At 48.2% G+C, this 121,896-nt stretch overlaps 2 protein-coding genes and 1 pseudogene across 4 annotated transcripts; 1 reads left to right on the forward strand and 2 right to left on the reverse strand.

Moving 5' to 3' along the window:
• Positions 1-21,622: 21,622 nt before the first annotated feature.
• LOC136124550 (L-gulonolactone oxidase) lies at positions 21,623-50,225 on the reverse strand. Its single transcript, XM_065879299.1, has 12 exons — positions 50,114-50,225; positions 49,266-49,367; positions 46,498-46,623; positions 45,125-45,219; positions 41,178-41,268; positions 37,677-37,862; positions 30,352-30,459; positions 29,429-29,505; positions 25,635-25,784; positions 24,607-24,771; positions 23,055-23,145; positions 21,623-22,404 (listed from the first exon to the last, which is right to left on the reverse strand). The coding sequence occupies exons 1-12, from the start codon at positions 50,114-50,116 to the stop codon at positions 22,276-22,278; spliced, it is 1,323 nt and encodes a 440-aa protein (XP_065735371.1). The 5' UTR covers positions 50,117-50,225; the 3' UTR covers positions 21,623-22,275.
• Positions 50,226-58,748: 8,523 nt separating this feature from the next.
• On the reverse strand, positions 58,749-116,381 carry EPHX2 (epoxide hydrolase 2). Of its 3 annotated transcripts, XM_065879370.1 has the most exons (19): positions 116,267-116,381; positions 104,412-104,496; positions 101,174-101,333; positions 100,011-100,201; positions 98,458-98,580; positions 94,696-94,770; positions 91,356-91,451; positions 90,748-90,826; positions 88,082-88,116; positions 85,412-85,438; positions 82,769-82,854; positions 79,165-79,276; positions 69,317-69,388; positions 67,533-67,566; positions 66,316-66,418; positions 64,421-64,490; positions 61,640-61,720; positions 59,366-59,424; positions 58,749-59,222 (listed from the first exon to the last, which is right to left on the reverse strand). In XM_065879370.1, exons 1-19 carry the CDS (start codon positions 116,365-116,367, stop codon positions 59,144-59,146), a joined length of 1,668 nt encoding a protein of 555 aa, XP_065735442.1. In that variant the 5' UTR covers positions 116,368-116,381; the 3' UTR covers positions 58,749-59,143. The 3 variants fall into 3 exon arrangements, with proteins under 3 accessions (XP_065735442.1, XP_065735445.1, XP_065735443.1); XM_065879373.1 differs by lacking the exon at positions 98,458-98,580 and having other exon boundaries at positions 59,144-59,222; positions 116,267-116,367; XM_065879371.1 differs by lacking the exon at positions 91,356-91,451 and having other exon boundaries at positions 59,144-59,222; positions 116,267-116,367.
• Positions 85,985-86,290, forward strand: LOC136124643 (10 kDa heat shock protein, mitochondrial pseudogene; annotated as a pseudogene).
• Positions 116,382-121,896: the final 5,515 nt, after the last annotated feature.

Raw genomic sequence — 121,896 nt, forward strand, 5'->3', positions numbered from 1 at the left:
CAGACAGGAAGTAGCTCGGGGAGAGGTAATTGGGAGTGCGGGTGTAGATATAATAAGGACCATTTATTTGCAGTCATGCAGAATTGGGATCAAACCCAGGTCTGATTCTGGGGTCCATGGGGCCCTCGCTGGCCAGGCTCCCACCTTAGTATCCTCTCTAGACCCGGCATTTGCCCGGGGTTTTCTCGCTGTGACAGGATAGCTTGGCAAACCCAGGAAGTATGAAATGTATCTAAAGACAGCTCGAGAGGGACTCGGGTCTGCAGAATTTATTAATAGAACTGACGATTACCAAATCAGTCAATATGATAGCAAGCGAATGCCAGGCCAAGTGGAACAATTTACGAGGTTAATAATGAACTCTCTGTTTGCCGCTGGGATATCTCGACCCCTCTGTCAGAATCCTCCTGGAGGGTGACACTGCGCAGGGTGGGGTGGGGTGACGGCCGTTGGTCCAGCGCCTCCTGCCCTGCGCCCACCACTCTGAGGCCTCGGTCAACAGTTGCCTCCAGCCAGGTCAAGTCCACTCCAAGGTTGGGGAAGGGGAGTCACTCAGGCTAGGAGAGGGAATGGAGACAGGTCAGCACTTTACTTGCCCTCATCTGTTTGTTGCCTCCAGCACCAAAGGAGTAACGATAACGACGTTCAGCTGGGACCAGAAGTTCTCCTACAACCTCCTCTTGATATCCAGACCCTTCGGTGCCCAATTCAATAAAAACGTGCACCTGACCCACGCTGACCGCCACACAGGTGTGGGTGATGGGTGGACCAATTACTCCAGCCTCACATCCATAAAGAGGCTTTTGCCTTCTTTGGGAAGGGCTTCGTGCACAGGTATAAAATCACAGAGATGCACTGACAGCACCGAAGGAAGCTGTTCATTTCCCAGATTCAAGCCTGCGACCCCTCCCCAACCCACCTGCCCAGAGTGCACAAGGTATCATTCCTTTTCTTTCTTTTTAATTAAAAAAAATTTTTTTTGGCCGTGCCCCACGTCATGGGGGTAGCTTAGTTCCCTGACCAGGGATGGAACCCGTGCCCCCTGCAGTGGCATCTCGGAGTCTTAACCCCTGGACCCACTGCCAGGGGAAGTCCCAAGGTATCATTTTTTAAAATAGCAATTATCTGGAGCCTAGTGTAACATTCTCTCACTCTGTGTATGTAAAAACATCCATTTGTGGATGTCAAAACTTAAACCAAAATTTTGATAACTCTTTTTGGGAACTTTCTGGAAATGTCTGGGCCGCTCTTGATCCTGCCACATGGGGAAAGAAACTCAGGATGGAAACGAAGATAAGCCAGGCTTGGGTATTTAGTGCAGCTTCACTCAGACACTGCCTTGTATTTTTTCCCCCTTAGTTCACGGGTTCCTCACGGAACTATTTTTCGTAGTTATTTTTCGTAGCTATTTTTCCAGCTTCCACTGCCCCATCCTTGGAATAACTCCTGCTTTGGACTCATTTTAGTGACTGGAGACCTACAGGTAAGATCTTCCTAGTAGCGGACCCAGAGACACCCCTTCTAACTGTGAAACCTACCTTTGTGGAGAGATCTCTTCCCTCTCGGCACTGCCCCTCCTCCAGGGCGTCCCTCGGGGTTTGCTCCCTTCTCTGAGGCTTTCCTGGTCGCTTTAGGGTTTGGGACTAGCCAGCCTCTTGCCTGTAGGTCAGAGGGGGACGCTTTGCCCCGCCTGCGCCCGCACCTCGAAGGATCCCGACAGCTGCCACCAGGGGGCGGCATGAATCCCTGTTCCGGGGCTGACAGCGGACGCGGACCTTGAGAGAAGGACCAGAGTTGCGCTCCGGCTCCGCTGATGTGGGCTTCGCTACCCTCTCTCCCTCCAGTCAGGTGACCCACCCACATCCCCGTATCTTTCCTCTGGGCCCAGCCCCTGCAGGTGGCCAAGTTGACTCTGCAGATTTGAGGTTATCCCCATGCAGAGACACCTACAATTGAAGTGAGGGGGCATCTGGCTTGGCTTTTAAATGTCCCACATCTTTGCATTTGGGGAGGCTTTCTGAGCGGTGGTGCATCCTTCTGGGACCCTCAGAGCTCACCCGGAGCCCTCCCGTTCTCAGCTGTGAATTTGTGGGGTGCTGGGGCCAGGCGGCCGCCCTGAGGGGAGGAGCTGTCCAGAGTTCACTCAGTCGGCTTCATGAGATTTATACGGTTCATTTTGGCCGGTGACCACTCACCGCAAATTCAACTTTGAGAGCCGCTCACGGCCCAACAGCTCTGATGCTGTACTATGATTTAGTTTCACACTGGCCCGGGGGACCGCCTTCCTCATCCTGCCAGCCGATTCCTTAGCTGGCAATCACTGTTCGCTGTTAGAAGTACAGGCTCTGAGCCTCAGCACCTACGATTTTTCCGAGTCCCCTGAGATGAGTTGAGTGTGTGCCAGCGGGGCTCATGCTACCTGAGGCTTGGACGTGAGGGCAGTGCTGGGAGAGGCGAGAAGCTAGTCAGTGGGAACCTGGACCAGCAGTGGCCAGGAGGAGACGAGGGAGGCGAGAAAAGTGGATCTGCATTAGCAATGCCTTCAAAAGCGCAATTTATGGCTTCAGTACACAGCTGGTACCAAAAAGACTCTGCAAGGAGAATTTTTTTGCGGGGGAGGATGACCTTCAGGCATCAAAAGATCTCAAATCAAAGGAAGAGTAAATTATATTCATCAAAAGCCTGATCCAGAAAGGGGACCCAGGTTCTCTGGTAATTAAAACATCTATTTCCAGAACATTCTTTGGCCTCAGCATTCCAGGAATTGAAGTTTTACTGAACCTCAGGGTTTGGGGCTTAAGTCATTGCACTGTGTGTTCCTTAATGTCTGTACTTCTCCCCCTGGGGTAGATGTGAGGTGCGAAAAAAGCACATAACAAACATGGCACTCCTGCATTGAGCAGAAATGTCATTTAAATATTTGGAAAATAGAACATTGCTCAAAAGTTTAAAACTAAATTACATAATGAAATAGAATGCAAAATTCATAGATTTTATTTATTTATTTTTAAAATTAATTAATTAATTTATTTATGGCTGTGTTGGGTCTTTGTTTCTGTGCGAGGGCTTTCTCTGGTTATGGCGAGCGGGGGCCACTCTTTCTCGCGGTGCGTGGGCCTCTCACTATCGCGCCCTTTCTTGATGCGGAGCACAGGCTCCAGACGCGCAGGCTCAGCAGTTGTGGCTCACGGGGCTAGTTGCTCCGCGGCATGTGGGATCTTCCCAGACCAGAGCTCGAACCCGTGTCCCCTGCATTGGCAGGCAGATTCTCAACCACTGCGCCACCAGGGAAGCCCCCAAATTCGTAGATTTTAAAAATTAAATTCCAGCTATTGAAAATACAGGGCTTCAGGATGTACTTTGGTTTACTGGCACTGCCTTTCCTAACGTGCTATGCGACGTTGGACAAGTATCCTGACCTCTCTGAGCCTCTGTTTCCTCATCTGTAGAACATGGGAGTGACTCGGACTCTGCCATTTCCCAAGCCTCAGGATTTAGCCTGCCATGCTTTTCTTTGTATTAACTTCACCAATCCATCTCTTTCCTTATGTATCAGTCAGGGTCCTCCAGAGAAATAGAACCAAGGTATATGTTTATGTCAGACTGATTTCAAGGAGTTGGCTCAAGCCTGAAATCTGTAGGGCAGCCCCACAGAATGGAAACCCAGCCAGGAGCTCTTGAGACAGAACTTATTCTCCCAGAAACCTCAAGTGTTTGTTCTTAAGGCCTTTCAGTTGATTGCATGAGGCCCATGTACATTTTGGAGGGTAATTTCCTTTAGCTAAAGTCAACTCGTAGTAGATGTTAAGTGTATCCACAAAATACCTCTTTCAGAACAACACGTAAGTCTGTGTTTGATGAAACAATTCAGACTGTAGCCCAGTAAGTTGACACATACCTACTGTCCACACCTGGTGGCAGTGAGTGGGGCTGGTTTCATGGGTGCTTGGCCTGTGCAGTGATCAGAAGGACCCCATGCTTGTTTTAATGCTCTGCTGTCACCCTCTTGAAATTCTCTTTTTTTTTTTTTTCAGTTGAAGTATAGTTGCCCTCGTGAAATCCTTAATCGTTTTGTGCTGGGCCCTGTGAATTACACAGCTGGTCCTGCTGAAGGGGTAGCTCTTGCCCTCAAGGCCGTGGACTTAGGTCTCGAGCCAGCCTCTCTGGGGAAGTTGAGTCCAAGTGGACTGGCCAGGTGTCTGTGGCTGTACCATTTCCCTGACACTCCATTACACACTCCCTGGTATTGCTATTTAATGCCCTATGCACATTACTCTTGTTTCCCTGAATTCAAGTATAAATTTCTTTACTTTCATTGGGGTAAAAATATATATACCATAAAATGTACCATTTTAAGCATTTTTCAGTGCACAGTTCAGTGGCATTAAGTACATTCACTTTCTTGTGAAACCATCACTCGCATCCGTCCCCAGAATTTTTCATCTTCCCCAACTGAAACTCTGTACCAGTTAAACACTATCTCCTACTCTCCCTCCCTCCCAGCCCCTGCCACCCACTGTTCTACCTTCTGTCTCTGCGAATCTGACTACTGTAGGTACCTCATGTAATTGGAATTGTACAGCATTTCTCTTTTTGTGACTGTCTTATTTCACATAGCAGAATATTCTCAAGGCTCATTAACTGTAGCATATATCAAAGTTTCCTTCCTTCTTAAGGCTGAGTGATAGTCCATTGTATGTATATTCCACAATTTATGCAGTCATCCATCAGTGGACATTTGGGTTGCTTCTACATTTTGGCACCTGTGAATAATGCTGCTATGAACATGGGTGTGCAAATATCTCTTTTGAGTCCCTGCTTTCTGTTCTTCTGGGTATGTGCCAGAAGTGGAATTGCTGGATCATGTGGTAATTCTATGTTTTGCTTTCTGAGGAACTTCCATACGATTTTCCACGGCAGCTGCACCATTTCATTTCCACCAGCAACGCACAAGGATTCCAATTTCTCCAGGTCCTCGACAACACTTGTTATTTTCTGTTGTTATTGTTTTGGTAATAGTGATCCTAATGGGTGTAAAGTGATATCTCATGGTGATTTCATTTGCATTTCCCTAGTGATTAGTGATGTGGAGCCTCTTTTCACGTGCTTACTGATCATTTGTATATCTTCTTTGGAGAAATGTGTATTTAGGTCCTTTGTCCATTTTTTTTTTTAAAGAAATTTTGCCTTATTTAAGAAAATTTTATTTATTTATTTATGGCTGTGTTGGGTCTTCGTTTCTGTGCGAGGGCTTTCTCTAGTTGCGGCGAGCGGGGGCCACTCTTTATCACGGTGCGTGGGCCTCTCACTGTCGCAGCCTCTCTTGTTGCGGAGCACAGGCTCCAGACGCACAGGCTCAGCAGTTGTGGCTCACGGGGCTAGTTGCTCCGTGGCATGTGGGATCTTCCCAGACCAGGGCTCGAACCCGTGTCCCCTGCATTGGCAGGCAGATTCTCAACCACTGCGCCACCAGGGAAGCCCCAACATTAATAGATTTTAAAAATTAAATTCCAGCTATTGAAAATACAGGGCTTCAGGATGTACTTTGGTTTACTGGCACTGCCTTTCCTAACGTGCTATGCGACGTTGGACAAGTATCCTGACCTCTCTGAGCCTCTGTTTCCTCATCTGTAGAACATGGGAGTGACTCGGACTCCGCCATTTCCCAAGCCTCAGGATTTAGCCTGCCATGCTTTTCTTTGTATTAACTTCACCAATCCATCTCTTTCCTTATGTATCAGTCAGGGTCCTCCAGAGAAATAGAACCAAGGTATATGTTCATGTCAGACTGATTTCAAGGAGTTGGCTCAAGCCTGAAATCTGTAGGGCAGCCCCACAGGCTGGAAACTCAGCCAGGAGCTCTTGAGACAGAACTTATTCTCCCAGAAACCTCAAGTGTTTGTTTTTAAGGCCTTTCAGTTGATTGCATGAGGCCCATGTACATTTTGGAGGGTAATTTCCTTTAGCTAAAGTCAACTCGTAGTAGATGTTAAGTGTATCCACAAAATACCTCTTTCAGAACAACACCTAGATCGGTGTTTGATGAAACAATTCAGACTGTAGCCCAGTAAGTTGACACATACCTACTGTCCACGCCTGGTGGCAGTGAGTGGGGCTGGTTTCATGGGTGCTTGGCCTGTGCAGTGATCAGAAGGATCCCATGCTTGTTTTAATGCTCTGCTGTCACCCTCTTGAAATTCTCCTTTTTTTTTTTTTCAGTTGAAGTATAGGTGCCCTCGTGAAATTCTTAATCGTTTGTGCTGGGCCCTGTGAATTACACAGCTGGTCCTGCTGAAGGGGTAGCTCTTGCCCTCGAGGCCGTGGACTTAGGTCTGGAGCCAGCCTCTCTGGGGAAGTTGAGTCCAAGTGGACTGGCCAGGTGTCTGTGGCTGTACCATTTCCCTGACACTCCATTACACACTCCCTGGTATTGCTATTTAATGCCCTATGCACATTACTCTTGTTTCCCTGAATTCAAGTATAAATTTCTTTACTTTCATTGGGGTAAAAATATATATACCATAAAATGTACCATTTTAAGCATTTTTCAGTGCACAGTTCAGTGGCATTAAGTACATTCACTTTCTTGTGAAACCATCACTCGCATCCGTCCCCAGAATTTTTCATCTTCCCCAACTGAAACTCTGTACCAGTTAAACACTATCTCCTACTCTCCCTCCCTCCCAGCCCCTGCCACCCACTGTTCTACCTTCTGTCTCTGCGAATCTGACTACTGTAGGTACCTCATGTAATTGGAATTGTACAGCATTTCTCTTTTTGTGACTGTCTTATTTCACATAGCAGAATATTCTCAAGGCTCATTAACTGTAGCATATATCAAAGTTTCCTTCCTTCTTAAGGCTGATAGTCCATTGTATGTACATTCCACAATTTATGCAGTCATCCATCAGTGGACATTTGGGCTGCTTCTACATTTTGGCACCTGTGGATAATGCTGCTATGAACGTGGGTGTGCAAATATCTCTTTTGAGTCCCTGCTTTCTGTTCTTCTGGGTATGTGCCAGAAGTGGAATTGCTGGATCATGTGGTAATTCTGTTTTGCTTTCTGAGGAACTTCCGTACCATTTTCCACGGCAGCTGCACCATTTCATTTCCACCAGCAACGCACAAGGATTCCAATTTCTCCAGGTCCTCGACAACACTTGTTATTTTCTGTTGTTATTGTTTTGGTAATAGTGATCCTAATGGGTGTAAAGTGATATCTCATGGTGATTTCATTTGCATTTCCCTAGTGATTAGTGATGTGGAGCCTCTTTTCACGTGCTTACTGATCATTTGTGTATCTTCTTTGGATAAATGTGTATTCAAGTCCTTTTTCCATTTTTTGTTTAAAGGAATTTTGCCTTGTCAAAAAATTTATTTATTTATTTATGGCTGTGTTGGGTCTTCGTTTCTGTGCGAGGGCTTTCTCTAGTTGCGGCGAGCGGGGGCCACTCTTTATCACGGTGCGTGGGCCTCTCACTGTCGCAGCCTCTCTTGTTGGGGAGCACAAGCTCCAGACGCACAGGCTCAGCAGTTGTGGCTCACGGGGCTAGTTGCTCCGCGGCATGTGGGATCTTCCCAGACCAGGGCTCGAACCCGTGTCCCCTGCATTGGCAGGCAGATTCTCAACCACTGCGCCACCAGGGAAGCCCCCAAATTCATAGATTTTAAAAATTAAATTCCAGCTATTGAAAATACAGGGCTTCAGGATGTACTTTGGTTTACTGGCACTGCCTTTCCTAACGTGCTATGCAACGTTGGACAAGTATCCTGACCTCTCTGAGCCTCTGTTTCCTCATCTGTAGAACGTGGGAGTGACTTGGACTCCGCCATTTCCCAAGCCTCAGGATTTAGCCTGCCATGCTTTTCTTTGTATTAACTTCACCAATCCATCTCTTTCCTTATGTATCAGTCAGGGTCCTCCAGAGAAATAGAACCAAGGTATATGTTCATGTCAGACTGATTTCAAGGAGTTGGCTCAAGCCTGAAATCTGTAGGGCAGCCCCACAGGCTGGAAACTCAGCCAGGAGCTCTTGAGACAGAACTTATTCTCCCAGAAACCTCAAGTGTTTGTTTTTAAGGCCTTTCAGTTGATTGCATGAGGCCCACGTACATTTTGGAGGGTAATTTCCTTTACTTAAGGTCAACTCGTGGTAGATGTTAAGTGTATCCACAAAATACCTCTTTCAGAACAACACCTAGATCGGTGTTTGATGAAACAATTCAGACTGTAGCCCAGTAAGTTGACACATACCTACTGTCCACGCCTGGTGGCAGTGAGTGGGGCTGGTTTCATGGGTGCTTGGCCTGTGCAGTGATCAGAAGGATCCCATGCTTGTTTTAATGCTCTGCTGTCACCCTCTTGAAATTCTCCTTTTTTTTTTTTTTTCAGTTGAAGTATAGGTGCCCTCGTGAAATTCTTAATCGTTTGTGCTGGGCCCTGTGAATTACACAGCTGGTCCTGCTGAAGGGGTAGCTCTTGCCCTCGAGGCCGTGGACTTAGGTCTGGAGCCAGCCTCTCTGGGGAAGTTGAGTCCAAGTGGACTGGCCAGGTGTCTGTGGCTGTACCATTTCCCTGACACTCCATTACACACTCCCTGGTATTGCTATTTAATGCCCTATGCACATTACTCTTGTTTCCCTGAATTCAAGTATAAATTTCTTTACTTTCATTGGGGTAAAAATATATATACCATAAAATGTACCATTTTAAGCATTTTTCAGTGCACAGTTCAGTGGCATTAAGTACATTCACTTTCTTGTGAAACCATCACTCCCATCCGTCCCCAGAATTTTTCATCTTCCCCAACTGAAACTCTGTACCAGTTAAACACTATCTCCTACTCTCCCTCCCTCCCAGCCCCTGCCACCCACTGTTCTACCTTCTGTCTCTGCGAATCTGACTACTGTAGGTACCTCATGTAATTGGAATTGTACAGCATTTCTCTTTTTGTGACTGTCTTATTTCACATAGCAGAATATTCTCAAGGCTCATTAATTGTAGCATATATCAAAGTTTCCTTCCTTCTTAAGGCTGATAGTCCATTGTATGTACATTCCACAATTTATGCAGTCATCCATCAGTGGACATTTGGGTTGCTTCTACATTTTGGCACCTGTGAATAATGCTGCTATGAACGTGGGTGTGCAAATATCTCTTTTGAGTCCCTGCTTTCTGTTCTTCTGGGTATGTGCCAGAAGTGGAATTGCTGGATCATGTGGTAATTCTGTTTTGCTTTCTGAGGAACTTCCGTACCATTTTCCACGGCAGCTGCACCATTTCATTTCCACCAGCAACGCACAAGGATTCCAATTTCTCCAGGTCCTCGACAACACTTGTTATTTTCTGTTGTTATTGTTTTGGTAATAGTGATCCTAATGGGTGTAAAGTGATATCTCATGGTGATTTCATTTGCATTTCCCTAGTGATTAGTGATGTGGAGCCTCTTTTCACGTGCTTACTGATCATTTGTATATCTTCTTTGGAGAAATGTGTATTTAGGTCCTTTGTCCATTTTTTTTTTAAAGAAATTTTGCCTTATTTAAAAAAAATTTTATTTATTTATTTATGGCTGTGTTGGGTCTTCGTTTCTGTGCGAGGGCTTTCTCTAGTTGCAGCGAGTGGGGGCCACTCTTTATCGTGGTGCGTGGGCCTCTCACTGTCGCGGCCTCTGTTGGAGAGCACAGGCTCCAGAGGCCCAGGCTCAGTAGTTGCGGCTCACGGGGCTAGTTGCTCCGCGGCATGTGGGATCTTCCCAGACCAGGGCTCGAACCCGTGTCCCCTGCATTGGCAGGCAGATTCTCAACCACTGCGCCACCAGGGAAGCCCCCAAATTCATAGATTTTAAAAATTAAATTCCAGCTATTGAAAATACAGGGCTTCAGGATGTACTTTGGTTTACTGGCACTGCCTTTCCTAACGTGCTATGCAACGTTGGACAAGTAACCTGACCTCTCTGAGCCTCTGTTTCCTCATCTGTAGAACGTGGGAGTGACTTGGACTCCGCCATTTCCCAAGCCTCAGGATTTAGCCTGCCATGCTTTTCTTTGTATTAACTTCACCAATCCATCTCTTTCCTTATGTATCAGTCAGGGTCCTCCAGAGAAATAGAACCAAGGTATATGTTCATGTCAGACTGATTTCAAGGAGTTGGCTCAAGCCTGAAATCTGTAGGGCAGCCCCACAGGCTGGAAACTCAGCCAGGAGCTCTTGAGACAGAACTTATTCTCCCAGAAACCTCAAGTGTTTGTTTTTAAGGCCTTTCAGTTGATTGCATGAGGCCCACGTACATTTTGGAGGGTAATTTCCTTTACTTAAGGTCAACTCGTGGTAGATGTTAAGTGTATCCACAAAATACCTCTTTCAGAACAACACCTAGATCGGTGTTTGATGAAACAATTCAGACTGTAGCCCAGTAAGTTGACACATACCTACTGTCCACGCCTGGTGGCAGTGAGTGGGGCTGGTTTCATGGGTGCTTGGCCTGTGCAGTGCTCAGAAGGATCCCATGCTTGTTTTAATGCTCTGCTGTCACCCTCTTGAAATTCTCCTTTTTTTTTTTTTCAGTTGAAGTATAGGTGCCCTCGTGAAATTCTTAATCGTTTGTGCTGGGCCCTGTGAATTACACAGCTGGTCCTGCTGAAGGGGTAGCTCTTGCCCTCGAGGCCGTGGACTTAGGTCTGGAGCCAGCCTCTCTGGGGAAGTTGAGTCCAAGTGGACTGGCCAGGTGTCTGTGGCTGTACCATTTCCCTGACACTCCATTACACACTCCCTGGTATTGCTATTTAATGCCCTATGCACATTACTCTTGTTTCCCTGAATTCAAGTATAAATTTCTTTACTTTCATTGGGGTAAAAATATATATACCATAAAATGTACCATTTTAAGCATTTTTCAGTGCACAGTTCAGTGGCATTAAGTACATTCACTTTCTTGTGAAACCACCACTCGCATCCGTCCCCAGAATTTTTCATCTTCCCCAACTGAAACTCTGTACCAGTTAAACACTATCTCCTACTCTCCCTCCCTCCCAGCCCCTGCCACCCACTGTTCTACCTTCTGTCTCTGCGAATCTGACTACTGTAGGTACCTCATGTAATTGGAATTGTACAGCATTTCTCTTTTTGTGACTGTCTTATTTCACATAGCAGAATATTCTCAAGGCTCATTAATTGTAGCATATATCAAAGTTTCCTTCCTTCTTAAGGCTGATAGTCCATTGTATGTACATTCCACAATTTATGCAGTCATCCATCAGTGGACATTTGGGTTGCTTCTACATTTTGGCACCTGTGAATAATGCTGCTATGAACGTGGGTGTGCAAATATCTCTTTTGAGTCCCTGCTTTCTGTTCTTCTGGGTATGTGCCAGAAGTGGAATTGCTGGATCATGTGGTAATTCTGTTTTGCTTTCTGAGGAACTTCCGTACCATTTTCCACGGCAGCTGCACCATTTCATTTCCACCAGCAACGCACAAGGATTCCAATTTCTCCAGGTCCTCGACAACACTTGTTATTTTCTGTTGTTATTGTTTTGGTAATAGTGATCCTAATGGGTGTAAAGTGATATCTCATGGTGATTTCATTTGCATTTCCCTAGTGATTAGTGATGTGGAGCCTCTTTTCACGTGCTTACTGATCATTTGTATATCTTCTTTGGAGAAATGTGTATTTAGGTCCTTTGTCCATTTTTTTTTTAAAGAAATTTTGCCTTATTTAAAAAAAATTTTATTTATTTATTTATGGCTGTGTTGGGTCTTCGTTTCTGTGCGAGGGCTTTCTCTAGTTGCAGCGAGTGGGGGCCACTCTTTATCGTGGTGCGTGGGCCTCTCACTGTCGCGGCCTCTGTTGGAGAGCACAGGCTCCAGAGGCCCAGGCTCAGTAGTTGCGGCTCACGGGGCTAGTTGCTCCGCGGCATGTGGGATCTTCCCAGACCAGGGCTCGAACCCGTGTCCCCTGCATTGGCAGGCAGATTCTCAACCACTGCGCCACCAGGGAAGCCCCCAAATTCATAGATTTTAAAAATTAAATTCCAGCTATTGAAAATACAGGGCTTCAGGATGTACTTTGGTTTACTGGCACTGCCTTTCCTAACGTGCTATGCAACGTTGGACAAGTATCCTGACCTCTCTGAGCCTCTGTTTCCTCATCTGTAGAACGTGGGAGTGACTTGGACTCCGCCATTTCCCAAGCCTCAGGATTTAGCCTGCCATGCTTTTCTTTGTATTAACTTCACCAATCCATCTCTTTCCTTATGTATCAGTCAGGGTCCTCCAGAGAAATAGAACCAAGGTATATGTTCATGTCAGACTGATTTCAAGGAGTTGGCTCAAGCCTGAAATCTGTAGGGCAGCCCCACAGGCTGGAAACTCAGCCAGGAGCTCTTGAGACAGAACTTATTCTCCCAGAAACCTCAAGTGTTTGTTTTTAAGGCCTTTCAGTTGATTGCATGAGGCCCACGTACATTTTGGAGGGTAATTTCCTTTACTTAAGGTCAACTCGTGGTAGATGTTAAGTGTATCCACAAAATACCTCTTTCAGAACAACACCTAGATCGGTGTTTGATGAAACAATTCAGACTGTAGCCCAGTAAGTTGACACATACCTACTGTCCACGCCTGGTGGCAGTGAGTGGGGCTGGTTTCATGGGTGCTTGGCCTGTGCAGTGATCAGAAGGATCCCATGCTTGTTTTAATGCTCTGCTGTCACCCTCTTGAAATTCTCCTTTTTTTTTTTTTCAGTTGAAGTATAGGTGCCCTCGTGAAATTCTTAATCGTTTGTGCTGGGCCCTGTGAATTACACAGCTGGTCCTGCTGAAGGGGTAGCTCTTGCCCTCGAGGCCGTGGACTTAGGTCTGGAGCCAGCCTCTCTGGGGAAGTTGAGTCCAAGTGGACTGGCCAGGTGTCTGTGGCTGTACCATTTCCCTGACACTCCATTACACACTCCCTGGTATTGCTATTTAATGCCCTATGCACATTACTCTTGTTTCCCTGAATTCAAGTATAAATTTCTTTACTTTCATTGGGGTAAAAATATATATACCATAAAATGTACCATTTTAAGCATTTTTCAGTGCACAGTTCAGTGGCATTAAGTACATTCACTTTCTTGTGAAACCATCACTCCCATCCGTCCCCAGAATTTTTCATCTTCCCCAACTGAAACTCTGTACCAGTTAAACACTATCTCCTACTCTCCCTCCCTCCCAGCCCCTGCCACCCACTGTTCTACCTTCTGTCTCTGCGAATCTGACTACTGTAGGTACCTCATGTAATTGGAATTGTACAGCATTTCTCTTTTTTGTGACTGTCTTATTTCACATAGCAGAATATTCTCAAGGTTCATTAATTGTAGCATATATCAAAGTTTCCTTCCTTCTTAAGGCTGAGTGATAGTCCATTGTATGTATATTCCACAATTTATGCAGTCATCCATCAGTGGACATTTGGGCTGCTTCTACATTTTGGCACCTGTGAATAATGCTGCTATGAACGTGGGTGTGCAAATATCTCTTTTGAGTCCCTGCTTTCTGTTCTTCTGGGTATGTGCCAGAAGTGGAATTGCTGGATCATGTGGTAATTCTATGTTTTGCTTTCTGAGGAACTTCCATACAATTTTCCACGGCAGCTGCACCATTTCATTTCCACCAGCAACGCACAAGGATTCCAATTTCTCCAGGTCCTCGACAACACTTGTTATTTTCTGTTGTTATTGTTTTGATAATAGTGATCCTAATGGGTGTAAAGTGATATCTCATGGTGATTTCATTTGCATTTCCCTAGTGATTAGTGATGTGGAGCCTCTTTTCACGTGCTTACTGATCATTTGTGTATCTTCTTTGGATAAATGTGTATTCAAGTCCTTTTTCCATTTTTTGTTTAAAGGAATTTTGCCTTGTCAAAAAATTTATTTATTTATTTATGGCTGTGTTGGGTCTTCGTTTCTGTGCGAGGGCTTTCTCTAGTTGCGGCGAGCGGGGGCCACTCTTTATCGCGGTGCGTGGGCCTCTCACTGTCGCAGCCTCTCTTGTTGGGGAGCACAAGCTCCAGACGCACAGGCTCAGCAGTTGTGGCTCACGGGGCTAGTTGCTCCGCGGCATGTGGGATCTTCCCAGACCAGGGCTCGAACCCGTGTCCCCTGCATTGGCAGGCAGATTCTCAACCACTGCGCCACCAGGGAAGCCCCCAAATTCATAGATTTTAAAAATTAAATTCCAGCTATTGAAAATACAGGGCTTCAGGATGTACTTTGGTTTACTGGCACTGCCTTTCCTAACGTGCTATGCAACGTTGGACAAGTAACCTGACCTCTCTGAGCCTCTGTTTCCTCATCTGTAGAACATGGGAGTGACTCGGACTCCGCCATTTCCCAAGCCTCAGGATTTAGCCTGCCATGCTTTTCTTTGTATTAACTTTACCAATCCATTTCTTTCCTTATGTATCAGTCAGGGTCCTCCAGAGAAATAGAACCAAGGTATATGTTTATGTCAGACTGATTTCAAGGAGTTGGCTCAAGCCTGAAATCTGTAGGGCAGCCCCACAGGCTGGAAACTCAGCCAGGAGCTCTTGAGACAGAACTTATTCTCCCAGAAACCTCAAGTGTTTGTTTTTAAGGCCTTTCAGTTGATTGCATGAGGCCCACGTACATTTTGGAGGGTAATTTCCTTTACTTAAGGTCAACTCGTGGTAGATGTTAAGTGTATCCACAAAATACCTCTTTCAGAACAACACCTAGATCGGTGTTTGATGAAACAATTCAGACTGTAGCCCAGTAAGTTGACACATACCTACTGTCCACGCCTGGTGGCAGTGAGTGGGGCTGGTTTCATGGGTGCTTGGCCTGTGCAGTGATCAGAAGGATCCCATGCTTGTTTTAATGCTCTGCTGTCACCCTCTTGAAATTCTCCTTTTTTTTTTTTTTCAGTTGAAGTATAGGTGCCCTCGTGAAATTCTTAATCGTTTGTGCTGGGCCCTGTGAATTACACAGCTGGTCCTGCTGAAGGGGTAGCTCTTGCCCTCGAGGCCGTGGACTTAGGTCTGGAGCCAGCCTCTCTGGGGAAGTTGAGTCCAAGTGGACTGGCCAGGTGTCTGTGGCTGTACCATTTCCCTGACACTCCATTACACACTCCCTGGTATTGCTATTTAATGCCCTATGCACATTACTCTTGTTTCCCTGAATTCAAGTATAAATTTCTTTACTTTCATTGGGGTAAAAATATATATACCATAAAATGTACCATTTTAAGCATTTTTCAGTGCACAGTTCAGTGGCATTAAGTACATTCACTTTCTTGTGAAACCACCACTCGCATCCGTCCCCAGAATTTTTCATCTTCCCCAACTGAAACTCTGTACCAGTTAAACACTATCTCCTACTCTCCCTCCCTCCCAGCCCCTGCCACCCACTGTTCTACCTTCTGTCTCTGCGAATCTGACTACTGTAGGTACCTCATGTAATTGGAATTGTACAGCATTTCTCTTTTTGTGACTGTCTTATTTCACATAGCAGAATATTCTCAAGGCTCATTAATTGTAGCATATATCAAAGTTTCCTTCCTTCTTAAGGCTGATAGTCCATTGTATGTACATTCCACAATTTATGCAGTCATCCATCAGTGGACATTTGGGTTGCTTCTACATTTTGGCACCTGTGAATAATGCTGCTATGAACGTGGGTGTGCAAATATCTCTTTTGAGTCCCTGCTTTCTGTTCTTCTGGGTATGTGCCAGAAGTGGAATTGCTGGATCATGTGGTAATTCTGTTTTGCTTTCTGAGGAACTTCCGTACCATTTTCCACGGCAGCTGCACCATTTCATTTCCACCAGCAACGCACAAGGATTCCAATTTCTCCAGGTCCTCGACAACACTTGTTATTTTCTGTTGTTATTGTTTTGGTAATAGTGATCCTAATGGGTGTAAAGTGATATCTCATGGTGATTTCATTTGCATTTCCCTAGTGATTAGTGATGTGGAGCCTCTTTTCACGTGCTTACTGATCATTTGTATATCTTCTTTGGAGAAATGTGTATTTAGGTCCTTTGTCCATTTTTTTTTTAAAGAAATTTTGCCTTATTTAAAAAAAATTTTATTTATTTATTTATGGCTGTGTTGGGTCTTCGTTTCTGTGCGAGGGCTTTCTCTAGTTGCAGCGAGTGGGGGCCACTCTTTATCGTGGTGCGTGGGCCTCTCACTGTCGCGGCCTCTGTTGGAGAGCACAGGCTCCAGAGGCCCAGGCTCAGTAGTTGCGGCTCACGGGGCTAGTTGCTCCGCGGCATGTGGGATCTTCCCAGACCAGGGCTCGAACCCGTGTCCCCTGCATTGGCAGGCAGATTCTCAACCACTGCGCCACCAGGGAAGCCCCCAAATTCATAGATTTTAAAAATTAAATTCCAGCTATTGAAAATACAGGGCTTCAGGATGTACTTTGGTTTACTGGCACTGCCTTTCCTAACGTGCTATGCAACGTTGGACAAGTATCCTGACCTCTCTGAGCCTCTGTTTCCTCATCTGTAGAACGTGGGAGTGACTTGGACTCCGCCATTTCCCAAGCCTCAGGATTTAGCCTGCCATGCTTTTCTTTGTATTAACTTCACCAATCCATCTCTTTCCTTATGTATCAGTCAGGGTCCTCCAGAGAAATAGAACCAAGGTATATGTTCATGTCAGACTGATTTCAAGGAGTTGGCTCAAGCCTGAAATCTGTAGGGCAGCCCCACAGGCTGGAAACTCAGCCAGGAGCTCTTGAGACAGAACTTATTCTCCCAGAAACCTCAAGTGTTTGTTTTTAAGGCCTTTCAGTTGATTGCATGAGGCCCACGTACATTTTGGAGGGTAATTTCCTTTACTTAAGGTCAACTCGTGGTAGATGTTAAGTGTATCCACAAAATACCTCTTTCAGAACAACACCTAGATCGGTGTTTGATGAAACAATTCAGACTGTAGCCCAGTAAGTTGACACATACCTACTGTCCACGCCTGGTGGCAGTGAGTGGGGCTGGTTTCATGGGTGCTTGGCCTGTGCAGTGATCAGAAGGATCCCATGCTTGTTTTAATGCTCTGCTGTCACCCTCTTGAAATTCTCCTTTTTTTTTTTTTCAGTTGAAGTATAGGTGCCCTCGTGAAATTCTTAATCGTTTGTGCTGGGCCCTGTGAATTACACAGCTGGTCCTGCTGAAGGGGTAGCTCTTGCCCTCGAGGCCGTGGACTTAGGTCTGGAGCCAGCCTCTCTGGGGAAGTTGAGTCCAAGTGGACTGGCCAGGTGTCTGTGGCTGTACCATTTCCCTGACACTCCATTACACACTCCCTGGTATTGCTATTTAATGCCCTATGCACATTACTCTTGTTTCCCTGAATTCAAGTATAAATTTCTTTACTTTCATTGGGGTAAAAATATATATACCATAAAATGTACCATTTTAAGCATTTTTCAGTGCACAGTTCAGTGGCATTAAGTACATTCACTTTCTTGTGAAACCATCACTCGCATCCGTCCCCAGAATTTTTCATCTTCCCCAACTGAAACTCTGTACCAGTTAAACACTATCTCCTACTCTCCCTCCCTCCCAGCCCCTGCCACCCACTGTTCTACCTTCTGTCTCTGCGAATCTGACTACTGTAGGTACCTCATGTAATTGGAATTGTACAGCATTTCTCTTTTTGTGACTGTCTTATTTCACATAGCAGAATATTCTCAAGGTTCATTAATTGTAGCATATATCAAAGTTTCCTTCCTTCTTAAGGCTGAGTGATAGTCCATTGTATGTATATTCCACAATTTATGCAGTCATCCATCAGTGGACATTTGGGCTGCTTCTACATTTTGGCACCTGTGAATAATGCTGCTATGAACGTGGGTGTGCAAATATCTCTTTTGAGTCCCTGCTTTCTGTTCTTCTGGGTATGTGCCAGAAGTGGAATTGCTGGATCATGTGGTAATTCTATGTTTTGCTTTCTGAGGAACTTCCATACAATTTTCCACGGCAGCTGCACCATTTCATTTCCACCAGCAACGCACAAGGATTCCAATTTCTCCAGGTCCTCGACAACACTTGTTATTTTCTGTTGTTATTGTTTTGATAATAGTGATCCTAATGGGTGTAAAGTGATATCTCATGGTGATTTCATTTGCATTTCCCTAGTGATTAGTGATGTGGAGCCTCTTTTCACGTGCTTACTGATCATTTGTGTATCTTCTTTGGATAAATGTGTATTCAAGTCCTTTTTCCATTTTTTGTTTAAAGGAATTTTGCCTTGTCAAAAAATTTATTTATTTATTTATGGCTGTGTTGGGTCTTCGTTTCTGTGCGAGGGCTTTCTCTAGTTGCGGCGAGCGGGGGCCACTCTTTATCGCGGTGCGTGGGCCTCTCACTGTCGCAGCCTCTCTTGTTGGGGAGCACAAGCTCCAGACGCACAGGCTCAGCAGTTGTGGCTCACGGGGCTAGTTGCTCCGCGGCATGTGGGATCTTCCCAGACCAGGGCTCGAACCCGTGTCCCCTGCATTGGCAGGCAGATTCTCAACCACTGCGCCACCAGGGAAGCCCCCAAATTCATAGATTTTAAAAATTAAATTCCAGCTATTGAAAATACAGGGCTTCAGGATGTACTTTGGTTTACTGGCACTGCCTTTCCTAACGTGCTATGCAACGTTGGACAAGTAACCTGACCTCTCTGAGCCTCTGTTTCCTCATCTGTAGAACATGGGAGTGACTCGGACTCCGCCATTTCCCAAGCCTCAGGATTTAGCCTGCCATGCTTTTCTTTGTATTAACTTTACCAATCCATTTCTTTCCTTATGTATCAGTCAGGGTCCTCCAGAGAAATAGAACCAAGGTATATGTTTATGTCAGACTGATTTCAAGGAGTTGGCTCAAGCCTGAAATCTGTAGGGCAGCCCCACAGGCTGGAAACTCAGCCAGGAGCTCTTGAGACAGAACTTATTCTCCCAGAAACCTCAAGTGTTTGTTTTTAAGGCCTTTCAGTTGATTGCATGAGGCCCACGTACATTTTGGAGGGTAATTTCCTTTACTTAAGGTCAACTCGTGGTAGATGTTAAGTGTATCCACAAAATACCTCTTTCAGAACAACACCTAGATCGGTGTTTGATGAAACAATTCAGACTGTAGCCCAGTAAGTTGACACATACCTACTGTCCACACCTGGTGACGGTGAGTGGGGCTGGTTTCATGGGTTCTTGGCCTGTGCAGTGCTCAGAAGGACCCCATGCTTGTTTTAATGCTCTGCTGTCACCCTCTTGAACTTCTGTTTATTTTAGCTGAAGTATAGGTGCCCTCGTGAAATTCTTAATCGTTTGTGCTGGGCCCTGTGAATTACACAGCTGGTCCTGCTGAAGGGGTAGCTCTTGCCCTCGAGGCCGTGGACTTAGGTCTGGAGCCAGCCTCTCTGGGGAAGTTGAGTCCAAGTGGACTGGCCAGGTGTCTGTGGCTGTACCATTTCCCTGACACTCCATTACACACTCCCTGGTATTGCTATTTAATGCCCTATGCACATTACTCTTGTTTCCCTGAATTCAAGTATAAATTTCTTTACTTTCATTGGGGTAAAAATATATATACCATAAAATGTACCATTTTAAGCATTTTTCAGTGCACAGTTCAGTGGCATTAAGTACATTCACTTTCTTGTGAAACCATCACTCCCATCCGTCCCCAGAATTTTTCATCTTCCCCAACTGAAACTCTGTACCAGTTAAACACTATCTCCTACTCTCCCTCCCTCCCAGCCCCTGCCACCCACTGTTCTACCTTCTGTCTCTGCGAATCTGACTACTGTAGGTACCTCATGTAATTGGAATTGTACAGCATTTCTCTTTTTGTGACTGTCTTATTTCACATAGCAGAATATTCTCAAGGCTCATTAATTGTAGCATATATCAAAGTTTCCTTCCTTCTTAAGGCTGATAGTCCATTGTATGTACATTCCACAATTTATGCAGTCATCCATCAGTGGACATTTGGGCTGCTTCTACATTTTGGCACCTGTGGATAATGCTGCTATGAACGTGGGTGTGCAAATATCTCTTTTGAGTCCCTGCTTTCTGTTCTTCTGGGTATGTGCCAGAAGTGGAATTGCTGGATCATGTGGTAATTCTGTTTTGCTTTCTGAGGAACTTCCGTACCATTTTCCACGGCAGCTGCACCATTTCATTTCCACCAGCAACGCACAAGGATTCCAATTTCTCCAGGTCCTCGACAACACTTGTTATTTTCTGTTGTTATTGTTTTGGTAATAGTGATCCTAATGGGTGTAAAGTGATATCTCATGGTGATTTCATTTGCATTTCCCTAGTGATTAGTGATGTGGAGCCTCTTTTCACGTGCTTACTGATCATTTGTGTATCTTCTTTGGATAAATGTGTATTCAAGTGCTTTGTGCATTTTTTGTTTAAAGGAATTTTGCCTTGTAAAAAAATTTTTATTTATTTATTTATTTATTTATGGCTGTGTTGGGTCTTCGTTTCTGTGCGAGGGCTTTCTCTAGTTGCGGCGAGCGGGGGCCACTCTTCATCGTGGTGCGCGGGCCTCTCACTGTCGCGGCCTCTGTTGGGGAGCACAGGCTCCAGAGGCGCAGGCTCAGTAGTTGCGGCTCACGGGTCTAGTTCCTCCGCGGCATGTGGGATCCTCCTAGAACAGGGCTCGAACCCGTGTCCGCTGCATTGGCAGGCGGATTGTCAACCACTGCACCAGCAGGGAGGCCCCTTCGTCCATTTTTTTTTTTTTTTTTTTTTTTGCTGTACGCGGGGCTCTCACTGCTGTGGCCTCTCCTGCCGCGGAGCAACAGGCTCCAGATGCGCAGGCCCAGCGGCCATGGCTCACGGGCCCTGGCACTCCACGATATGTGGGATCCTCCCGGACCAGGGCACGAACCCGTGTCCCCTGCATCGGCAGGCAGACTCCCAACCAGTGCCCTTTGTCCATTTTTGATCAGTTGTTTTTGTTTTGTTGAGGAGTTCTTATATAGTCTGCGTATTAACCTCTTATGAAACATATGGTTAAAATATACATTTCTGGATGCCAGGAACCTGTCTTAAGGTTCTTTTTTTAAAAATAAATTTAGTTATTTAATTTTTGGCTGCATTGGGTCCTTGTTGCCGCGCACGGGCTTTCTTTTAGTTGCAGTGAGCAGGGGCTACTCTTCGTTGTGGTGCATGGGCTTCTCACTGCGGTGGCTTCTCTTGTTGTGAGCATGGGCTCTAGGCGTGCGGGGTTCAGTAACTGTGGCACTTGGGCTCAGTACTTGTGGCTGATGGGCTCAGTTGCTCTGAGGCATGTGGGATCTTCCTGAACCAGGGCTCGAACCTGTGTCCCCTGCATCGGCAGGCGGATTCTTAACCACTGCGCCACCAGGGACGCCCCTTAAGGTCCTTTTAATTCCCCCAAAGCACTTGGCACCTTGTAGATGTTCAACAAGAGTCTGGTGAAAGAATAGCCACAAAGTGTGGTAGGTCAGAGGCAGCTTGAAACTAAGTTTGCAGGAGGACTATGAAGAGCATTTTCCAGGCAAGTTCGAGACCCGTTACCTCTGGAAGGCAGTCGGGGAATCAGGGAGCCCCCTGCTCCCAAAGGATTACCTTGGAGATGAAGAGGAGGGAGCAGAGAGTGAATGAACTCTTGGCCTTTATTAAAAAGAAGGCAAGGAGAGTCCCACTCCCCAAACATCCCCTGGAATAGACACACTGTAGGTCGGGCTATGGGAGGTCAGATGGACAGGTGGACCCTCTGGAAGAGGGCAGTCCCAGGGCAGGGGGCACGCACCTGAGCATCTGAAAGACCCTCGAGAGTGAAAGAAAGCAGAGCACAGCACACACGACCTCTGTGCCCACACACTTGCCAGGGGGACCCCTCCCTGCATGGGTGGGCAAGGGATCCCTGGAGCTCCAGACACCCAACCAGCGGGTGGAACCTGTGAAAGGCTGAATCCTGACCTCCTAGACACAGAACATTTGGGGGCTTCTCTGTCTTCTGGGAAACAGCATGTGGTGATTGCAGGCTTGGGCTGAAAGGATGCGGCTGAAGAGGTAAATGGGGATTTGGTGCACTTCCTTACATGGGGTTCCTGTGAGGATGAGGGAAGTGGGAGCTGCCCGGATCCAGACTCCTTACTCTGGGTTAGAGCAGCTGTGGGCACCGCGGCAGAGCGCCTGGGGAAGAGGTCTGTTCCCCATCAGGCCGGAGGGGCGCTGAGCCTTCAGCCTCGTGGGAAGTGGGCCTGGGGAATGGGATGGGGTGGGCTTGGCTTGTTTTCTGTTTGTGCTTCAGTAGAACGCCTTCTCCAGATACGCATTCAGGAACATCCCCGAGGGGTCCAGCTTTTCTCGGATGGCACAGAACTTCGGAAAGGCAGGATACATTTTCTCGAAGTCCTTCCGGGTGCAGTTGTGGGCCTGAGGAAGCAACCAGATTCAACAGGCCTCGTTCCCTGGAACCAGCATTGCAGCGGAGCTGCAAACAGGCCCCCACGTCTGGATGCCTGCATGTGTGACGCTGCTACCCCCAGGCACACACAAGCACATACGTGCATGCGTTCATTCACATGCACCTATAATGTAGAGACCCAAAGAGGAGGGAGGAAGTTCTTGGAAAGTAAAGAAGGAAGGTGTTAAAATGCAGCATTAAACTTCCCATTCCCTTTGCCACCTGGCAGTGTGTGAGTGGAGAGGGCTCTGGCCCCAATTCAACTGCTAATTAGTAAGTAAGTCCCGTCACCTCTGAGAGACCCCTAGTTTCCTGTCTGTTAAATAGACCCACCGCCTTATCCTGCTCGTAGGGTTACTATGAGAATTAAATAAAATGAAAGGTGAGGAAGTGTTCTGAAAACTCAGAGAATTAGTCACTGGGCTGTTGGAACATGAATGCAGGGGGAAGATGGGTCTGGTTAGGGTCGTGGGGGCCCTCCTTCCTGTCACTTGCTCAGCCCAAGTTTCCCCACATCTAAGCCTTGGGCAGGCAGGGCAACTGGGAGGAGAGGCGCCCTCTGGTGCAAGCCTCAGCTCACAGCAGCTGCCCAGCTGACAACCCCCATGAAACATCCTACCTTGGCCCAGTGGGGCCTGCCCCCCACCTTCTTCATGATGGTCTCGTAGGCCAGCCAGTAGTCCAGCCGCGGCACGTCCTTGCCGTAGGGCCTGGGGAGGGGGCAGAAGGAGGTGAGGCCCTGTCTCTGCTTTGCACTGTCCCACCCACTGTTATTAGGCACCTTGCCTGTGCCCTCAGGACATGGACAGCAGTGACCCAGCACCTTGAGGGCTTCTGCTCAGAAGGATTTGGAAAAGGTTTACATCCTCTTGCATATTTTTTAACTGGCCACTGAAAGTTGTCATGAGTTTAAATAATTTTAAAGATTTGTGTGTGTGTGTGTATGTATGTATATATATATATATATACACACACACACACACATATATATGTATGTATATTTATATACTCATGTAGCTTGAAGATTTCAATTTTAAATCTAAATATTTTAAAATGTAAATTAAAAAAATTTAATTTAAAGATGACTTTAAGGAGATATATATATACATATATATGTATATATACACACACACACAAACCTTAAAAATAAATATTTATATCAGAATCCCCTCATTGATGTATGGAAAGCATGGCCATATAACCTAGTTGGTCAGTCCTGCAAAGTCAGATTTACTGACAGAAAAAATCGAAGTCAGAGCTTTAAAAAATTCAAATGTTATGATGCAGCCCCATGGCAACTTTCTCACTTCTGAATTTACATGCACAGGTAGGGATAAGATAGACAGACAGATGTGGATGAGGCTGGCTGCAAGTCTGTCCCTACATGAAATAAGCCCCCTCTCATTCAGTACGCGTTTCAGAAACTCTCTTCTGGCTTCGGGGACTCCCGCCAGGACAGCGCCTTCTTGAATTGTCCCTTGGGATCCCTTGAGTTTGGGGTATTTTACATGCTGGAGAAATACAGCATAGTAAGATTCAGGCTGGGGGAGAGTATATTTGTCTTTTGCAAAGTCAGAGAAGGGCTGTTATCAATGGGGGATGGGAAGGAAGGAAGACATGTCTTAGGCAGGAAGTTTTAGAAAAGAGGAGCTTCTTAAACCGTCCATGCCCGTAAGCCTCATACAAGAGATTATTGTGCAACTAATCAGGTATCGGCACAGGGCCTGGTGGAGCCGGTTAAGATGGACAAATGCATCCAGGCCTGATTCTCTTTTTGGCTGAACTGAAACCTGGCCTCAGAATCCTTCTCGACACAGTTCCAGGCTCTCGGAATCAATGACTAGGGCAGGCACAGGAGATAGCATAGACTTGTCATTCAGTAATATCAGCTTCACAAGTAGTAGCTATGCATATTAACATTAAAATTACTATTACATATTCATTAATATTAATGACTGCATTAACATAACATAGGCTAGAAAGGGTGGTTGTAGGAACTGGAAGGAGAGAAAGACGATTTTCTGCGGCCAGGATCAGGGAAGTCTCCCGGGAGAAGGTGGTGTTTGAACTGGACTTGAAAGCTGGGGAAGGGGAGGGGTCCCTTCGAAGCAGGGTGGCAGGGTGGGGGTAGGGAGCCCAGCCCCACCCTGCCCCCTCCACGCGCTGCTCACCTGTACATGATGATGTTCATGTAGCAACTGTCGCGCTGGAAGCAGGGGCTCAGCAGGATGTCGTCCCCCCGGGTGAAGCGCACCTCCACGGGGTAGTGGGCCACCACCCTGGGGTGCGCCTCCAGCATGGCCTTCAGCTCCAGCAGGGCCTCCTTGGTCTTCTCTCTGCACTCGGCCCAGGGGGATGGAACCCAGACCTCAAGAAGGGGCCTCCTGAGCTCCCATGAGGCTCTGCATGGCTTCCCAGCCTTGGGGGCCTTGGGGATCCCGGTCCCCAGGAGGCCCCTTCCTCATGGCTGCTCTCAAAGTCCTCACAGAAGAGGAGACCTACCAACTGCTCCCAGCTCAGATCCCAGGGCCCCCACCCAATCGGGGGCTCCCCTTGGGTCTCTGACCACAGCTGTCCCATGCCCCAGCCGTCCCATGCCCCAGCCTCCTCTTTTTCAGACAGTCAGGTCACTCTGATTCCAAGACTTCTACTTTTTCTAATAGTCCTTCCCCAAGAGTGTGGTGGCCTCAGCCCCTGAACATGGTGACAGAGGCACCCCTTAAGCCCTGGGCACCAACCCTCCCCCCCCCCACCTTTTCTTGAAGAGGGACAAAGAGGGGCAATTCAGAGAGAAAGCTGCAGTGATCTGGGCTACAGACCTAGCCTCAGTCCCGAGGGGGTGTGTCCCTAGGGACTGAGATGCAGCGTACCGGCCCCCAGCCTGCTCCATGGGACTCAGCCGACGAGGGACAACGCAGGTGACAGTCTTTCAGAAAAACCAGATGCTGGCCAGCCTGCTGTTACCCAGCTGCATGGCTGGAGAGGAGCTGATGGGGAAAGCGGAGGGGATCCCCTGGCTGGTTTCCCTGAGAGTCACAGTGGTGCAAGGGCACCGGATGGGGATTCAGAGCCTCCAGTTTGCCCCCCACTAATAACAGGTAGAACGGGGAGCCTGGTTGGCAGTGTACGTGCTAGGGCAGATCCCAAGGGAATCTGTTTGTTGCCGACCCACCCACAGGCTGGCCCACACAGCCCCTACCTGGGGATGGCCCAGTCCTGCACGTGTTGCTTGAAGCGGCACTCGTAGGTGAAGATCTTGTGGCTGCGGTTGCAGTTTTCCTTCTTCCCATTGAACAGGAGCCAGAAGAAAAAGCGGTTGATCCAGCCCACGAGGCCTGGGAGGAAGGTGCTGGGGGGGCAGGGCAGAGGGGCCTGTGATCATCGTATTATCCAGCAGTGAGTGAGTGCCGGCTGTTTGCTGGGTGCCGGGCTGAGTCCCTTACAAACCAGGACTTCATTCTCCACATACTCTGCCATGTACGCTTACCTACAGCCTGGAAATCCCTCCAGGGAATGTGAATATCGCCCTCCATCACTCTCTCCATGGCTGCCCCGTGATCCAGTTATGGATTTTATCTCACATTTTATCCCTCTCTTCCCCTTTAATGACTAGGTTATTCTCAGGGTTTGGGTTTGGTGAAAAACCCAAACTTTGATTAAAAAAAAAAAAAAACACGTAACATAAAATTTACCATCTTAACCACTGTTTAAGTGTACAGTTCAGTAGTGTTAAGTATATTCACATCGCTGTGTGGTGCATCTCCAGAACCTTGCAAAACTGAAGCTCTGTCCCCACTAAACAACAGCTCCCCATTGCGCCCTCCCTCCAGCCCCTGGCAACCCCCATTCTACTTCCTGTCTCGATGAATTCGACTACTCTGGGTGCCTCATAAAAGTGGAATCACGCGATATTTGTCCTTTTATGTGTCTGGCTTAGTTCACTTAGCATAATGTTTTCAAGACTCATTCACATTGTAGCATGTGTCAGGATGTCCTTCCTTTTTAAGGCTGGATAGTATTCCGGTGTATGGACATACCCCATTTTGTTTATCCAGTCATCCATCAGATACCTGTGTTGCTTCCACCTTTTGGCTGTTGTAATAATGCTGCTGTGAGCGCAAGTGTGCAAATATCTCTTTGAAATCGTGCTTTCGGTTCTTTCCGATATACCCTCAGAAGTGGAATTGCTGGGTCACATGGAAATTCTATTTTTAAGTTTTTGAGAAACCTCCATACTGTTTTCCCTAGCGGTTGCACCATTTTACATTCCCACCAACAGCGCAGAAGGGTCCAATTTCTCCACATCCTCGCCAAAACCTGTCATTTTCGGTGTAGTATCAGCACATGCCACACCATAACAAAGGTCTTTGTACTTATATTCTTACCAGATTGTTGGGGCAAAGGGCAGGCAGAGTTTTAATTTCAGCAAGTTGCTGCCAGTTTAATTTCCATAAGGACTGTAGTAATTCACCCTCCTTCCACACCTGGCCATCCTGGGAGGACTTGATTGTTGTAAGCGGCCAGTGGGGGCCAGTGGCCTAGCATGCGGGCTGGGCTTATGGATTCTTGTGTTTGGAAATGAGCTGCCCAAGGAATTGCAAAGGGAAGGCCCTGCGCTTCTTGGGCCACGAAGGAGCCGTCACCTGGCTTTCCGCTCTGGGAAACTCATTCACCAAGTCACATTCTTCCAAATGCATACTTACACACACGCACAGATTAAAGTTCATTTTTTTTGTCTTTATAAAAGAAATCAATTTTCACTGTAGATGTGTTGGGAAGCCAAGAAAGCAAAATCAGCCTTCTCCTTGCTTCTCCTTCTCCTACAGGGGTTGGGAGGGTGAAAAGTACACGCTGCAGGGGTTGGAAGAGGAGGAGAACGCTGTCTCTCTCAAGGCAGATGCTCTCTGGTGTCCCAGGCCAGCATGGCCATGGGGCAGCTCCCACCGGCCCCAGGGCACCAGGCTGTTCTCAGCACAGGAGCTGAGCTTGGCCCTGGTCCTGGCTGACCCTCCAGGGATCTGTTCCCGAGAAAGCCTGTCTCTCTGTCCTGGTCAGCCAGGGCCAACACCATCACCCCTACGGTTGACCGCTACTGAACACCTCAAGGACAGGGACCAAGCTTTTCGTTAGCATTTCCTACACAAATACTATGAGCCTCCTCTAGGTGCCAGGTGTTCTCTGGGGCTCTGAGGATTGACAGTGACAGGACAGACGGCATCCCTGCCCTCATGGGGCTATAGTGAGTCTGATCGCAAAGCAGCCATTAAGTCACCAGGTATCCAATCCATTATGTTAGTTTTCATTCCCGCATCCTTGGGCACATAATTCAGCGAGAGGCCCAGAGCTGCAGGGATGAGGCTGGGTGGATGCAGTTTCCAGAAGACATGAAAAGGGGGGCCACATGGGCTGTGCTCAGAGGTCACGGAGCTCCCTCGGAGCATCCGCCCTGGCTGGGATGTGCCAACTGTGATTTACAGCCCAATTTATTTAGATGCTCCCTGGGACCAGACTCCACAGACACAAGCACATACAACTGCCAGGCTGCTGTGATGGAAGGGGAGAGAAGCTGGCTGGGCATTTTCCACTCTCGCCCCCGATCCGTCATCTGATGGAGCGATGGCCTCTAGGTTGGGCTGACCATCTTTAAAAAGACACCAGAGTCCTCAAGATAAAAGACTAGATGGCTACATTCGATAAAATTAAATACATCTACACATGATAAAACACCATGAAAGTGAAAGATAAGACACCAACAGGGAGAAGGTGACGCAACACACATAACCAGAAAAGGGCCGGTGCTCAAGATACATGTAAATAAAGCTGTACAAAACACTAAGAAAAAAACAACCCAATTTTTTAAAAGAACAAAGTGCGTAAATGGGCACCTCACAGAAGAGAAATCTGAAAGATCAATAAACTGAAAAGCTGGGCAACCTTATTAATAATCAGGGAAATAAGAATTAAAAACCATAATGAGGTACCATTTAACACACAGCACACAAAAATTTAAAAGCCTGACAGGTCCAATTTTGTCCAGCTTATGGAGGACAGAGAACCTTACAGTGCATGGCAGTTAACTTGGTATTACTGCTTAGGAGAACAACTTGATCTTATAAAATGAAAGATGCTTATACTGGGTGACCCAGGAGTTCCACTCATGATTATACACTCAAGACATCAGAAGCAATTTTCCAGAATGCTCACAGGAACGTTGTTTGTAATGGACAAAAATATTCCTGAGGACAACCCAAATATCCATCAACAAGAGCATGGATACATACATTGCGGTAAATGCGTACGGTGGAAAATGACTACTTACAGCTATTCATATCAACACGGAAAATTATCACTATCAAAGCTGAATTACCAATTTCTTCTTTCAGGATTCAGAAAACTACAGTATCGATAAAAGCAAGAGAATGATAAGCATAAAGTCTAGGGGGGTGGTTTACCTTTTTGGGGAGATACTGTGATCTGGGAGTTCCACCAAGAGGACTCCAATTTTACTAGTGTTGTCTCACTTCTTAATACGGTAGCAACAACAAGATATGGGTGCTTACTATATTAGTCTTTATATTTTAAATGTGTGTTGCCTATATTATTTACATGTATGAAACATTTCAAAAATCTTTATCTGATGCCATTCCATGTCTTGGCTGGATACAGAGTCACCACTCAAGGCCCCATAAAACCTTCCCCATCACTCATAGTTACGTGTTTGGTGGCAGACATGGGGCCTGAGCCTGAGCACAGACTTCAGGCTGGGAAGGAGGTAAGAAACAGGACAATACGAAGCTTCACAACACCTGTGAGCCAGGGAGTGCGGCTTGGGCACTGGTATTTTTTAAAAAGCTCTCCAAGGTTGAAAACCCCTGCTCTGGACCCAGGAGACAGACCCAGTTTGCACAACTAGGTAGGACGTTGTTCTTCTGATGGACCACATCTGCAACAGTATATGGCGGGTGCTGGGAAAAGAGACACTTGCATTCCTACCTGATCCAGAGCAGGAACTCCAGTAAATAGAATCCCACAGCATAGTCCCAAAACCAGTTGGCCGAAGAGGAGGGAGGCTGGGAAGCAGAATTTGTGGTCAGTTTGGGGCCAGAGCTGAGTGTCTCCTTAGAAGGAGATGTGTCCCAGGAGAGGCTGTGTGTGTGTCACGGGGGAAGGGTGACCCACCTGCCAGGATGATTGAAAGCCTCACTTCCTACCGCTGATTCCCATGCCCTATCCCCTCGGTTTCATGCTTTTTTTTATATGTTCATGTATTTTGCACAAGACAAAAATGTGCATCTGTCCCTCCTCTTCAGAGCCCACGAGCCGGGTGTCCAGCAATCATCCTTTATGAACCCTACGCCAGCCCCTTATACACACAGTAGGTGTCCTGGCTTTTGCCTGACTTGTTCAATCAACATCACCCTAAGTGACGGTTTTGTTTTCTTCTGCTGAGAAGCAGCTTGTTTGCTAAGGTCACAGTGGGGAGACAAAACCAAGGGTTTCTTCACCTGTACGGTTGGGGGTGGGAAAGATGGGGGTGCTGGAGGGAAGGTGGGATGTATTAGCTGGCTTCTGAGGTCTAGCCCAGCTTCCTAGGACTCAGCCTATCCTGTCCTGCCCACACCTCTGTCCCCCGTTCCCCTGCCCCACATCTAGATTGTCTCTTGACCTCACCCCTACGCATCCCTCCCCGCAGACACATGGACCCTTACTGGGCCCACCTTCCTTCTTCCTTCCACCCTCTGGCCTTTTGTGCTTCTCTCCTCAGGCTCAGTGATGCTCACCCTTGCTTTTCCTCTCACCTCTCACGGCTCAACAGCACGATAACAGGCGTCAGGCGCCCTGGGAGCTGGCGGGGGTGGGTGGGGACGTGTGGGAATGGTGGGCTGTGTGTGAGGAGGGGAAGATGCCCCGGCTACCTTGTTGGTGTGGTCCTGGTAGATGACGCTGACGTTCTCGCTGTGCGGGAACCAGAGGAAGCGGAAGTATTCGGATTTTTTCAGGTGGCTGTCCAGGTTGTCAAGAACCTGTCCGAGGCAGGAGGGAGGAGCAGAGATTGTATTGGTCACAGGATGACGGTGGGGATGCTGGGAGCCAGAGCCCACCATCAAAAGAAAATACCTGAACTTGTCCTAACATTGCCAAATAGCACAGAATGTGTCTTATAAGATGCTGGCCGTTAACAATATCCACTTACAGGTGGACTTCCTTTAGTAACTTAGAGGACAAAAACGACCTCTCATTTGTTCTAGCTTGAGTAATTACTATCTATGTAAGTTTGGGCAAGTGCCTCAGTTTCCTTATCTGTAAAGTGGGATTAATAACAGTACCCATGTCAGGACTGTTATGAAGATTAAATGCATTAATGCTTAGAAAGTGCTTAAAACGGTGTCACAAGCTTGGTGAGCCCTGTACGGGTACGGGCTGCTGCTGCCACTCTTACTCTTACATTGTCATTGTCATCATCGCTTATCCCCACAAGGCCTGACATGTCCAGGGCCCTCAATAAAATGGACACGAGAGCCTTGCTCGAATATGGCTCATCATTTGCACACGTGGAAATAACACTGCAGAGCAAATCATGTCTCCTTGACATCCATCAAGCGGATACAGGACAAGTTCTGAGCCAAAGCAGAGACGGATTTGGGGTTTGACAGGCAGCCGGGAGGTAGGGGAGGAGCAGTGGTCCTGGAGTAAGTTCTGGATTCATGTCCTGGCTCTGGCGACCTTGCAGGAACCACATCCCCTGAGCCTTGGCTTTCCCACCAATAACATGTGGGCACTTGTGCAGATGAAATGAAATAACCTATGCTGAAGCTTCCGAGTTGAGTGCCTGCCACGTGGCCTGTGCCCAGTGGAGAGTCTTGTTTCTGAATGTGAGCAATGCTGCCACACATTTAGGGCCCCGGCCCTATTCCCCACCTGCCAAGTTCTCAGCTGTGAGTCTCAAGAAGCCCTCTGAGGCCTCTGGGCAGCATGTCTTCATCTGTAGAGACCTTAATAGTCTTCCTTCCTTCCTCCCTCCCTCCCTCCCTCCCTTCTGACTGTTGTGAGAACCAAGGGAGTTGCTGGATGTGAAAGCAGTTTATAAGCTGTTAAACACAACTTGTGATTTCCACATCTGATCAGGAAGGGAGGTGAAGCCAAGATGAAGCGCTGAGGTGAGCCCACCTAAAACTTCAGTTTGGAGCATCTGGGAGCAGTGGGGGAACTTTAGAATTGTGGATCCTTGTCATCACTTCAGGGAGGCCCCCTAACTTGTTAACCGATGCTTGATGGGGCCTGGGGGATACAGGAATGGGTTGCCTTCCAGTGACCTGGCTGCCATGCTAAGCCTCCCCCGGCCCATGCCAGGCCCAGGCTGTCGGTCACCCTATTGCATCTCCGCACGTGTCTCTCCAGTCTTCCCTATAATCCGCTCCTGCTGCCAAGGATGGTGGCTGACTTAGCTGCCTTCTTCGCTCTCACTGGCCCTCTCGCACTAGCCTCATAATTTGCTCCATTTTTCATCTCTCCAGGCAACGTCACAGGGAAGCATCCCAAAACACAGCTCAAAAATCCCCAGCAGCGCTCCATCTCCTACGGAATCGAGCCCAAACAGTTCAGGACTAAGAAGCCTCCTTCTACAGACACTGTCCGGTACCTTCACCACTGGCCACGAGTGACAGTGGAGTACCTGGAAAGTGGGATCTGACCTGAGATGTATTGTAATTTTAAAGCTCCATGTAAATCCGCCCCCACCCGGCCCCAAAGCTCTCTCCTTCCATTCTAAGCAGTTTCTATTTATATCACATCCATCCCAGAAGTATATTACAGGTATTGAAGCATACATCTGTCTCTGAAATTCATCAAGCGTCTCCTATAGGTCAGTGACGATTTCATTCATATTTAGTTTCTCCCCGAGGGCAGAGATCAGCAAATTTTCTTTCTGTAAAGGGCCAGATAGTAAATATTTTAGGCTTTACCGTCTCTGTTCCAGCTACACAACTCTACCATGGTAGCCTGAAAGCAGCCACAGAGGATACATTAACAAGGAGCGTGGCCGTGTGCCAATAAAACTTTATTTACAAAAGCAGGCAGTAAGCCAGCTGTTCTCTGTGGGCCGTAGTTTCCCAACCCCTTGCCCTAGAGCTGCTAGCGTAGCTCCTTGGACACAATAAATGCGGGAGGGCCCTATGATTCCTTATTTGAAGAGGAGGGCCTTTTCTGCTGGGCTATAGACCTGGGGAAAGTTCAGGAAGAAACTCCAGAACCCTGTTACTATCACTTCCCTCCTGACTGGGTGGTGGACGCCTGACCCATCACCTCCGGGCAGAGCTGATTTTCTCCTGGGGCTTGGATGGAGGATGGGGCTAGGACACGAGAGAGCAGAAAATCCCCCATTTCCTCATGTCCCAGCATCCAAGGCCATCCCATATTGCCCAGAATCTTAGCAGTAAATGTAATGGTGCCCCTTTCTCAGCTCTGGTGACTGAGAGATGCGTGCCCAGATTTCCACCCCGAATGGAGTGATGAGAGCCACTCTCACATCACATTTTGTGCCTCTCTCCTGATCTCTGTCATTTCTTTTCCTCCCTGAATTAGAGGGACAAGGCATATCTTTTTCCCTGACACTAAACTCTAAGTTCCTGGAGGCATGCACCACGCATGCTCCAGCTCTGTACCCTCTGTGCTCCCTAACTTAGCATGGAGTGGTGGCTGAACGATGGAGCCCATCCAAGGCCCATCCCATTGTGAGCTTAACTCTCTCCCTTCAGGGCCTACAAACAATCCTATCTGGAGGAGGAGGGTCCCTAGGATCATGGATTTCCTCGGTCTGACTTGTGGTTCCTGGGAGCACCATCAAAGGGGTTTGGGCCCCAGAGGAAGTCTTCCTTGCCATGTTATTGGCATGAAGGTTCTAGAGGATTCATTCCCCCCAAATTAGTGCCACTACTGAGCTGGTTCTTGGGACCTGGTTACCAGGCTCAAGAGCAGAAGCTGAGAGCTCCATGTCCCGTGGCTGGAGGTTACCCAGTCATCAGCGAACGGCCACCCAAGATAGTGGCAGGCATTGGGATGCTGCTGACAAGGCTGGTGTGTCCCTGGGACCAAACCTGCTTCCCAGAGCGTAGCGGGAGTGGGTGATGCAGGCAGCCAGCTGTACTCCTCACATCTCATTATGGTTTGCACGGCATAAAGGGCAAAAGGTTGACAGCAATTTCCAAAATCCTCATGTCCTCTCACGGGCTGTGATTTCATACCAATCAGACTGCAAAGAGTCAGAAATGCTGAGACTGTCATAAAAAGCCATGAAGGCTGCCCTTTTCTTGGCCTCACTGCCCAGAAACACTGATTCCGAACTCCCCCTTCCCCTCATACGGCTTTGAGCAACCTTCAGAAACCGTGTTGGGATGTAGTTAAGAACATCAGTCACGGGAAGCACGGAATTGCATCTGAGATGGACCACACACAGCATGGGTGGGAGGAGATGCGGAAAATCCCAGAAAGGGATGGATTTTCAATAAATTCTTGACCAACTGACCTTGAGTTACCTGGTATTGAGGTCTGTATTTTGTGGACCCTGGGGAGGTAAAAAGACCTCAGATAACATCCCTGCTCTCCAGAAACTGACCACCAAGCAGGAAGGAGGAGGGAAAACAAATGTCAAGAGGCTCCTGAGCAAATTAGGGCAACCAGCATGTGTGGCCTGGAAAGTGCAGTGTTAGATTCAGAGTCTAGAATCTACCCACAGAGCAGGTATCAGTAGGTAGTATTCTCTTCGAATAAAGCCAGAGAGAGGACGGACTGAGGGTCCCTCTCTCGGAGGCTATAAAGGGCAGTGGACTCAAGTGCTGTGTGTCCTTGAGTCCTGACAGCAACCCCGTGGGGACAGTGGTGCTCCTATCCCTACTGTATCGGTGAGGAATCCAAGCTGGGGCTGGGGGAGGGAGGGATTGTGCAAAGTCACAGCGGCTCAGTGGAGAGGGCGGTCTGGCTCAGAGAGGTGCCACAGGCTCTACACTGTACCCTCGTGGTGGCTTTCCTGGGACTCTTCCAGAGCTCAGGCTGGAAGCCCCAGGATAGATACACGTGCTGGATGGGAGGAAGGGAATAGGAAAGGAAAGACACGCAAGGGAAGGAAAAGTGGCCGAGAAGCTGAATCTTCAAACCCGCCTTTACATGCAGAAAGCCATCGTCACAGTCCTTTGTCCTGGCTTCCTGTCCTCTCCTCCAATGCCCTCCTGTGGCTCACGACCAGCCCACCTGGAGGGCTTGGCTATCAGGGAGCCCACCCTCGTCTAGAGGGGACATGAGGCTGGGGGGCTGTTTGCATCTCGGAGCAGCTGCTACTTAGAGGCAAACGCTCGGGGCAGCATGGTCTATAGCCCCAGGGGAGGTGGGACAGCTTCCTAGACACCTGAATGGCAAGAAACTGGGAGCCGATGTCAACGTATGAACCCAGGAAGGTTTACTGTCTTCCTATCGGTTCTCAGGAATCTGCGTGCTCCTGGAAGTGAGGCCCCATTATTTTTCCTTTTGGATTAGAAGGAAAACCTCCATGCAACTCAAGAGTGAGGAACAACTGGTCTAGCGACGGTTCTCCGATCGGTCCTCCTTCCTTCCTCTATGGGCTGTTTCCTCCTATAGGGAAGCAGCCTGGGTCTTGGATCCCACCTCCATCTTACACTTCTTCCCAAGCATTCCCAGCCCCTTGAAGGGGCCCCTTAAAGGCTGCTCTGAGTGGAGAGAGGGCAAAAGTGAATCGAATGTGGGCCGATTGACTGTACATACTGCCGGCAGTAAATTCCAGGGCTGTAAATGCCACCCACCCTCTGTGCGGTCCTTATCTGTGGCCGGCGACTGGGGGCAGGGAAGGCTGTCCGTGGGCGTCCTGTGTATGCTGATGCCGGGCCCGACAGAGACCTAAGCTGGGTGTAGGGCGCGGGGCGGCCTAGCAGCAGGAGCCGCTAGTGGGTAGGGAGAGAATCCACGGGGGATCTGCTGACTCGTGGAAGAGGGGGAAGAGCAGGGTCTAGCCCCTGGAGGCCTTGCAGGATGGGCTGGGGTCCCAGGGGAAGGACCAGGCCTTCCCACCAGGGTTCACGCCCCTCCTCGGGGATAAGGGCCGAGAACATCACCAGGTGCTCCAGGGGAAAGAAAGAATAACGTAAGAGAGGACCCTCCGCAGGGCTGGGTGACGAGGTGCGGACACAGTCTTGTATCAAAGTGTCGCACTGGTTTACAGAACGTCTGCGCTGAAAAGGACCTCGGGGTTCGCCTAATCTGACCCCACTTTTAAAAGACAAAGAAACCGGGGCTCCAGAAGTTTGAGGGGCTTGGTCAAGGTCACACAGAGTGGGCTACACGGTCAGGCTTGGGGCCCTGCCTGCTTCCCCAGAGCCCTGACAATATACTCATTGAGTGTTACTGCTGTATAATTGTGTGTGTGTGTGTGGACGCACACGCGCCCGGGGGCCAGTCCTACTTGCAAAAAGAAGCAATCTCTTTATCTCTGGGTCAAAGTATTCAGCTTCGAAATGAACAAGTTCTGACCTAAGTGAGAGGCAGGAAAATAGATTCAACAACTAAGCATGTTACAGCCCCTTTCTGGTTGGAGGTGGTCTCTGCCCAGCTCCCTTTTTTGCCTGAGATGCCCACCCACCCTTTAACCTGTCCACTGCTCCACTGAGACCATTCTCACCGAGGTCAGCAACGGCTCCTGATGGCCAGACCCTCGTGTTGATCCCTGATTCCCCACAGCGTTGGACTCCTGGCTGCTCTGTCCCGGACACTAAGGACTAAGTCTCCCTTCTCTCCTCCCCCAGACCCTCTCTCCATGGGTGATCCCATCCACTGCCATGGTCAACCGCCCAGGGGGCTGTTGATCTCTGCTTTGGGCTGAAACGCATCTACCCCAAATTCATATATTGAAGCCCTCATCCTCAGAATGTGACTATATTTGAAGCTAGGGCCTGCTTGGAGTGAAAAAGAGGCCTAGATCTGCCCCTTAACGCTGGTCTGGGGAGGCAGACTGGAGGTGGCCCCCAAGAGCTCAGAGCCCCGGGGTGGTTCCAGGCAGTCACATGGACCAGCCCCACCCTCGTGGGGCTCCCTGGCTTAGCCATGCATCGTCACTGCCAAGCAATTCCTTCTTGGGCCAAAGCATCAGGCAGCTCATTTGCCAATATTGGTCCATGCAGGCTCAGCATTGATATTCTAGGGATCAATGCTGCGCCCCCTACAGGCATCCCCAGAATCACTTTCTCAGCCACCAACTGGGATTAAAGTTTCTGGGGTTAAAGTTGCACCGAACACCATACCTCTGACTGAAGGGCCTTGTGGATCTAAATCCTTTGCCTTGAGGTTTAATGCATTAGAAATTCCAAGGGTAAGGATTTTTAGACCAGATTCTAGGTAACAATATTTTCCATTCGTCACTGACTAGGTACCATGGGGAACATGTTTTAATACTGAACTAGACACTTTGCAGGTGTTATCTGATTTAATCCTCAGATTCAATACTTTAAGGTAGACATGATTTACTTTGCTTTTAGATGAGGAAACTGAGGCTCAGCAAGGTTCAGTGGCTGGCTCAGGGTCACAGCTTGGAAGTGGTACTGCCAGCATTCAAGGCCAGGTCAATGTGGTCCCCAATCCCACCATAACCATGTGGGGCCAGTAGTGCTTGCATCACTGCCGACTCCATCTGCACAGAGGGTCTACCTGTATTGAATGGTGAGGTGATTATGGAGGAACTCAAATGCCAAGGAACTTGGAACCATAGATTTGAGTCCTATAGCTTAGTGATTACCAGGGATAGGTCCATGCTTGCCAGGCATTTCAGGCCTACTCCATGCTACCCATCCATCCATCCAGTCATTCATCTCATTCATCCATCCATCCATCATCCATCCATCCATCCATCATCCATCCATCCATCCATCATCCATCCACGTATCCATTTATCCATCCATCCATCCATCCAGCTAACCAACATGGGTTTTCATTCATTCAAAAAAACACTGCTATCAATCAGAAGCTATCCTTTCTGCCCCCCATCATCCAGTTCCTCTGAGCTCCCCTGACCTGCTCACAAAGGGATACTGCTACAGTAACCTAGGGCCAACGGAGTTCTGGTGAGGTCAGCCCACTGCCCCATGCAGGGGGCCTACAGAGCCGCGGGGGCTCTCAGTGGTGCATGACTTACTAATGCCCTCCATTTATTTTCTGAGGCTGAGTGGTGATGAAGGAGAGACAGTACCTCTGTCAAGGTTGAGGGAAAGGAAGTCTCCTGCAAGTAGAACTGGGGCACGCACTGCAGGGTGATGGTGAGGACGACTCCAAGGCTGCCCAGGTGCACCCGTGCCGCCTGGAACACCTCTGCGTTGCTGGACTCAGAGCACAAGAGAATGGTCCCGTCGGCCGTCAGGAGGGTCAGCGCCACCACCTGGCAGTGGGAGAAGAGCCACATTTCAGAACCCCTAGACTTTGGGTGATGCCCTCACTTCCCCGTTTGTCCTTGGAAGTGAGGCCAGGTGTCTCCTAGTCCCAGAAGCCCACCGTCATCTGGTCACAGGGAACTTTCCCAGCTGGGTCTCCAGTCACAGCCTGAGGGAGCCTCAGTCTTGGGGGAGGGAGGAAGGGGAAATGGGGAGAAGGAGGCTGTGTCTGGATGGCATCGGCCCTCAGCCATGTGGTTCCGTGGGACCCCAGTGGCTTGTCCTCCCACCACTGCCTTGGTCATTCTATGGACTTCACACTCGGGATGCAGCGAGCTTGTCCTCTGTCCGGAAGAAGTCTAAGATGACACAGGCTCCAAAGAGCCCTGAGGCCCTGGGTACAGGGGGCTTGTGAAGGCAAAGGGAGGATGTGTGTGCATCCGGGGGAGAGCCGGCCCTGCTGTCCCAACACGCAGCCCGGGGACCAGGGTCCCCTGCAGGCTGTCTCTGCCTGTTGCCCCCCTGGGCACCGACTCGAGTCCATCTTCTCATTCGGGGACCTCTCACTTGCCTCAGGAACTAGATTCCCCTACTTGGCCACACACAACTGGAAACCTCTGGTCTCTGCAAAGAGTGGGCTGTGCAGTTGAAGACAGGCGGTTATCGTCAGTATCCTGGCCCCCATTTCCAGAGGAATCCTCTTTCATTGCCTGTGGAAGTACTTTTCCACACTCTGCTACCTGCTCATTTGGATGCAAATTGCTTTCGACGTGCGCAGTTGGTGGCTGGGTGCTCAGGGTGAGAGAACAGATACAGCTGAACTAATTCTAATTAAGAGCAACCAAGACGAAAGAGGAGACATTGGCAGAAATGGGGCACGGTGGCCCTCTGTGGGAGTGAGGGCGTCAGAATGATTTTTATAAAAATCAGACTTTGGGGCTTCCCTGGTGGCGCAGTGGTGGAGAGTCCGCCTGCCGATGCAGGGGACGCGGGTTCGTGCCCAGGTCCGGGAGGATCCCGCATGCCGCGGAGCGGCTGGGCCCGTGAGCCATGGCCACTGAGCCTGCGCATCCGGAGCCTGTGCTCCACAACGGGAGAGGCCACAACAGTGAGAGGCCCGTGTACCGCAAAAAAAAAAAGCAGACTTTGTCTGAGATCCAGGGCAGAGCGTGAGAGCTGCCAGTGAAACACTGCAGCAGGGTCCAGTGACAATAAAGGTGGACAATGGTTCACCAGCTGTGTGACCTTGGACATGTGACTTAACCTCTCTGTTCCCTCATCTGTGAAATGAGGAGAATAACCAACTCAGAGAGAGTATGTGATGCACCCAGCTAACTGCCTGGGGTACAGTGGATATTAAATATGCCAGTCCCCTCCCGTCTCCTGCGTGCAGGGGCCCATCCTGTTCAGCTGAGCCCCCTCAGGGAAGTGGCCAGTAAATCTCATGAGTATTTTGATTTCTGGCCACTCAGAATTCTTTTCCATACTCTGCTGATCATTTTGTAGAAACTGAGGCAACCAGCTTGACCTCACCCCTGGAGAGTAGACTAGGACTGTGGCCAAATCTTGGGAGGGGTGGTTTATTATCCTTCAGCCCCAGTTACCACTGGGCTCTCCTGGACGGTGAACCCTGCTCTGAGAGGGTAATGACAAGTCTATGGAGGGCTCTGAGTGCCTGGGAATCAGGTCCCACAAAACCTACCTTGCTTTGCTTCGTGGTCGAATGCCCTGGGCCTTTCCCCTTCCCTGGCTCATGGCATCCCCTCAGGATGCCTCTCCCTTGCCTGGTGATTCTCTGAGGCTTTTGTGCTTGAAAGAGGGGGGAGGAAAAGGACAAGGGCCACCAGTGTGAGTGCATAAGGTTGATGAGAAAGCAAAGTGCAGATTTAAGGAACAGTAACTCTGAAGTGGCTCCCCCTCGTGGTGTGTGAGAAAACAAAGTGAAGCCCTGGAAAGTGCTGTTGGCCATTTTCTATCCACCCCATGCAGCTCTGGACTGGAGCACGTGGGACCAGCTCCCAGAAGCCACAGTCAGACAGCACCTGCCGGGGTGTCCGTCTTCCTTAGAACAGAGGAGCCGTGCTCCTGGCTGGCTGACTGGGGAACACTTAAGCCGTCAGTGAGGTCAGTGCCGCCAGGATGCTGACATTTCTTTGACAGCGTAGAGTGTGGGCTCTGGAAAGGGCCTTGTCCTACATACAAACCCATCACAAACATGGATTGAGCACTAACTGTGTACACTCAGCTAAGCACCCTGCACGCACTGCTGTTGCGATCATCCCCATTCTCCAGGGGAGCAAACTGAGGCAGCCAGAGGGGAAGAGACCTGTCCCCTCCCTGGTCACACAGACAATAGTCAAAGAGCTGGGAGGCAAAAGCCAAACCCCAGCACTTAGCAGTGATGTTCCGATGGCCAGAGGCCACATGGCCCAGAGTGTAGGTGGACTTCGGCAGAGAGGCACGCGGTGAGCTATGGCCAGCACGAGGGTCTCTCTCCCTCCCCCGAGAGTGAGTGGACAGCCTCCACGGGTACCCCCCAGCAGCCTGCTTCACGGAGCCATAGCCTGGCCTGTTAGAAGCTCCTCCTAAAACTGAAAGTTAAAGGAATTTGCCCCCAAAGGGGTGGCTCCTGACGCAGGCGTCATGAACTGTCATCCAGCCCCCTGGCATTGACACATGCTGTCTCATTGAACACCCTCCCTGGGTTGAGGAGTATTCTCCCCAGGTGACAGCTGAAAACAGGAATGTCCAGAGGAGTTAAAAATCTGCCTACGTGCCGCACACAGCACACATCAGGCTTAGGTCTGGGGCGCAGGTCTGAGCCCCAAACTTGTGCCCCAAACTGGGCTCTTGTGAAGTTTAAGAAATGTTTTTTGGTGAAGGTCAGGTGCGGATCCCAGGCCTGCCTGTGCTGGGCTCCTTCCTGGCTCCTCCCCGACTTGCTAATCTGGAAAGTCCCCTCGCTTTGCCTGGCTCCTGCCTCAGACCTTTCAATGGGGATGGAACCCTTTGCTCTGCTTGCCCTTTTCCCCAGGGTGGCCAGGAGGCTCCTGAGAGGCAGGGCTGCATCAACATGCATGAGGGCGCCTTCGTCACTTGTGTCTGCTGGGAACGGATGAGGGTTAGGGGAGACGATGTTTCTGAAGGACCCCTGCCGAGTCTCCGTCAGAGGTGAGACCGGGTGGGTTTGAGGCCCTCGTGGAGCTGTGCCGACACTGCCCTGGAGTACCTGCTTGTCCAGCAGCCACGGTGCAAAGGGTGAAAGGGGCTCCATCCCAACCTCCCCTCTCCCTGGCAGTCAGTGGCGAAGCAGATAGACTCACCTGGGTGGCCAGGATGCCGTGCTTGATCCCCGTGTTGTGCGTTCCGGACCCGATGACGCCAGCTGCAGTCACGTCTGACACGGCTCCCAGGCTGGAGGGAGGGGGAGGGACGAAGGGACCAGTTAGGCTTCCTGTGACAATGCCCCCTGGGGTTTCAGTGTGAGGCCCCTCAGAGCAGAATAGTTGATCCATCTCCTGCCTGGGAATCTCGTCCCCAACTTACCCCATCTTAGATCGTCTGACTCAAGCCAGCCCTTGTCTGTGAGCCGCGTGGCCCGTCAGATGAGCTAGTGGGGATACGGCTCAGCTCCGAGGAGAGGCCTGCCTGCCTGCCTCGGGCTTTCTGCAGCCTAGAACATCCCTTTCCTCCGACCTCCATCTGCCAGCAATATCTTCTCCACCAACCACAGGCCAAACGCTCCTACTTCTCCAGACTTCTCCAGACCCAGCCTATCGAGGCCTGTAGAGTCCCCATGTCAGAATTGCACAGCCATCCCAGGATAGTAGGAGGACACAGGAGAAGGAGATCATGTCACCCCCTGCTCAGAAACCTCCAGGGTCCCCCAGGGCCTCCAGGATCAAGCCCGCACCCCTCAGCCTGGCGTTCCAGGCCCTGGAACAAATAATAAGAGGATGCTGTGTACACGAGGACCAGATTCCTAAAGGGGAATAAGACGCCTCCACCGGCGTGGGCTCTGAGGACAGGAATTAGAAAGATGTGCTCAGATCTCAGGGTCCAGGCAAGAGAGTGGGTCAGGAGTTTTTCAGAAATCTTACTTCTCAGGAGCTTTCTCTGAGACATCCCAGCCCCGGCTGAAAGGAGAAAGGAACCAGTGTTTACAGAAGGCCCACTGGGAGCCAAGGAGATTGGAGCTTTGCATGCTACACGACAGCTTCACGATAGCCCAGTTGCCTTGGTTCACACTTGAGAAACGGGCCCAGCCGGGAGGGCGGGTATTGGACCCAACCTGGCCCTCAGCACAGACCCAGGGCCCCAGAGGCAGGAGGGCCCTGGCTTCCAAAGAGGCAGGTTGACAAGGAAGAGAAAATCTAGCCTCATACCCTCCTGCAATGGGACCTGGGCGGCCCTGGTGAAACAGGAAGAGGAGGAAAGAAACCGAAGCCTCTTCCTTCCTCTACCCTCACTCTTGTGTCACTCTTACCTTTTTGTCCACATTAGTTGGGTGACTTGGTGATATCACCCCTTGTGAAAATACCAGAATGTTAAAAGAAGACCACAGAAGTCCTGTCGCAGGGAATGCCCCAGCGTGTGGAAAGGCAGATGCGCGAAGATGTTCATCACAGCGTCATGAACGATAGTGCAGAACTCAGGGCGACCATGTGCCCGTGACGGGGGAGGGGATGGTTCACCAACCTGCAGTAAGTCTACCCTCGTCCACGAAGCTCACAGAGACTAACGAGCAACACGGAAATGGGCTTGGGACCACGTTAAAAGAGCTGATCTAAGTGTCCACTGACAGATGGATGGATAAGGACATGGAATATTACTCAGCCATAAAAAAGAACGGAATAAGGCCATTTGCAGTAACATGGATGGACCTCGAGATTATCATACTGAGTGAATTAAGTCAGAAGAGAAAGACTAATACCATGTGCTATCACTTATATGTGGAATCTGAAATACGACACAGATGGATTTATTTACAGACCACAAGTGGACTCACAGACATAGAAAACAAACTTACGGTTACCAAAGGGGAAAGAGAGGGATAACTTAGGAGTTTGGGATTAACAGATACACACTACTATATATAAGATAGATAACCAACAAGGACCTACTGTATAGTATAGGGAACTATATTCAATATCGTGGGATAACCTATAATGGAAAAGAATCTGAAAAAGAATACACGCACACACATATATGAAACGGAATCACTTTCCTGTATACCTGAAACTAACACAACACTGTAAATCAACTATGCTTCAATAAAAATAAATAAATAAGTAAAAGAAATAAGCTGGACAAACGTGAGGCCCTCAGGGAGGAAGACCTAGGAAGGAAGGATTAGACTTTAGTCCCCCGAGGGGTGGAGAGAACAAGGGGAAAGGTCACTTCCAGGGTGTGTGGAGCAAGACAGAGCCAGGAAAATGAAGGGGGAACCGACACTTACTTGGTAATTACTATGTGGGGCACCTCTGACTCACGCAGGCCTCTGAGCGCCCCTATTTCACAGACCCATTTTCTAGATGAGAACTCTGAGGCCCAGAAGGGTCAAGGAACTTGAGTGACAGCTGGTACGAGGCAGAAGCAGGATTTGCACCTAGGCCTGCTTCTGGAGCTGGGGTCTTCACCAAGCTGCTGTCCTCCCTCTTAGGAACAGCGCCTGTGTCCTGCTCCCTCTGGCTCACCACACAGTGGGAGCTCCAGAGCTTCCCAGCTGTGTGACTTTGAGAAGCACCTTTGCCTCAAGACCCTGCTTTATGCATCCTTAAATGGGGCCTTCCTCCCAGGGATGATGATATGATGAGAGAGGACATCAAGCCACCGGCATGCGGCCTGACGCGGCTCTGTGCTTCCCCCAATCCCCCAGCCACTCCCGAGGTCCCCACAGCATCCTTGGAGCTGCAGACCTAGGTGGCCCCTGGGATACACAGGACAGGACACCCAAACTCCCTTCGAGAGGCAGATGAGCCCTGGGTAGGCAGGTACTGGAGGAGGACTGGGTCCCCAGGGAGGACAGAGATATATCATGAACAGGGCACAGAGATGCTCCAGGGCCCAGAAGCTAAAGCCTGTGATTAACAGAACATATCTCCTGTAGTCGCTGGTCACGGAGATGTGTCCGCTAGCTGCATACAGACCCCTGCACGCTCCCACACCTTCCCTCTCCTGGGCTTTCACTCACGCTGCTCTCTCTGCCTGAAGCCCTTCTCTCCTCTCGTTTTTCTGGTTCACATCAGGTCATCCTTTAGGGCTCAACCAAGGGCACCCTCCTGCAGGAAGCCTGCCCTGATTCCCATCCATTCACACATTCCCCTGCCGGCCAAGGCTGAACACGGGCCCCCAGGAACACCACGGTGCCCTGAACACTTCTCTGGCATTGAGCCTCTTGCTTTGTGTCACGCTTGTCACTTCGTGGGTCTGTCTCCCCGCCTTGCAGGGAGCTCCTTGTGAGTGGGTCTGGGTTTTATTCATCCTGGCCTCTTCTGGGCCTGAACAAAGCCTGCACATGGTAGACACTCCATAAATGTTTGAGTTGCCGTGACCCTTGGAGAGGCAGAAACAGAATGGTTTTCAGAGTGAAAAAGTATAGTGATGCCTCAGGGCCTGCAATGAGAAAGCCAGGTGAATGGACCACCCACACTTGAAGACCAACCACAGGCTTCTATGGTGGCAATTCCAGCTGTGAAGAGATTGCTACCCCAATATCCAAAATAATTCTGTCACTTGTTTCTAGTGGTTGAAGCCCCACAGTTAGACATTCACTCCTTTGGCTGCATTCAGCCAAATTCATTTCCTATTTCGGTGGAAGCCTCCTGATATTAAACTTGAGCATTCACTGATACCACGTTTGGAAGGAAAAACAAGTGAAGCCACATATAGGTATACCGGGAAGCCCTGAGTCTCAATCAGCATATGCTCTTCTGCTTCTCTGAGTGCTTACTTTGTATATCTTTCTGTTTGGGTTCATATAGTTTTATTGCAAGTTTTAAGAAAGGCTTAATGCATGGTTTTCCCATCCCTGTACTAGACGTTTTTTAATGCTAGCCTGTTTCTTTCTATTCTCACACAATAGCCCCTGAACACAGGGGATGGGGAGATGGGTACTCTGTGGGGGAGGAACAGGGGTCCAGAGAAACAGGTGCATCCTAAGAAGTGCTTCTCTCCGGCTCCTGACAGATGCTTGAGTGTCCAGCCAAGGCCAGGGCAGGGAGCAGGGGCCATCACTGGCCCACCTGGGAATCAGGGAGGTGGCTCTTACTTGGACAAGGCCAGGCCGTGCTTGTCCAGCTGTGGGTGCAGGTCAGCCAGGAGGATGCCGGCCTCCACGGTCACCTGCTTCTTCTCCGTGTCCACCTACAAGAGACCAGCAGAGATTGGGATGAGCTAGGCCGTCGCTCAGTCCTTGTCCTGCAGTCCCGCAGGGCTGTGAGTACAAGCGTGTCTCCCGCTGCAGGCAGCCAAAGGGGTGCAGGCAGAGCCCTAGAATGCTGGGGCTTTGGGACTATTCTGTGTAACCCTTCTTTTCACAGGGGAAAGAAATAAGAAGCAGGGAAGGGAAGGGATTTGCCCAAGTCACTGCGGGACTGGGAGAACTGTGCTGTGTCCTGAGACCCACCACCCCCAACCATGGCTGCCCCAGGGGCTGGGGGAGGAGACCCCTCCCTCCATTTCACAGCGAGGAGACTCAAGTTCAGGGACTTGAAGTCACTTGCCCAAGGTCACACAAACATCGGTGGCGGAACCGAGATGAGAATCCCATCTGTGTGACTCCAAAACACACGTTCCATTGACCCCGAGCGCAGAGCCTGACAAAATCAATTACTGGAGCGCAGTCCTTACTGATTAGCGATCAGAGTTAATTTCTGCCATGACTGATGTCTTGACTGGAACATTTTCTACGGGGTGGTGACCGTCAGCCTGAGCAAATCAGGAACTAAATAGTAGAGAGAAACCCAGAACGTCTGCTAGCAGGGCTGGAGGGGAGGGTACCTGGCAAAAATTACAGCTCCGGGGAGCTGGCCCCGTCAGGTCAGGTGAGAACAGGAGCCCTCCTAACGGGCGGCACGCCTGCCAGTACTCTCACTCCCAGGCAGGCACCTGAGGTAGTGGTGGTGGGGCCTGAATTCATGGCTGACTTGCATGGACAGTATCCCAGCACAGGGCTGATGTCAGACCCCTGAGTCTGCAGCCCGCTCTGCTGCGGATCGGCTGTGTGACCTTAGGCAAATCACTCTCCCTCTCTGATCTTCAGTTTCCCCATACATAAAACAAGTTAAGTGCAAAGCCTTCTGGATTTGTCATTGTGAGTCCACCTCTAGGGTCCTGACTTGCCCATTCTTCTTCTAGAGAAGCGGAGAGGAGGCTCTGGCCGGAGGGGAGGAAGGACATCCTCTCCGTGGCCACAAGGGGGCGCATAGACCAGACGAGAGGCCTGAGCAAGCCCAGGCAGGACCCCGGGGAGGGGCGATCACTGGGGACCAGGAATTGGGGGGTCACCTTGGGACTCAGAGATGGGGAGGGGATAAGGCCCAAGGGAAAAGGCTAAGGAGTCTCCGCCTGGACTCTGAGACGGAGACCACGGCTGCCCGGCATGGGGCCCAGCAGAGGCGGGGAGCCCAGGGCTCCAAGTACCTTGAGGACGCGGTTCATCTTGCCCATGTGGATCATGAAGCCGTCGGTGCAGGCGATGTCTGAAGGTGAGTGGCCACCGCCCACCACCTTCACCCGCTTGTTCTGCTGCCTGGCCAGGGCCAGCACCTGCTGAGGCAACGCCTGCGTCAGACCCGGCCCAGGCTTTTCCCTGTGAGGCCACGGGGCCCCCAGGCTCTGGGCTCCCAGCCCCCCAAGGCCCTGCCTGGCTGGAGGCCGCTGTGCAGGCCACTCCAGGAAAGAGCCAGAGAGACGGGCCGGAGAGCGAGTGGGAGGGAGAACCAAGGAAGCACCCCAAAGTGGGGCTCCTGGGCGTGCTCCCGGAGGCAGCTGGCAAACCTGATCACATTCTTCTCCTGGGCAAAACCTTTCAAAGGCACCTGGCACCTTCAGAAGAAGGCCCGTCTCCTCGTGTTGGCCCACATGGGCCTCAGCTGCCTCCCAGGGTAGATGAAGGCTCCCGGGGGCAGGGGCGGTGGCTTAATTTGACACCGTAGCCCCCCCCCCCCCCCCCGCCCGCCCCCATGTCTACCCCGGGCCTGACGGGAATAGGCCGTCTCTAGTGATCTTGAATGAATAAAGAAATGAATGCATGGTGTCACTCAAAGGAATCCATACTCTTTCACCCTTGTGTCTGGGCGTGGAACACCAGTCTCAGGATTTATACCTCGAGGGGTTCCAGGGTCAAGGAAGACTGGGAAATGCTCCATAGCACTTGTCTTCCACGCCCACCCCCACGCGCGAAGCACGTTTAAGGCTGCAGGTTCTACTGAATGTCAATACAATGAAGACATCTGTTTAACACCATCTCCCTCACACTGCCTTGACCACACAACTATTTTTATTTCCCCCCCACCCACCCCTCCGACCCTCCCAGCTCTCCAGGGAAACACAGGCCTGCAGTAGCCTCCTCCTATTTGTAATTCACAGTCGTGCAGGCTAGCACGGCTAGAAACAGCCTTCACACGCAGGACATCGGCACCCCTCCACCCTCTCCCCTCAGCTCAGAATGAAGCATATTGCCTCGGCATTCAAGGCCCTCAGATCTGTTCAAAGCCACTTTGCCTCCCAGCCTTCCTCTTCTGCCCTCCCCTTCCCCCATGCACCCTCCGGCAGCCATGTCTGACGACTCTCCAGGTGTCCTCCTCACCTTCCTTCACCTCACACTGCCCTTGCCCAGCTCCCTGTGGAGCTCCTATGCATCCTCCAGGGCCCGGCTCAGTGACCACCTTCCTTCATTCTCATGCATGAGACGTTGGGGGTTTTGAATCCTGGTTTGGATCCTGGCTCTGACACTTACTAATATGGGAAAATTACAAAGCCTCTCTGAGCCTCAGTTTGCTCATCTGGAAAATGGGGGTAACAATCACTACCTCACAGGGGGTCGTGGGGATGGATGAGACCACAGATATGAAGCAGTGGTGCTGATCACTTAGTGGTGACAGTGCCGTTCCCACCACTCTCCTCCAAGTGCCCTCACACACACCTGTGCACAGACTCACACCCATGCACACACACACAGCATGAATTTCTCCCTTCTCTGTTCTCTGCTGGTGCTAGTGAAACGTCTGCATCCTCTGGGGTTAGTCACATGCAGCCTGTCTTAGGGGCAAGTCTTTTAAGGGCAGAAGTCGGGTCATGTCCATTCATTCACTCATTCAACAAATATTCAGTAAGTGCTTCCTGTGTACAGGTCACAGGGCTGGGTGCTGAGGATAAAATGGAAAAAAAGACAAGCATGGTCTTAAATCCTTATGAGGGAGAGAGACAAAAGCATGCAAATGTTCAGGTCAATGAAATCACCGCAGGTTTTGAACATGCAATGAAAGAAATAAGCAAGGAGCTGAGATACAGAAGATGGGGAAATACTCAGATAAGATGGTCTGGGAAGCCTCTGAGGAGGTGATTTACTTTGAGACCTAAAGGATGAAAAGGAGTCAGTCCAGCGATGGGACAGGCATCCCAGGCAGTGGGAACAGCAAGTACTAAGGTACGGAGGTAGCGAGCCAGGGCCGGAGAGACAGGCCCAGAGGCCCAGAGGATGCGTGGGCTTGGGGCCAGGAGTTGGGGTTTTATTCCACAAACAGTGAAAGCCTCTGAAGAGCAAGGAAGTAGCCCAATTCAACTTAGATTTTAAGAAAATTACTTTTGCTGATTGCGGAAAGTGCATTTGAGGGAGGTAAGAACTGAAGCTGGGAGAGCAGGGGTGAGGCCATCACAGGCCATGGCATGTGAGGAAGGGATGGTGGCCTGGGCTTAGTGACAACAGTGCCAGAGAGAGGGAGGTGGGTTCTAGAAACTTCTGAGGCAGGACTTGCTGAGGTCCGATAAGGGACAGTGACCTACTTCCTGGCTTCTAGTCTGAGCAATCCCGTCGTTGGTATAGAGTCAGGGAAGACTACACTGGGACAGGTTGAAAGCAAACATCAAAAACATCATTTGGGGCATGTAAGTTTGTGATGTCTTTGATGAAAGAGGTCAAAACGAATCTGAAGTTCAGAGAAGAGACCTGAGCCAGAAATAAAAATCCGGCAGTCATTGGCAGATACCACAAGGGGTCACGCAGCAGCAGCATTCAGCTGCAGATGACCCCATGGTGCTGTCACCCCACCGGCAGTTCTGGGCTGGGGATGAGGGTCTTAGCTGGGAAGCCCACCTCCTCTCTGGGGCTGGCCTGGTCCGCAAGGCCCAGATGGAGCTGGAGGTCCAGGAGCTGGACCACTGCATGCTGTGCTGAGATGGACACTCACCTCTCTGATCTCCTCCACAGACGTGGGCTGGTAGTACATCTCCGGATAACAGCCATAGGTCCTCGCCCAGTTTTGGAATTTGACTCCTTTGTACCCATGGACCTGTGATAGGACAAAACCCGGGTCACCACCAGTAAGCGGTCTAGGGCTGCCCTGACCCCCATCCCACTGTCCCAACATTGTAGAGATGGGAGGCTGGGGCCACGGTGCTGAGTCACTGGGAAGCTCGAACACACAGTGGAAGCTCTAAAGCCATGCAGCCACGTGCGGGCTTCCTGCTATGATCTCCCTTGACCCCCATGGTCAGGGCAGCAGATCACGCAGAAAACTCGGCCCCTCCTTTGGAGAAGGGGGCTACGTGAGATCAGGGGTGCAGCCCTGGGGGACAGCACAGCAGCCTCTCCTGGCCTGGAGGCCACAGCAGAGAGCCTTGGGGCAAAGACTCCCGTTTGTGGGATCCCCGCTGCGTGCTGGGCACTGTTCCGGGGTCCTCCGCATGTCATATCTCTCCGCATGTCACATCTTATTTAGGCCTTACAATAAAGCCACGAAATAGGTAATATTACTCTCATTTTCAGGAGCAGAAACTGAGGCCCAGAGAGGTAGAGTAACCTCCCCGAGCTCACAGAGCAACCAAGGAAAGACACAGGAGTCCAACCCCGGCCTTCCTCTTCCATCCCTTCCCCAGCACCCCAGTGGCTCCCCAGAGCCGCGAGTCCAATTCAAGAGCCTCCCCGTGGCCTCCCAGTAGCCCCACACCTGCCCTCATTTTGCCCTCCCAAGCCGGGTTCACAGGCCCAGCCTGGATGCGGACCGGCAGGGCTGAACGGCTGGCCACGTGGACCTACCATGGCTCCAGCGGTGGGTCAGTGGCCTTGGCGGACTCCGGCCTCCTCGTGGAGCAGAGCACAGGGCAGCGGGGTGCGGAGGCCAGGCGGAGCGGGGGGCTGGAACCAGCAGCGCGGTGACGGTGACCGCAGGAGCTCAGGGCCGACTCTGCAGCTACAGCACACAGAGGGGCTTGGGGCTCCAGCAGAGGTGGATAAACAGTGTGACGACAGGCTCCACCCAGACAAACAGCAGTTTGGCCTGCCCCCTGCCCCAGGGCTCCTCTCAGGCCGCAGAGTGGGCAGGCAGCATTTACAAGGCGGCTGCTCTCTTCCCGAAAGCTGTTGAGCTCTGACACCAAGTATAGGCATTCTGGAGCTGGAGGACCCCCGGCCTCGAAACTGGGTCCTTAATGCCGCAGGTCAGGGGAGGCTGTGACATGGGGGCCCGCGTGTTAGTTCATTTGTCAGAGCTGGGGGAGGGATGCACCAGGCTGCCCTTCGCTATAGGGAGACAGAACGGGATGCTGGTGGCTGTAGCACGGGGGCACGGGGGACGGGGTATGGGGGGGGGGCGGACGAGTGACACTCGGACCAGGCAGAGTCTTCTAGCTGAGGTCTTCCTTCCCCAGGCCTTAAGGCAGGCAGACCTGGGTTCCTCTTCCATGCCTTGCCGGTTAACCTCTGTGAAGCTCGGTTTTCCCTCCAGTAAAGTGGTGGCACTTTTGCCTAATCCTCTGGGTGGACATAAAGGTTAGAGCAGACGTCTGAGGAGCCCCGGGACACCATCAGAGCTGGAAAAGGTTTCAAGCTCTTGCATCTGCCCCCAGCGTTGAGCTTTCGGTGGCAGGCTCCTGGGGACGTCCCTGTCCACGTCACCACCCCTTGGCTCAGTGCCTGGCACCGCACCAGCCTCTGAGGCACGTTTGTGCAACGAACAGATTAATCAGTCATTGAGCATCCTGGCATTCGATCTCTCCAAGCCAAGAGCTGGGGTCTAGCGGGAAGCGTGAGCAACAGCTCCAGGGTTTTGGAGGCGAGGCCGGGCTGCAGGATTGGAGCTTGGGGTCAGATATATGCAGAAGTTGTTCTGGAATAGGGGTTGGGGGACACCTGTGTCCCCCAAACCAGGATCTTCTCCAGCTGCCAGGTGCATATGTGTGTGTGTGTGCACGTGTGTGTGTGTGAGATCACACTCCCCAACTGCAAGGTTGTGTGCTGAGGGGGAGTGGTAGCCATGTGCTCCCCACAGGGAGATCCCAACTAGTGGAGATGCTGTTGTTTATGATCGCTTAGCAGCAGCTCAACAGCAGAGAGGAAAGTCCCAGGTATCGGTGAGGAATCTGCAGAGCTCAGGGCCACAGAAAGGAGCCGATTTGGCACAAGAGCTGGGACCTGTGTCATGGGCTGAATCGTGTTCCCCCCACCAAGTTCCTAGGTTGAAGCCTTAACCCCCAGGACCTCAGAACGTGACTGTATTTGGAGATAGGATTTTTAGAGGTAAAGTTAAAATGAGGTCATTGGAATGGGCCCTGATCCAATATGACTGTGTCTAAATAAGAGGAGATTAGGACACAGACACAAATGGAAGGCCAAGTGAGGACACAGGGAGAAGACGGCTGTCTACACGCCAAGGAGAGAGGCCTCAGGAGAAACCAACCCTGCCGACTGCTTGGCCTTAGACTTCCAGCCTCCAGAGCTGTGAGACCACGAGCGTCCGTTGTTGAAGCCACTCAGTCTGTGGTTCCTTGCTGTGGCTGCCTGCAAGCCCCTGTGCTAGGGTCTCCACCAAGGACTTTATGCGGGAGAAGAACAAGCCCTCTCGCCTCTGCGCTGTTTCCCTCGGGCTGTCCCTGGTGGAAGTCAGGGCCAGGGCGCTCCAAGGCTGCCAGCTCCATCACCCGAGGGCACCTCCCCATAGACTCCCTGCCTGGGAGAGGCAGGCCTTGGTAGGGGTGCAGTGGGGAGGCCCAAGGGCTGAGGGATGGAGAAAGCACCTATCAGGTTGGCTACTGTCCCTCCTCCGAGTTGGAAGGGGGTCCAGGGTCTGTGGCCATCAGATGGGGGTGGGGGGTAAGCATCATGCCAGAAGGGCAAAGAGGCCCATGGCAAGGAGGGGAGGGGACAGCCCGATGCCACCCCAAATAAACAGCTTGCTTCCCGCTCACCCTCAAGCCCTGTCCCACAGCTTCAGGCGAAATGTACCCTGTGCCCACCCACAGATGTTCCTCTGCAACTACAGTGGAAGCCAGTTTTTCTCCTGTGGGCGAATGCATTCTGAGGCAGGACATTCCAGAAGCTGGATGCCATGGGTGTCGGTGGGCCTGGACTGTGCCCCCAGACTGCCTGCAGGCTCCCTTCCCTCCTCTGCTGAGATTTCCTGAAGCCTGGAGTCACCCACCAGGCTTGCTTTCTTCACCCTGTGCTACCGCCCTTGCATGGAACGCTTCCCCCCTCACCCCCAAGCCAGTCGCATCACCTTTATGAATCGCCTTTATGGAAAAAAAAAAAAATGACATGAAAGGAAATATAAAGCTCAGCAAAAATGGTGTCTATCAGTTAATTCAATCTGCCTCGCCACCACCTCGTGGTTGAGGTCGATGGTATATCGCTCATTTCTTCTTGTCTGAAGGACTCAGCTTGTTCTATACTTGCTGAGTCTCAACTTTTTCAAACATTTGTTGGCAAGGGAAATTAATGTTACCATCTCGATGGCCGCTGAAGCTTTTTTTTAAAAAATCATTTCCCCTCCTGTGTTTATTAATCAATGAAAACGAGTCCTTAATATACAATTTGTGCATGGTAACTTAACACATTTCTTTGAAACACTGTGAACATTTGGAAGAGTGTTTAATGATTTCTGATAGGTAAGATATACTTCCTAGTCACACTCAGCCAGCTCGTTCTCTTTAAAAAGGCTGATGGGGCTTCCCTGGTGGCGCAGTGGTTGAGAATCTGCCTGCCAATGCAGGGGACATGGGTTCGAGCCCTGGTCCGGGAAGATCCCACATGCCGCAGAGCAACTAGCCCCGTGAGCCACAATTACTGAGCCTGCGTGTCTGGAGCCTGTGCTCTGCAACGAGAGGCCGCGATAGTGAGAGGCCCGCACACCGCGATGAAGAGTGGCCCCTGCTTGCCACAGCTGGAGAAAGCCCTCGCACAGAAACGAAGACCCAACACAGCCATAAATAAATAAATTTAAAAAAAAAGAAAAAAAAAAAGGCTGATGGACTTACATACACTACCAAACGTAAGGCAGATAGCTAGTGGGAAGCAGCCGCATAGCACAGGGAGATCAGCTCGGTGCTTTATGACTGCCTAGAGGGGTGGGATAGGGAAGGTGGGAGGGAGGGAGATGCAAGAGGGAAGAGATATGGGGACATATGTATAACTGATTTACTTTGTTTGAAGCAGAAACTAACACACCATTGTAAAGCAATTATACTGTAATAAAGATGTAAAAATTAAAAAAAATGAAAAAAAGGCTGCTGTACTGAATGTAAAATAGTTGGCTGGTGGGAAGCAGCAGCACAGAACGGGGAGAGCTACTCGGTGCTTTGCGATGACCTGGGGGGGGATGAGGGGGGAGGGAGGGAGGTTCAAGAGGGAGGGGATATGGGGACACGTGTATGCATATGGCTGATTCACTTTGCTGTGCAACAGAAACTAACACAGTATTGTGAAGCAATTATGCTCCAATAAAGATCTATTAAAAATAAATAAATAAAAAGGCTTCTGTAAGGCATAAAGTTCATTTGTTGTCATTCAACAAATGACAAAGCTGGATGGCAAGGTTTAAAGCATCCCCTGCTTCTTAGGGTTCCCTTCCATCTCAATCCAGGATAAGTGATGGAGACACTGACCAAATAATACATCTCCTCAATCTATTCCAATGGCAACCAAGACCACTGTTTGGGGCTTTCTCTGGATTTTTCTTACCTTGGTTTGCATAAACAAAGAATTGTTTTTGTCTTCCAAATTCTGACACAAGCCAAATAGTCACACAAGCTCCCCAGTGCTGAGGCGATCTGCCCATCCATCTTGGCAGCAACTTTATGGAAAACAGTAAGGTACTACATACACAACAGAGGTTAGGTCCTAACCCAGGTCCTTTTAAAATTGGAAGTAAATTTCTACTTGATTAAAAAGTGAGTTTATGACCTGCAGAATGGGAGAAAATATTTGCAAATCATATAATGGATTAATATCCAGAGTATATAAAGAACTCCTACAACAACCAAAACCCAACCCTGATTTAAAAACGGGCAAAGAATGCCCATTTCTCCAAAGAAGATATACAAATGGCGAACAGCACATGAAAAGATGCTCATCACTTAGTACTAGGGAAATGCAAATCCAAACCACAAAGAGATGCCACTTCAAACCCATTAGGATGGCTATTACCCAAAACTCAGAAAACAACGAGTGACAATGACGATGCGGAGAAACTGAAACCCTCAGCACTGCTGACTGGAATGTAAAATGCTTCAGTCCGTGTGGAAAACACTACCATGGAGAGAATTCCCGTACGATCCAGCAATCCCACCTCTGGGTACGCACACAGAAGAACTGAAAGCTGGGGCTTTAGGAGATACTTGTACACCCAAGTGTCAACTGATGTATGACTGGATCAACAAAATGTGGAATATACATACAACGCAATATTATTCAGCCTTAAAAAGGAAGGAAATTCTGACACAGGCCACAATGTGGACAAGCCTTGGGGATTTCAGGGGCTCAGAACGAGCCTCCCCAGAGTGTGTTACTTTTGCACAAGGAGCTAAAGGCTATAGACCCCCTGTGGGTTCAAGAGAAACTACTGCTCCTTCCTCAACTACCTACAAGAATTTAAATTGGGGATTTTTCCCAGAAAAGAGTTATTACCGGAGATAAGTTTTGTCTGAGTGGCACCATGTATGTGGCAGGGCAAATACCTAAGTACCCAGCATCTGCTCTTCCTTTTATCATCCTGTGTATGACCCTCCTGTCCTTGGAAGCCCCAGGCTCCTATCCCATTCCTTAGCTCAGGGTGGCACATATACCTCGTTTTACTTTTCTCTCTCTGACCCTCTCACGTATGTAGGGTTCCCGTTCTGTGCAAAATTAAATTTGATCTTTCCTGTTAATCTATCTCATGTCAATTTAATTCTTAGACCAGCCAGAAGAACATAGAAGGGCAGAGGAAAGTTTTCTTCCTCCCTGACAGGATTTTATACTAAGTGAAATAAAGCCAGTTACAAAATGACAAATATGGTATGAATCCACTTATATGAAGTAACTAGAGGAGCCAGGTTTATAGAGATGGAAACTAGAATGGGGGTTTCCAGGAACTGGGGGATGGAGAAAAGAGAGTTAGTGTTTAATGGGGACAGGGTTGCTTGGGAAGATGAAAAGGCTGTGGAGATGGACGGTGGAGATGGCTACACAGCAATGTGAATGTACTTAATGCCACTGAGCTGTGCACTGAAAAATGGTCAATTTTATGTTACGCAAGTTTGACCACAATTAAAAAAAAGTGAATTTACAGGAATAGGGGTATCACTGGTATTCTTTCTAAAGCAGGTGCCAGCCTCAAAATCCAGGAAATATGTATGGAAATAAGACAAAATGTATTTAGGTAAACTGCCAAAATGACTACCCATACCTTATCAATATGAAAGCTGTAAAAACCTACAGTATCTTTAAACGCTTCAACTGTGTTAGTAAAATAATTATCGCATTTGTCTCATGAAGCAGAAGCTCAGTGACATACCCTCGTGGTTTATCCAACGGATCCTAGGGAAGATGTGTAGATGTCTAGAATCTGGACGTGTTCTCCTGAATTTAGTGCTATCGGCACACATGCCAACAGTAAGAGATCTACCAAGGCTTGGGACGGTGAAAATACTCAGACAATTGGTCATCCATCTCATGAAGAAGGACATCAAAAATCAAGCATTTGAAACTAACTCATTTACCCATTCAAAACACCAGGCATGCGCTGGGCTAGGGTCAAGGATGAATCATCTAGACAGGCAGGCTCCAATCCCAAGAAGCTGACAGTCTGGCAGAAGAAACAATTAACAATTGGGTGCAGCGGCCAACACTGGGGAGAAACTTCCACAAGTGCCAAGAAAGTATTTTATGTGTGGCCAGATGGATTCCTTTGAACTGCGAGGCATGACATTTCCCACCCAATTCTTGTTGCCAAAACCTTTGAGCTTCTGACCTACATATTTTAACCATTGTTTAGTTTTAATTCGTGCTCATGGTAATGTCAGTGTGAACAGTGGGCCTTAGAGTCACTTCCAGGCCTAAAACCATGGGTTCGTTATACCCCAAGAGAGACAGGAATAGCTTTTTGTCGCATGTTCTAAATAGATGCATTTTTAGAAGATATTTCTCCCGGAAACCTTGGACCCTGCTAGTTGACAGCCACCGAGTGTGAGGACAGAACCTGGGAGTGATCTCAGCTCCCTGGAGGGAGATCTATGATCTCACTGATATGTGGGTGGGGTCTTCCATGCCTCTTTTAAAAAGCTATTTCCCTCTGCAGAGGTAAATACACTTGTTATTTATGCCCTTTGTAGTCTGAAATAAAAATAACATTTTTAAATCAAATCAATTTGAACATGCTTCAAACAACTTGTAGTTAACAAGGCATCTGAAAAGTATTTTCGGGAATGACCTAAAGACCTTTTCCAATGGAGCGTTTTCTTTATGACCCTCAATCTTGTATGACTGGTGATATTTGTGTTGCAATGCTACGAACTAGATTCGTCCGGCCCTTATTTGCCGAAAGAGTAGAATTTCTGAACATTTTGAATGGTTTACAGAGATGACTGGATGGAATACTCGACATGGAGACAGGCCGGATAGGTTTGCCTACTTGTACTTCTTCAGATGAGAGACGTTCTAAGATTCTTGTTTCCTCCAACCAATTCTGGACAAATAAGCCTGGACACACGCAGTTAGTGAAATAATGTTAGCCGGCTTCTGTAGTCATTCCCCCAGAGCACACATCTGCTTTTTAAATGAGTCCTTTAATTCTCTGATCCAAAAGGGAGGAGGTGGTGGTGGGCTGGCTGGAAGTTTAAAGCCCTCAGAAGCCTCATCCCGGGATAAACCGGAAATTTTATGGCTAATACTTCAGTAGCACTTCCTCTGTGCCAGGCACCATTCTAGGGCCCTGTATGCATTCACTCATTTAATACTCACGACCACCTATGAATTTGGTGCTATTAATGTCCTTTTCTACTAGAGGAAACTGAAGCACAGTGACCTCTTTCTCGAGGTCACTCTGTGGTCAGTGGCCAAGCAGGGATTTGATCCGGGTAGTCTCACCCCAGATTCAGAAAAGAAAAGAGCTTTTGGTAGATGGAGCTCAGCCTGCAGAACCAGACAGCATGCATCTGAATCTAGGCTCTGCCCCGCAGTAGCCAAGTGACCTAGGGGAAATTATCTGAACCTCAGTTTTCCCATCTGTTAAATGGGAAGGATAAGAGTTGGTCAGTGTAGGGCTCCAGGCACACAGGGGTATTTAAGAATGATCGCTGTTAACATTTCTAAGCTGCCCTTGCTTTCTGCACGCACCTGGACATACATACCCTTTTCTGCCTGGTTACTTTACATTCATCCTAATTCAGAATTCAGCCTGGAGACACCACCTTGTCCACAAGCTTGCCCTGCAGAAAGAGCAGCGAGGGAGGTGAACATAGATTGGTGAGCACACCATGCCAGCAGAGCAGGGAGACAGCGCACATGGCTACGCGTGGCTGGTGGCCACTCTATCTGGTAGCACAGAACCGACCATTTCATTCGTGTCAGAAAGTTCCATGGGAATATAAATTGGTGCACCCACTATGAAAACAGTATGGAGGTTCCCCCAAAAGCTAAAAATAGAGTTGCCATCTGAGCCTGTTATCCCACTTCTGGGCATATATCTGGAGAAAACTATAGTTTGAAAAGATACATGCACCCTATGTTTGTTCCGACACTATTTACAATAGCCGAGACATGGAAGCAACCTAAGTGTCCATCAACAGATGAATGGGTAACGAAGATGTGGAATATTAGCCATAAAAAAGAATGAAATACTGCCATTTGCAGCAACATGGATGGACCTTGAGGTTGTCATACTAAGTGAAGTAAGTCAGAGAAAGACAAAAACCATATGATATCACTTACATGTGGAATCTGAAATATGATACAAATGAACTTATTTACAAAACAGAAACAGACTCGCAGACATAGAGAACAGACTTGTGGTTGCCAAGGGGGAGGGGGTTGGGGGAGGGATGGATTAGTAGTTTGGGATGAGCAGATGCGAACTACTACATATAGAACGTATAAACAACAGAGTCTTACTGTATAGCACAGAGAACGATATTCAATATCCTGTGATAAACCATCACGGAAAAGAATATGGATAAAGAATGGATACCCATAGGTACCTGAATCACTTTGCTCTACAGCAGAAATTAACATGACATTGTAAATCAACTATACTTCAATAAAATAAATTAATAAAAAAAGAAAGTTCTACCAGACAGCACTGTTCCAGATCCTGCAGAGACTCGTAGAGAGTCAGAGCAGAGGAAACAGTGTTCACCCAAACGCGATACTTTCTTAGAACAATCACTCCGCTTTTCTCCCAAGAACTCAAACAGCACTAAGCCAGTTATCTTCACTTTATTGAATAAAGGAGTTCCCATCTCTGCTGAAAAGCTTCTCAATTGCTGATTTTCCATCATCAAAACGCTGACTTGATAATCAAAGAGAAATCACCCCCTGGCCATCCCGTTCTGTCCCCCACAGAGCACTAACCATCCTTAGACATAAAGTGATACGTTTATACCCAGAGGATTAATCACACGTGATTTTTCCTATATCTCAAATTATGTCAAATCTGACTCATTTCATTTAGAGAACATCACTCTTTGCTGCAAACCCCTTGAGAACAACGCTGCTGGTTTTGAGAGATGCGGGTAAGGCCCCATCCGGGTACCAGAGAAGAGCCCCCAGCAGATGAAGCGGTTGGACTGCCTGCTGGCGGCTGACACACGTCACACCCTAAAGCTTCGAGACCTCTGGTGGGTCGCTGGCGTCGGTCTCCAGCCACTCAATGAGGATCTGATTCAACTCTGTGGGCCTGGAATGGGAACAGAAGGCAATTCGCATCTGTCTGGACGCACTCCCTCACTCAGGCGAAGGCAGAGGTGGTAAAGCAAGCGGCTTATTGGAGGCGAACAGGGAGCCCTGACGTCCCCCACCCAGGGACCGCCATCTCCTTACTTCTCCATCTGTGTCCAGTGTCCACAGTCCTTAATGTGACCCCTTTTCAGGTGGGGGATCTGGAAGAAAACCCCACCCGGAAAAGTAAATGGCACAAGGCAAGTTCTCTGCTCCCGGTGGGCCGCCCCCCTGAAAACTCCGCGTGATTTAGGAAGGGAATGACCACTGATCAAGCTCCTACTGTGTGCTAGGTGCTCCACATGCGCTGCCTTATTTATCTTTTTATTACATACATTTATTTTATTTATTTATTTTTGGCTGCATTGGGTCTTCGTTGCTGTGTGCGGGCTTTCTCTAGTTGTGGCGAGCAGGGACTACTCTTCGTTACGGTGCGCGGGCTTCTCATTGTGGTGGCTTCTCTTGTTGCGGAGCACGGGCTCTAGGTGCGTGGGCTTCAGTCGTTCTGGCACGCGGGCTCTAGAGAGCAGGCTCAGTAGTTGTGGCGCACAGGCTTAGTTGCTCTGCAGCATGTGGAGTCTTCCTGGACCAGGGCTCGAACCCATGTCCCCTGCATTGGCAGGTGGATTCTTAACCACTGAGCCACGAGGGAAGCCCTGCCTTATTTATCTTTGACCATGATCCTCTGGGTAATATGAAGGCTCAGAGAGGTTAGGTAACTGGCCCAAGGCCACACAGAGAGTGGCTGAGCTAAGATTCAAATTCAGGCTGACCCATACTCATCACAAGACTGTCTCCCTCCAGAACCATTAGGACTTGGCCCGTTCACTGCCTGGAAAATGCCGGGTCGAGCTTGGCTCTTGCCCTGTAGCCGTGATTGCGTCCCCTTCCCATGTCATCTCCCTCCTCCCTGGTGGTCTGCACGCAGGGCTGTTCAGTCTCCCTTTTGGGGCTTGAATCCCCAAAGTGGGTCACAGCCCTCCCTGGACTGGCTCCACCACCCACAAAGGGCGTCCTTGGGCTTCCCTGGTGGCGCAGTGGTTGAGAGTCCGCCTGCCGATGCAGGGGACACGGGTTCGTGCCCCGGTCTGGGAGGATCCCACATGCCGCGGAGCGGCTGGGCCCGTGAGCCATGGCCGCTGAGCCTGCGCGTCCGGAGCCTGTCCTCCGCAACGGGAGAGGCCACAACAGTGAGAGGCCCGCGTAACGCATAAAAAAAAAAAAAAAAAAAAAAAAAAAAAAAGGGCGTCCTTGGCAACATGCCTTGAATCACGCTCTCTCCACCACACTGGATGAAGCTAACAAAGACACTGCCAAGTGCAGGCGAACGCTCTCAGCATCCAGCCAGGATACACGAGCAGTCATGGGGACCCCACCTGCAGGTCTCCCAATCCCTACCAAGCTCCACGCTTTCAGCAGTGTGTGCTTCCAAAACACAGGCTTGATACCCATCTCTCCACTTCAACGGTCCCCTCACCCATAGGTCCACACAGCTCAGCCTGGCCCAGTGGGCTCAGGATAACCTCCCAGCCGCACCCTCTGACCTCTCTCATCCATCCTCACCTCTCAACACCCTGTCTCCTCTCCTGTTCTCTCTCTGCCGGGCGAGGCTTAGGAGTTCCTCAAGGCCAGAGGCAGTGGTCAGCACCTCTGTGAAGCCCTCGCTCCCAGCTGGGCCCTTGTCCACACAAGCCTCCTGCATATGGGGTACACTGCTGGACATGACCTCCTGTGGGGTGGGGTCTGCACCTCATTCATCTTTACCGCCCTGGTATCTAGCACTGTCCCAACTCATCTAGGTGCACAGGAAAAGTCCATGAAATGAAAGAATGAGTGAGTGATGAGAGATTGCATCAGTGAAGGGGAAAGGAAGCAGCAGTCTTTTTTTGTTTTCTTTTGGCCACACCGCGTGGCATGTGGGATCTTAGTTCCCTGAAGTGTGGAGTCTTAACCACTGGACCACCAGGGAAGTCCAGGAAGGAGCAGTCTCTCTTTTTTTTTTTTTTTTTTTTTTTTTTTGCGGTACGCAGGCCTCTCACTGCTGTGGCCTCTCCCGTTGCGGAGCACAGGCTCTGGACGTGCAGGCTCAGCGGCCACGGCTCACGGGCCCAGCCGCTCCGCGGCATGTGGGATCTTCCCAGACCGGGGCACGAACCCGCGTCTCCTGCATCAGCAGGCGGACTCTCAACCACTGCGCCACCAGGGAAGCCCCCGAGGAGCAGTCTTAATCGCTGCTCCCAAAAGGCAACAGTGATGCTACTGAGGAAGCCCTCATCAAGCGAGCAGTTCCCCCGAACATCCCACTCTTCATCCTCTGGGATGCCTGCGCCCTCCTCCAAGAAGCCCCGATGGCCCCGAGCAGGACCATTGCCTTACCCAGTCCTCCATATGCTTGGACATCTCAGGAACGAGCACGAAGTCCTTCTCCGCGGTGACCATCAGGGCCGGCACCAGGATCTAGGGAGAGATAACGGGAAGGAGAAGCAGCCTCCACGCTCAGGCCCTCCCTCACCCGGGCGAGGAGATGTTATTTTCACACCGTGGGGCCTCCTCCACTATTAACTCCCCCGCAGAAGACCCCTCAGCACCACTTTGGTCTGGCTTTGTTTCTGCCACGTGCTTTGCGTGAAGGAGGCACCAGTATTACTAAAGATCTGAAAGGATGGTGTGCGAGATTAGAAAATGTGTATCTTGCTCTCTGCCCCTGGTTCCCGGCATAGAGCCCCTGAAACCCTTGTAAATTCCTAAGTGATGAGAGCACTTCTGTTCCAATGAGGTGACTCTGGCTGGGCTCCTGGCTGGGGGCTGGTCACCAGGAAGACAAAGCCATGATTAGACACTTGGGATTTTCAGCTCCCTCCTTCTCCCCCACGTCTGGAAGGCGAAAGGGATGAAATGGAGTTAATAATTGATCGCATCTACGTGAGGAAGTCTCCATAAACATCCACATAATCCCAGTAGCAAGGAGTTTGGAGAGCTTCTAGGTTGGTGAAATCCACACCAAAAGGATAACACACCTCAGCTCCACAGGGTCAGAGGCTCCTGGGCTTGGGACCCTCCCAGACCTCACCCTGTGGATTCCTTCGTCTGGCGGTTCATCTGTGTCCTTTATCAAATCCTTTAATAAACTAGTAAACGTAAGTGAGTGTTTCCCAGAGTTCTGTGAGCCACTCTAGAAAATTAATAGACCCAAGGAGGAGGTCCTGGGAGCCTCCAATTTATAGCCAATCAGTTGGAAGCACAGGTAACAACCTGGACTTGGGGTTGGCGTCTGAAGTGGGGAGCAGTCTTGTGGGACTGGGCCCTTATCCTGTGGGCTCTGATGCCGTCTCCAGGTAGATGGTGCCAGAACTGAGTTAAATTGCAGGCCACCCAGCTGGTGTTGCAGAGAACGGCTTGGTGGTGTGTGGAAAAACCTCCACACATTTGGTGATAAGAAGTGTCAGAAAGAAAGCGATTTGTGTGAAAGTAAAGGAGACACACAGGAGGAAAAAAAATGGGTTTTTCTCATACGGATGGATTCAGCCACGTATTGACCACACAGGTTGTGTGTGTGTGTGTGTGTGTGTGTACAAGTAAGAACACACGTGTGGTCCACTCTGTGTGACTGATATTCCTGACACCAAACAGATGGCACTGGGAAGGAGGAAAGATGCCCTTAGATGGAGATCAATATTCCTTTTCCATGAATTGAACGGATGCTTCACCAGGGCAGCCAGAGTGTGACTGGGCCAGCCACGCTGGGGCCAGTGTGACATTACAGGCAGCAAAGGGACTTCACTTTTTGTCTACTGATGCATGGGGCACCACAAGGTCGAGAGAACCTCCTTTTACTCTGTGTTCTCAAGCTACCATGACAATTTCCAAATGGCGTTCACTGTCCCTGGGTAAGGAATGCGCACTGTTTTTTACCTACAACACAGAACTGTGCGCTTCTCACTGCGCCCCGTTCACCAAGGGGTGAAGACCCAGTGGTGGTTTTGTGGCTGAAATGAATCCTGGGGCTGCTGTGGGGGTGGGATGGACACTCTAGAATGTTCCAGGTAAAAACGTAACATGGTGGCAGAGGCAATGGGAGGAGGTGGGAGAGGAGGAAGATCTGGAAGGAAACTGCAGAAGAGGGGGTCACCAAACCTACTGCCATCGGGGTTCACCTCCCCGAAGACCTCATCCTCGTCCCTCATGCTTTGAGAGTCTCTGCCAGTCAAACTGCAGTTTTGTCATTTTTGTCCATCACAGATTAGAGTGATGATAGGCTAAAGAGCATTAATTAAACCACGACTACGTACTAGGCACTGTTCTAACTCAGCATTTGATGTGCGTCAACCCACTTTATCCTTACACAGCTCCTGCCTGAGGTAGGCACCATTCTTGTCACTTCCATATTAGCGGCCACGGAGAACAGAGTGGTTAAGTGCCTTGCCCAAGGTCACACAGGGCACAGGTCCCACATCCCAGGCCGACTCTCTGCCCAGCCTGCTCTGAACCACTGTTTTTATGCTCTACTGCCTCAAGACCTAACCCTGTGAGGTCAGGACCTCGCCTGTGTCATCTGCACCATTCCTGGCTCTAGAGGGCCGTTCATTTTTGACTGAATCAAGAAGATGGCCAGGGCTACTGAGTGAGCTGAGGAATGTGAAAATGCAATTTCCCTTAGGTTTTTAATGTTCTGAATGTAAACCAGGGACCCCATGACTCCCTTTGCAGACCCAGGGGTTGGAAACCTGTCTTCTGCTTGACAAACAAGGAAACTGAGGCTCGGACTGACTCGGTCGAGGTGAAGGAGCCAGAGGTTACAGCCCCGTCTCTCTGACAGCACGTAATGTTCCTCTGTGAGCCAGGAGCTTCATCCTTGTTACCTCTGGGAGTTAACTGGACCACTTGCGCCCTGAGCCAGGGCACCGCCGGGAGACCTAGGTGGTCCAGACCGCTGCTGCAGTCACCTGGCAGATCCCTGTCCCCACCCTCTCCCCCCCCTCTGCCGTTCCAGGAGAAGCAGCAGCAAAAGAGGTCCTAAGAGGAAACCCTGCAGTGCAGGCACCTCCAAAAGCAGCCGGCCGGTCTGTCCACCCCTGGCTCTGACCCAGCGGTCTATCCGTTGGGTCCATGGATGCCCGAAGGGTGACTCGTTGGGGAGGAGAACAGCGCTGAACTCACCTTCCTTCCCAAGCCTTTGCGGCCCCACTGCCAGTTCCTTTCCATGTTTCGGTACCAGTTTAGAGGCCCCCTGGGGGGGCGGACAAAGGAATAAAAAGAGGAAAGCTTTTAGTAGACGCTTGTGCTACAGACCCCACCACAGCAACCCGCTCAGCATAGAGCCAGTCTTCCCAGGAAGAGCAAAGGCTCCTGCAGGGCGAAGAGAACAGATCCCAGGATTCACACCCTGGTGCCGATTCACACCCCGGTGCCCTGCGCGCCTGCCGGGCTTTATCGAGCACAGCCTGGTGCAGGCACAGCGCTGGGCTGAGGGCTGATGTTCTCTGAAGTGGGCATCCGGGGACACACAGAAATCAGCCCTACAGGACTCTCCATTTTCTCCCGGGACTGTCTCGGAAGACGGGGGTGGGGGAGCTTGGTTTAGTGCCCTCACCAACCAGGGCCACTCCCCTGTCCCAGGGAGCCCACAGAAAAGGGCCACCGGGAGGCGCTTCCTCCTAATGTGACATCGGGAAGTGATGCCGAGGTGTCTCCTCCGGACAGGTAGGGCGGCTCCAGGGCTGTACCTGGGGCACTGTCCCAATCCTCAGGTGTGGAATGGGTTGGTGCTGTCCGGCCCTCGAGGCTTCCGGTGAGAGGGAGGGCTCGGAGAGACCTTGGACACGTCACGCGCCCTTTGGGGACTTCTGATTTTCCCTCCTGTGCAAGGAGGGGTCGGATCAGATTGCCTGTATGTTCCCTTCCAGAGAACCTCTGTCCCCCAGTCTGAGACTCTTAAATTGTCCCCCACTTCGGGTGGGGAGGGGGGAAGAAAGGAGATGCTTAGGGAAAGGTTGAAATTGTGATACTGGAAACACTGGGGTCTAAAGGCCACCACGGGTGTTCACGGCCAAGGTTGCCACACTGTGAACTTGTGGGCTGGGCTGACGAAGGCGGTCCTGCTGTTGGGCTCCTTCTGCACCCCTGGGTCTGAGTGAGGGATGGGGGCGTGAGGAGAGAGGAGGAAGATGGAAACGCGGTGACCTGCAGCGCCCCTGAAGGACTCACGAGCTTCGAAGACTTGCAATACCCAAATACGTGAAGGGACACGCAGAAAAGGGGCTGTGAAAAGGGATTCTCAGTGATTTCAGGGCAGGGCCCTGAACCGCAGCATAGAAACAGACCTGAGAAAAAGGAACGAAGTCTGGCAGAGACTACAACACGGGCGGACCAGAGTGAAAAGAGCCACACACGAAGGACCACACAGCGTACGACTCCGGTCGCATGAAACATCTGGAATAGGCAGCTCCAGGGGGATGGAGAGCAGATGGGTGAGTGATCAGACCTGGGGGCCCAGGGGAAGTGGGGGTGACCACGAAAGGGAACAGAGCTGCTTTCTGGGAGATGAAAACACTTTAAAATGGATCGTGGCGATCCATAAAATGTGTCGTGACGGCGCAGCTCCATGAAATGACTAAAAACCATTGAACTGTACACTCTCAGAGGGTGAATTCTATGGTATGTGAGTTAGAGCTCAGTAAAGCTGAGCCTATAACCACCGCCCCCCCCACCGAATATGTTTTTGAGGTTACGTGGGATTTTGTGTTTTTCTGAAGTAAGAACTCAGAGCTGTCATCTGATCCTCACAGAGGTCACCACTGAAAAAAAGTTAAAAACATCTGCTCTGAAGGGGCCCCTAAGCATAAGGGAGAACAAGCTGAACTCTCCAAACTAGAGCAGGCTGAGCATCGTCAGATAGTGAGCCTCCCGGCACTGGAGGCATTCAAGCAGACGCTGGCCAGGTTTTCACTGGGACTGAGCTGGCACTGGGCCTCACCCTGCACTGCGAGAGCAGAAGAGCCCCTGTCTGCCCACCTTCTCTCTCCTGTGTTCTCCGGGGGTGCTGTTCTCTTTACCTGAAACCAGACTTCTTGAACTGCTGAATGTAGAACTGGATGTCCTCCTCGGTGACCATCTTGCTGAGGCTGGGCTCCCCTGGCGTACTCACAAAGAGTCCTCCTACAAAAAGCCACTTGTTTCCTCTCCCACCCTCTGGGTCAGGTGTCCCAAGTTCCAACACCTGAGACCCTTCACCACCTCTGCTTCTTTTATTAGTGCTCTCTGTCTCCCCAAGAGACTTGGGCTCCCGGAGGGCAATGACGCTGACTCGTGCTTGTGGATACCTGCCCCTGCCTCACACCAAGTGTGTGCTCAAAACTTTTGAGGAATGAAGGACTGAACGACTGACTACGTGAATAAGTAAAGAGGTGGAAGGAGGGAAGGGAGAGGTGTTCCTGACCAGTGAGAAGAGTGTGGTCTTTAGGCTTGGAGGAGTTTAATCCCAGCCTGGCCACTCTGGACAAATTCTGAGACCCACTTTCCTCATCTGTAGACTAGAGATAATAGTGAGAGTTCTTACGGATGTCACGAGAAATATAAACAATATTACTAAAGGGGGCTAACCCAGTGTCTGATGCACACAGTAGGTGCTCAAACAAGTGATAGCAATCATCATTATTAATAAAAATACAAGGGAATGATGGCAAAGTCACAGGCTTGGGGTCAAGCAAGGTTCTGTGGGAACAGTCAAGGGGATGAGCGCCAGTCTGCTCCCGGCTCTGGCTCCTCACTTATATCCAAACTGGGAGGGAGAACAGGGACTGTCTTCACGGGATGGAACTGAGCCTGATGGAGGGGAGGCCAGGGCACTAAGACAGAGGAGACCTGGCCGGGGGTCTGGCCTGATTTCCACTCTGCCTGCACCAGGTGACCCTGCAGATGTCAGTTCCTCTCCTGGGTCTCTGTCCTAATCAGTAGAGGGTGGATCTGCCCTGAAGAGCTCTGAGAGTCCTCCAGGCTCTGACTGTTTAAGATCTTGAATCCAAAACTTCATGGGGGAGAGGAAGCCAAGGCTGTGTGGTCAGCCCAGGGTTAGGGTGAGTGCGATTCCCCAGCGGGGATCTACATTAAGCAAGTCAGGGCTTAACTAGTTCAGGGCTGGCAGGTGGCTGCTTCTGCCCACGGCTGGCAGATGGAGAAACACTCATTTAACGTTCGGCTGGTTCCCGTCATGGCCCTCCTGGTTCCCGTCATGGCCCTCCTGTCTCCATTCCCTCCTGAGAATGTCTCTTACCCATTTCACAGACTCTGTTCGTGGTGAGAAAAGTCTGGAGGGAGAAAAGTTAGAAGGGATGTCATGGGTCAAGCAAAGGAAACATGTAGGAACGGGGCATCTAAAAACCCTACAAGTGCCAGCAGCCTATACACACATGCTAAATGCCCAAGAGAGCTAGGCGGGTCCTGAGTGGTCAGAGCAGAGGCAGCTCACAACCAAGCTCCAAGGCCAAGACTGCTCCTGGGTGCTGGCGGGTCTTGGGAATGTAAGGACTTGGGTGTATCAACCAGTGGGAACAGGAGATGAGACCTCAGGTCAGATGCGAAGGTAAAAGTGAGATCCTCCCCACCCCTCCACGGTGAATCCACTCAATCTGGGGTCCTCAGTTAAAGGGTGGACTAGAAAGAACCCACCCACCATGACAGAGGGATGTCAAAGGAGTTGGTCCATTCAGTTTGGTACTAAGAGGAAACCCAAAAAAAGCTCCCCTAGGGATTCATGGCCACAAGCCTGCCTTCACACGTGTTTCTGTTTGAATCCACACTACGAGATCTGGAAACCCCCACTAAGTGAAGTAAACAACAACAGCAAAAGTGAGCTTGGGCTGGTAATGCCACCAGAAGGCCTGGCAGGAGAAGCAAAAGCTAAACCACCCAGGAGGGCCATTTCCTCCATCTCAGCTGGAGCAGGTTGGAGCAGAGTAAGTAAGTTCTGTTAAAGATGAGCTCACAAACCCAAATTACAGAGCTCTCTCCCTACCCTGCCCCACCCCCTGCACATATACACTAAAGCCCCATTGCAGGAGACAGCAAACACAGCAGACAGTAAAACAAGACTCTCCAGGAAGACCAAATAATAGAACTTGCACAGAGAGAGAATGAAAAATGAGTATGCTTCAAATGATTAAAGACCAAAGAAGGAACTGAACAACAAGAATAGAACAAGACTCTATTGAAAGAGATCAGAAGGCTTTGAAAAAGAACCAAATGCAACTTTCAAAATTAAAGATGGGCTGAACTGCAGATGAGACGTGACTAAAAGACAAATAATACACCAGAAGGTAGACCTGAGACCAATTTCTTACAAGCAATGACAGAAGCTTCTAGAAGAAAATAATTGTCAACCTAGAATGCTATACTCAGATAAACTGTTCTTTGGGATTGAAAGCAAAATAAAGATATTTTCAGGCCAAAAAATTATGAGTTTACTGCTAACAGACTCTTACTGAGAAAACTGCAAAAGAAGGTACTTCAGTAAGAAAGAAATTTGCACTTAGTATAAAAGAGTGAGGTGCCAGAAGTGGTCAGCAAAGAAACTGGCAAAAATCAGGCCAGCTAAGTAGGCACTGACCAGATACAGCAACAGCAACAGTGACTCCTAACACGTAAGACAGGAGGGTGGGGTTACCGCGTTAAAGCATTCTAGGCTCCTGTGGTTGTTCAAGAAAAGGGTTAGAAGCGTCAATTAATTCTGCACTTTGATAAGCAATTATCCATATGAAAATGGTAATAACAGCAGAATTTCTAAACTGTCACCATTATAATCCTTCTTTGATCTGGGTTTCATAGCCCTACTGGTGTGTGACAGAGAGGACAGGACCTTTCCTCATTAATGAAGGGACCAGTGGAGTGAGGACCCTAACTGCCCTAACTACAGAAGTCAAAGAAAAGAAGGCAAGTTGCTTATTCCCACACCCTGACATCCCCTATCCCCCCATCCTCCCAGGGAAGCCATCTGGGGATCTGCACCCCTGCAGCTCCCCCATCCTGCTTACCCCCGACCCTGCCTCCCACACCCCTCACCTCATCACTTGCTCTGAAGAAGCTTCTGAAAGTCCGATTCAGGTTCTGTTCCAGTTCAACCTCCGCCACTCCCTAGAACAACCAAGAAAGCAAAATGAAGGACTCAGCAGAGATCTTGGAAACTGATCTGACCCAAAGCCAGAAGCTCCCAACCTCTGTCCCATCCAGCCCAAGTTTCATTCAGAAGTGCATGAATTTGAATTTTCATGTTGAAACACGTTTTGTTTTTTTTAAAAGGTTTGAATAAAATATGAGATGCTCACAGTGGTCCCGTCCACCCCGCCCCACACCGGGGAGGTGGGTTTATGGCTGCTGCTTTCTTTTCTGTTTATCTAAATCCCTACAGTGGGAATGTATTACTTATAATAATCACTTTATTATTATAGGCTGGGGATCCTATAATAATAAGAGTATGGCAGTGTATGGTGGTCCATTCTGGCTGCTATAACACAATACCATAGATCGGGTGGCTTATAAACTCAGACATTTATTTCTCACAGTTCTGTAGGCTGGGCAGTCCAAGATCAAGGCATCAGCAGATTCAGTATCTAGCGACAGTTTGTTTCTTGGTTCACAGATGGTCATCTTCTCACTGTGTCCTCACATGGAGGAAAGCACAAGAGAGCTCTCTGGAGTTTCTTCTAAAGGGCACTAATCCCATTCATGAGGGCTCCACCCTCAAGAACTAATCATCTCCTCGAGGGCCCACCTCCTAATACCATCACATCAGGGTTAGGATTTCAACACACGAATTTGGGGGACTCACAAACACTCAATCTAGAGCACAGTACTGGCCTACTTTCTTCTCCTCCTTTCCAACTGCTCACCTGAACCAGCTAAACTGAGTTGCAGGATGTTTTCTGAAGGGTGCCCTACTTTCTCAGCTCTGTGGTTTAACGTATTGTAACTTCCACCAAGAGCACCTACTTCCCTCAGCTTGGCCTTCAAGAAGCCTTCAACACCTGTGCCAAACACTGCCTTCTCCATGAAGCCCTACCCTCCCCCATCACAGTAAAACAGCTCAGCTCTTCCTGGATCTCACAGAGCCTTTCATGTCCTCTCCATGGTCCACCCTGAGAGCAGGCAAGCTCCTACTCATCTTCTTCCCCAGGGCATCTGTGACTGGTCCTGGATGGAGCAGAGGCTGAATGTATGTTTGTTCCTTTCCTCCGAGGAATGTTCCCGCAGAGAAGGGTCCTGTAAGCCAGGTCAGCAAAGTGTTCTGGTGGCCAGCGGCCCTCAGACCCTGCACACTTTAAGAGGTCCTGCACTCATTTGTTCTGCATATGGCACGTCATGAGAGCTCTGGATCTATGAGACAGCAGCTCTGCAGGCAAGGAAACATTTATCATCAAGCAGTGCTGGATCTGCAGTTCGAGATTTTCTGAAGAAAACAATGCTGGCATGTTAATTACAATCCCCTCACATGTGTAAGATTCCATTATGACGGAGAATCAATCGTGGCCTTCAGTCACGTGATGAACGTCGAGGCGAGAAATAGCCACGGAAGGCAGTACATCTTACGCGCTCAATAAACGCCCTGCATGTTGCCACGGGTCATCATTCTTATTTATTGAGAGCAGTCCCTAGCTACTGTTCATGAGCTTGTGATGTGTCTCAGTGTGTGGAGGAATCTCCTCGAGTCCAGAGGTCTGGACTGGCTGCAGAGCTCAAATAGTACTTAAAAGAGCAAATGAATGTCAAAAGGGTCAATAAAAAATCAAAGAGAGCCCAAAGGTAAATAAGTCTCTCTACCCACGTGAAAGCATGTCAGATCAACAGGGATGAAGAGGACAAAGGTGAGGGCCAGAAAGGGGAGAAGATAAGAGCATTTGTACTCTGGTTGTGTGCCCTGCCGATACCATCGGACGCTCTGTAATTCATAAAAGGTGATACCCTATTTTTAAGTCCCACAGGCCAATGACAAGCCTCCCACCAGTCCAGCTGGATAGGGCTCCTCCCTTTGTGCTCCTGATCATAGGAATTAAAGGATGAACTTTGGAATCCAACAAACAAGGCTCCAAGCCCCACCACTACTACTTATTAACTGGGCAACTTAATCTTCCAGAGCCTCAGTTTCCTCATCTATAAAATGGGAGTTTTGTAAGGATGATAGGAGATAATGCCTGTTTCTGACCATGCCTGGTAGATACATAGGAGGGAGGCCAATAAATGGTGATTATTATTATTATTATTATTATCTCCATCGTTAAAGTTATCTAGTTGCATGAGAACTGTCTATTTTTGGATCCGGTCCCCTCACAAGCCTGTGAATTTCTTAGGGACACACACTGTATCTTACTCATATTTTTATTCCCACTGTGATAGCACGGTAATAGCAGGTACCCAACACAGCCTAGAAGGTTGGGAAGAAGAGAGGGGAAAAAAGGAAAGAATGTGAGATAAAGACTTTGGTGGGGGTGACTTCTAAACGATCACGTGGATTGTGGCTTTTATTTTCTTGCCCTCCATTGCAAGCTCACATTCATCAAAGAGGGTGTGAAATAAAATCCATATTTTATGGCAGGACAAGAAAAATTTAAACATAAAAAAAATCTCTGCCCTTTGGCCTCCTTTCTCCCCTCCACTGCGCATCGCGTACCTGCATTAGCATCGACCAAACCTCCCCCATCAGTAGAAATACCTGCTCAACCATAAAGAGCAATATTCTCCCAGCATCAACAAGACAACTCCTTAAAAGATAACATTCCTTCCTGATGTCGTAAGGGGCCACAATGAGCCATGACCCACTACTTGCTAGATTGTGTAAACTGTCAATAATACATCATTTAATACACAACCCTCTGTCTCAAAACACGTAACTGCGTTTTGACCTCGAACAGGCAGAACAGCTCTCAGAACCTTCTGAGAGGCTGTCCCCGGGTTATACAGCCCTCAATTCGGCTTGAACAAAAGTTTCCATTTCTGTCTTAGATCGATGGATTGAGTTTTTTGTCGCAAAGGTAGTTCTCCTCCAGCTTGAGGTGGAGGGGGGCAGTAAGCCTACAGAACTCTGCTCAATGTTATGTGGCAGCCTGGATGGGAGGGGAGTGTGGGGGAGAATAGATACACGTATCTGTATGGCTGAGTCCCTTTGCTGTGCACCTGAAGCTATCACAACATTGTTAATTGGCTACGCTCCAATATAAAATAAAAAGTTAAAAAAAAAAATGAACGAGTCTGCTCTACTATTACCCCAAAGCTATCACCTGGGCAGGCAGCTGTAGGTTCTAAGGAAAAACTCCTAGAACAAAGCCTTTGGAATTCCATGAATCCTGGAGCTTTGTCTCAGAAGACTCTGGGGCTGTTTAAGGAGAAAGACTTCCTAAGAGTCAACACAGAGCTCATGAAGGATTTGAAGTATAAGAAACCAACCTTGGAGCTTCCCTGGTGGTGCAGTAGTTGAGAGTACGCCTGTCGATGCAGGGGACGCGGGTTCGTGCCCCGGTCCGGGAAGATCCCACAGTGAGCCATGGCCGCTGAGCCTGCGCGTCCGGAGCCTGTGCTCCGCAACGGGAGAGGCCACAACAGTGAGAGGCCCGCGAATGGCAAAAAATGGAGCAGGTGATGCTGAAATTATCCAGCTGATTCTATTTGTCTTTGCTGCCCAGAGCTGCCTCCTCTTCCCTTTCTTTTTTTTTTTTTTTTTTTTTTTGCGGTACGCGGGCCTCTCTCACTGCTGTGGCCTCTCCCGTTGCGGAGCACAGGCTCCGGACGCGCAGGCTCAGCGGCCATGGCTCACGGGCCCAGCAGCTCCGCGACATGTGGGATCTTCCCGGACCGGGGCACGAACCCGCGTCCCGTGCATCGGCAGGCGGACTCTCAACCACTGCGCCACCAGGGAAGCCCCTCTTCCCTTTCTTACTACACAAATGCAAAGGCCGTGATCCCTTCTCTGAGAAGAAAAACACAGCTTTTGATCTGAGTTTCCACCAGACTCGGCAAATTCACAGGACAGGAGAGTAAATGTTGGCCAAGAGTTCAAAGAGCTCAAGGAGCTGGATCTTAACCTGGAGTTTGTCTAAGCCGCACCCTGAGGTGCTCAGCAAACTTGAGCAACAGGTGGAAGGGCTGGGGGCGGGCGTCTGGACCCCTGAGTGTTCCTGGACACGGCCTCCAGGCTGGAGAGAGGTGGGGAAGACCGGGTGGGGTGGGAGGAGGGACGGGAAGGAGGGGCTCCCAGGGCCCACCCCTGATCAAAGAGTTGCTCTATGCTATGTTTTATTCCTTGGCTTGAATTCAGCTTATGTTTAAAGCTATCATCCATGTGAAAACCATCCCACTAGACCATCCTTTTTCTGATGAGGAAACTGAGGGCCATAGATAGGAAGGGACTTGGCCAGTCCGTTTCCTCACCAAGAGGGAGCAGACAGGCTGGCGGGACGGCCCCCCCTCCCACCATGGTTTCTCCTTAAGACCCAGCTTGGTGCCCATCCAGACCAGCCCCAGTTGCTGGATTCCCCCAACCGCTTCCTGGGAGCCTTAGTGGCCAGATGACTAATTTGAATATCGAACGTTTCCCTGCCAAGAGGCTTTGTTCTAAGAACAGAACCATCCGCCAACAGCTACCACAGACCAATAAAGGTACCGATTTTTCCACAAAGACTGTAACAACCTTTGAAATGAAAATCCTTGCTCTACTAGGGCTGCAATTAAGTAAGCATCTTTCCCCTGAGGTCCCTCCTTCCATCAAGACCTTGAGCTTATCCTGGTTTGCTCCTCCCCTCTCTGCTTCGATGCACAGAGCACACAAAGAAAGTCCAAACTCCCTCCAAAGTGTGGCTTAAGAGGAGGTGTGTGGGCTTTGAAGTCAAACAAGGCGAGGTCAACATCCCGACCCAGTCACGTACCTGATCTCAGGCGAGTGAGTGAGGCTCCCAGAGCCTCGGCTCGCTCAGCTGAAAAGATGGGAAAGAGCGCCACGTACTGTTGCAAACAGAACCACCTGGCCCAACAGGCACTCAAAAAGCAGTAGTTGCAACCCAAGTGTCCATCAAGGGGAGAATGGATGAACTAAAAACTCACACAATGGGATATTATTCAGCCTTAAAAAAAAAAAAAAAAAAAAAAGGAAATCGATAAGGCTCCAACATGGATGAATCTGAGGACGTCCTGCTGACTGAAATAAGCTAGACACAAAAGAAAAAAATACTATATGATTCCACTTATATGAGGTACCTGCAGTAGTCAGATTCATAGAGACAGAAAGTAGGTGGGTGGGTGCCAGGGGCTGAGGGAGGGGAGGATGGGGCGTTAGTGTTTAATGAATAGAGTTTCAGCTCTGCAGGATGAAAAGAGTTCTAGAGACGGATGGGGGTGATGGCTGTACAGCAATGTGAATGTACTTAATGCCACTGAACTTAAAAATGGTTAAGATGACGGGCTTCCCTGGTGGCGCAGTGGTTGAGAGTCCGCCTGCCGATGCAGGGGACGCGGGTTCGTGCCCCGGTCCGGGAGGATCCCACATGCCGCGGCTCGGCTGGGCCCGTGAGCCATGGCCGCTGAGCCTGCGCGTCCGGAGCCTGTGCTCCACAACGGGAGAGGCCACAACAGTGAGAGGCCCGCGTACCCCCCCCCACCAAAAACAAAACAAAAACAAAAACAAAAATGGTTAAGATGGTATGTTTTGTGTTATGTGTATTTTACCATAACTTAAAAAATAATAAAGAAAAATAATTTTTAATGAGCTGAATTCTGTTGATACATACCCTAAATGTACTTTGCTCAAAGGTAATACATAGTGAAACCACTACTTCCCTTTTTCTATCTCCTATAACTAATACAGCCTAAAAGAAATAAAAAGCAGTAATTCTCAAAGTATATAGTCTGGAGACCTTTGGGCGGCCCTGAGGCCCTTTCAGGGAATCCATGACAGAAAACTTTTGTAACAACACTAACATGTTATATATCCTCTTTATTCTCATAAGCGTACAGTGGAGTTTTCCAGAGGCTCCAGTAACATGTGACATCCCAACAGACTGAACGCAGAAGCAGGTAGGAGAATCCACCTGTCTCTATTAAGCCAGACATAAAAGAGGTTCGAAAAATGTAAAACAATGCTATACTTCTCACTAAATTTTTAAGGAAAATAAAGATTAAAAAAATAAAAAGATGTTATTTATATCAACATGGGCACATTATCCTTTTTTAACGAATCGACAGTTCTAAATTTCAATATCTCGTATGGTAAATACCAGTAGATATAACCCACGTGAACTAAAGCTCTTTGAGGTCCCTAATAATTTGTAAGAGTGCAGAGGGGGCCTGGGATCAGAAAATCGCAGAATCACTGTTAAAAGGTAACCTTAGCGAGGTAGTCAATGCCCTGCGCGATCCCCTCCAGCCACTCTTGAGTGGAGCCAGCTGCCCAGAGGTCTCTAATTCACTGAGAAGGACGGCTGCCCGCCCATCACTGCCTGGGAAGTGGCTGGATTACCCCCCTCCTCGGGGCTATGGTTGTTGTTCTCAAGGTGTGGCTCCAGGACCTCACCAAAGAAATGTGAATCCTTTGGTCCCATCAAAAACCTACTGAATCTGAACTCTGGAGGGGGTGTCCAGGGATCTATGTCATAATTAGCCTTCCAGGTGATTCTGAAGCACACTGACATTTGAGGTTCATCGGACTAGACGGTCACAGAAATTGACTGAGAATCACAGAAGACAGCTGTCAGAGCTGGGAGGTTATGCGCACGGGGGTCACCTGGGGGACCTGGTTAAAAACGCATATTCTCATTGGGCAGATCACAAAGGGGGCCGGTGAGTTTGCATTTCTAGCAAACTCCCAGGTGACGCTGATGCTGCTGCCCGCCCCCTCCCCGACTCCACACCTCACCTGAAAGCCCAGGGCCATCCAGTTCAGCACCTCTTAGCCTTTATGGAACTGCTAAGGTTCTGATGAAAGTTAGGGACTCTTCCTGGAAAAATGCGTGCGCCTGTTAAACTCTGGGGGCAGTTTCCAGATGTTCCAGACCTTCTGAAGTTCACCTAAAGGATCACTGACTCTTTTGTTACCCTCTCTTTCTCATCTCGTGACATCTATCCCTGAGTTAAGGGGTTTCATACGCATTTTCGGTCACTCGTCCCCTCAGGCTGGCAGTGCCTTCTCTCTCAGATCCCCCCACCCAAATCCTACTCACCTCCCTGGGTCCAGTTCAAATGCTCCTTCCTTTGCTAAAAGTTAACTGTGTTTTCTTGTGGGCCCCCAGAGTAAGCTGGACCTCCATTACAGTCCTTTCTGCTGCCTTATTCCCTGGGTGTCTGTTACGTGCCTGTCTCCCCAAGAGCTGTTTAAGCCCTCAAAAGTTGTCACTCATCTCTAGATGTCCCCCGAAACTGGCACACAATAGATGGTGCACAGCTACTTGCTGGATGAACCAGTTCTTTACAATTGACACTGGTCAAAACATTTCTGACATTTCAACAGATTTGTCACGCTCCAGCCCTCCCCGCAATTACGGGCCACCTCTGTTTCACAGCAGTTAGGATTCTTCTTACGAACGTCCAATTCAAAAGGATAAGAAAGAAAATGGAAAAAAGAGGTGGAAGAGAAAGAAACGGGCACACAACCCCACACCTTCCCTCTCCCTCTAGATGCTGCATGTGTGGCACCACAGCAGTGGGAGCCAGAGTGTCAAGGGCCTGTCGTAACCTATCCACAGGGCCTGGGGGCTGGGCCAGGGGAGGAGGCAGACAGGTGAGAGCAACTCTGACGCATGGGGCACTCGAGGTGATGGCACAGCCGGGTGGGGTCGTGTCCTCTGGGCACACAGAGGGCAGTGGGAGGGGGTTGGGTTTTGGGGGCTGGGGACCAAGCAGAGCCAGAGATTGAGAAAGGGTCAGCTAAGAGGTGACAGGGACCCAAACACCTGCTTCACAGTTTTATTTGGGGCTGTTTCCTTCCCAATCCCTAAAGGCTGAGGCAGCTGCCATTCAAGAACCTAGAACCAGCACTTCATTTCTCTCCCATCACCAAATGCTTCTCACCAGTCCGAGATGCACCTGAGTGATCCAAACACCTGGGAGAGGGTGACAGGCAGTGCATCGCACCTTGGTCTGGGATGCTGACTTCTAGTCCAGCCGAAAGAATTAGATGGGGGCCCCCCTACGATAAGCGTTAAACCTACAACAACTCTCTACTAATTCCGACATCGACTACAAACTTGGGGCTGCTTTCCGGGCCTTGCACAAGGACACGTCCTCCTTCCTGTCCCATGAGCCCGGGTCTCATTCCAAATAAGTCAGTTTCTCACAGTCCCCACCCTTCACCCTCATGGTCTCCATCCGTTCCAAGCTGAATTGTGTCTCCCCCAAATTCCTATGAAGTCCTAACTCCTAGTACCTCAGAACGTGACTGTATTTGGAGGTAAGGTCTTTAAAGAGGTAATTAAAGGAAAATGAGGTAATTAGGGTGGGCCTGATCCAATGTGACTGGTGTCCTGATAAGAAGAGGAAATCTGGACAGGGACACACACATACAGAGGAAATGCCATGGTGAAGACACAGCAAGAAGAGGGCCATGTACAAAGCAAGGAGAACCGCTTTAGAAGAAACCAACTGTGTAGACACCTTGATCTTGGATTTCTGGCCCCTAGAACAGTGAGATAATACATTTTGCTGTTTAAGCCCCCCAGGCTGTGGCACTTGGTTATGGCAGCCCTAGCTGACTAATGTACCATCTAAATCATCTTTATCTCTCAAAATCAAGGTTACTTCAAACTAATTCAAGACACTGTGATTCAATTCAAGCCAAAGGAAGCTCTTTAGCTGTCCACACTCTGGGCTGTGGCAGTGGGGCTCTGGCCTCAGTGGAGGGTGTGATACCCAAGCATCTTGTCATGACGTTGCCGGAGGCGCCTGGTGTCTTACTGAATGAGTCAGATTACTGCTCGAATCAAGAAGTTCCTCTTCCAAGGCACCATCTTACTAATTAAAATCATTCTTGGAGAAGAGTTACTCGCCAAATCAAAAATGGGATGGCTGTGACCCTCGCTGGCAATGGTACCTCCTATGAGCAGCAGACGGGCTAGGGCTGGATGAGAGATGTGGTGAGATGCTCTCGTGCTCTTTGTCAATTAATTCGATCTATTCTTCTCTCTTTGGAGTGTTAGGAAACATCTTTTATCCTCTTTGGAATTACCCAGACGTAGCTGGGCATCGGGGTCCAGGGCCCACGAACAGAGGAGCAGGTACCCTGCTCAGATGAGGGCAGCTATGGGGGGGTGCAGCCAGGCCAGATGCTGCTGCTTTCAGTGAATTCAGTGAAAGGTGGCAGCCGCACCCATCACACATCATCCAAACCCCAGTGGGCATCTTTGAAAGGCATCCAGAGCTTGTGGCACACGGGTGACACCTAGAAGCCTCGCACACCTCTCAAAGGATACTTGGGGCCTGATGCAGGGCTTTTAGGTTCTGGCGCTGTCTGTAATCACAGATGTCACTCCTCAGCAGAGATATCAAATCCCTGGCAGGAGGCCAGGAGCTGTCACCAATAAGAGGTGGGTTTCACCAGCCTCTCAGCCAGAGAATTGAGAAGAACCGGCTCCAAAACAGAGTTCAGCCCCCATTTCCCAATTTCAGAGAAGCAGGGGAGCCCCATGCGCCATCCCCACCCCGCTGCTCCCCTCATCACCCCAAATACACACACAGAGAAATGCACCGTCAGCCGGGAAGGACCAGCCCCGCTCTGGCGCCAGCTTCACCTGAACCCATCGGTGAACTCACTTCTCATTAAAGCCACAGAAAATTCAAGGGGACAGAGATAAGTCCGATCAACGGGAAGAAGGAACGAGGAAGGCAAAAGAAGAACAAAAACCTTGCGGAGATCATTGCTCACAGGGCCCCAAACTTACTGGTTCCTGGAAGTAGAGCTGGTAATCAAAGGCAGGATTGGCTTTGATTATCTCCATTGGGGACACTTTGGGATTTGCTGGTATGAAGGGAGTATTCAAGCTGGCCACTGCCCTGTGGAAAGAAGAGGTGTCAAGACACAGACCCCATAAGAAGACAGTCTGTAAGGACCAGAAAGGACCTCATGTGTCAAAACCCAAGCTCAGAGTGGGAGAGCGCTACACACAAGATCTCACACCAGCAGTGCAGGGAGAACGGGACCTGAAACCATACTTCTTGACTCTCCAGCCCAGTGTGTGTGTGTGTGTGTGTGTGTGTGTGTGTGTGTGTGTGTGTGTGTGTGTGTGTGTTTTGCCACTAAAATGCAGTATTTCTCACCTACTTGCCTTCGACAAAGATACACGCACGTTACGTGCAGTATATCCACCTTGATTAGAATACGTGAACAGTACAATCTTTCTCTAGTTTGTAAAAACACAGTCATTTCTTCCTTCCTTCACTCACTGTTTCCTCTGTGTTGAGTGTAATTCCACGCCACATACTAGGGGAGAGAAAATATAAAACCAATACTCCGAGAGCTTATTACAGTCTAATAAGGAAGGCTAGTCAAATACACCCATGACTATATTATGAGATAGACTGCAAAATGAGGCATAGGAATTCCTACAAAATACCACAGGAATTCAAGGAGATAAAGGATTTCTAGGTTTGGGCATCACGGAAGACCTTATGGAAGAGATAGCATTTGAACTTGACTTTTACATGTGGGGGAGAGGTAGGGAGGGGAACCAATACCTGCAAGGGAAACATCATGAGGTCGCCTGAGCCAGTTCTAGAATGAGGCAAAGCTTGGGGTTGAGTTTGATGGAGCAAGGCGTCTACAGGGCCAGAGTCCAATTGGTTAAAGGGGCATCTTGGGAAATGAAGCCAGAAAGGCTCATGGGACCCAGAACATCAAGAGCCCTGAGTCTGGACTTGAAGCTGCAGAAAACCAAGAAAGCCATGAGGGCTTCTGGGAAGAGGTGAGAGTGGATGGAAGCTGCAGTCAGGAAGTGATGTATCAAGCAGCGATCCATCACGTGGATGCAGAGAGGGGGAGAAGCCAGCAGACTACTGTATTAGTCATCCTGAGGGGAAGAGGATGGCAGCAAAAGGAATAAAAGTGGGTGAATTTGAGAGACCAGACAAAGGCAGAATTGATATAAGTTAGCCAGGACTACATTTAGCCTGGCTGGTCGGCAAAGAATTCCGTATCCCACGCTTACCCTGTGGAAACTTGTTCCCAGAAAAGAAATAGATATATAAAATAGGAGCAATGGTATAATTAGGGCAAATAAAACAATCAATGGAAGGACTGGTGAGGCTTATCCAGCACCAACCAATAGAAATATAATGCAAAAAAATATATATATATATATAATGCAAGCCATATATATAATTAAAATTTTTCCAGTAGCCAAATTAAAACCAGTAAAAAGGAACATGTGAGATTAATTTTAAATATTATTTAATATTAATTAACTTAATTTTAAATTTAATGTTAACTTAAATGTTAATTTAATATTTAATCCAATATATCTAAAGTATTAATAATTTCAACATGTAATCAATATTAAGAATTATTAGTAAGATATTTTACATTCTTTTTTTCATACTAAGTCTTTGGAACCTGGAAGGTATTTTCTACTTATAGCAATCTCAATTCAAACTGGCCACATTTCAAAAGTTCAATAACCACGATTAGACAGTGCAGGTTAGGGTATAAAATAAGTTATACTGATGCCTATAAGTTCCTAATGCTACCACAGGGAACCTATTTTAAGCATTACTTAAATCACAAGTCAAGAAATTCTAGTTTTTACTAAATATTCTGAACAGAGTGGGGGTTTCTTTTGAATCGCTTTGACATATCATTTATTCCATATATAAAAAAATCATCATTAAATGAGGTGATAATATATAAATGCTGCTGCCAACTGCATTAAGATGAAGAAAAAGCTGAACCACAGCCTCCTTCTGGCAGCAGCGTCTCCAGGTGATTGTTAAAGAAAGGATATAAAACAAACAAGTGAATAGACCCTGATTTTAAATAGGTTCCCAAAGCTTATTTCAGTAGAAAGGCGAAACCAAGGATTCAAAGAAATATTCCACATTAAATGTGGGCTTTTTTTTCCTTTTCTTTCATTCATTGTCTGGCTAGAAAGGCAGAGATTTGCGCTGTTAGCAATATCCTTAAATAAAACATGCTCCCAGACCCAGAGATGCAGGGTCCCATCCTGGACAGCCCTGCGACAGGGTCTCAGCTCCCTCCCGCCCTCCCAGAAAGGAGGCAACAGGGCTGCTTTGATGAGAGCAGACGTAGAATGAGCAACTACTCCAGAATCAACAGCAGGCAGGGTGGAAACAGCACAGGAGAAGAGGAACGGGAAACCAGAGCGCGCCTGCATCTCCGATCTGATGGTACTCTGCACAAAACCTCACTTGGTTCACGTTAAATCTTTTAAAATTCTCACAGGAGAACTAGATTAAGTTTAATAAAACAACAACAAGGTGGAGACCATATGTTGTTGCTCTATTTCTTTTTGTTCCCCTCAAGGAGCATCTAACACAGCCTGCAGAGTAACCTTTTGGTGAACTTGATTCTTAAGAGCTTTCTTATCTCACTTTTGAATGACAGAGAGAGAAGCTAAAGAGATCAAAACAGCATGCAAAAACTTTAAAAATACTTTAGGAAATGTGTGATTCTTTCTGGTCTTTGAGATCATCCAGCCATTTGAGCTGGGGTTGAGCTGAACAAAGTTTCTCCAGTGTTTCCATGCCTATAAACTCAGCCAAATAAAAAGTAACTGGATTAGTTAGGGAAACACAGATGGCTGCTAAGGATGTTGTTTTAATTAATTTGCTAAGATCCGAGGCTGAAATGGGAGGTCAGACAGACTTTAACTGCAGTTACCAGCTCAGATGGGGTGTGGCCACAAAGACCACCTGACTCTCCAGGTTCAAAACCCATCATCTGAAAGCTCCCACTTGTGCCCTGAAATGTCATTCTGAGAATGATTATGAGTGATGTGATGGCGATCATGACATATCATTCCAACCTGACATCTGGTTCTTTTTGCAACTGTATTTTGCAGGTTGAAGAGTCGGGTAGGAGTGACCATTACCACTTTGTGGTTGAAGATACCAGGGCCTAACGGGTGAAGTGATTTGTCACGTAGCCAGTTCAGGGTAAAAGTGAAAGCCACATTTTCTGACTCTGACCAGGGCTAAAGTGTCTCCTGCCACTCAGTTCTATGACTCTGACATCCCCTGCTGCCTCACTTCCTCCCCTCAAAGTCCACCCTCATTTTCCTGCATTCCCACTGGCACTCAGGCCCTGAATTATTCGTTGCATTACTGGTGATTGGGACAGGCCTTGAGCCCAAGATGTTAGCTCATTAAACCCTCCCTACTTATACACCAATGAGCTGAGGGGCTACGGTGTCACCTTCCCAGATAATAACCCATTATTTTCAAGAAGTTTTATGGAATTCAAGACCTGAGGAAGGAGTCTAGGGAATTCAAGTCCAGTCTGACCCAAATTCTTGATGCCCGAGGCCTAATTACCTCACTCTCTTGGGGTAGAAGAGAGCCATATTCCACACCAGCATGCCACCCCAGTCGTGGCCAATGAACACAGCTTGAGCGATGCCCTAGGAGGACAAAGAAGGGGGCTGAGTGTGAGTAGCTTTCCGGCACAGGAGATGGGATGCTGAGAGCCGGAGGCCTGGGGCTCCCCGTAGGCCTAACCGCAGCAGCTACGCCCAACACCCGCCCTCTTGAAGCCTCTGGTGCCATGTACGGGCCCCGCCGACCCTGCACACAAATGGCTGGCCTTTTAAATCTTCTCAGAAGACTGAGGCCATTGGCCATGAATTCCCTCTCTACCTTCCCACAAATCAAACTTTGTTCACCTCCTTTCCTCCCTTTTGTCTTCACGTTAGAATGACACCGCCCCTCCCCTCCGTGCTCATCTTTCACTGAGTGGTTATTATTCTGTTCCCCATTCTTTCGGATCTTTTCTACAAGCCTCAAAAGCATCCTTTACCTCCCAATTTCTCCCTGCACCTTCCTCTCCTCTGCTGCTGTAATCACGAACGACCACAGCTCCCTTCATGCAGGATCTTCTGTGTCACAGGCCCTTTATCTGGAATCCTTCCAGTAACCTTCGAACTCACATTTTACAAATGAAAAGATGGCTCACAGCGGGCGGGTGACTTGCCCAGGCTGCAAGGATGGTAAATGGGGGAACCGCCATTCAGACCCAGGTCTCCTAACCTAAAATCGGGCTCCCTCCTCTATGCCACCCGCTGAGCGCTTTAGGGGCTCCAATCCGCCCCGGCCCCACCACCAGCTGGAAAGGTGGTTCCTTGCCTCAGCTCTCTGCCACACTCCGTCTCCTGTGTTCTCCCGCTTTTCACAACGGTTTATATCAGGTGCCTCCGAAACGACCTTCCTAAGTCCCTCCAGTGGCTTCTTCCCTGCTACGCCCAAGTCCACTGAAACTTCTCTCTTTAAGGCTACTAATCACTAAAAATTTTGTTCCCCTCTTGGTTCTCATTCTCCCGATCGTTCTGCAGTGTGAGTGAAACAAATGCTGCCTGGCGTATCAGTAAACAAAGGATGTTGCAGCCACCAAGCCACTGCAGTCACCCCGCTGGGGAACCCTCAGGGAACTCAGGATGGAGACGAACAGGCTGCCCACTGCCAAGCCCTCAGTCACTGCAGCCACCCTCAGTGGGGCACCCGGAGGGGATTCAGGATGGAGAAAAGCAGGATACCGGCCCCAGCTAGCAGAGGTGCGTGTCGAAGGAATGATTTCTATGAGCCCAGACTCTTGCACCTTCCAATACAGAGAAAAATGCTAAATTCTTTAACTTGAGATACGTGGTTTTCTTTAATCAAGAGTAACCTTTTGATGTTCCGACTACCTAGTCTTTGTTGCAGAAACTACTATATATCCTGCCTCCTCTCTTACCTCCCTGGAAGCCGTCTCAGAGCTATCTGAGATGCTGTATCGGGCTTACGTCCTCAGTTTGTCCACCAAATAAAACACAATTCTCAACCTTTAGGTTGTGCTTTTTTTTGTAGTCAATAGCAGCATGAGGCATTTCCTTTGAAACATTCTTCCCTGGGCTTCTGTGAAACTCTGCTTTCCAGACTCTTCTTACTTCCCTGAGTCTACGACTCCCTCTCTACCTCTCACTTGGGACTATTCCATGGCTCAGCCTTCAGGCCTGTCGTTGGGGAGCTCATCTCCTCCAAAGGCTTCAGGCACCACCTCCAGGTGGCAAATGACCACCTCATCTGGTCACCCAGGTTATCCAGGTTGGCCCAGTCTCCTTCCCACATATCCTAGTCATGACTGGGCCGGGGACGGACACCTGACCCAGCTGGCCAGCAACCACAGAGACTCCCTCTCAACCATCAGAATACGAGACGTTCCCAGCCAGTTGGAAATCTTCTAGAAAAAGTCAGGAGTGGGGCGGCCACACTGGGCCTTAGCTATCCCCATCACACTCAAAAGTTCCAAAGCCAGTTCCACAGGACTGAGAATCTGCAGGGGATGGGACATGACATTGTTACCGCACGTCCTACACCAGGCCCTGCTGTAGATCTGGAACTCCTTCGTCATCTCAGCCCCCCTGTACTGTCACTGTCCTGGCTGGGCCCTCTGCCCCCTCAGCCATGCTGCGGGGTCTCCCTTCTGCCACGTGACCTGACTGAAGGTGGCAGAGGGTGTACCTGAGTCTCAGAAGAGTGTGTGTGCTCTGCGGCAGTGTATTCTCGGATGACCACCGTTGATCGTTTTCATTGAGTTTGACATTCCAAACCATGTTAAATGAAGACATTCGATTTTAAATATGTCAAAAGGGATGGAAGTTTTAAGAAGCTGGGAAGTATTAGCCTATCGGATGTTTCCCAACCTTCTTCAGCTGGCACTAAGGCTCTTCATCTGGCTTAAAGCCAACAGAGACATTCTATCCCCTGGAAGATGCTTTTCATGAAACAAGAACCAAACCAATCTCACCTCTATATTCTCCAAACCTGTCTTTATAATCCCTTCCGACCCACCACCCCACCTTCCCCCTCCCATACCGCTCCCTCCAGGGCTCTAACAGCTGACACCTTCAAAGGTCACAGCTTTTCTTTAATTGCCCACTTCCAAACAGAATTCTCCAAAGAGATGAGTTCAAAACAATTACTTACCAACTTATCCAGGAAGGTGACCATGTCCTAAGAGAGAAAACACACACACAAAATCAGAACTGTATTTATCACCTCAGCGGCTCCGAGGTCAGAATTACTGTGTTTGCCTTGGTTACAGTCTGAATTGTGTCCCCCACCTTCCCCGCCCTGCGAAATTCATATGCTGAAGCCCAAACCCTAACCCCTGGTACTTCAGAATGTGACTCTACTTGGAGATAGGATCTTAAGTAAAGATGTAACTAAGTTAAATGGGGTCATTAGGGCAGGTTCTGATCCAATATAAGACAGAAGATTTGGACACAGACACATACAGAGGAAAGACAAGAACAACAAGAGAAGCCACCACAATGAGAAGCCTGTGCACCGCAACGAAGAGTAGCCCCTGCTCGCCACAACTAGAGGAAGCTGGCAGGCAGCAACAAAGACCCAACTCAGCCAAAAATAAATAAATAAACTAACTAATTAATTAAAAACAAAAAAAGGCAACAACAGATATGTCCAGAGGGCCAGACTGCACACCCCTCCTGGCAGCAGTGGCATGAGAGCAGAGTACGAACTGCAGTGGCTGGAGTCATGGCAGGACAGGCATTTAGAAAGTTTCTTCCCTTCTCTGGCCAAGTGTTAGTTGAAAGAAGTGCAGCCAAACCTGTATCCAAAGGAGGCATTATGCTTCCAGAAAAAACTCAAGGAAAAGTATTGCAAGCAACAGTAGTTGCCGTTGGATCGGGCTCTAAAGGAAAGGTTGGAGAGATTCAACTAGTTAGCATGAAAGCTGGAGATGAAGTTCTCTTCCCAGAATATGGATGCACCAAAGTAGTTCTAGATGACAAGGATTACTTATTTAGAGATGGTGACATTCTTGGAAAATACGTAGACTGAAATAAGTCACTATTGAAATGGCATCACTGAGACTGCCCATTCCACTGAAGTTCTGAACTCTTTTCATCACGTAAATAATTTCCATGTTTCTCTTTTATAATAAACTAAGGGGGAAAAAAAAGTAAGCACAGATGACAGGTTCCATTGATGAAATGACACACATATTTTTTTAGAAGGAGGCTCACAGTATTGGTGTAATTCACTTCAATCATTTATTTTCATCTTCCCGCCCGCAAAGAGAGGGGAACAATTATTGAATGGTGTCAGGAGGTCTTTTGAACCCTCTGTTATATGGACTGAATGTCTGTGTCCCCTCAAAATTCCTATGTTGAAGCCCTAATCCCCAGTGTGACTGTATTTGAAGACAGGGTCTTTACAGAATTACAGTTAAATGAGGTCACGAGGGTGCGGCCCTGACCTGATAAGATTAGCGTTCTTGTAAGAAGAGTCCCAGAGAGCCGGCTCTCTCTCCCTGCCATGTGAAGACAGTGAGAAGGTGGTCACCTGCAGGCCAGGAGAGGGTGCTCACCAGAACCTGACCCTGCTGGCACCCAGATCTCGGAACTGTGAGAAACACATTTCTGTTGTTTAAACCACCTGGTCTGTGGTGTCTTGTTATGTCAGCTTGTTATGTGTACATTAGTCGGCTTGTTATGTCAGCCCAAGCCGACTAATGTACACATTAATGGAGAATTTAGCTGAGGGTTTCCCAGAAATCCTATAATGTGCAAAGTGAGGTTCCCGATGAGGAACCAACAGACTGTCTGATGTTAAGAGGGTCTCTAAGGGATGAAGGGTGCAGAATTGTGGTCCAGCTACAGTGGTTGAGGTGAGTTGGGACCCCCATCAGTGAGAGGAGTGATTAAAGAGGAATGGGGGGAAATTAAATAGGTGCAGGGACGCCTTTACCTTCTCCTTCTAGGACCCCCAGCTGATGTTGTCCAAACCACTCCCTTAGCACTACAGTTTTATTCCTAGCATCTCTCTGCTTTCTTCTTTCTTTATTATTCCTTTAACTTTGGAGTTCTCAGACTGGCTCCTCAGATTTGTCCAAGCACGGACAAGTCCCATGCTCCCCTTATGAGACATCAAGCCTGCATGTGGGGCCTGATGGGGTGCTCCAGGCAGAGATGTGACCCTCCTAGATGAAGGCTTTCTGTAATTTTAGCATAATCACTGGCATCGCCAGTTTTCTGGCCAAGCGGGAGGCTGTTTCTTCCTCTCGGTCCCTCCAGCCTTTGCTTTTGCTCCAGGGCTGATGGAGGTTTGGGTGACAGTCTCTCCTCACCTCAGCCTTGGCCTTCCCCTGCAAGCTCTAAGATGAGGGTCCCTCTCCCGATGGTGCGTATGCCTATCTTAGAACAGGAACACCTCTGCAGTCCCCAGTCCACACACTAACTCCCTAGGTCTGGCCAACAATGTGTTTACCACAAAAAAGTGATTTTTAAAAATTCTCAGAAGGGAAAGGTGATACGGTGGGGGTAGCTAAGAGCAGGAGCATGGGAGCTACTGCAGGGTTTAAACCTGGCTCTACAAGCTGTTGACCTCAGGCAATTACTTAACCTCCCCATGACTCAGTTTCCTCTTCCATCAAATACTTAGAAAAGTACTTGATATACAGTCAACGTTGGCTATTATTTCAAAATACTTCGACTTTCAGAAAGAATTTGTACCCAAATGTTGTGAAATGCTGCTTTCCTAGGATTTAAATGAACACCCACACTTCTGTCTTATATCAATGAAAACAAAAGGATGGAGAAGAAGTTACAGATGTTACCCAAAAATCCTTACGTTGCATAACACTTCCATGGAATATTCTTCTATTTCTGCAATTAAAAATAAAAGAAATACACTTAATTTGCATGTTTAAAAATTACCAGAAAACTAAAAGAGCCCCTTTGGCAAAAAAAAAAAAATATCTTATTAAATTCTTAGGTTGATATAGTCTGCTTGTTTATTTTTGTTGTTGTTGCCTGTGCTTTTGGTGTCATATCCATGAAACCATTGCTAATACCAACATCATGAAGCTTTTCCACTATGTTTTCATTTAGGAATTTTAGTGTCATGTCTTCAGTTTAAGCCTATAATTCACTCTGAGTTGTTTTTTGTGGATGGTGTAAGATAAGGGTACAATTTCATTATTCTGCATATGGATATTCAGTTTTTACAACACTATTTGTTGAACAGACTGTCCTTTCCCCATTGAGTGGCCTTGGCACCCTTGTTGAAGGTTATCTGACCAGATACACAAGGGTTCATTTCTGGACTCTCTATTCCATTGGTGTGTATGTCTGTCTTTATACCAATACCATACTGTATTGATTACTGTAGCCTTGTAATGTATTTTGAAATCAAGAAGTATGAGTCCTCCAGCTTTATTCTTTCTTAAGATTGATTTGACTATTTGTAGTCTTTTGTGGCTCCATATGAACTGTAGAATTGTTTTTTCTAGTTTTATAAAAAATGTCATTGGGATTTTGATAGGGATTGCATGGACTCTGTAGATTGCTTTGGGCAGTATGGACATTTTACCAATAATAGCAATTCCAGAAAAGAAAAAGAAAGAAAAACAGAGAAAACAGGAGAAAAAAATTTTCAAAGAAATAATTCAAGAAAATTTCCAAGAACTGAAAGTTAAATGTACCCAGAAAAGTAGATGAAAAAAGACCCATATCATAGCACAATATAATAACATTTTAGAACACAACAGATAAAGATCCTAAAAGTCTCAAGGGTAAGGAAAAAAGGTACCATGGCACTGGAATGCTGTATAGCAACAAGGGAAGCTAGAAAATACTAGGACAAAGGCTTCATAATTTTAAGGGAAAATAATTTGTTACTTAAAATCTACTGCCAAATGATCTGAAATTTATATACAAATGATCTGAAATGTACATATATGCATTCCAAATCATTGCACTTGGCTTTAGAATTAATGTTATGTATAATCTTTGACAACAGTTAACATGTAAATTATGTTTTTATTTTAAAAAAAGAGTCATAATTAGGGTATGACCGTAAGTCCCAGTTTGTCCAGGACAGTTTTAGTTTATGTGTTATTCTTAATAGTTTCTCTTTTAATAGTGTTGAGTTTGAATGATAAATTATATTACTAAGTAATGCCCAGGGGATTCAGGGAAGATTGCAGTATAAATAAAAATAAACATTTAAATAATGAAATTAAAAAAAAAAAACCTTAGATGTCTTTCCTGAATATTTGGACTGAAGTCCTTCCTTTTGTCTAAGATGCTTCTGCGTTGTTCAAGAGGCAGTAAGGAGCAGCTGAGTCGACACCATGACATTTAGGGAACAACCATGGAAGCACATCTGGCATGACAGGCTGAGTGGCCTGGTGGTGGCCTCCTGAGTGACCGAGAGCCCCAGCCCACGTCAACACGACAGGCCTGACGTGCATGCAGCCGAAGCAGCTCAGAAAAGGGGAGGTGAGCTGCTGCTTGGCTTGCTACGCTGCTAAGAGCATCACTGAGCACGGGAGGACCAGCGACTGCTGCACACCTGGCTGCTTCCCATTCCCGCCTCCACCCAGGGTTCTTAAAGGTTTGGGGCTGAGGATCCCTCTGAAACTGATAAAAACAATGGACTCCCCCCTCCCCAAGGAAAATGCTCATAGACCCACACATGTTCTCAAGGGTTCACAGGTCCCTGACACCCATCCTTGGATAGACTCCCACTGGGATCCGTAGACGCTGGGTTAAGAATCTGGCCTATGAATTACCATGTGATCTAGCGGTTCCACTTCTGGGTATATACCCCAAAGAACTGACAGGAGCGACTCAAAGAGATATTTGTACACCCATGTTCATAGCAGCAGTATTCACAGCAGCAACCCAAGTATCCATCGATGGATGAATGGATAAACAAACCGCGGTCTATACATACAACGGAATATTATTCATCCTTAAAAAGGAAGGAAATTGTGACATATGCTATAACATGGATGAACCTTGAAGACATTTTGCTAAGTGAAGTAAGTCAGTCACAAAAGGATAAATACTGTAGGATCCACTTAGATGAGGTACCTAGACTAGTCAAATTTATAGAGTGAGAGAGCAGAAGGGCGCTTGCTGGGGGCTGAGGGGAGGGAGAATGGGGAGTTATTGTTTAATGGGTACAGAGTTTCAGTTCTCCAAGATGAAAATAGTTCTGGAGCAGGATGGTACCTCCTACATCCTATATCCTCAGAGACTAGCAGGAGACCCCCTTGGGGCACAGGCCGTTGGGTTTCTTGAATTCATTCAGAGTATGAGGAGGAGAGACCTCTGGGGCCCAAAGTGCACAGACACAGACACTGCAGGAGCTGGGAAGGGAGGGGGAAGTCAGACCCCCTTGAAGGGCTGCCTGCTCTGACCTGGGACCAGGGGAAGACAGTGCGGTTGGAGAACTCAGACAGTCAGAAGGCATGACCAACACCGACAGCTGTAAAACAGCTAACCCACCAGAAGGAGCAGATGACTCTCCATAGCCTTTCATGTCCACCGCTAGTACCCGGAAGCCCGCCTGGGCCAGAGCAGGGATCTAGAAAAGAAACAATTCAGACCCTCTCCAGTGTGGGCTCATCAGTGTTTTGCTGACGCCACCTCTTTGCTTCCTTCTATCTCCCTGTTATTGTAAATGGTTCAATTCAAAGTGCCACATGGCACTACCTGGTGTCCTCACCGTGGGGCTGGAATGAGCCCACCCGGCTGCCATGGATGGTCGTAGGGTTTGTGCCCTGCACCTAATGCCACACCTGACAGAGCACCTTTCCCAGCAAAGACCTTGCAGATTTCTATATTCATTACAGAGATTTCCCAGCAGGTGGCATAAAGCATCTTGAGGAAGTACGCTTTTTTTAATCTGAAAAGGTGGCATACAGGCTAGCATAGATCTGAGCTCTGGAGCAATCTCCGGCCCCAACATTTCAGAGATATCGTGGTCATACTTGGGAGATGATGCTCCACGGTAAGGTGTCAGCTTCTTAATGATATTCCAGGCTGGCTCACACCATCTAGACTCTTCTCTCCCCTCACCCTGACTGGGGCGTACTTCCCCCAGTTTCCCTTACCTGGTACCTCCAAGAGAACCAGCTCTCCGGAAATCCGTGGCAGAGGCATACGGCAGGGCCAGAGCCCAGCTCCACAAAATGCAGACACATCCCAGGCTGTAGAAGAGAGAGGTGAGTGGGGAGTGACCTCAGCGCAGGCCGGGGGTAACCAGGCACCTCTTCCGCAGATCGCCCCGGGCCATTTCAATACGTTGCCAGATCGCGCCTGACTCAGCTTTCTCAGCTAAAACCTCACCAATGTTAGAAGAAAATGTCTGAGAAGAGACACGTGACCAAACTGTGTAATTAAAAACAGGCAGTTTCACTGGAACAAGAGCCTGAAAAGAAGATCATAATGTCGGAAAACAAAACAACTTGGCCTTCCTCCCTAAAAGGCCCTCATCCTGTCAGAGTTTCTGCTGTCATTTGACATGTTTTCCATATTTTAAACTGGGGGCTGATTTTGTACAGGGCATGGTATTCACATGAAGGTGTAGAATACCATGATTATTTCATTAAAAGCTCTTTATCTCTTGAATATGAACATTTTCTCCAGCTTTGCTACACTTCCGGTCCTTTGTGGGCTACATGGGTATGGCCAAGACTGCCGGGGCCCAATATCCACCTTCTTCTCTTCTCCTTGCCTCCTGCTGGTATTTTCCAGGCCTCCCCCAACCTTCCTGCTGTGGGTGTGGCCGTGTGACTGGCCAGTGGCACATGAGCAGAAGAAATGTGTGCTCCATCTGGGCCGTAAACCTCCCGCGCACCCGGTTCTCCCTCTCTTTTCCTATCTGCACCTGAATGGACTGGGCCTTGAGGAAGGAAGAACCTGCAGAAAGAAGGAGCCTGGGTGCTTGAATGACTGCGAGGAGAGAGCCTACTCCCAACCCACATGGGATTGTGCTGCAAGCCAGAAACAAACTTGGAGTCAAGCCACTGAAAGTGTGGGGCTGTTTGTTACAGCACTGAGCCTACTCTGACTATTACAGGGGGGTCTAAGCAAAAGAACTAAAGCATTATATAGTCAAAGTACCCTATTTTTCCCCCAAGGTACTTTATCTCTAACTTTCTAGTGGAAACAAATGAGAAAAATAAGCTTCACTTTATAGAAATCCACTTGGAACAACTCTATTTCGCTGCATCTCACACTACTCCAAGCTGGCGTTCCAAACCGGAAGTTTCATTCACAATTCCCAACAAGTTATTTCGCCCAAGAAAACATCGGGCTGACATTTCACAAACCCTTTCTTGGACTACAGTCTTTTTTTTAAATCAGAATATGTTCTCTAGTCTTCCCTTTAGTACTTGGCAAAAGGAGGGACTTGAACTTTAAATTCTATGCTCCTTTATACTGAAAAATGTTATAGTTCTGATGTCCAATCAAATGATCCTAATCTACCTCTGTCCCCAATGGATCTTAACTAGAAGGCTCGCTCTTGCTGCTAGATATTTGATTCAGCTGAGTAGCTCAGCAAACGCATGCACTTTCCCATCCTTTGAACAGTGTGCTCTAAAATTGCCGTTAAGCCAGAAAACTGAAAAGACCTATTATCAACGCACTTTGAGTTGCATTAGCATCAAGGCAATAGCACTCCCAGAGCCTGGGCTCCCCAGAGGCTACTGCCCCAGCCCTTTAGTTTTGGGGTGAGGGCAGAGGAAGTGGTCAGGCAGCTCTGATCACACTCCTTCAAGGTCAAATGGGGAATCTGAAACTGGCTGGATACACAAGCAGCAGGAGGATTATGAGAGTAACCCTGTCTGTAGGATTGGAGATGCAGGGTCACAGCCCAGACAGACCCCAGCCCCAGGCAAAGAGCCCCTTACTCGGCATCAATACTAGAGACGAGGTCTGAAGGGAGCTTATGAAACCTTATGAAACTGGTCCAGGAGCACCCAGGGTTCTAAGAGCAGCCACGTTGACCAGAAAAGCCCTTTCTCACTATCCAAATCCCACTCATCCTCTGATGCTCACTTCACCACTGAATCTCATCCCCCGCAATTACAGTCACTTTCTCCACCCCCTTCAGAGCCCATTCTGAGTGCTTGAGCCACTGCCGTTAGGGCCGCATCCTGTGATGTAACTGCAGGGAATGTTACCTCGGCAGAATGCAGGCCATACAATCCTTGAGGTCACAGAAGACCTCCATTCATCTAGGTATTTCTCTCTGTGCCTAGCAAATAGCAAATGCTCACTGAACATCCATGGGGCTCTCCTCCAGGGCAGCAGGTCCTCCCCAGGTCCCAGACCTGCACAGCTCAGGACACCAGCTCTCTTCTTTATGAAGCACGAGGTACTACCCACCATGATCAACATGGGGTATTTCAATTAATCCTTACAAGAACATTGAGGGGAGGTATTATCGCCATCTCATTATAAAGCTGTGTACACTGGGGTCCAGAATGATAAGAAATGTGCCCACATTTGCCAACTTAGTAAGTGCCAAAGCCAGGATTCAAACTGGTTCCACCCGGCTCCAAAGCAACTGCTGAGTTTTGTTTTGCTTGTGAGCTGACCCGTAGCTTTAGGTCCTGTCTTAGTTAAGTGGCCACAGTGACAAATGAAGAAAGATCCCAAAGTGAACCTGAGAAGATGTTTTTAAGCCCTGCTCTGTATCCCGGCTGGGTCAGGAGTCAGGGCCCCTCTGCACATGGCCTTGGTCTTGCTGCAGCCCTGACCCCTGGGCTAATGACTGGCCGTTTCCCTCTCTGTATCTGGTGCCTCCCTGCATCCCTCCTATCTGGCCCGTGCCTGACACAAAGGAAGGGCCGATAACACCCGCTGGATGAAATAATGAAATAAAGTGCCAGACATGCAGGCTGTGGGGACAGAGCAAGGCCCCACGTGGCCTGTTGTTCCGTGGGAGTCTGACCACATTGGTCCACGTCTGCTATTGATTTTTTTTTTTTTTTTAAGCTTCTTAAATTTTTATTTATTTATTTTATTTTTGGCTGTGTTGGGTCTTCATTTCTGTGCGAGGGCTTTCTCTAGTTGTGGTGAGCGGGGGCCACGCTTCATCGTGGTGCGCGGGCCTCTTGTCGCGGCCTCTCTTGTGGTGGAGCACAAGCTCCAGACGCACAGGCTCAGTAGTTGTGGCTCACGGGCCCAGCCGCTCTGCGGCACGTGGGATCTTCCCAGACCAGGGCCCAAACCCGTGTCCCTGCATTGGCAGGTGGACTCTCAACCACTGCGCCACCAGGGAAGCCCTGCTATTGATTTTTGAGGAATCATACTTGTGGGAAATACCATTTCCATATACATGATGGATGTGTAGCTACCCTTGAGATTTCACAAACGTCTCACAAGTCGTTTTAGGGGACTGGTTAGAGAGACTCAGCTGCTGGTGAGAGAGTGCTGACTCACCTTTATGGGCACGTACCCATGGCTCACGGTGCTTGGATCGCAGGGGATTGGTCGGGGGGCTGCAGTTTGGAGAAGCTGAAAGTAAGAAAGACACAGTGAGGCAGATGGCTCTGCTTCCTTCCACGAGAAGGCCTCAGAGTGAGTTCACAAAACTCCATAAGACAGCCCCTGGGTCACCTGGGCTGCCCCTGGCTTCCTGAGTCCTATGGGTGACTGACCAACCCAGCCCCCTCTCCTCTAGGGTCAGTGGAGTCCGGTGACTGAGTTCTGGCCAACAGGATGCAGACAAAGAGCATGGCCTATGCAATTAGAGATGGTCATACTAAGTGAAGTAAGTCAGAAAGAGAAAGACAAATACCATATGTATGATATCACTTATATGTGGAATCTAAAATATGGCACAAATGAACCTACCTACAAAACAGAAACACACTCACAGACATAGAGAACAACCTTGTGGTTGCCAAGGGGGAGGCAGGGAGGGAGAGGAATGGATTGGGAATTTGGGGTTAGTGGATGCAAACTATTACATTTAGAATGGATAAACAAAAAGGTCCTATTGTATGGCACAGGGAATGATATTCAATATCCTGTGATAAACCATAATGGTAAAGAATATAAAAAATGCATTAAAATAAAATTTAAAAAAAAGAAGAGCATGGCCTGACCACCAGAGCTGGAAAAATCCCTACATGGTCCTCTATATTCCTTTCCACCTTTTCATCTGGTGTTCAGCGTGACCTCGGAAACCACCAATAGAAGACGGGGGTTCTCCATCAACCTGGGTCCTAGAATGGCTGTGAGGCAAGCCCCTGGCCACCACCCACTGAATTTCACATCTGCGAGGGATAAACACCACTTGCTCCCAAACACTGAGATTTTGGACTTTAATGAATATAATTCTTCTCTAGGGCAGTTCCTCAAGTGGTCACCCAGGCTCATGCTGGACACAGCCAGGAATGCCAAGTTCACAGAGCAGTCATCCCATCATTACATGACTCTGTTGAAGGGTTTCTTCTTCAAGTCGGCCAAAATCGAACTCTCCGGGCCTTGTATGGGTCAGCTCGGGCGGCCACAGCACTGTGCTTCAGACTGGGGTGCTTAAACAACAGACGTTTGTTCTCTCACGCTTCTGGAAGCTGGAAGTCCAAGCAGGTGCTGGCAGGGTTGGTTCTTCCTGAGGCCTCTCTCCTTGACTTGTAGACGGCCGTCTTCTCCCCGTATCCTCACATGGCCTTCCCTCTGTGTATGTCTGTGTCTTAATCTCCTCTTCTTATAGGGACACCAGTCTTAATGGATTAGGGCCCATCCTTATGACCTCATTTTACCTTAAATACCTCTTTAAAGATCCAATCTCCAAATACAGTCACATTGTGAGGTCCTGGGGGTTAGGGCTTCAGCATATGGATTTGGTGGGGGGGATGCAATTCAGCTGATGAAAGCCTTCTGCCTGCCGGCCCCAGTTCTGTCCTCTGGAGCCCCAGGGGGGTCAGGTTACCCATCTTTGTCCATCTCGGTAAACAGGAAAATTCCTGAGCAAAGGATCCTTAAGAAGCTTCCGTAATGTATTGTGAGGTCCTGGGGGTTAGGGCTTCAGCATATGGATTTGGTGGGGGGGATGCAATTCAGCTGATGAAAGCCTTCTCCCTGCCGGCCCCAGTTCTGTCCTCTGGAGCCCCAGGGGGGTCAGGTTACCCATCTTTGTCCATGTCGGTAAACAGGAAAATTCCTGAGCAAAGGATCCTTAAGAAGCTTCCGTAACGTATTGGCGTCGGTTTCCTTGAGACAGAAATGACAAAGGACAGGATGCTGAGCACATATAAGTGGGCCTTTTGTGAACAGCATCATGTTGGTGACGCCCACCGTTTGACTTCTCATCTTTAGTCCTGAAGGTGAGACCTAAGGAAGAAGCCATTCTCTTCCGCTACCCAGTTTTCTGCCCTCTAAAATGGGGAGGAGTAGACTATGGAATTCACCTACTTTGAAACACAGAAGAGTCTGCCTGGGCATCCTCAGAGGTTGAGATAGGTGGGCACCCACCTCTGTGGCGTCTGGAGAGGACCCAGGGTGTGGCCCGTGGGGATGGGCAGCTGGATGCCTCTGACGGCAGTGAAGGAGCCCAGACACCCACCAGGGCCAGCGTCTCCTGGGGTCCTTTATCTGATGTGTCCCCGACTTCCTAGGTCACACACCAGGGGATGTCCCATTGGTTCAAGGGGTGGGGAGGGTGCGGGTTTCCTACTCTAATGATTCTGCCATGTGTCTGTCCAGTTTATAAAGCCCATTCATGACTGATTCCCACAGCATTCCTGAGAGACAAGAGGCGCTTCTCCTCTGTTTAAAAAGAAATGATTATCATTTTTCCTTATACCTTCCCCATATCCCTTAGGAAAAGATAGGTGGGACAATGGCTCCCTTTCCCAATTTTACAGGACAGGAGTCTGTGGCTCAGAGGTAACGAGGGGAGGAACCTGGTAAGTGGAACCGGCAAAAGGATGCTCCGATTCCAAGTTTGGATGATTTCTTCTCTGCTACACAAGACCTCCAGGCTTCCAGAAGGACAAATCAAGCTTGGGTGAGATGCTCTAAGGTTGTAGAGTCATTAGATATACGTTTTAATTTATTTGTTAAAGACGAAAAGTCAGCTGTTCCCATTATGGGGGCAAAACTGTGTGCCCTCCAAATGCGTCTGCTGAAGTCCTAACCCCCAGGACCTCAGAATGTGACTAATATTTGGAGATAAGGTCTTTAAAGAGGTGATGAACCTTAAATGAGGCCCCTGTAGTGGACCTACTGGAGACAGAATCCAGTCTGACTGGTGTGTTTACAAGAAGAGACACATGCAGGGGAAGACCGTGTGAAGACACAGCGAGAAGCCTTCAGAAGAAACCAACCCTTAACAACTTGCTCTTAGACTTCTAGACTCCTAGAGAGATTGCTGTCTCAGCCACCAAGTCTGTGCTACTTTCTGGCAGCCGTAGGAAGCTAATATAGTTCCCTTTGAAAAAACAGTGTGACACCTTTTACGTCAATCAAGTGTATGGGCTCCCACACCTCCTTTCCCATCATACTGACACGAGCAAAGCATGGCCTACAAAAGCCTATGAAACTGTCACTCCCAGTTCTTATAATGTCTTATAATGTCTTATAAACTGTCACTCCCAGTTCTTATAATGTCACTCCTAAGATCAGTGATCTTAGGTAACATTATAAGAACAAAAGGTACCCCAGCTCTGGCACAGCGGGCTAATCCCATCAGCCCCCAGGGGCATTATTACGGGCATCCCAGCCTCCCGGGCTCGGGACAGGTTTACTTAGGAGCCTTTCCTCTGACTGCCAAGAGCGTGTGACCCAGGTGGAGCTAAACCACTACACCTGAGTGCAAGCAGCATGACCAGGCAGAGCAGAGAAGGACTGGGGCCCCCCTCCACACCCCAGGGGCAAACCCAGCAGCTACATTCTCAGTATGTACTCTGAATGGGTGGCTTTGAAGGCCCCACTCTAGTCTCGGTCCTCTGAGTCGGACCAGTATAGATTCTTGCTCTCAGAGTGTCCTTTCCCTGTTCACTGACTGCAGAGAAGGAAACAGGAAGTTCTTCGTGGACATCATGCTGATTGCACTAAGGGTAACGGTCTCCCACCGAGGAGCTCCCTACTGGGAACCACACCGGGAGCAGTGAACGCCCTCACTTGTTTTGTCGCTTGCATACCTAAACACAGATGAGCGACAGGAAATCTGACTCAGCGCGGACAGAAAGTTACCTGCACCCCGGTTACTTTCTCCAGCTCCCTCAGGGCAGTGTCAGTGTCACGGACGAGGATGGTGACCATCCCCAGGTCACGGGCCGGCTTCAGATTAACCTCGAAGTCATCCAGGAAAACCACCTGAATGCAAAGAGCATGGATACTAGCATCACTTCTACCAGCGCAAAATTCACGCACAAGGGCCACTGGCCAGAAACATGTTAAAGTGAGAACAGCGGTTGAGGTTAAGAATTAATAATCTCACAATAAGATTGATTGATTAGAGATTAAGAATTTTTTTTTTCTCTCCATGTAACTCTTTACTCTTAAAATTAAAAACATTTAATTACATAAGTATAAACATAAACACACAGATAGATATACATGTTCCCTGAATTCCGAAACTGTAAAAAGATTAAAGAAGAATATAAACTTATCAGGATGACATTAAAATTCATCTAGGAAAATGTATGAATAGACCCCCAAAAAAAATGTCTGGAAAAGAACTATAATAAAGTCAGGTAATAAAACAGAGAGTCGAGGAATAGACTCATATACAAATGAAAATTTAGTTTCTAATAAAAGTGTCATGCCCAATTGGTGAGGAAAAAGATTATTTGAAAGATTATTTAATTATTTCAACAGTTTGGGGGAAAAAGTGGGTCCTTCCTTCACTTATTCCCCAAATAAGTTCTGAATAGATCAAAGATTTAAATGTCTAAAGAAATGATCCTTAAAGAAAAAAAGAAAATCCTTAAAGTTGTAGAAGAAAGCATGGGGCAGTTATTTATAATCTTGGATTAGGGCAGGCCTGGGTGTCTAAGCAGTTCATCCAACCTAAAAGCCATCAGTGAAAAGACATTTATTTATATGCATACTAAAATTTAGAGCGCTGTTATAATGCTTAATCTGGGGGCTGAGAAGAGCAGAAGCAAAGTTTGAGAGGAGAAGGGAAGAGTTCTGGGATTGAACAGGTAAGGATTTCCCTCCGATCAGCTTGTGGGTGAAGCAGGGTTAACAAGAAAGGGTCAGAAATGCCAGAGAAAGGAATTTCATCTTGTTCCAAAGACCTTTGTGGAGATTGGAGTAGGGAAACACAACAAAAACAACATTTTAGACTAGATAATCTAGAGACGGCACGAAGACAGAATTTAGGGGTGTGGGGATACCCTTCAAGGAGCCTCCTGCAGTACTGGAGCCCATCCCTGCCCAGCCTTTGGTGGGGCGACCCTGACGAGCCTGTGTCTCGGGAAAGTCTCCCAAGGTCTACGTTTCTTTTAGGTAAACTGAGGCAGCTGGTCTGGCAGCTTTTGACAATACCTGTTTTAACCAAGGTCCTGTAAGAGCCACGGAGAGGAGCCAGATGCCCACCTCCGGTAGAACTTTCTAGGTTGAAGGGGTGGGTAAAAGCCCTTCAGAAGTCCTGGCCTGGGAGAAGTGGCACCTGCCACTGGACATAGGACCACCCTGCCAGGTCCCAGGTGTCCCCCATCTCTTCACGCCTCCTCAATTTTTCTTGATTGCAATATCTCTAGAACATTCTTTTCCACTGAAAGGCAGTGTCTAGGTACCTCATTGGGGCTGGCCTTCAAGACGTCCAGCATGAACTTGTAGATCTGAGGGTCGGGCTTGGCCATTCCGATCCTGCATGACTCAATCAGGAAATCGAAGTGCGGCCTGAGCTCACACATCGTCTGGGCCAGGCTGCCTCTCTGGGTGCTGTCATCCAGCCAGATGTTGGTGAGGATGCAGGTTGTAAATCCTGAGTGAGAAGGTACCAGTGAACAGACTAGCTATAGAACTTTGCTCTGAGAAGCTCCGGGTATCCCACAGGGGGCCCCAAGACGGGGCCAGGCGGGGTTCTGCTCACTTACATCAATCTCCTGATGTCTGGCTTCTAAACTGACAAGTTAGAAAAGCACCATCGTTACCCATAAGCCCCTCCCGGCGCAGACGCTAGAGCCCCTCCTAACGGTGTGCACCAAGGGCTTTCAGATGGAAACACTACATCCCTTCATTTCTTGCGATCGTAGAGCAAGAAGTTGTGATATTCGTCAGCTCATTGGGTCAGAGTTCTGACATTCATCAGCCCATTCGATCCTCACACCTTTGGGGCAGGCAGGGCAGATCTTACCATCCCACTTTTACCAACGGGAAAATGGAAGCTCAGACAAATTATAAGCTGCCCAGAGCCGCAGAGTGCAGGCAGAGCTGAGGCAGGCCCAGAATCCCACCTTTGGACTGCCACTCCAACCCTCCTCTCAGTCTACATTACTGCAAACTCTGCTGGACCACGCTTCAGAACACCTGCCTTGGCAGAGATAGTGCTCCCATTTCAAAACTAGAGAAATGTAAACAGAGACAGCATTATCCCCTGCCTAACCAGACAGGACAAGAACCAGGAGATGCTGGAAACAAGACAAGGATAAGTCAATGGACAGACCCTTTCCATGTAATATGAGTGGGAAATATGGACCAGGGATGTCTCAGACACAACCAGGTAAGGCTACTGATAAGTGGGTAGGATGACCTCAAACATGCCTGTGACGAAGAGCTGGGCTCTGCCACTAAATAAATGTCTATTCAAGGAAAATCAACTGAAGGAATTACTAATACATATGAGTATAAATGTGCCTGTCATTGAATTCAGTGCACATTTAGATGTATTTTGACCTGACCCTCCCAAGGGTTCTGGTGTGGTTGGGTCAGAGAATGGCCAGTATCAGATCCTTACCCTTCTTTCTGAGAGTGAGAGCTGCCTTAAGCATGGGGTCGTTGACCTTTCTTGCTGCAAGCGCCTTGCCAAAGATCTGATTTATAGAGAAATTCTCAGGGAGGCAGATTCCAGAGTCCTCAGAACATTTCCTGCAGTTTTCTTCCATGAATGGCATCCACTGTGAAAGTGAATTGATGAGGGATTGTCAATTGGTGAAACCACTTGGAAAAGCTTTGGGCAGCATTTACTAAATCTGAACACATGCATTCCCTGTGATCCAGCAATTCCACTCCTGGACACATACCCAGTGGAAATGTCCACATGTGTTCTCCAAAAGACATGTACAAAAATGTTCATAGCAGCACTTTTCCTAAGAACTGCAAACTAGAAACTACTCAAATCCCCCTGTTAGAGCTGAACTGGGTCCCCTACAAATTCATGTTGAAGTCCTAACCCCCAGAAGCTCAGAATGTGATTGTCCTTTGGAAAAAGGGTCTTTAAAGAGATCATTAAGGTAAAATTGTGGTTCTCCAAGGACAATGGTGCTTCAAGGACAAAGGATGACCCTGCCTGTAAAAGTTGCAGCGTTACACCCCCTACAGGACACTTACTCGCTCCCCCGACCGTGTTGCGATGGTTACGAAATTCCTGAGCCCACCTGGGCAACGCCCACCTGGGCAACAGGACCTGTCCCAAATAAGGAAAGGCATCTTGCCTGTCCCACTCCACCCTATAGAAGGAAGGTATATGTGCCTCGACCAATCCGTAAATGAAATTTTCACCTCAGACCGTTCCTTTGTTTTCTGGCTATAAAAACTGATCAATAGCACATGTTTGGGCTCGACTCTCCCAGACTACTAGGAAGTCAGCCGGCCCACTGTTCAGGCAGCCACCCCTCCCTCTAATAAATTCTATCATCTTTACATTCTGCCTTTGTGTCTGGAAATTCTTTTCCAATCTGCATTCGGACCATGACAAAAATGAGGTCAGGGGACCCTAATCCAATCTGACTGGTGTCCTTATAAGAACAGGCGATTAGGACACAGACACACACCGAAGAAAGAATGTGAGGACACAGGGAGAAGTCGGCCACCTACAAGCCAAGGAGAGAGGCCTCAGAAGAAACCAACCCTGCCAACACCTTGGTCTTGGGCTTCTAGCCTCCAGAGCTATGAGAAAATAAATTTTGTTGTTTAAGCCACCCAGTCTGTGGTATTTTGTTATGGTAGCCCTAGCAAACGAATACACCCATTAATAGCAGAATGGATTGTGGTATATTTATACACTATCATAGTAGCACTCCTGTCTCGTATATAATAGTCCCGAACTAAAAATTACCCAAATATCCATCAATAGCAGAATGATACAGAGCCCAGAAAAAACCCCCACGTGTCAATTAATTTATGACAAAGGAGCCAAGGGTACACGATGAGGAAAGAACAGTCTCTTCAATAAATGGTGTTGGGAAAACTGTATAGTCACGTGTAAATGAATGAAATTCATACCACTTCTCCCTTTCCTTACCTTCCAACAATATTACTGCAGCTTTTTTAAAATTGATTCACGCTTCAGTAATGTTTATCCCCAATGGTATCACTACAGTTTTCATTCACGAGTTGCCAAAATATGTGTGTGTGTGTGTGTGCGTGTGTGTGTGTGCGAAAGACAGAGAGTTTTAAAGTGACCACAATTCACTACACTCCCCGCGCTAAGACCACGCTTGTCTTCACTGGAAAGGTGGGCTTTGCTTTCTATTATGCTGGGCCCCAAGTTCCCTGTTAGACTGATAGGTGGCTGTAATTCATAAAAAAAAAACAAAAAAAAAAACCAGACTGCTTTATCTGTGTGCTCATAGAGTAGATTCTCAATAGCCTTTCTTCTCCGAGGCACTAATTGAGAATTCAAGTGGTTTTAGATCCTGATTACTTTATTTAAAAATAATCTCCAACTACACTTCAATTTAAAAAAATCGGGGTTGTAGTAACAACAATAACTACTATCTATTGAGCATGATTACGTGCCAGGCATTGTGCTAAGTACTTTCCAAGCTTCATAACAACCTAGGAGACGGAGCATCTTATCGATCTCATTTTACAGGTGGCGAAACTGAGACTCTGAGAGGTTCTGTGACTTGCTGTGCTCACACGTCTGTAAGTGGGAGCTATGACCCAAATCCTGACATCAGATTCCAAAGTCCACCCATCTTATGGTTAGTAACTAACAAAACTTCCCCTGACCCAGTGGCCCTTGACTGAAAATAAGTACTCTAAGGATGACTACTATCAAGAAAACAGAAAATAACAGGTTGGCAAGGATGTGGAAACCTTGTGCACTGTTGGGAGGAAAATGTAAAATGGTGCAGCCACTGTGGAAAACACTATGGTGGTTCCTCAAAAAATTAAAAATGGAAAACTACCCTATGATCCAGCAATCCCACTTCTGGATATATATCCAGAAAAACTGAAAGCAAGATTTCAAACCGGTATTTGTACACCCATGTTCCTAGCAGCATTAGACATGGTGACCAAAAGGAGGAAGTAACCTAAATGTCCATCGATAGACGAATGGATAAACAGAACGTAGTCTATCCATACAATGGAATATCATTCATCCTTAAAAAAGAAGGAAATTGAGACACATGCTACAATATGGATGAACCTTGAAGACATCATGCTTAGCAAAATAAGTCAGTCACTAGAAGACAAATATTGCATGATTCCAGTTACGTAAGATATGTATAGTAGCTAAACAGAGGCAGAAAGTTCAGTAGTGGTTGCCAGGGGTTGGGGAAAGGAGGAATGGGCAGCTGCTGTTTAATGGGTATAGAGTTTCCATTTTGCAAGATGAAAAGAGCTCTGGAGATGGACGGTGGTGTTGGTTACCCGGCGTGAATATACTTAACACTACCGAATTGTATACTTAAAAATGATCAAGGTGGTAAATTTTATGTGATGTGTATTTAACCACAGCTAAAGGGGGAAAAAAAAAGAAGCTACTCTGGCTGCTGTAATTCCCTGGCATAGATCTTCAAGGGCTTGGAAATTTCCTAATCACTGGGGTGTGGCCCTCTGCTTGGATCAAAGAGACAATAAACAATCTGAAATGTCTCCAGCCCAGTCTTGTGAGTTAAGTGTTATAAGGGGTAAACGGGTGAGGCAGACCCGGCCCGGCCCTCACGGAGCTTATGGTCAGCAGGGGAGATGGGTGTGTAGTTACAGAACACCTTCTCGAGGGGGTCTATGAGGTGTCGCCACACCTGGGAAAATGTGATCTCTCCCTTCATCATGCGGGCACTGGAACCATCTGGGCCTCCTTTCATGAAAGCTCCATTCAGAAAGCCTCTGCAAGACACAAAGAAACATCAGGAACTTTCAGATGACTTCGTCACAATGGCAGGTAGGGGACAGACACCTTGATTTTGGACATCTAGCCTCTGGAACTGTTGTTGAAGCCACCCAGTCTGTGGTCCTTCGTTATGGTAACCCTAGGTGATTAATACACCTCAATTCATATCCATCTCTTATATGTGGCCCTGAGGAGTAGCAGACACAGAGAGAGCAGCTCATTGCCCTCTCGCTTCCCTACATTACAAAACATAAGGTGCCATTCCACTTTCTTGATCATTTCCCACACCCAGTGGTGGCTGAGCTACCCCAGCATGGCTGGCTGGGTGACATCAGCCATATAATGGATGGCACGTACCTGGCATGCATGCGAAACTCTGAATCCCTGGCCGACTTTAATAACCCATCACCACATCCTATACCACTGCATCCAGACACTGATTTATGATCCTTCTTAGCACAGTGTCCCAGGCAAATATTTACAATGGACTGGAATTGGCAACGCAGTTAAAAGTATTTACCATTCCCATGTTAAGAGAACAAATATCTGGGAGTTTCGCATCTGATAACAGTCAACAACCTTTTACCTGACTAACCCTCTTGCAGGTAACAATAATCAACTTTAGACAAAACATTAAAAATATATATCCCTACTATCTGTAGCCTTGCTCCATTTTCCAGCATCAGCAGTGGCTTTGGCACATCTTTGCCGTCAGTTGTCTTTTTTAAAAAAACAGCATTGTTAAATTATACTTACATAACACCCAATTCACATGTTCTCAGTGTACGATTCAATGACTTGTAGTAATTTTATAGAGGTGTGCAAATATCACCACGTTGCAGTTTTAGAGCATTTCCATCACCTCGAAAAGATCCCTCGTGCCCTTCCCCAGCTGCCGTCCAATTTCAAAGAGCAACATACAGTTCAACTCAACAATCTTGCACTGAGGACCGAAGGCATCAAGGCATTGTGCCAGATGCTGTGATATAAAAATGGAAAAATTTGGATCTATTCTTAGGGAGCTCACAGGAGAACCAGGTCTTTCCAGGTCTTGTAAGTAACAAACCTTTACTTTTTTCCCTGATGACTACTCCTGAAGGGCATCTTGCAGTCACAGTAAGAACCACAAGGGCTGGTCTGACCACAACATTGATTATTGATAAGCTGAGAGCCACACAAACCACTTTCAGACAGGTAAAACTAATACAATTGTTTGCTATCATGGCTTTCCTGGAAAAAAAATTCAAGAAAGACTTCTAGTCAACTTAAAGATAGATCAAAATAAAAATCTTGAGGACAGGAAAGAGATGGTTTAAAAGAAATGATAAACAATTGGAAATGAAATTTTTAAAAAATATCAATTTACCTTAAAATTAAAATAAAAACAAACCAAAAAAATCTAATGAAAGACGTTTAAGACCTCTACACTAAAAACTACAAAATTAAGAGAAATTAAAACCCTTGAAAGAGATTAGTGGGGGACCTTCAAGATGGCGGAGGAGTAAGACGCAGAGATCACCTTCCTCCCCACAAATACATCAGAAATACATCTACACGTGGAACAACTCCTACAGAACACCTACTGAACGCTGGCAGAAGACCTCAGACCTCCCAAAAGGCAAGTAACTCCCCACGTACTTGGGTAGGGCAAAAGAAAAAAGAATAAACAGAAACAAAAGGATAGGGATGGGACCTGCACCAGCGGGAGGGAGCTGTGAAGAAAGAAAGGTTTCCACACAATAGGAAGCCCCTTCGCAGGCGGAGACTGCGGGTGGCAGAGAGGGAAAGCTTCGGAGCCGCAGAGGAGAGCACAGCAACAGGGGTGCGGAGGGCAAAGCGGACAGATTCCCGCACAGAGGATCAGGGCCGACCGGCACTCACCAGCCCGAGAGGCTTGTCTGCTCACCCGCCGGGGTGGGCGGGGCTGGGAGCTGAGGCTCGGGCTTCGGTCGGAGCGCCGGGAGAGGACTGGGGTGGGCGGCGTGAACACAGCCTGCAGGGGGTTAGTGCGCCACGGCTGGCCGGGAGGGAGTCGGGGAAAAGTCTGGATCTGCCGAAGGGGCAAGAGACCATTGTTTCGGGGTGTGTGAGGAGAGGGGATTCAGAGCACCGCCTAAATGAGCTCCGGAGACGCGCGCCAGCCGCGGCTATCAGCGTGGACCCCAGAGACGGGCATGAGACGCTCAGGCTGCTGCTGCCGCCACCAAGAACCCTGTGTGCGAGCACAGGTCACTATCCACACCCCCCTTCCGGGGAGCCTGTGCAGCCCGCCACTGCCAGGGTCCCGGGATCCCGGAACGACTTTCCCGGGAGAACGCACAGCGCCTCAGGCTGTGCAACATCACGCCGGCCTCTGCCGCCGCAGGCTCGCCCCGCATCGGTACTTCTCCCTCCCCCCGGCCTGAGTGAGCCAGAGCCCCCGAATCAGCTGCTCCTTTAACCCCGTCCTGTCTGGGTGCAGAACAGACGCCCTCAGGTGACCTACACGCAGAGGCGGGGCCAAATCCAAAGCTGAGCCCCGGGAGCTGTGAGAACAAAGAAGAGAAAGGGAAATCTCTCCCAGCAGCCTCAGGAGCAGCGGATTAAACCTCCACAATCAACTTGATGTACCCTGCATCTGTGGAATACCTGATTGGACAACGAATCATCCCAAATCAAGGAGGTGGACTTTGGGAGCAACTGTAGACTTGGGGTTTGCTTTCTGCATCTAATTTGTTTCTGGTTTTATGCTTATCTTAGTTTAGTACTTAGAGTTTATTATCATTGGTAGATTTGTTTATTGATTTGGTTGCTCTTTTCTTTTTTTAAAATTTTATAAATATATATTTTTTCCTCCTTTTTCTCTTTTTGTGAGTGTGTATGGGTACACTTCTTTGTGTGATTTTGTCTGTATAGCTTTGCTTTTACCATTTGTCCTAGGGTTCTGTCTGTCCATTTTTTTTTTTTTTTTGTATACTTTTTAGCACTTGTGATCACTGGTGGATTTGTTTTTTTGGTTTGGTTGCTCTCTTGTTTCTATTTTTTTAAATATTTTTTTCTTTTTAATACTTTTTTATTTTTTAATAACTTTATTTTATTTTTCTTTCTGTCTTTCTTTTTTTTTTTTTTCCTCCCTTTTCTTCTGAGCCGTGTGGCTGACAGGGTCTTGGTGCTCCGGCTGGGTGTCAGGCCAGGGCCTCTGAGGTGGGAGAGCCGAGTTCAGGACATTGCTCCACCAGAGACCTCCTGGCCCATGTAATATCAAATGGTCAAGGCTCTCCCAGAGATCTCCATCTCAACGCTAAGACCCAGTTCCACTCAAAGACCAGCAAGCTACAGTGCTGGACACCCTATGTCACACAACTAGCAAGACAGGAACACAACCCCACCCATTAGCAGAGAGGCTGCCTAAAATCATAATAAGGTCACAGATACCCCAAAACACACTCCCAAAAAACACCTGGACATGGTCCTGCTCACCAGAAAGACAAGATCCAGCCTCATCCACCAGAACACAGGCACCAGGCCCCTCCACCAGGAAGCCTACACAACCCACTGAACCAACCATAGCCACTGGGGACAGACACCAAAAACAACGGGAACTATGAACCTGCAGCCTGTGAAAAGGAGACCCCAAACACAGTAAGTTAAGCAAAATGAGAAGACAGAGAAACACACAGCAGACGAAGGAGCAAGGTAAAAACCCATCAGACCTAACAAATGAAGAGGAAGTAGGCAGTCTACCTGAAAAAGAATTCAGAGTAATGATAGTGAAGATGATCCAACATCTTGGAAATAGAATGGAGAAAATACAAGAAACGTTTAACAAGGACCTAGAAGAACTAAAGAACAAACAAACAATGATGAACGATACAATAAATGAAATTAAAAATTCTCTGGAAGGAATCAATAGCAGAAGAACTGAGGGAGAAGAACGGATAAGTGACCTGGAGGGTAAAATTGTGGAAATAACTACTGCAGAGCAGAATAAAGAAAAAAGAATGAAAAGAATTGAGGACAGTCTCAGAGACCTCTGGGACAACATTAAACGCAACAACATTCGAATTATAGGGGTCTCAGAAGAAGAGGAGAGAAAAAAAGGGACTGAGAAAATATTTGAAGAGATTATAGTTGAAAACTTCCCTAATATGGGAAAGGAAATAGCCAAGTCCAGGAAGTGCAGAGAGTCCCATACAGGATAAATCCAAGGAGAAACACACCAAGACACTTTAATCAAACTATCAAAAATTAAATACAAAGAAAAAGTATTAAAAGCAGCAAGGGAAAAGCAACAAATAACATACAAGGGAATCCCCATAAGGTTAACAGCTGATCTTTCAGCAGAAACTCTGCAAGCCAGAAGGGAGTGGCAGGACACATTTAAAGTGATAAAAGGGGAAAACCTACAACCAAGATTACTCTACCCAGCAAGGATCTCATTCAGATTCGACAGAGAAATTAAAAGCTTTACAAACAACCAAAAGCTAAGAGAATTCAGCACCACCAAACCAGCTTTACAACAAAGGCTAAAGGAACTTCTCTAGGCAGGAAACACAAGAGAAGGAAAAGACCTACAATAACAAATCCAAAACAATTAAGAAAATGGTAATAGGAACATACATGTTGATAACTACCTTAAATGTAAATGGTTGAAATGTTCCAACCAAAAGACATAGACTGGCTGAATGGACACAAAATCAAGACCCATATATGTGCTGTCTACAAGAGACCCACTTCAGACCTAGGGACACATACAGACCGAAAGTGAGGGGATGGAAAAAGATATTCTATGCAAATGGAAATCAAAAGAAAGCTGGAGTAGCAATTCTCATATCAGACAAAATAGACTTTAAAATAAAGACTATTACAAGAGACAAAGAAGGACACTACATAATGATCAAGGGATCAATCCTAGAAGAAGATATAACAATTGCAAATATGTATGCACCCAACATAGGAGCACCTCAATACATAAGGCAAATGCTAACAGCCATAAAAGGGGAAATCGACAGTAACACAATCATAGTAGGGGACTTTAACACCCCACTTTCACCAATGGACAGATCATCCAAAATGAAAATAAAGAAGGAAACTCAAGCTTTAAATGATACATTAAACAATATGGACCTAAAACTGACCATTTTAACCTCTAAGTGTACAGGTCAGTGCCATTAAGTACATTGTTGTGTAACCATCACCACTATCCATCTCCAGAATTTTTTCATCTTCCTATCTTTACAACCTAAAATTTTGTACCCATTAAACAATACTCCTCTTTCTCCCTCCCAGCCATCATTTTAAATCAGATTATATTGTGCACATTCTGCATCCTCCTCAATCATCCAGAAAACATTAGTTGTATATGAAATTTAATCTTACAGTGTTTACTATAATCGTTATTAGTGAGTTTTGCACAACTGAACTCTTGAGACTCAACCATTATATCTAGAATTCAATTGTTGTCCCCCAAAGGGATTCTTCACCTACTGAATACATACATTCATAGCTAATAATGTACCGCTGACCCTTTAACAACACGGGGGTTTAGGGCACTGACCCTCTGCAAAAATCCCTGTATAACCCATAGTTGGTTCCTCAAAATCCTTGGATAGTGGTGCACATAGATAGTGTGGTATCTATGGTGCACATAGATAGTGTGGTACTGTAGTATTCACTACTGAAAACGAACAAAAAAAACCAATGTACTAGTGGACCTGCGCAGTTCAAACTTGTGTTGTTCAAGGGTCAACTGTATTAGGCAAAGGAGCTGGAAGCAGCAGATTTGTCTCATGATAAACCTGGAAGCAAAGTAATCTACCTGCCTGGGGAAAGTTCTGGTGAGAGTGAGCGTGAGAGGCTGGAAGGAAGGATGGTTAAGTAACCTGGCTGTGGCAGTGTGGGGCAGAATGTTATTCTTGTTTCCACCCCAGCTGGCCAATAGCAGATGGGTGTACTGCGATTCAATCCTGACACTACCTGTCCAGAGTTAGCACAGACCCCACAGGTTGAAGGCAAGTCTTCCACGGACCTGCCCTCACGTCAGACACCAGCTGCAGTCTCAGGGGTTCTCCAGGCCACCCATACTTCTGACCATCTGGCTACAAATTTGGGGGTTCCCACAACCCTCCAGTTCTGATAATTCACTAGAACAACTTACAGAACGCTGAAAAGTGTTACTTACTTTTAAGTTTTACTATTAAGTTTTATTTTAAAGAATACACAGAAGGCAAGGTCTGCGAGGGCGCACAGGGCATCTGGGCCCTCTCGCCATGAAATCAGGGCACATCATCCTCCTGGCAAATTGATGCGGTCACCAACCAGGAAGCTCCACTGAGCCTCAGTGTACAGAGATTTTATTGGGCCTTCATTAGGCATGATTGATTTAACTCATCGGCTACATGTCTGAAGGAAATCCCCAGGGTTCTCCCCTCCCTAGAGCTCTGGCAGGTGCAAAGTCTCAAACCTCTAATCACAGAGATGGGCCTTTCTGGTGACCAGCCCCCATTAGGAAGCTCTGCAGAACCTCCCACCAAGTGAGTAACCTCATTAGCACAACAAAGACACACTGATGCTCAGGAAATCCCAAGGGTTTTTAGAAGCTCTGTACTAGGAACCCAGGACAAACACCAGACAAATTCATCATTATATTGATATGAAAAACACTGGTAGCAATGAACATGTCTGCTGACAGAAAAGATTATGTTAATAGTATGAGTTACTATATATGCATATTTAAAAAACAAAAGTAATCTTAAGGAGAATGAGAAACAAAATGTATCAGTAAGAAGACTAGAAACAAGATGTTTCTCCAAGGGAAGCTGGAAGAAAAGAACTTGATCAACCCAACTAAAGATGGGAAAAAGAAGGGAGAAAAAAAGAAGTAGCAGAAGAGATGGTAAGTAGAAAACATAAAACATCGTGGTAGAAATCAAGAATTCCTAGAAATCAAGAAGAAAGTGACAATCTAATACAAAAATGGGCAAATGGTATAAATAGGTAAACACCAAAGGAAAAAATAAAAATGGCCAACAAAAATGAACAGTGGAGAGGAAAATGCAGACTGATACAAGGTAATGTTTTTCCTTCATCTGACTGGCAAAAGTTTAAAAGGGTTGGGACTTCCCTGGTGGCGTAGTGGTTAAGAATCCGCCTGCCAATGCAGGGGACACGGGTTTGAGCCCTGGTCCGGGAAGATCCTACATGCCATGGTGCAACTAAGCTGGTGAGCCACAACTACTAAGCCTGCACTCCAGAACCTGCAAGCCACAACTACTGAAACCCGCATGCCACAACTGCACCTAGAGCCCGTGCTCTGCAACAAGAGAAGCCACCGCAATGAGAACCCTCTGCACCACAATGAAGAGTAGCCCCCGCTCGCTACAACTAGAGAAAGCCTGCGTGCAGCAACAAAGACCCAACACAGCCAAAAATAAATAAAGAAATAAATTTATTTTAAAAAAAAAAAGGTTTAAGAGAACCATCTCCTCTGCAGGGAGGATCTGGGCGGCCTTCTCATGCAATGTCGGGACAGGTACAGCATTTTTTGAACAGCTTGGCAGGATCTGTCAATATTTTAAATGTAAATACATACACTTTTACTTGGCAACTCCACTTTTAGAAAACTACCCTACAGAAACATTAGTGACATTATTTGTAACAGTGACAACTAACAAATAAATAAATGTTCACCAACAGGGAAAAATGGTTAAATAAATTATGGTACTTCCATATTATGGAATACTGAGGAGTGGTTAAAAAGAGCAAGGTAGAGCTATGTAAATGGACACAAAAGATATCCAACTGTCGAATGAAATAAAAGTTAAAATTACGTAAAAAATGTTAAACCTAGAACAATATATGTTCTATGAGTCTATTGTTTTTTTTAACCTACCTGTCTACCAATCTACCTACCTACCAATCTACGCGTAAATGTGTCTGTAAATTCATATAAATAAGTGACAGGCTGACGATCCCTTATTTGAAACCTCAGAACTACGTGAGTTTCAAAAGTCAGAATTTTTTTTCCGATTGTAAAGGTAAGATGGGGGACGTGCCACACATTAAGTAACATCTCCAGGAGAGCCTGCAGCAGCCTTCATAATCAAACTCGTTAATATGTTTACAGTGAGATGTGAGATTATTTACAGTAGTAGGAAAGATGATGGTAATAAATAGCCTCACGTTGTTCAGATCAGACTTGCTACCACATGAAGACAGGTCGGATTTTACTGCCCCAAAATTATGAAAACAAACGAAACCCTCGGTTTTGGATAAATGAACTATGTATCAACTAAGATGATATCTGGGATGGGGAATGGAACAAGGAAAGGTGAAGAGGCACTTACATTTCCTGTTCTACCTTATTCTGTTCATTTGAATATATTCATAATAAGAATGCATTTATGTTACCGGTTGTCAAATTAAAACCCATATGTAAAATTAAAAATGAGGAAAGATGCCTCAGAGAGTACAGAAAAGCCCAGAGGTGCAAAGAGCAACCCCAAGTCTGGGAACTGCCCCAGAAGCTCCTGGAAACATTCAATAAATATTTCCTGAAACAGCACACAGCATATGAGTAGGAAGTTCTGGTTCTCAAATACTCTTTCTGTATTGGCTGGTCACTTGTTTCTCGTGCTCAGAAAACGTTCACTGAGAATTGCATATGGCAAGCACCTCAAGTTCTAGGGTAAACATTTTTGAAAGAAACTGACACTTTAATCTTTCCAAGGGTTCAGTCAGTCCAGTGGTGCCAGGCAGACCATCCACGAGGCTGGGTGAGAAGGTATTAAATGAAGCACACGATGACTGTCTACATGTCAGATCTGGATCTCAAGGAACCATCCTGGTTCTTCCAGATCATGCCAGCCTCAGTTGCCAAGGCACCACCATCTCCAGCAAGCACACCCTCAGCGGCCTCTGCTCTGGAGGACCACAGATGAGACTGGAGCTCCCTCTCCCTGCTTCCCCTGTGTGATGCTGGAGGAATCTGCATCCCTCTGTTTCACCCCAGGTATTCAACCATCTCTCCACTGCTGGAGTTCAGCACAGCCACTGGTCCCCGCACCACCTTGTCCTCAGGCAGGCATTGACAGATGTCTGGGCCCTCACCCCCTAATCCACTCTCAGCTTCAACACCAGCCTCACAGGCTTCCTCTGTCCTCGGCTGGGCCCTGCAGCCTGGATTCTTCATCTTCATCTTCGTCTTCCATGCCAGTGACCCTGCAAACTCCTAGCTCAAGAAGGTCTCGTCTGCTTCCGTTCCAGTCTCCACCGGGCTTCACCATCTCTCCACACTGTTCCCCCCTCCAGCTGCCAAACTCTCAAATCTTAAACTGGGAGCGGTGGCCTCTTTCCTCTTGCCAATGTACTTGATCCATCACCGCAGCTGATGGTGAGCAACAATTATTTTACTACATCTCCACCCCAACTCAACTCAGAGTCGACTGCTGTCAAATTAGGTACCTGCTCAGCCTGACCTTCGCGTGGTGCTACAATGCAGGCCCAGCCAACTTCCTCACTTCCCTCTCATGCCTTCCCTCCTGTCTGGCTAGGCTGGAATATTCAGTGTTTTGTGAACTCTCCTTGCTTTCCACCTCCCAGCCTTTGCTCACCTGGGAAGTCCTCCCTTCACATCTCTCCTCATCAGCATCCTATCAGTCTTCTCAGGGTCTGCCTCTGGTTCCTGATTCCCCCTGATCCGACCTAATCTCTCCCTCCTTTGAAGCAACTAAGAACTCTGTACCTTTCGTGGCACTGCCTTCATTTTGAACTATGGCATCTGTGGATGTCTGAGTTTTTATACCAGATAGCAAGCAAGTTGGAAATGCCCAGTGCAAGGTAGGCCCTTGAGGCTCACTGTCTGAATTCACACCTTCATGGTTAGTTCACAGACTCCATAGGCTGATAAGGTCAGAGTCACAGACTCTGACCTCCTGGGGTCAGCTAGGTTTGCTATAACCTGTTTATGGCTTCTGGGAACAATCGTGACCGTGGTCACAGGGAGAATGTGTGAGTCAGTGTCGCACTAGGTGAACGAAATATGCCCAAAACACTCTGAATGTGCATGAGACTTTAATAAATAAAAAGATGTATCAGGAACACAGTTACCCACCCACCTTACACGTCATCTAATCTAACTAGCACAAAAATTTCTGGGGGAGGTGTTTTATTATTTTAAGACTAACACTAAGGTCTCAGTTGAGTTGACTAAGTCAGGTTAAGCAAGGTCACCCAACGCTAAGTGTTAGAATTGAGATTTTAACCTGGGTCTGACTCAGAGACCAGTGCTCTTTGAAATTCCCCACATCTGTAAACTTGTACACTTGTGACCTGTGTACTCACAAATATACTCTCAAGTATATTCACTGGTATACTCACAAGTATACTTGTGACTTATATATTCACAGGTCATGTTCACTCCCACATTGACGACGTCACAGGTACAAACATATCTCATATTGTAGCTTACTCTCTTTTTATGTCTTTTAAAAAAAATAAAATTTATGGGCCCCAAAAAAATAAAGTGAAACAACACCGTGGTTAAAAGAGCTTCCAGGAAATGCAATCAAAACCATAGTGAGGGCTTCCCTGGTGGCGCAGTGGTTGAGAGTCTGCCTGCCGATGCAGGGGACGCGGGTTCGTGCCCTGGTCTGGGAGGATCCCACATGTGGAGCGGCTGGGCCGCTGAGCCTGCGCGTCTGGAGCCTGTGCTCCGCAATGGGAGAGGCCACAACAGTGAGAGGCCCGCATAACGCAAAAAAAAAAAAAACCATAGTGAGATATCACTTCATATCTGTTAGAATGGCTATTATCAAAAAGACAAGCAATAATGTGTGTTGGCAAGGATGTGGAGAAAGGGAAACCTTTGTACAGCGCCGACTGGAATGTAAATTGATGCAGCCAGAGGGATATTTTGGTATATTTCTTCCAGGCATTTTCAACATGTAGCTTTTTTCCATAGTTGAAAAATAGTTTTTCCGTAGTTTCCATGTTGTATAAATAGTTGTACACTCTGGTGGGTTAGTTTTTTTGCACTTATTATAACAGATATTTTCTGATGTCACTGAAATCTCTTCCTGAACGTCACGTTTACTGGTGATGCTTCCTTGTCTATCATTTTCCAGTGCTTAGGCTTTGGGGGCGTTTCTGGTTTGCTGTTATAATGTGCAGAGCACAGGACTTTTTTCTCTAGAAACCTCAGCTTAGGTCTTTAAGATCCATTCCATTACAGAGAAGTAAGCGGGCAGCAGTCAGCTCGGGGAGCAATTTCTCTTACTTTAAGAAAAGCTTTCCCTGGTGGCGCAGTGGTTGAGCGTCCGCCTGCCGATGCAGGGGTCGCGGGTTCGTGCCCCGGTCCGGGAAGATCCCACATGCTGCGGGGCGGCTGGGCCTGTGAGCCATGGCCGCCGAGTCTGCGCGTCCGGAGTCTGCGCGTCCGGAGTCTGCGCGTTCGGAGCCTGTGCTCCGCAACGGGAGAGGCCACAACAGTGAGAGAGTCCCACGTACCACGCACAAAAAAAGAAAAGCTTTCAATATAAAGGTCAATTTTGGAGTCCTTAGAGAGATTTAAATAATCAGCATTCAGAAAGACAGTGGATCTAGTTACACACACTGGTACTTTAGGGTCGAATAATTGTTTTAACCTTTCACCTAGCGCTCTCGCCCTACAGCAATCTGAAACCAGGGCTGGGAGTCCCGAAAGGCAACTTCTCCAAGGGGTCGCGCCCCTGCCGCCCGGACACACCCGCGCAGGCTTCTGAGTGCGGGCAGCGGCCCGGGTCCCCTTACCTGGGCAGCGCCAGCTCCTCCTCCGCACGGTCCCAGGAGCTGGCGAGCGAGGGCAGCGCCAGGACCCCGTCCAGGCCGAACACGGCAGCACGCAGCGCCATGACTGCCTGCACCTCAGCCTTCCACCCAGGTACAGACCGCTGCGAGGAGATGGACGAAGGCCGGGGCGCGGGACCACAGCGGCGAGCCGACGGGGCCTCCCAAGTCGAGTTCGGCCCAGCCCAAGCCCCCTGTCCTGGCCCCGGCTCCGCCCCTGCCCCGGCTTCCGCCCCGCCCTCTGTTCTGGCCCCGGCGCCCCCAACCCCCTTGCCCTAGCCTCCGCCTCGCCCCCTGTCCCGGACTTGACCACGCCCCACACCCGCCCCGCCCCCTGTTCTGGCCCCGGCCCCCCTCAGCCCCTTGCCCTGGCCCCCCTCACCCCTTTGCCCTGGCCTCCGCCTCGCCCCTTGTCCCGGATTTGACCACGCCCCACCTCCGCCCCAGCCCCTTGTCCTGGTGCCGCCGGCGTTAACCGGGCCTCCCTTGATGTACCCGCACTCACGGCGGCCTGGGCTCCATCTTCACCGCCTCCCGGCGCCTGGACCCGCCCGGAGAGAAGGGGGGCCTAGAAAGAGCCAGAGGCCACAGACCCTTGAGAGAGAGAGAGAGAGCGAGAGATGCCCAAAGTTTCTTCATTAAATATTTGGATCCTCTATATTCGTTTTGGTTGTCATATCTAGTAAAGTAATAGCTTTGTTGCCCTTCTTTTCTAGATTCTGTACATACAGTTACAGGTCTGTAACTATCCTGACCATGAGCCTCTAGTCACACTCTTCTTTGTCAAAGCAAAATGTATTTCTAGAATAAAATATCATGCTCCAGGTATTGTATGCCAACCCAGAAGACGTCCATCCCAGTCTCTTGTGAAATGAAGTTTAGAAGGAATAAATGTGAACTATGATTACCCCTTTGTACAGCCTTCTTATACTAATGCTGCCTAAAAATGTTTGAGCTTTGTTTTAAACCACACTCTTGGCTCATTTGTGTTTCTGGAAAACCTAAGCCTTAGGAGTGTCCGAGCTGTGCTTGCAAATGGGTTGTTGGACTCTTTGTGCCTTTGTAGTCAGCTCCATGAATTAAAATATACTCCTGGCCTGATGTTCCAACTTGCCATGAGCACAGCTCAGGACACAGGTGCCGAAGACCTCCCTCCCTCCTTCACAGTGTCATCTGTGAATTTATCCAAGATATTTTCCCCCTTTAGCTAGAAGAATGTTGTAAGAGATAGATACCCTGCTGAAATCAAGAAATACTTGATCTACCAACCATCAATCTGATCGACAAGAGAAATGAGTCTGCCTTGGGGTGTCTTGTTCTAGTGAACCAGGACCACGCTTGCTTCTCTTGCTTTATAACCTCTTCTGGGATTGTGCCTGAGACAGTTAGTGTTTTCTGAGATCCACTCCTGAGAAGCAGGAAGTAATTAACAACCCCAAATGTTGTAGAAATAACTGAAAAAAAAAATTCGATATTGCACTTGGATGACACTGGGTGACCTGTTTCAGAACACGTTCAGTGGAGTTTTTGGAGATAGACGCTAGATTACCCTAGATTTGAAGACTGAGCCAGAGTTAAAGTGAATACATACAGTAGTCGCTCAAGAAGTTGGTGATCTCAAAAGTAAAATGAGTTAAAAAAAAAAAAAAAGAAAGCAAATGGCAGCATGCTTATGTAGTATGAAACCACTTAAGTTGAAATCTCCAGTTTAGACTTCCCTTTACCTCCACACTTGCATATACAATTTCTTAGTCAGCACCTCCTCATGAATATCTCATAGGTTATCTCAAATTTCTCATGACTGAAACAGAACTCTGGCTGCATTCCCACCTCCCAAGCCTGCTCCTGGTCTTACTAAAGGGCCTTCCCTTACCAGTTGCTCAATTCAAAGAACTTGGACCCCTGGTTTCCAGCTAACCCCTGTGTCCTTGAACTCAGTCCCAGTGGTGGCCAGCTGATTGGGGCAGAGGTGACAGCTTCCACATCGGTGGTGGTGTTTTTCTGGGAGACTTTCTTAAAGGCCCAGTCTGAGGCTCACTACGCCATTCTTTTCAAAGATTCTGCAGGTTCCTAATTTCCTGTATTCAATCTCTCCCTATTTAAATTAACTAGAGTGATTTCTCTTGCCTGGCGGGTGCAGTACTGTTTAGGAATACATGTATATGTTTGTAAAATGTAGCAAAGTGAAGAGAAAGGACACACCGACCGAACTGGATTTTATAAATCCCCCTTAAAAAAAAAAAAAAAAGAAACTTAGAATAGGAGACTCCCCTTTAGATGGAAATCATCTTTGGTGAAGAGGAAATCATGGAGCTGTCTTATGGACCTTTGTTTATTCCTGGGCTGTAAACTATAACACCTGGTGAGCTACAGCGCTTCCTGGATGGATTGCTTAGGCAAAGGTTAGAGGTCTCCACTGCATTTTACTGTGCTCTGCTCTTTGTCATGGGTCATTGTCCCGCTATGCTTTCTGCCACCCAAGGTACGGGAAGATGAGAGCTCACTCAGCTGGGCTATGGAAAAGGGATATCTTTTTGAAATGTACATCCTAACCCTTATGTCTGCTAATTTGAATATTTATAAAATTTGTTTTAGGTGATAGCACAGATTCATAAAACATGGCTAATGTAGTAGGGAAAATTCAGAAGTTACATCTGCTCTCAGTCACTAAATTTGTATTGAACTCATTACACTGAACTCATTAGATTTCGTGTTGGATTCCCTGCCCCTGCTACCCCTTTCCCACCTCCTGCTAGGCCTTGGTTTTCCAATGCACTCTGTTTAATTCCTAGTGGTTGAAAGAGAGGTTCACACCGCTGTTTCTCCTGCTGTAGGTGTTTGAATCAAGCTTAAAGTTGTCTCAAGCTGTTTTCTAAACCCACATTCCACCTGAAGCTTTGTCTTTCTTTCGTGCAGCAAATGAATTTCTTTTATTCATTCAACAAATATGTATGGAGCACCTGCTATGTGCCACGTGCTTTCTTGGCAATTGGGATTCATTGGTAAATAAAACACAAAAATTAGAGATGACCAAGAAGTTTCCATTTTAGTGGAATGATGAATTCAAGGAGTTGCCAGTTGTATGTGGGACAATGAGAAAAATGAGACAGGGAATATTCATAGTGGCTACTCGTCGTGTTTCTTCTTTGTCATTGTTTTGGCTGCCAACACCTATAACCTCTTGCTACATTTGGAAAATCCTGCCCCGTAGTGGACATCTATCATTCAGAGATGCACAATGTCCTTCAAACATCGCTCTAATTTAATATCTCACATTTTGAGTTTTACCTTCTTAAGGTAGCCTCCACAAACACCACGTTAGCTGGGCTCCCTTAACACTGATCACGTGACATGAGCTCTGCCAGTCACGTGAGAGTTGGGTATGGGAATGAGCGAACTGAAGCAACAGCTGTGTGCGCTGGAACTTTCTTCCAGCCACAGCAGTAGCAGAGGCATCTAGTTTTGATCTTGGAGAGACAGCAGGGGCTAGAGGTCATAGGCAAAGTGGCCCTGACTCTTTTCCCCGTTTGAAAGCTAGAATGTTTCAAGGAGGCAAAAACTGTAAAAACAGGTCCAAAGTTTATTATTAGAGACAGAGCACAACCTGTGGGAGAGCCCACAGAGAAGCAGTTTGTTTATTTAAGACAGAAGCAAGGCAGAAATACACACCCAGAGAACAGTGCTGGAGTCCTGAATGAGGAGGCAGTAAGGAGGTGATTTAAATCACTTATATAGGGCAGTCCTTCCAGGTCTTTGTTTACACTTGGCCAATTATCTTGTTTCTTTTTTCACTCTTGACTGGTCCCAGGACACTCCCCAACATGCATGCACAACTTTTTGTTAAGGTGGATCCCACTGCAGAGGCCTGTGGGTGCATGTCCACACTTATTATGCAGTGGCATCCCCTCCCTTTCTGACCCACAAGGAGCCTTCCTGCGCATGTGCAGTCAGGGAAGTTTTCCTGACCTCAGGAGTGGCCGTCTTATCTCTTTATTTCAGCGGAGCTCAGCTTCTGCCACTAGCTTTGTCCTTGGAGTGTCTGGGTGAGAACAAAGCTTCGATTTTACTGCCCTTGACAAACACCAGCTGTCCAGCCCAGGGGACCATCTATCTCCTCTCTCAGATTCTCTGGGGAGGCTGAGACAGAGCTTCTCCAGTCTAGCTCTGGCTGTGCATGGTGCCAATGGGGTGACACAGTGATGGCTTTGTTAAAATTGTACCTGGTGTGGTTTGCTGTCACTGCATTGTTCTTGGCTGTGTGGTTTCCACACCCGCTTCTCTTGTCCTCCCTGAGATTCTGTGAGTTATCAGTATCCTATAATAAGACGCTTTCTGCTTATAAGACTGAGAGAAATGTCTGTTGTTGCAAAGAAGAACCCTGTAAGACGTAGCCACCTTATGAATCTTAGAAGGAAGAGCCACTCTGACCGTAGAATCCAAAAATGCTAAGGGTGAAGTTCTCAGGTGAAGGCCTGTGAGCTTAGCTCAGCAAATCAGACGCACCCAGTCCAGACTTTACAGCAGGGGCTGGTGAGGTGAGCAGGGCAAGACGAGAAAGGTTTTGGTTGGCAGTTTCGGGGCGGCAGCAGCAGCCGGGGTCCCCAGCTGGCAGGGACGGAGCAGGCCCTGTGACCCTCTGCTTTCGGTGGCAATAGTTCCAGCCCTATAGTTGACACTCATAGTGCGAGCACTTCAGCAATAGGGTCCAACTCTAACTTTTACAATGACGAAGGCTGTGCCTGCCTTTTCTTCCTTACTTTGTTAATCTATTTTATTTTCTGCCCACTCCATTACTTTATATGCAGTATGCTTTTGATGGACTTTATGGTTAATTCCATAAGAAACAGAATTTCAAGATGAGGTCGTGTCAGGATTAGAGCAAGAAAGTGCATTGTCTAGAGAGGCAAGACTTGGAGCTAACTGGAGTAACTGACGAGATGTAAGACTTTGTCCCTTTGGGGTTACGATGTGCTCTTTTGTGTCTGTGAGGAATGGCTGTCTTGTGTTAGTGTTCTAACTATGTTTTCTTAGATTCACTATTGGTCGGTTTGGCATCCATTACAAACCAGGCAACTAATGGCCAAAGTTGTTTACATCTTCCCAGTGATCCAGCCTTCATGGGAGTACAGACATCATATTACAAACCCTCCAGCCAATCTCAAGTCCACACCCCCGGCCCTCTCTTTTACCTCTCTCTCACACTGGGCCAATATTTCCCCTGCAGTGAATCACCCCAGGGCCAGGTCCTGAACCACTGGAGACCACCCCTATACCCACAGCCCACAAAAATGATTCAAACTATCCAGTCCTAGGCTGCTGACCCTGTCCTGCCTTACCTTCCCTACAGAAACTCCAATACATTCTCTGGGCCATGTTTTCTCCTTTGCCCTTCCTGCCCTCTGTGTGGCCCATGTGCTTCCCCGTGTGGCCCTACGTGACATGCCATGATTCCTGCTTCTGGGGATCTGTGAGTATAAACTTCTTCCTCTGTGACAATCATTCCCGTGTCTGCATGTCTTACCATACCTGATTGAAACAAATCCTGGGTACACATTTTAGAACAGAATGTGTAGGTGTAAACATTTTTTTCAAAG

The sequence above is a fragment of the Phocoena phocoena genome, chromosome 6 (genome assembly GCF_963924675.1).
Source record: "Phocoena phocoena chromosome 6, mPhoPho1.1, whole genome shotgun sequence".
In the NCBI taxonomy this organism is placed as follows: domain Eukaryota; kingdom Metazoa; phylum Chordata; class Mammalia; order Artiodactyla; family Phocoenidae; genus Phocoena; species Phocoena phocoena.

What these genes read in the sequence shown, in the direction of transcription:
- LOC136124550 (XM_065879299.1), bottom strand. An exon ending in ACGGCATCCTGGCCACCCAG is followed by an intron (nt 37,863 to 41,177) that starts GTGAGTCTATCT and finishes TCCCACTGCCAG; the next exon opens with GTGGTGGCGCTGACCCTCCT. An exon ending in CAGGACTGGGCCATCCCCAG is followed by an intron (nt 24,772 to 25,634) that starts GTAGGGGCTGTG and finishes GGCCGAGTGCAG; the next exon opens with AGAGAAGACCAAGGAGGCCC.
- EPHX2 (XM_065879370.1), bottom strand. Translation starts at nt 116,367, where the DNA reads ATGGCGCTGCGTGCTGCCGTGTTCGGCCTGGACGGGGTCCTGGCGCTG. An exon ending in GAGAGATCACATTTTCCCAG is followed by an intron (nt 101,334 to 104,411) that starts GTGTGGCGACAC and finishes TCACTTTCACAG; the next exon opens with TGGATGCCATTCATGGAAGA. An exon ending in TTCTACCCCAAGAGAGTGAG is followed by an intron (nt 79,277 to 82,768) that starts GTAATTAGGCCT and finishes TTCTTTCCACAG; the next exon opens with GGCAGTGGCCAGCTTGAATA.